General features: G+C 31.7%; 4 protein-coding genes across 19 annotated transcripts; 3 read left to right on the top strand and 1 right to left on the bottom strand.

The window, feature by feature from the left end:
• Nucleotides 1–3,643: 3,643 nt before the first annotated feature.
• Nucleotides 3,644–34,378, bottom strand: LOC139492065 (circularly permutated Ras protein 1-like). Of its 2 annotated transcripts, XM_071280189.1 has the most exons (18): nt 34,203–34,339; nt 27,475–27,583; nt 26,076–26,154; nt 25,925–26,003; nt 24,107–24,298; nt 19,565–19,752; nt 16,905–17,096; nt 16,217–16,432; nt 14,531–14,682; nt 13,891–14,088; nt 13,386–13,470; nt 11,909–12,015; nt 11,123–11,277; nt 10,031–10,225; nt 9,223–9,349; nt 8,195–8,300; nt 7,582–7,719; nt 3,644–6,510 (listed from the first exon to the last, which is right to left on the bottom strand). In XM_071280189.1, the coding sequence occupies exons 2-18, from the start codon at nt 27,564–27,566 to the stop codon at nt 6,391–6,393; spliced, it is 2,421 nt and encodes an 806-aa protein (XP_071136290.1). In that variant the 5' UTR covers nt 27,567–27,583; nt 34,203–34,339; the 3' UTR covers nt 3,644–6,390. The 2 variants fall into 2 exon arrangements, with proteins under 2 accessions (XP_071136290.1, XP_071136289.1); XM_071280188.1 differs by having other exon boundaries at nt 25,925–26,154; nt 34,203–34,378.
• Nucleotides 34,379–38,595: 4,217 nt separating this feature from the next.
• On the top strand, nt 38,596–63,698 carry LOC139492062 (src substrate cortactin-like). Of its 14 annotated transcripts, none has more exons than XM_071280173.1 (18): nt 38,645–38,760; nt 43,065–43,147; nt 43,666–43,739; nt 44,064–44,193; nt 47,259–47,369; nt 48,970–49,024; nt 49,549–49,659; nt 50,333–50,443; nt 50,751–50,861; nt 53,516–53,626; nt 55,036–55,146; nt 55,538–55,704; nt 56,559–56,625; nt 57,241–57,389; nt 57,779–58,130; nt 60,590–60,645; nt 61,547–62,744; nt 62,803–63,698. In XM_071280173.1, exons 2-17 carry the CDS (start codon nt 43,067–43,069, stop codon nt 61,625–61,627), a joined length of 1,878 nt encoding a protein of 625 aa, XP_071136274.1. In that variant the 5' UTR covers nt 38,645–38,760; nt 43,065–43,066; the 3' UTR covers nt 61,628–62,744; nt 62,803–63,698. The 14 variants fall into 14 exon arrangements, with proteins under 14 accessions (XP_071136287.1, XP_071136274.1, XP_071136275.1 ...); XM_071280174.1 differs by having other exon boundaries at nt 61,547–62,773; nt 62,832–63,698; XM_071280179.1 differs by lacking the exon at nt 47,259–47,369.
• Nucleotides 63,699–82,320: 18,622 nt separating this feature from the next.
• Nucleotides 82,321–99,329, top strand: LOC139490729 (organic cation transporter protein-like). 2 transcript variants are annotated; one of them, XM_071277696.1, is made up of 11 exons: nt 82,321–82,620; nt 90,765–90,954; nt 91,729–91,984; nt 92,387–92,490; nt 93,424–93,578; nt 94,162–94,330; nt 95,582–95,797; nt 96,183–96,409; nt 97,022–97,203; nt 97,722–97,873; nt 98,478–99,329. In XM_071277696.1, the coding sequence occupies exons 2-11, from the start codon at nt 90,812–90,814 to the stop codon at nt 98,608–98,610; spliced, it is 1,737 nt and encodes a 578-aa protein (XP_071133797.1). In that variant the 5' UTR covers nt 82,321–82,620; nt 90,765–90,811; the 3' UTR covers nt 98,611–99,329. The 2 variants fall into 2 exon arrangements, with proteins under 2 accessions (XP_071133797.1, XP_071133798.1); XM_071277697.1 differs by lacking the exon at nt 82,321–82,620 and adding an exon at nt 88,389–88,418.
• Nucleotides 99,330–112,604: 13,275 nt separating this feature from the next.
• On the top strand, nt 112,605–113,531 carry LOC139492665 (uncharacterized). The gene has a single exon (XM_071280817.1). It carries the CDS (start codon nt 112,605–112,607, stop codon nt 113,529–113,531), a length of 927 nt encoding a protein of 308 aa, XP_071136918.1.
• Nucleotides 113,532–117,326: the final 3,795 nt, after the last annotated feature.

Below are 117,326 nucleotides of genomic sequence, written 5' to 3'. Positions count from 1 at the left end.
TTTTTGGCCCCTAATTCCTAAAATGTTGGGACCAAAACTTCCAAAATCAATCCCAACCTTTCTTTTGTGGTCATGAACCTTGTGTTAAAATTTCATTGATTTCTATTCACTTTTACTAAAGTTAGAGTGCGAAAACTAAAAGTATTCGGACGACGACGACGACGCCAACGTGATAGCAATATACGACCAAAAAATAAAAAATTTTGCGGTCGTATAAAAACCAAGAAAAATGCTTATTTAGGGACCTATTTTTGGCCCCTATAATTTCTAAACTGTTGGGATTTATACTCCCAAAATCAATCCCAACCTTCCTTTTGTGGTCATAGACCTTATTTTAAATTTCATAGATTTCTGTTTACCTATTCTAAAGTTATTGTGCGAAAACCAATAAAAATGCTTATTCAGGGACCTGTTTTTGGCCCCTAATACCTAAACTGTTTGGACTTAAACTCCTAAAATCAATCCCAACCTTCCTTTTGTGGTCATAGACGTTTTGTTAAAATTTCATAGATTTTTGTTTACTTATACTAAAGTTAGAGTGCGAAAACCAAATGTCTTCCGACGACGACGACGGACAACGACGACGCCAACGTCATACTTATATACGACCAAAAAAATTTCAATTTTTGCGGTCGTATTAAAGTCTAAGTACATGTTCAGATTCACCATATCAAAGAACCCCAAGAATTCAATTTTTGTTAAAATCAAGCCAACTTTAATTTTGGACCCTTTGGACCTTAATGAAAACAGGACCAAAAATTAAGAATAAGAATGCAGGGTACGATTTGGCATATCAAAGAACCCCAATAATTCATTTTTTGATAAAAAATCAATCCAAACCTTCCTTTTGTGGTCATAAACCTTGTATTAAAATTTCATAGATTTCTTTAACTTATAATAAAGTTATTGTGCAAAAACCAAGAAAAATGGTTATTTGGGACCTGTTTTTGGCCCTTAATTCCTAAACTGTTGGGACCAAAACACCCAAAATCAATCCCAACCTTCCTTTTATGGTCATAAACCTTGTGTTTAAATTTCATAGATTTCTATTTACTTTTACTAAAGTTAGAGTGCAAAAACCAAATGTCTTTGGACGATGACAACGACGCCAACGTGATACCAATATACGACCAAAAAAAAATTCAATTTTTGCGGTAGTATTAAAACCCCTAAACATCAACTGTCATCAGTTATTTATATATATTACTTTAAAAGAAAGAAAGCCAAACACAATATGAGAGATTCAAGAATGAGATTTGTAATATATCAATGAATTAAAACCATCGTTGGGTGCCAGTTTGCACTGAAAACACATTGATAATAGAGTCCACTATTCTGCCTGCTTATCAATGTCTCTTAACTTACTATCCCTTTCTGCTCTATCTGTACAAAAATCCCTTTCAGCATGACTTCTTGTTCAGTATTGTCAATTTGCAATTTGTTAAAGGCACAATAACTTAATGTGTCAGTCATATTGTCAAAGAAAAACATAATCTTGGTTTTACACTTTCAAACATTATAGAATATGTAGTCAATTTGTAATGGTTTTCATCCTTACTGATATCAACGACAACTGTAATTCCTGAATCTTTCTTACGTTGCAAATAATGAAGTTTTATCTTGCAATTTTTAGTCATCCAATTAATAAACTCCGCTTTAAGCTACTTTGTAATATTTTTAACAACGATACTCAATAAATGTCTAATTTTGAATCACAGATGATTTTCTGCAATTTCAATATCGACTAACTGAACTTCTTAAGTGTAACTTTTCCTTCATAATTTATTGGCATTTCTTTTGATAAATGTTATTAAATGTCTATGCTTGAATTCAAATTCAAACAAAGGTTGATGAACACTTCTTTACTGACTTTTGTAAATCTGATATTAACTGCAAAACATGACCTTTCTTTCATTTTATGTGACCATATGTCCAAATGTGAGTTTAATCCCATGTTAGATTATCATGTCATCATCTAAACAACAAAATTGACTGATTGACTGTTGACAGATTAGTCAATAACTTGTAATGCCAAGTGATAAATATTCAGGTCCATAACTTTGTAATGATTTATGAATTAACCCAGGTTTTACCAGACGAACAACTCATGACCATTTCATAATATGCTAGCAAACAAGGTTATAGTTGGCATAAACCTAGTGTATTTAATACATCAACTGACTTTGAGCAGCTCAGTCATTGCTCTTATATTGAATACATCATCTGACTTTGAGCAGCTCAGTCATTGCTCTTATATTGAATACATCATCTGACTTTGAGCAGCTCAGTCATTGCTCTTATATTGAATACATCATCTGACTTTGAGCAGCTCAGTCATTGCTCTTATATTGAATACATCAACTGACTTTGAGCAGCTCAGTCATTGCTCTTATATTGAATACATCATCTGGCTTTGAGCAGCTCAGTCATTGCTCTTATATTGAATACATCATCTGACTTTGAGCAGCTCAGTCATTGCTCTTATATTGAATACATCATCTGACTTTGAGCAGCTCAGTCATTGCTCTTATATTGAATACATCATCGGACTTTGAGCAGCTCAGTCATTGCTCTTATATTGAATACATCATCTGACTTTGAGCAGCTCAGTCATTGCTCTTATATTGAATACATCATCTGACTTTGTGCAGCTCAGTCATTGCTCTTATATTGAATACATCATCTGACTTTGAGCAGTTCAGTCATTGCTCTTATATTGAATACATCATCTGACTTTGAGCAGTTCAGTCATTGCTCTTATATTGAATACATCATCTGACTTTGAGCAGCTCAGTCATTGCTCTTATATTGAATACATCATCTGACTTTGAGCAGCTCAGTCATTGCTCTTATATTGAATACATCATCTGACTTTGAGCAGCTCAGTCATTGCTCTTATATTGAATACATCATCTGACTTTGAGCAGCTCAGTCATTGCTCTTATATTGAATACATCAACTGACTTTGAGCAGCTCAGTCATTGCTCTTATATTGAATACATCATCTGACTTTGAGCAGCTCAGTCATTGCTCTTATATTGAATACATCAACTGACTTTGAGCAGCTCAGTCATTGCTCTTATATTGAATACATCATCTGGCTTTGAGCAGCTCAGTCATTGCTCTTATATTGAATACATCATCTGACTTTGAGCAGCTCAGTCATTGCTCTTATATTGAATACATCATCGGACTTTGAGCAGCTCAGTCATTGCTCTTATATTGAATACATCATCTGACTTTGAGCAGCTCAGTCATTGCTCTTATATTGAATACATCATCTGACTTTGAGCAGCTCAGTCATTGCTCTTATCATTAATGCCAAATGCTTATTAGATAATCACCAATTATTTATTTAGAATACTGGCTTGACCCATCCAGGGATCAAACTAAAAACCCTCTTAACTAAATATGAGAAAATTATTACAAGCCCACAGAGGCTAATCTCTGATCCTAGCAGCTATGACTATCACTATCCATGATATATTTTTGTAAATTTAGAGAGTTCTGTACTATTTTAAATCCATAGAACTTATTTTATTATCCAAATAATCTAATAAAGGTTACCAATTTTAAACTGAAAAAACTTATTCACATTCAACACGTTGTTTTTTTTTTAAAGAGAACATCATAAAACACAAAATAAATTTTCAACAAACTTTATTGTAACATATTCATTAATTATTACATGCATGTCAAATTAAAAATATAAAACTGCGTTCCCTGACATACTTTGATATAATTGTGAATGTGTTGGATATTCAAAACATGTAGGGTATTTTGCTTGGTTGTCCTACATTAGTATAATGTATACAATCTGAGGTCCTCAGAATGATTAATGTGTCTGTGGCATATTCATAAATATTGTCTGTGAAGTAGCAATTACCAACTAAAAAGAAATTGCCACAAAAATATGAAGTTTTATATATTATAATGCAAAAATTCAAGACAGAAGATCAATATGTGGATGATCTATAAGACACAATGTTTCTTATGTTCATTCTAGCTGATATTGTCATTCAGATAAATCTGTAGGTTGTGTTAAATTTGGTTAATTTGTAAACACACTCAACATTATTTTAAAAACTTTTAGTATGTATTAGAAGAATTAAATATGAAATTTGAATAACAAATAAAAAAAGCAATTGAATCAGTGCCTATACAAATATAAGTTAATCAATAAATAAGTAACAAGCAAAATCCATTAAAGGGCAAATTGTCCTTTGCACAAAATCAACACATCAAGATATTCCCTGATAAATTCAAAATAAAAATTTTTGAAAAGGGATTCAATAAATATGTATGTGTGCTTATATTTGAGATATAACCATTTGAAGAAGTAGAATAGTTTGTGTAGAAAAGAATGTGTCTGGATTTTTATATTACATATATGGGATGACACTCATGTTGTAATATATGAAAAGCAAGTAGAAATTTCTAAAATTTGAAAAGAGTTTATTTGTCTATACCTGTCCTCTACATTTGTATCTAAGAATCTACCATATATTTTGTAAATGCTCTTTTCAGATCAATTGAACTATAAATTTGATATGCTCAAATTTGAAATGTTATCACTAGCAAAACAATAGAAAAATATATGAACTTCACATGCATACAAAAATTAGTATAAAACACCACATATATCACAATATATTATGAAAATTTAAAACAGGTCAAAGGTCCTACAGTTAAGTATGTGAAACAGGTGCATATAAAAAAATACAAAACTTAAAATAATGTTCAAACAGGTAGAGATATGATAACATAAATTTTTACATTTTTAACAAATTTATTACCAATATTGATATAATATACAACAAAATGTAATATCACAGACAAAATAACAGTGATTAGATAATACATACTGGTGAAAACAAAACCATATTGTAAATTCATCAATTATTGTAGTGAATTTTGAAGAAAAAAATTGTGATAGGATCTGAAAATTCAATATCTGATTTTTGTATTTTAGGAATAATGTTTCATCTTTAATCAAATTTTATTTTTTCATTTTAGAACTTATCAACATATTCACACACATTAGTTTCTGAAATTTACTGTATATAAACATTTAACAACTTCAAATAAAATATAAAAAGATAAAATCAAACCTAAACCTTTTAAATAATTTAGTAATGCAATATTAGGCCAATTAAAATTAATTGATAGATTTTCATCCCCGCCCGCCCCTCTGAAATCGTCCCGCCCCGATTTTTTTATTTTGCAAAATTTACGATTTCCGGATTTTGTTCATTTCCGTTACCGGTAACCGTCAATAATTTCTTTTCATTCGAACTTCCTGTTTATAAAATTTCGGTTTTCATATTTCTTGTTTCGAGTACTTTAAAACGATTATGTTGACAAATTCTGCTGCTCAATGATGACAGTATCATCTACGGAGAATATAGAAAGATTACCAGAAGGGCATGAAATATTCGGGTTACGAGTATTAAATACGCTGTGTCCAACGCAAATCGCGGTATGTCACAAATTGGTTTCTTTCATCAGAAAATTGTGGATTTATTTAATAATACATTGACTTTGTGTAAGCAAATTTGGGCTGTGAATGATTTCCAAAGTGCAAGAATCGTGGAACAAATTGGTAGAAAAAAAAGAGTTCAAAAAGTCAGCAAACATACACATTGTGTACTAGAAAACCCTTAGATTTACCTATGCCCATGGCTATTGTTTTTGTTTAAAAACACAAAATACCATTTATAATGTAATTATATATATGTCACTTCTTGCATAACTTGAGAATCTTAAAAGCGCCAACTTTACTATTCCTGGCAACACTTGTTTGAGTGTTCATTTGATTCATAATACTTGTGCTGCATACCATTGCATTTGCATAAGTTTATGGGGACTACAAACCCTCGCTTAGAGAGCAAAATAAATTTGGAGTTGGTAGTCAAATGAAGAGAGAATTTCTCCATAGTTTTACTGTTTGCTGAAAATATGTTTCTAAAGTAGAAATTGCATGCAGAACAGTCCCCGTTGCAAATCAGAGATGTTTATTCAAGAATTATGTACGATTCTTTATACATGTTTAAACATTTACATGGTATAAGCTTAATTTTGTAATTATAACACTTGCATATATATGAAGTTCAAGCCACAAGAAGGTTTTAAATTGAATAAAATTTAAAAAATAAAATCCTCCCACCCGCCCCATTTTTTTCAAAACTTTGGATGAAAATCTACTAATTAATTTTAGTTGGCCTTATAACAGTTTAACAATTATGCAATATTATTATAGTTCAACATTTTAATTCAATCAATTTCAACAGGGAAAAAAATATTTCCAGTGTTCTTGTGCATCAAAACATGCAGTTACAATGTACAATATATTCCATTATGTCTTTCCATTGATTATGAGTTTGATGTTTTTTATATCTCCTCATCACTATCAGAGTCCTCCTTTTTACTGGGTTTAAACTGTGGTTTCTTTACTTTTTGCTGGTATAATTCAACTGAGAATGAATCTGACATATCCCTAGATCTCATAGCCTATAAAATATTAACCAATCATTTATGCTTTTATAATATATTGCACAAAAAAATAAATGTTATTTAAGGTATCAGAATACAGTGTCAAACATATCTGAAAAGGGCTTACAAAGTCTTTAGTATCTGGTTGCAAACTAGATATGAAGTTGTACTGTTCTAAAGTTTGAGGAACAGGAAAACAGTCAGACAAAAACAATAAGCTCATTGCTTATAAGCATATTAAAATATTCAATGTAAACAAGATAATGGGATTCTAAAAAGTTCTCCAATCATTACTGTTCAGATACTGACTAAATTCAAAGTCAATCTGTAAAGCCGTACCTAGAAAAATGTGACAAAAGTATTTGATGGAACATTGGTCGTCCGGACAATGTGATGGCAATATATCCCACACAACTAGTATTGAGGTTAAAACTGGGGGTGAAATGCTACAAAATGTAGTTTTATCCATGTATCTGTTAACTTGTGTGTCCTTAGTCAAAAACCTCCTCAGTGACTGCCTTAAGTTATATCAAAATGGTTTTGTAGTTTAAAGAAATTTGATGTTGGTCTTGGGTAGTGTTGTTACATTTTATTATGTAATTATAAAATTATCTATCTAAATAAAATGGCTTGGTGTTTGTTCTTATTTTTCTTAGCCAATATCTTTTTGAACAGTACCAGAACTCATCATACTATGGATTTACTTATTTTCACAAATTTTGGATTTTGTTTTGTTTTTTGGTTGAACTCTCAAGTTCATTGGTCTATTATATGTGGGTCTCATTTGGGTCTAAGCATGACGTGGGATTGTTGATTTTTTTGTAAGCGTGACACATGAAAGTCAAATTATTGTGCCGTGAAAATGGGAAATGAAGTCTAGCGGGACACAGGAAATTACCAAAAAATGAGAATTGCTTAGATACATAGTGTAAGCGGGATATGGGAATCTGACACAACAGTAAGCGGTATCCGGAATCAGAACCCCCCAATAAGACCCCCTTATACCTACTGAATCTATAAAAATCAGTACTCATCAATTATTATAAATATATGATATACATTTATCTAGAAAATTATGAAAAGATTTACCTTCTTTTTCTTGGCTTTGAAGAATCCTTTAGATTTAAGAGAAGCAGGTGGAGCTGACATACTGGAGCTTGGTACTGGGTTCTCGTCATCTGATCCTTCTGAGTCACTTCTAGTCCGACCAAATAATGCCACCTCTTTCTACAAGTTAATTACAGATATTCGTCAGTTGATTATTTGTTCCATTTTCAAACATATCTTACTTTAAATAAGTCGCATATTTTTGTATAAGGATTGAAACTGGCCATGAAAGATGCAAATTTTTAACATCAATTTTTCTTTCATCGTCAGTTATTTTTTTTTCCATTTTCTATCAATTATGAGACTGGAAAAATGACTCATTGATTTTAAGAAATATTTAAAATCTTAACTACAGTAAGAATATTAGTAGCCTTCTTAAATGTTATTTAACAAAATACTTAAAATTACTTCATGTGATCAATTTTGTTGCTATAAAATTTGTTAATTTTAGAAAATTTCTGAGATGCATTATATTAGTATTTAGAATTAATATAGGAAGTGACAATCTAAAAACTTTCAAATTTTGTCACAAATGGTAGACCATGTCCCTTTCAGTTAAAAGAATACTAATGACATAATTCAGGAGTAACCTTACCTTCTGTGCTACATTGACTTTGTTCTCCAGTTTAGAAACAGTTGAGAAGATATTATTATACATTTCTCCTGCTTCTGATCTTGTTTCAGATCCTTTAGGACATGATCTGAAAATATACAATAGATAGTTAATTTTCCCATATTGTCTGATAAAAGCGCAGCTGGATACAACAGCAGAGGTCCAACCCTGAACAGTTGGGGCAAAAATGGACACAATATTCCCTCTAGTTACAGGTCTGAATTTGGATTATAATTAAAAATATTTGACACATAATAAGTTTTTGACACGGAACAACTGTAGTCAAAGAACTAAGAATTGGATAAAGAAATAGAATTTATATTAATTTTTTTGCTTTTGTGCAATACACTATGCTTTTGCGAATTGCTTCCCCCTCTCCCCCAAAAAAATCAAACTAGAAAAATGTCCATTTTGGGCCCTTTTTTGGTGCCTAAGTCCTAAACTGTTGAGACCATAACCATTCCCAACCTTCTTTTGGTGGTTATAAACCTTGCGTTTACATTTCATAGCTTTCTATTTACATTTACTAAAGTGATTGTTCAGAAACCAATTGGCCTCGGAGGACGACGATGACGACAACGAAGACGACGACGAAGGCTAAGTGATACCAATATACGACCGCAAAACTTTTTTGCTGACGTATAATTTTTTTTATTTTTTTTTTAACATGCATGACAGTGACATGAATTATCTTTAATCTTTTTGGGACTTTCACACATTCAACATGACAGAAAATGCATTGGCTTACATTTTTCTAACTTTAACAAAATTAAATATTGATTTTTAAAAGGAGGTGTGTCAGAGATAATTCAAACAATACAGACATATATAGTTACACATTTGAAAATAGTAAAATTGCTTATTTAGATCTATAATTCTGTAAGCTATATAATTCAGTCTTTACTGAAGTTCAAAGATATTTTATTACACACCAAGCATGAATGTCTACATCAATATATATGGCTATGCTTCCAAAACTAAATAAAAATTGACATAGAGAGAACATTTACTTTTTATGTCTCCACAAGAGTCTTTGGTTCATCATAGCCTTTGACCTTGTATCTGTGTATCTTCCTTCTAATGCTAATGAGGCTGTTGATTTTTGTACATGAGCTCCAATTACCTGAACATTGGTTCCTTTCAAATATAAAACAGAAACCTTTTAAAAACAGAATAATTGATTGTGATAAGCAAAATTTCAAATGAATATACATCTATTTATCACAAAAATAAGTACTAAGAATATGAAAGCTTCCAGAATAAAGTGTTCATGGGTTATGTGCTCTAACCATTGTTTCAATGATTATAGCACTATTGTTAGGTGGTTTAAAGAAAACTAAATTTTTTTGGGGGGAAAAAACAAGTGAAATTGGAAGATTTTTTTTAGTTGAAAACATTATAAAGGGAGATAATCTAAGTTATTCTTAAAATACAATTACAAATTATCTCCCATTCATATCAAAATAATTCAGTACAAAAATAATTAAAGATATTAAAAAAAAAAATAAGCATGCATATGGCATCAGTTAGAAAAAAAATCTAATAATTGACCTTACAATAGAATAATGTTTATTATCAAAATTATTTGTCATTATGAAATAAGTTTTCATATTCTTTTAAATAGAGTTCCATATGAAAAGTTTTTATTTTACTATCAAGACTTTCATCATTTCAATAAATTAAAAAATTTCAGTGGTAATATGTGCATTTTGATATGTACAGACAAATGATATCCAGCTGGCTTGACCACATGGTTGACATTTTGTGTGGATATTTGAAGATGTCTCTATGATAAAGGGGACTGTAACTTAATCTTACTTCCTTCAGCTTGTTTCCTATCTCTTGTTATAGGTTTAGTCTGGGTTAATACTCTCAAAGCTGTTGCTCCTTCTGTGTCTGTGTATTTTATCTGTAGCTGGAAGGGTAATTCATCAGGTACTTCAACTTTAAACTTTGACTCTTGATCTTTAGGAGCACTAGCACCTTCAGTGGATGGCACATTATCTTTTGAATCTGTAATTGTCAAATTGAAAACAATGAAGAAAGTTATTGGACAAAGAAAATTGTATACAATTTGATATTTTATCAGAATATTGGACAAGTTATCAAACAAGCAATCTTCAAATGGCTAGGATTTTATTGCCATTGGTTTTGCTATTGGTCAATTAAAAAACTTTAGCTACTGGAGTTTGGTGTCTTAAATTTCTTGCATAGCAGGGATAAAAACAAGGTGACAACAAATTTTCCTCAAATTTGACAGAAGAAATTTTTTTTTATGTAGCTAATTAAAATGGCTAAAAATTATTGCTTTTGATTTATAAGTAAATAAAATTGAGAATGGAAATGGGGAATGTGTCAAAGAGACAACAACCCGACCATAGAAAAAACAACAGCAGAGGGTCACTAACAGGTAAGAATATATATGAAAACAACACTATATAAATTTCATGCATCCAAAGCACTTTTCTCGACTTACCATCTTTATGAATGGTGGAAGCTGAATATATAAAACCCAAGGATGAATAAGAACTAAAACAGCTGATAACCTATATGACCATAAAATGACATAAAATAATGGCTCAATCCATGCAAGGTCAATTAGCCTCATGGAATGCAGGAACGAAAATTTACCCAGCAGCATTATCAAACCAGTGTTGTAATAGTTTAATATGCAAAATCGTTTAAACAGGTTAGTTTATGCAATGACTTTTTGTATGAATTTTATGATTTGAAAAATAAACCAAACTCCAAGTTTTACAAAATTACTGCAAAATTGTTTGAAAGTATTTTTGATCTGTGCTCAGTAATCAAAATACCAAACATTTTTCAACAGCAGAAAACATTTTCTAAGCTAACCTTTAAGGTTTAAGATACTTCCTTGTATATATTCATATATTTATATTGCAATACCTTCTTTTTTGTTGTCAGTTTCCATAGGTGAGGAGTCTTTATCTTTTGTCTGACCTGTTCTGATACCATATTCAAAGGTTATTTCTGTATCTGCTGTAACATTTCCTATCTGTCTGACTACTTTACTCTCTTCTTTATCTTCTTGCTGAACAAACCTGTGTTCACATTAAATTCATTGATTAACAGGTTCTCCATATTAAGGACATGCACAAGTACAAAAATAAAGCTGGTCTAATAAAGGATTTTACAGGCAACCAGAAACATCAAGGCAAGACAATAAATTAACCTAATTTTTGGTTCCTCACTAATTAAGTTAATATTTCTGAAACAGTAAAAGCTTAGTACAATCTAAAGATATACAGCAATTAAAAACTCTTGTCAAGAGAAAATAGATAATCTTGAATGGAACAAAAAATAACATGTTCCATGTGCAATTAGGTCCCTTTGTTAGTTGATTTCAACAGCTCTAAGAGGTTTTGATAGTTATAAAACCAGGTTTTACACACCAATTCTACATATAGCAAAGCCTGTAACAAGTCAGAAATATGAAAGTTGTTTTCCATTCGCTTGTTGTGTTTTTCCATTTTTATAAAGAAATTTCAATTTAGAGTTCAGTTTTTTCCAATTTTACTTTTTAATGTGCCTATAGTAAAAACTTCTGTATTAGACTGAAATCACAGTCATATCTATAATTATACATTGATCAATGTTATTTTTATTAACAATAAATCAAACAGTAGTTGAGAATAAAACAAGAAATTGTTAGCAAATTTAAAACAGACTTACAGTTGTTTATGAAGCAAGAAGGTAGCTACTACATTGGTTGCTATGATACGATCAGCCAAGATGGTAGAAAATTCCTGTGTTAACTTTAATGGATCAACAATGTTAACCTACAATAAAGTAAAAAGAAAATGTATAGCCATCTGAGAAAAATATATAAACATGTATGTATCAAAACTAGTAGTTATTAAACATTTGTTTGGACCAAGATTGTATGTCTCAAGCTGATTTTTTAGTTTTCAAAGAATGTAAACATGGTAAAAACAGCTAGTTTCATTACTTATAATTTGACATAATTTTTTTTTGGGTCATTATTCCTTAATCATTCATAACAACTTTTATAACTTTGATCTATGACGCTATATCCCTTTTCTCATTTATTCATAAAACAGACCTAAGAATTGTTTTCCTTCACAGAACCCATGGTGACTATACCACATGATATAGGTAAGTGAACCTATAAAATGATTTCTCTGACACTGAAAAATGAGATTTTCTGTCCCTGGTAAGGCTTGTTCAAGTCAGATTACAATTTTAAGACATCTATCTGCAGAGTGTCTGATATTTCCTGTATTGTTCTATTGATATTGTTTGATATGTTCACAATGGATTAAAAAAACATGAAAAATCAGGAGAACAAGATGTGTTCATGTGTTCTACCATAGCGTTGGTATATACAAAAGTATCTGTGTAAATCATGCAAACAGTTGACACAGTGATAAAATGTTATCTATTGACTTATATTAGAAATATAATAGATACTAATAAACAGCTGCGCCATGAGCGCATGATAAGCCTGACGTCTTGTGTGGAAGTTTTATGCAATAATCATAAATAGTTTCTGAGGAAGTTTCAAGCAATAACCATTTATTGTTTTTGAGACACGGCGGGACATGTGAAACCCCCCACCCAATTTTTTTTTACAAATATCACTAAAATAAAATTTTGAATCAAACCAAAAAGTATACAGATCTTTAAATTAGTATAACAAAGAAGTGTGTACAGTTTCAAGCAATAATCATAAATTGTTTTTGAGATACGGCGCGACATGTAAAAAAAACCCTCCCCTTTTTTACAAAATACTCAATAACTCAAAAATAAAATTTTGAGTCATCACCAAAAAGTATACAGATATTAAGATTAATATAACTAAGAAGTGTTTAAAGTTTTAAGCAATAATCAAGAAACGTTTTTGAGATACATTGCGACATGTGAAAAAAAACACACCCCTGTTTTAGTTACAAAGTGCCGTAACTCAAAAAGTTTAAATCTTATTTTCACCAAAAAGTATACAGATCATTTGACCATCATAAGAAACAACTATATTAAGTTTCATGAAATTTGGATAAGTCGTTCTCAAGTTACGGTGCGACATGTTTACGCCGGACAGACAGACGGACAGACGGACGGACACCGGACATTTGTATACCATAATACGTCCCGTCAAAATTTTGACGGGCGTATAAAAACTATAACCTACCTGTCCACCAGTTGTATCAGCTAGTTTACCAAGATGTACTAACTTACAATCAGTTCCTTTAATACTGATTACTGAGATTGTCACACTGAAACATGGAAATAGATGTAAAACTAAAAATAATGTTAGCAAAGCCCCTAAAACTATCCTACCTATTCCATACAATTATTTAAAATAGAATGTTTAACGAAAAGATATTGTTTATAAAAAGATGAGTTCTTAGATAAAGTTTTTAAACTATCTTGAAAGCAGTCAGTAGACCTTGTAGATAAAATTCAATCTTTTTTTTGGAGAGGAGGCATAATTAAAATCTTCGGGATAATTTAACAACTTAACAAATAATATAAATACATGTTTACCAAGAAATTATCTCAGAAATTTATTTTTTATATCATTTTCTGCTGTTCCCCATTAAAATCCCAGATTTTCAACAAATCTGATTTATTATGAACAATTCGTTTCAATGTCTACCATAAAAATAGTAAACATCAAAGCAAAGATGTCATACCCTTTAGAAGCTGCATCCAATCCAACTTCTTCATAAAACTCTCCTTCATGTAATTCATCATCGTTGTCCAATCTTCCCATGCCAACATTCGCCATACCATCTGTACAAATAATCACCTTTGACCCTGGATGTTGTGCTGCCATGGTAACAGCAATCAAAAGGGTAGGCCCTAATGCAGTAGCTCCACCTTCCTCTAAACTTAAATGCAAAATAACAATGTTGTTTTATTTACTTTTATCTCAAGTCCTCAGATCAAAATAACAAAGTTGTTTATTTACTATTATCTCAAGGACACAGTTCTGAGCCTGTCTCTTATTTCAAACAATAATTTGATTATATTTGGCAATCACTACTAATCTAATTTATGTTAGATAGTCTTCAAGAAAAAATTTGCCTCAGTTGTATATTGCTATATTGTAAATTACTGATCTTAATAATTTTGTATGGCAAAATAAAGTTTTTCAAACACAATAAATGTGTTTTTATATTTTAATCCACTTTGGAAGAAAATGCTAAGAATTATTATTTTGATACAATTTTTTGTTCTAGTTTTTAAAAGTTTATTCTAAATCAATGCCATTAAATGTAAAAAGTTTGAGTGACCTTTTATGTCCAATAATTCATGACAGTTCAACCTTACCTAAAGACCTGATCACCAAGTTGTCGTCTGGTATCCTTGATTGACACTGGCATTTTAAGATCTTTACCTATATCTTTTAGCTCGTCTTTATTGGTTAATTTACTTCCTGCTATAGTTACTGGAGTATCCTTTCCATCACCAATTACAGTAACCTAAAAATAGATTAGATCTACATCATTTGTCAATTAATGATATTATACAATTACAGAAATACAAATTCCATATAAAACTAGGGAATTTATGTAAACTAATATAGTCTGTTTGAGTTCTATATATATCTTAAATAAATGAAAAATGTGTCTAAGGGACAGATGCCCCATCTTGTTTATAGACGGCAAATTCTGTCTGCAATTTTTCAATTTAGAAAGGAACATAACCCTAGAACAGTGAAAGTGGCACCACCCAACTTACATACTTCATCTGTGTTTGGTGGTAATAAAAATTTGTATAAGTTTCATTACATTTGGTTGAGACAAACTAATATTAGAGAACGGAAATTAGTTTTTCGAAAAACATACATATAAATTATTGTTAAACTTAATGCCAAATCCGCTGTGGCAGGGGCATATCTATCATTTTGTATCAAAAATCCTTATCTCAGGTGGTAACTGAATTAATATATTCCATAAGGTTCCAATTTTTTTCTGAAGTCTGATGATTTTTGTCAATAAATAATAAAGTTTCCTATAAGTTTCTATGGTAAAGATTAATTTCAAATTCCAGCCAATATAGTGGAATATACAGTTTATGACCACCACAATCATTCTTTTGTCCTTAACTAAACTATTCAATTTGTTTAACAGAACCATTTAATAAAATACAAATGAAAGACCATTGACTCTGATGATACCCATTAATATTTGAATAAACTGTTATCACAGAGATATGTCTCGCTTTTTTGTAATTTCGATAATGTAAATGATGAAATAAAAAATTGCAACACTTTAACATGTAAGTTTAGCAAATATTCAAAGTCAATAAACTATGACTGAAGGTACATGGCTAAACAATCTCCATGGAAATGAGATGTGCCAATGCTAATACAACTGCATACCAAATACCATTGACCTGTTGACTTATCATAAGTAGTTCTCTTTAAACAAACCTAAACAGAAACTTATACATGTAAACTAAGCAAAATTTCAAAGTCAATATACCATAACTGAGGGGGGCGAGCCAAAAAATCTCCATGGAAATGAGATATGCTGATGCTTATACAACTGCATACCAATTATCATTACTTTACCACTAGTGGTTCCCCATAAACTGACCTAATCACAAACTAATCCATGAAAACTAAGCAAAAGTTTCAAAGTCAATAGACCATAACTGAGGGGGTGGGGGTCAAATAATCTCCATGGTAATGAGATGTGCCAATACTTATACAACTGCATACCAAATATCTTTGACTTACCACTAGTAGTTCACCATAAACTAGACCTAATCACAAACTAATACATTGTGATGCCGGAAACAGCATACCTATGTCTCGTTTTTTGACTCCGTCGAGCGAGACAAAAATGTTGTTTAGAATTAGGTTTTGAAAGCCTGACCAGTTGCTTTATATAATTTATGAAAGTTGCGATGAATAAACATCAGATAAGCATTTATAACTGTTTAATTAATAAATTATGATACAGCAATGTGTGTCAAAAGCTTGTAAGTTTGACAAATGTTGAAACAAACCTCATTATTAAAAGCTATCAGAGCCACTCTCCTGTTAGGATGTTCCTTCAACATTTCTTCTAACTGATGATCAACAGCAGCTTGTGCAGCCTGAAGACGTGACACAAAAGTCACATCTCGTCGCTGATGAGGAAGGTATTGGTCTCTTTGGTCTTCTCTTGTTCTCTGTATGCGTGACAAGGCGTGAGATCCTCTGAAGTTTATTCTACCTGGCACCTATAAAATTTATAATATGGACAGATTAATCTGTTATCTGGCAAATGAAGAACAACTTTCATTTCAGCAATTTTTCGAGTTGTAAAGGGGCATAACTCTAGAATGGTAAAGGTGACACCACCCAATATCAAACTTGATCTGGTGTTTTTTTTATGGTAATAAGCATTGTGTATAAGATTCATTACATTTGGTTGAGGCAAACTTAAGAGAACGGTAACAATAATTTCAGCATTTTGTTTTCCATTTTAAAGGGACATAACTCTAGAAAGGTAAAAGTGTTGTCACCTACATTCAAACTTGATCTGAGGTAATAAGCATTGTGTATAAGTTTCATAACATTTGGTTGAGGCAAACTAAAGTAAGATAACAGATACGAAAACGGACAGACGTACAAGGGTAAAACTGAATGCCCCCTCTGCTACAGCAGAGGCATAATAGGTTAGGAATCAGTTTTAATCAATTGTGGACTCACCTCAGTAGTAACACACATACTGCCAGATGTATCAATACAGAAGATAACAAGAGACTCGTCTGTTCCTGATGGCCCAGCTGTTGTTGTAGATAAAGCAGGTTCTAACATAAAGGTTACATCCCTTTCTTTAGGAATTTCTTCTTCCATTATATCAACCTCATTTACTTTATTACAAAACTCACATGTCCACACCTTAAACAATAAAAAACATGTCAACTCCCTTTAAATAAATGCAGTTTTGTATGTAAATCAAAACTTGTAGATAAATCAATTTTAACTAAAATACATGAATTTAAATATAAATTAATCAAATATTTAGGCAATAAAAAATTACAAGCAGTTATGTCAAATACAGAACATTGATGGGTTTTCAATAATTTATAAATTGCTTCGCTGAGCGCAGCTGGATATGACCACAGAGGTCCAACACTGTACAGTTGAGGCAAAAATGGACACAATATTCGTGCTTGACACAGGTCTGAATTTGGATTGTTAATAAATATATTAGGTTTCTGACACAGAATAACTGTAGTCGAAGAACTTATAAATTTAGAATTGGTATTATGATTTGAATATATATATTTTTTGCTTTTGTGCAATACACTTTGCTGTTTCGAATTGACCCCCCCCCCCCAAAAAAAAAGGTTAACCCCCTTTTTTGCTGTTTGTGGTATACCCTATGTTTTTGCCTATTGCTCCCTTACACTGCTTTTAAATTGTCTTAATTGTCCTTTAACCAGAAAAATTAAACCTAGCGACAATGCCATAATAGCATTATACAATGCACAAAAAAAAATTTGTGGTCGTATAATAACATGACTTGATAGAGTCTATTTTCTTTGACAGTAAAGAACTGCATCCTAATTCAATCTTGTCTTTATATACATGTATATAGTTAGTGCAGCAATCAATAATTGCTAATTTTTCTTTAACGGAATATTCATCAAACACACAGTATTATTCCTGCACTTTTGGTGGTATTTTCCTATTTACTGATGGGTGTGAGAAAAATATTTCTCCCACAAGTGAATATTTTGGTCCTGTTGACTTATTTGTAGATCTTACTTTACTGAACATTTTTGCTGTTTACAGTTTATCTCTATCTATGATAATATTCAAGATAATAACCAAAAACAGCAAAATTTCCTTAAAATTACCAATTCAGGGGCAGCAACCTATCAACGGGTTGTCCGATTCATCTAAAAATTTCAGGGCAGATAGATCTTGACCTGATTAACAATTTTACCCCCATGTCAGATTTGCTCTAAATGCTTTGGTTTTTGAGTTATAAGCCAAAAACTGCATTTTACCCCTATGTTCTATTTTTAGCCATGGCGGCCATCTTGGTTGGTTGGCTGGGTCACCGGACACAATTTTTAAACTAGATACCCTAATAATGATTTTGGCCAAGTTTGGTAAAAATTGGCCCAGTAGTTTCAGAGGAGAAGATTTTTGTAAAAGCTAACGACGGACAACGATGACGACGACGCCGGACGCCAAGTGATGAGAAAAGCTCACTTGGCCCTTTGGGCCAGGTGAGCTAAAAACAGCAAAATTTCCTTAAAATTACCATTTCAGGAGCAGCAACCCAACAAGGGAATGTCCGATTCATCTGAAAATTTCAGGGCAGATAGATCTTGACCTGATGAACAATTTTACCCATGTCAGATTTGCTCTAAATGCTTTGGTTTTTGAGTTATAAGCCAAAAACTGCGTTTTACCCATATGTTCTATTTTTAGCCATGGCGGCCATCTTGGTTGGTTGGGCGGGGCATCGGACACATTTTTTTTTAACTTAATACCCCAATGATGATTATGGCCAAGTATGGTTAAATTTGGCCCAGTAGTTTCAGAGGAGAAGATTTTTCTAAAAGATTACTAAGATTTACGAAAAATGGTTAAAAATTGACTATAAAGGGCAACAACTCCTAAAGTGGTCAACTGACCATTTTGGTCATGTTGACTTATTTGTAGATCTTACTTTGCTGAACATAATTTCTGTTTACAGTTTATCTCTATCTATAATAACCAAAAACAGCAAAATTTCCTTAAAATTACCATTTCAGGGGCAGCAACCCAACAACGAAATGTCAGATTCATCTGAAAATTTTAGGGCAGATAGATCTTGACCTGATGAACAATATTATCCCATGTCAGATTTGCTCTAAATGCTTTGGTTTTTGAGTTATAAGCCAAAAACTGCATTTTACCCCGATGTTCTATTTTTAGCCATGGCGGCCATGTTGGTTGGTTGGCCGGGTCACCGGACACATTTTTTAAACTAGATACCCCAATGATGATTGTAGCCAAGTTTGGTTAAATTTGGCCCAGTTGTTTCAGAGGAGAAGATTTTTGTAAAAGTTAACGCAGGACGACGGATGACGACGCTGGACGCCGGACGCCAAGTGATGAGAAAAGGAATGATAAAAATCATAAGGGAAACAGATCCCACCACTAATACTCATGTATAACGATATTTTTTGACTCTCAACAATCAAATTTTAATTATTTAAATAGCTTGGCAAGCCTTGAGCATTAAATAATTTAACTGTCTCATGTGGAGAAATATCATAACACACTTGTTGCAGTGGTGGAATCTATATATTTCATTTCGTCTTTATACAAGTTATGACTAAAAGCTTTTTCTTTAATCATCTCACCTGCTGTTCATTGTCTTTTGTAATTTTACTAACATGTGACAATATAGCTTTACAATCTTGGCAGTAGGATGGGTCTCCTGTAAACATGTGGCCAGGGGCTATCAGCTTGGAGAAATTGATAGAGACCACATTGGTATCAGCTCTTCTCTCTCTCCTTCCTGGCTGGTTTGGAGATTGTAGGGCACTATCTAAAACAAGACAGACAGATTTGATTGTAAATAACTGTATAAAGACAAAGAGATGACAGAGTGTCACAAGTACCCAGAGGCTCTAAAGTACATTTATCATTCACATAGATCTATTGCACATGTTTCATTTATGGCAACTCTCTGATATTGTGTACTAGAATATGATTCAAGACAAAAATCTCTTTCTTATTGACAATTTTTCTGGTTGGATTCTCTCTATCAACTATAGTTTAAGCTAAATGAAAAAATGTCATTCAAGGGCAGTAGCTCATATAAGATTAGGCTTTACAATTAAAGGGAAACTCCGCAAAAAAATGAAAAATTAATATTTTGTTCTTGAAGCATAATAAACCACATGTTCATCAATAAAAAAGTTTAATTCTGCATGTATGTAAAGAGATCAAAATCGATTTTTGAAATTAATTATCAGTTCTTGGAAATCGCCATCTTGTCAGCCTGTCCGATATAAAATGTCACGTGACTTCTGGTGATATCTATAAACCACAAAGAACAAAGAGATTTGGGGATTACCGACCGTGCGTTATTATCAATCAATCGGGTATTGCTGTAGACTTCATTCAGTGTTTTAATCTTGCTAAGTGTAGGGTTGGTCAAGGTTGTGACAAAAGTGTACATAGTTTTCCCGATCCCACAACACAAGAAAGACATGCAATGCATGGTTGTGCAGCCTTAAAGTAATAGCAAAAAGTTTCATCTATAGCAAGCTTAAGTTGGTGTGTGACGACCATTTTGAACAACCTTCTTTCGGGGGAGATTGGTAATTATATTCTTTTAATACCAAAATAACCTAGCAGTGCTGATAGCTATAGTTATCAAATCCTTATATGATAAGATCTCGTTGATAAACAAATATATAGATTTGATGAGAAGAAAAGTTTCAATTATATATAAGAAAGACAAAATTAATGCAGTGTTCTTGTAAAAATCAATGATATACAAAAGATTCATTAGTATGCCTCTTTTATTTAAAGTACATTGATTTATATCAAGAATATTTCCGTATATAGACAAGGTAATTTTTCTAATTAATAAAGTTTTACTAATTATAAATAAAAAATTTTTTAATTATGTTATTCAACGGCTATTGACAAGGAGCGATGTTAGGAAGAGCTTTAGCTTGGACATAATATGTTGATATACAAATGTAATATAATATTTCCACTGCCAGGTTATAGAAATATAAATATCGAAATATCGGACATTTCAATTTCTTTATTAAAGAGTTGTGTTTATTTTAACTAATCTTTGAATGATATACAGAATCAATTCAGAACGGTCATTTGTAAAGACACTTTACAGTAAAATGTGTGACCCTATCTGGTATATTCGGTGAAAAATGTATAGGTTTTGTTTCATTTTTAAATTTTATTTTGTTATCTTATTTAATATATATTTTGGCTTCCTCCCGAATTGACAAAAGGTATGTCAGAATTATTGTTAGATGTAATGTCAGAGTGACAAATTCAGCAAGGTATTCCAAGGACGTATATTCGATACATGTCCCTGTGTATTCCAGTGACATCCTGTCGACTAAAACTCGTATGACACAATTAAGCAATACAGATTCATGCATGGTCTCTTTATTGATGTACCAGGTGTGCACAGTTAACATTTATTGAACCACATATTTGTGTCTGATAATAAGTTTAAAAAAATTCATAAACATGATCTTTGAAATTTTTGACAAACAGAAAATGTTTTGTCATGATTATGGAGCCTTTTTGTGAAAAAAGTAATCTTCATGCAAATACAAGCTTTTGTCGATTGACAAAGATGCAGATATACAGTAATGCAACACTTATAGTCACTTGAAGATAAGCTGAGAATCCCTTCTATGTCTGTCTGGTTTTTTTTTTGGTCTTATGTCCCCTATATCTTTATAAGGATTAGGATGACACAGGAATTTGTCATTGTATTAAAATTAAGAAGTGTAGATAGAGTGGCATATTGAAAACAATATACATGTATAACCGAATATAGAAAAAATAAAGAGAATGATCGACGAAAATGGGAACTAGTTATTGCAAAGAAGCGGATATAAAAAGAGAGGCACATTTGGAAACACATGTTTGCATGACAAAGTTATTGCTGGATTTGATATTTTTATTTATACAAAATCACACATCGTGTTCCTAATTGATATTCACGTGCACTTACTTGATGTCTGCATAGCGGCATGGTTATAACTTAAAAATAATTAAGTTTTCCATTTGTTATATGGTAGTGTTGCTGTGTTTCTTTATTAATGATTGTGTAAACTGTATAAAAAATCTTCATACCCGTTTAGTTATTGCCTATAGACGTTTGATTATTGTTACATATGATCAGAGACATATAATTCAATTGTATTAATTGTATTATATGTCTCTGATATGATATATATTATATATATAGAGAGAGAGAGAACCTTTCATACATCTTAAAGTAAAACGACATTAAGAACCCTGTAATACTAGCTACTCAATATGGTTGTATTGGAATACAGATAGAGAACTAGGCATGGTCCGAGATCATGTAATATTTGCCACATGACGCTCATATTTCTTTCTACCATCATCATTTTATTCATTAAATATTGCTGTAAACATCGATGTTTAACACCCAAACAAAATGGGAGTAGTATATACCTTCAGAGCTTCTTCGTGGTATATATTTGTGAAATATATAATTACTTTTTTTGAGAGAACACTCACCAAAGCAAAACGAACGATATAACAATGCAGGCATTTAGTTTTCGTCAGACACAAGATAAATAATCACTCTCAAAAACGTATATATGCATGCAGTTTCAAATATCAAGAACAATTAGCGATCGATGTCTATAGGTCACTTTTAAGTCCGTTTACAAACTGTTTAGAGTCAGACATGCCACTTGTACATTCTTGGAAGCCTTCATGTACAACATTCGACGATGGGAACTCTTCTCTGATGGTGTTGATAACATAAGTTTATATGGTAATTCTGGTTATCTGTATACAAGTGGTTGGCCTTGTCTGTCCCAACAATCATATTAACGAAATGCTACTAGTCTGCTTTTTCTGGTAGAGAGGACCTCTGGAACTCATCCTCAATGGCCCTTATACGTCATAAAATTTACAAGTATACAAGAAAAGATTGTTTCAAGAACAACCAGGTTGGGACGAATTAATCTTTATAAAATCATCAATAGCAGTTTGACTTTTATTACAACTACTGTACTACTAATTTGGATAATTGACCGCTATCCTGTTCAACATTGAAACAATTATCATGCATAGAATATAAAACAAACAATCCTCAAACAAAATAATGTATTAGATAAGATTTATAATATATGTATATATCCATTAATGAAATAAACAGTAATTAGCATTCTTTTCACAAATAATTTAGTTAGTGATTGTCAGATTAATTTAAATAAACCTAAAATATTTTCAGTTCAAGATCAGTAAAAATGTTCAACAGATATTTTATGAAAAAATCTCAACAATAATTTTTGAAATTCGAAAATATTTATTTTTATATAATTATATAGGAAGTTTTATTCAATAATACAAAACGGTACATGCACGTTTATTTTAATATTGTGGTTATTAACTACGACCAACGATCATCTGTGCGCTTTTAATTACGTAGTATTGTGAGAAGAAATTAAGACTTTAACAGATTTTATTTTTTCCCATGATTCAACAAATCGGGCTAAAACGTCACAACCCACTCTCGTAGGTCAAGCGAAAAAGTTACATATACTTGATTTTCTCCGTTATTAGAAGGAATATAAATACAAAACTTTGTGATTGTGTTTTTTATGTTAAGACGAACATATTAAGATGATAAGTAAAAAATCGCGGAATTTCCCTTTAAGGGCTTGTTGACAAAATTGTTAATAGAGTCCTGTGTTCTCAAGATACAAGACAATACTTGTATTTTACCCCTTTGTTTATTTTTAGCCATGACCGCTGTATTAATTGGACAGCAAGTTTATTGGATAAGTTTTTCAACTACATTTTCTAAGGTATTATTGTGGCCAAATTCTGTTGCAAAATTCCAAATCGTTTCAGAGAAGAATTTTTTGTAAAAGTAAAATGATGTCAGTTGGGGACAGATGCTAAGAGGTGAAAATAGCTCAAACTGGCCCATTGCAACAGGTTCACCAAGACATCAAAATCACAGATGGGCATGTTGGAAAAGCTGTGTGCATTTTTTTAAATTATAATCTCAGGTATGGTAGTGAACAAAGTTTCCAAATTTATATATATTCCTGAAAAAAATCTTGATTATTGAAAAAACTTTTCACTACTATTTTTTTCAATTATATCAATGGTATATATGCTGTATCTATACTATTACTTACAAACTTCATGTGATTTGACATTTCTCCAGTGACCTTTCTTCTTCTTTGGAAAATGGAGTAATCTGGCTGGTTCTGATGGGTCCAGTATATCAGTAGTGATGTTCCTCCTCGTAACAGATGGAATTGGAGGGGGTGGTGGTCTTACGCCTAAGATCCCGGGTGCAGGTGGCGCTGGAGGAGGATCTGTTTTATCTTTAATACAATGGTACTATCGTTAAAGTTGCTTCATAATAATTATCAGTTCTGTGAATTCATTTATTTTCCTGGGAACCAAATTTCGTGGATTAATTTGCATTTTCATGGATATTTGATTTGATGGTTTTGTTAGTATAGTCTGCATACAAGCCATTAGAAAATTGGTAAATTTACTTTACATTTTAATTTGTGGTTCATCTGGTCATGAAATTAAAATCAAAGATGGACAGATTGGAAAAGCTTTGAGCATCATTTTCAGTGTTCCAGCTAGGTTTTCAAAAGGGCAGGGTGCCAATCCTGAAAAAGGGCATTTAACGCGCGATATGATAATATGAAAAGGGCATATTTTAATAAAAGATGTTAATCAAACATTTGTGTTTATTCGTTGAATCACAGGTTATACAAGAACAACATCTTTAGCCCATATAGAACTCTATCTTTCTACTTTTAAGGCTGAAAAACTTGTCAAGCAGCTTGTCACACAAGTTTTTTTATCATTGCTTGGCACAGTTGAACTTTATATGCAGTATGTTTTGAAAGGAGATCTGTTTCATACTGTTTCTATGGTCTACCACATTTTACCAGTTTCACCTTTCTACCCCTGCTGTGCTTGATGGCAATACAGCACAAAACAGCTGTGCTCAGTAAATTCACAATTTTAGGATATAAAGCAACAGTGAAAAATAGTATCAAAAATAAAGAATACAGAAAAAGATGACCAAGGCACCCTACCAACACTGCTACTAAGACCCTCTTTAACTTTTCCCATAACTCAAAATAAATATCTAAACATATATATTCTTAAGCAAGAAGTATGGAGACACATTTTAGAATATGTAAATGGGTTACTCAATGCTAGGAAAAAAATCAGATTGAGTAATCTTTCTTTATTCGGGTGTGCTCCTTCTTTGGAGGATTATAAACAGTACGTAAATATGATGTAAATATGATCACAATATGGCGGCCGATTTTGTTATTTTCGTATCAAAAATGAAGGCAGTCAATGACAAATACGTCTGAATTTTCTGTTTATTTTACAGAAAACAAGTAAAACAATGTCTTCAACGAGTTTATAATGGTTTTCCAACTTTCTGTCATTACGTTTCTTCCATGAAACTACGGTAAACATCGCAAATTGTGCCCAAGTTGTTGTATGCACATTTCTTCACAGATTTTTTAATAATATTCTCCAGAATAGTGGTGAAAAAAAATCAAATTTGATATATTACTTTAGAGCTAAGTCAAGAAAGATGATAATTTTTTTAGTTGATCGATAAACTGCTTTAATTTGTTATATATACAGCATACCACATCTTCTTTTTTATATGTTTACATAACTTTTTCTCCTTAGTTCATAAACAGCAACATGCAAAGTTTTAATTTACAAAGGAACTTTATGAAAGTGTATACATATCTAAAATTAAGTAGCTGTTTGGCCTCTCTTTAAATTTTGCAGTAAATATTAAAACTTTCCGCAAGTCATAAAATATATAATTAGTTGCATGATATGTCTTTAACTCAGAAATCTGAACAATCGTAAAATCTGCAGTGACCAAATACAGATCTGGCATGGCTGAATCAAAATTATGAGAGTACATTCAATTTGTCCTTAATATATCATACCAGTCTCCATGATAGCATCTGTAAAATTTGACCCACTTGCTCCATCTGCGACATTGGGATCTGCTCCATCTGCGACATTGGGATCTGCTCCATCTGCGACATTGGGATCTGCTCCATCTGCGACATTGGGATCTGCTCCATCTGCGACATTAGGATCTGCTCCTCTTTTATTTAGTGTTGATTTCTCAGCTATTGTTTCTAGAGCCTCTTCGTCATCTGACTCTTCATCACTACAATGAATATTCTCAAAAATTTGAAAACTTTAACATTTATCAATTCCTGAATACAATGGAATATGGATTATTATACATTTTAAAAATATGCAAACTTATTTTAAATGTGTATAATGTATCCCAAAAAAGTTTATCCCTAAAACATGTAGAAGTGTGAGATATCTGGCTATTACCATTAAGGGATTTCTAAATATTGAAGGCTGTTGCTCCATATTATGATACATGTACAATGTACCTCTCTTTTATGTACTTTGTTATCAGGAAGCTGAAGAGCAAAGGGTAAGAAAATGTACCATACAGTTTAACCCCGCCGCATTTTTGCGCCTGTCCCAAGTCAGGAGCCTCTAGCCTTTGTTAGTCTTGTATTATTTTAATTTTAGTTTCTTGTGTACAATTTGGAAATAAGTATGGCGTTCATTATCACTGAACTAGTATATATTTGTTTAGGGGCCAGCTGAAGGACGCCTCCGGGTGCGGGAATTTTTCGCTACATTGAAGACCTGTTGGTGACCTAGTGCTGTTGTTTTTTTTTCTATGGTCAGGTTGTTGTCTCTTTGGAACATTCCCCATTTCCACTCTCAATTTTAGTATAACATGACCGCATGCAGCCTGATAACAAATTCCAGGTACCCGGGTACCTTTTTTTTTTTATACTTCTCTAGAAAAATATGACAGAATTTCATACACAATTCAATGAACAGGAAGTTGATGAACAATGAATCTTAAAAAATGCATCATACAGCTGTACACCATTCTCACATATACTTAAAAAAGATGTTCAAGAAGCTCTGATAATAATTTGTAGTTCCAAAGGTCTTGGGATTCACAGATATGTAGGTTGTCGTTTGTTGGTAATTGTTTTCTTTTTATACATTGTGACTTGGTTGGAGATTTGTCTCATTGGCTCATGTACCACATTTTTTTATTTACATAGACAGGGGTAAAACATTTACAATTAAAAATACAGCCTTCATTTTTTTTAGAAAACCCTTAATGGTAAAAATGACAGGTGAAGTAAGCTGCATTTATCAGAAGCAGATCCAGGATTTTTAAAAAGGGTGGACCCAAGGTCCCCCAAACTATACACAATTTGCAGAGGTACCAGTAAAAAATCTTGATTATTAATCATAAATATCACTCCCCCTCCTAAATCATCATACAAAGCATCATGAAGCCTTAATCCATAGAGAACATGGAATAAATAGTACTAAATCATTTTACATTCTTCTAATTTCAATAAGTGTTACAACTGTCCACCAGCAGTGACCAAGAATCAAAGGGTTACCTCCATTGACTTATTATAACCACATAGATTACCTGACTTGCATTCCTTCATCATACTCTTCATCAGATACAACCTCATATTCTGGTTCGTCATAAACATACACAAAAGACGAGCCAAAATCCATCTTTAACGATTACTAATCTGAAAGAATTATTTAAAAATAAACATCTGAAAACTTTAGGCTGAAGCATGCTTTCACACACATTTACCACTTAGGACAGAGATATTGAGGAAAAACCATAATTTGATAGTTAATTATGGAACTTGAAACATTGTGATGTCTGTGTAAGTTGTTCAATGTCTACAGGCCAAGTTTCCTTGCTGACATCTTATTCAGACTTTCTTTCTAATTTTAAAATTAACTATGGCCCTGTTATTCTCATAAATTCTTTTTTTTTTTTTTTAACTTTTTCTTTAGCAACTTAAAAATTGTTGTGTGATGTGTATATATAAATGGATGCTGTTTAAATATATTTTATTGTTATTATCAATAGACCATGACAATAGGATCAGACAAAAGTTTTTCAACTTAAAATGTCTTCTCAATTGCATTAAATGATTTGCATATAAATGTCTTAATGATGAAATAACTGAATGAAATAAATCATTGGCGTATTTACCACATCTCCTTTTATTCATCATTGACTTATTTACCACATCTTCTTTTATTCATCATTGACGTATTTACCACATCTCCTTTTATTCATCATTGGCGTATTTACCACATCTCCTTTTATTCATCATTGACGTATTTACCACATCTCCTTTTATTTATCATTGACGTATTTACCACATCTCCTTTTATTTATCATTGATGTATTTACCACATCTCCTTTTATTCATCATTGGCGTATTTACCACATCTCCTTTTATTTATCATTGACGTATTTACCACATCTCCTTTTATTCATCATTGGCGTATTTACCACATCTCCTTTTATTTATCATTGAGGTATTTACCACATCTCCTTTTATTCATCATTGGCGTATTTACCACATCTCCTTTTATTTATCATTGAGGTATTAACCACATCTCCTTTTATTCATCATTGACGTATTTACCACATCTCCTTTTATTTATCATTGACGTATTTACCACATCTCCTTTTATTAATCATTGGCTTATTTACCACATCTCCTTTTATTTATCATTGACGTATTTACCACATCTCCTTTTATTCATCATTGGCGTATTTACCACATCTCCTTTTATTTATCATTGACGTATTTACCACATCTCCTTTTATTTATCATTGACATATTTACCACATCTCCTTATATTCATCATTGGCATATTTACCACATCTCCTTTTATTTATTATTGACGTATTTACCACATCTCCTTTTATTCATCATTGGCGTATTTACCAGATCTCCTTTTATTCATCATTGACTTATTTACCACATCTTCTTTTATTCATTGACGTATTTACTACATCTCCTTTTATTCATTGACGTATTTACCACATCTCCTTTTATTCATCATTTACGTATTTACCACATCTCCTTTTATTCATCATTGAAGTATTTACCACATCTCCTTTTATTCATCATTGACGTATTTACCACATCTCCTTCTATTCATCACTGATGTATTTACCACATCTCCTTTTATTTATCATTGACGTATTTACCACATCTCCTTTTATTCATCTTTGACGTGTTTACCACATCTCGTTTTATTTTGTATTAGTTGGTTTATATTTCAATGCTTACATGGTTTTTTTACATGATCGTAAGCTAATAAAAACCACAAGAAAAAAAAGATATACACGTAGTAAATTTATGAAGAATCCGGTTGAAATTCAAAGAAATATAAAATTCTACTAGAATGGGATAATTATGAACTATGAACTATCTTCTCTCCTTAGTTTATTTTTAATTTCTTGTTTTGTACTTTTTTCTTAACTGTGGTCTTCATTTTCACTCGTGATATATATAGTTACATTATGCAACAGCTGATAAAACACACTTATATAGATGTATCATTAACATAATGCTTTGAATTCGCCGTAAATTAGAATTTCGTTCCCTGATTATCAGACATTGCATAGTTTCGTTCTATTCATTCTTCGTCTTGCAATTTAATTTTTTTTTGGTTGGAGGAAAGTCAGAGTGCCTAATTTATAGAACCACCAACCTTCCGCGGGAAATCTTACATTAAATTTTTAACCAGATGCTCCGCAGGGCGCAGCTTTATACGACCGCAGAGGTTGAACCCTGAACGGTTGGGGCAAGTATGGACACAACATTCAAGCTGGATACAGCTCTAAATTTGGATTGTGATTAAATAGTTGACACAGCATAGGTTTCTGACACAGAATGAATGTTGTCTAATGAACTTAAATATTTTTTTTGCCTTTGAGCAATTCACTATGCTGTTGAATATTAATCCTCTCAAAAAAATTTTGAAGAAATTTTCTTTTTATTTATGAAATCTGAAATGAGATAAATTTAACCCCCACCCCCATTTGTTTTCAAATCCCCCTTTTCCTTTTTCCAAAACTGATCTCAATTCAAATTTCTTTTAAATGGAGTTTGCAACAATAACTACTCATTTAAATACATCATAAAATATTAAAATGTAAAACAAAGTGCTTATTATCACTGAATGGTAAAGATTGTTTTAATTTATCAGTTGGTAGAAAAAGTGAATATACATTGTATATTGTATAAAACAATGATTTAAGTTGATTCAACTACTATTCTGGACAAAGAAAGATAACTCCAATTGAAATATTAATTATATATATTGTATAAAACAAAGATTTAAGTTCATTCAACTACTATTCTGGACAAAGAAAGATAACTCCAATTGAAATTGCAATTAGATATTTCTTGCTATTGCACAATACTGTGCAATTGAAGATTTCTTGCTATTGTGCAATACTGTGCAATTGAAAATTTCTTGCTATTGCACAATACTGTGCAATTGAAGATATCTTGCAATTGCTGAATACTGTGCAATTGAAAATTTCTTGTTATTGCACAATACTTAATATAATAATTTTGGATCCTGATTTGAACCAACTTGAAAACTGGGCCCATAATCAAAAATCTAAGTACATGTTTAGATTCAGCATATCAAAAAAGCCCAAGAATTCAATTTTTGTTAAAATCAAACTTAGTTTAATTTTGGACCCTTTGGACTTTAATGTAGACCAATTTGATAATGGGACCAAAAATTAAGAATCTACATACACAGTTAGATTTGGCATATCAAAGAACCCCAATTATTCAATTTTTGATGAAATCAAACAAAGTTTAATTTTGGACCCCCATTTGGACCAACTTGAAAACTGGGCCAATAATAAAAAAATCTGAGTACATTTTTAGATTCAGCATATCAAAGAACTCCAAGGATTCAATTTTTGTTAAAATCAAACTAAGTTTAATTTTGGACCCTTTGGACCTTAATGTAGACCAATTTGAAAATGAGACCAAAAATTAAGAATCTACATACACAGTTAGATTCAGCATATCAAAGAACCCCAATTATTCAATTTTTGATGAAATCAAACAAAGTTCAATTTTGGGACCCTTTGGGCCCCTTATTCCTAAACTGTTGGGACCAAAACTCCCAAAATCAAACCCAACCTTCCTTTTATGGTCATAAACCTTGTGTTTAAATTTCATAGCTATATATAGATTTCTATTTACTTATACTAAAGTTATTGTGCGAAAACCAAGAATAATGCTTATTTAGGCCCTTTTTTGGCCCCTAATTCCTAAACTGTAGGAACCAAAACGCCCAAAATCAATCCCAACCTTCCTTTTGTGGTCATAAACCTTGTGTCAAAATTTCATAGATTTCTATTTACTTAAACTAAAGTTATAGTGCGAAAACCAAGAAAATGCTTATTTGGGCCCTTTTTGGCCCCTAATTCCTAAAATGTTGGGACCAAAACTCCCAAAATCAATCCCAACCTTCCTTTTGTGGTCATAAACCTTGTGTTAAAATTTCATTGATTTCTATTCACTTTTTATACTAAAGTTAGAGTGCGAAAACTAAAAGTATTCGGACAACGACGACGACGCAGGGCGAAGACGCCAACGTGATAGCAATATACGACGAAAAATTAAAATTTTTGCGGTCGTATAAAAACAGGAATATGTTGTTGCATTCAAATAAATGATTTTTGTTAATTCAAAAAGAAATATTGATTTCTGAGATGTTTATAGTATAACATTATTTACGGCAGCAAAATAAGAATTGGACTTCAACGATCCTTAATTGTGTTCAGTCGCAAACAAAGAGTAGTAACACACGATCATTATCATACACTTACAGTTAACATTCATGATACGCACACCCTCACCCGACTCCCCTCCCCCCCAAAAAAAAACAAAGTAGACCCCACTTCATTAACTTATAAAATCATATTGACATACTGAAACATTTTTCAATAATGCCTTTGGTTATATTTACTATGATAGTTCCTCTAGACTTTTCACTCCTTTTCTTCTAAAGGTTGTACATTAAATACATTAGTTCTTTTGATCATCGGGAAATTGTGCTTATATTTCTTTATTATTTTTTTGGTTGGAATTGGTGAAGTTGAGGTGAAAGAATCAAGATAAGATTTTAGGAAATTCACATGTAGACGGAAGCTTAATTAAACTGTTTCTGTTCAATTTATACTGATATCTGCAGATATATATAGGATAATCAAAGCCATGAGCCAACTAAATTACAATCTAATTAAAAACCGATCTCTCATCGCTCCTGTTTCTGAAATGTCGCGTGGGAGATCTAACGAAACTTGCTTTGAGGTCACATGTGAGAGAACTAAAAGTCATGAATTTATAAAGATATGCAAATGAGTTGATGACCTATTAATAAGCCAATCAAAAAAGTTTATGAATTATTATGACTGAGTTAAATCCCTTTGCCTTACGTTAAACTTCCAAGATCGTGGAAGACTCAATTTCATTGGTCGAAAAAGACACACCTACGAGGTCACTCACATGTGACCTCAAAGCGGGTTTCGTTAGATCTCCCACGCGACATATCAGAAACAGGAGCGACGAGAGATCGGTTTTTAATTAGATTGACTCAATTACCTCCATGTTTTTAGTATGACAAAATAGATACACTCTATCAATAACATTGTATCAGTTTCATGAAAACAGAACTGCAAAAAGAGCGAATATTTTTACTTGTTTGTTTCAAGAACTATCTTCTTCATAAGATAAGTTGTAAACATGAGCATAAAATATGCTATTGCAGGCATATTCTTTACACCACTTTCGACAGTAAATTCAGGGTCTTCAGCACTTTGAATTTCTTCCGGCGGAAAAAAACGGAACCAATCAGTTGCCATATTTGCCATATTTGCGGTATTACGCAACTCTCCATTTGACGTCATAAATTCTTTGTCGACTTTCATATTCGTGCATTGTTCCGTAGTTTTCCTATTTCACAATGTTAATGGTATTTGGGGAAAATGTCAATTTTGCAAATGCACAGAAATGCTAATAGAATTACTTGCAATAATTGTAAATGCTGGTAGAACATTTTTTTAAGTATGCAATAAACATTCCAATTGAAAAAAAAAATAATGCTATAAATCGTATCAGTGTATTTTTTAGATTTGATATTGAATTTTACATGAAACCAGTGTATTGCAATAACAGGTTATTAAAATTATTGAACTAATGAATGCTATATAAAGAAATAATTCAAGTATGAATGTTTTTTACATTTATTACAAATCTATAGCGTATTGTCAACAAATAATATTTCATTCATTGCTTGTTGATTGCAAGTTAATTAACTTTCGGGTGTGTTGCCGAAGTTTAATGGTTTATGGCATTGATAAACAATCAACACATAGCACGTGGAGCATATGAAAAATAAATGAATTGATAGAGCCATATTTTTTTAAAACATTTTCTATCAAGCTTTTTTCCTTTTATTATTTGATAGCAGTACAGGTACGAAGATTATGATAGGATGAAGGATTAATTTTTCTCACACTTGTTTTACAATAAAACCTATAGTATTTAAGTCTGTTATCAACTTTTCTTTTAAATTTGAAGTTTCATATATGACTACAATTGTCAAGATGTGACAGTACTAACGTTTTGTTTGTATCAGCGTGGGTACCTGTTGTTGTTGTGAAAGTGACGTAATAAACGTCAACCTCAAACTACTGTTTACAGTATACGAAATAAAACCGTTAAATTATTTAAATTTACATTGTAACTGTAATTATTAAACCAACGTATTTTTAACATTTTGGAAAGACATAACGTCGTATTTGTTCAAAAATTATGATAGATATTTTTACCAATTAAGGGCCAAAATATTGCCCTTGTGGCATTTTTCAGATATTACCGGGGCCAATAAATTGGCCCTATGGCACAGAACTCGTTAAGCAACATGATATGCATGATATGCATGTGACCAGTTATTTAGATTTAGATTTATAGCAAACCCAGCATGATACATGGTCTGGGGTAATTGGTATTGACATGATGTATGAGAAGAATACAGCAACAAAGTAGATGTAGATTCACCATCAGGCTTACATGTATGTCTTAGACTAGAGTTGAGCACACATGTCACATGTGGGATTCAAACTCACAACCTCGGTGTAAACAGGCTATTGATACAGTATTTCTAATGAGGCACCCAAGAAAAATAGTAGATCTTGCCAGGGCTAGAAAACAAATCCATACATGTACAACAGTACAAGACTAACACTAACATGACTAACTCAGCTTGGAAGTTCAGAGTTCTGTTGCGAATACTTACAATCTTCTTTACGTCTGTTCTTTATCGGTCAAGTAATTGCTAAAAAAAGAAACTAATAAACCGTCGGTTATCTAAGGCTTCAAATATATACGGTCATTTCTTATTTTAGCAGATGATAAACAAACATTTCAAAACAGGAAGGAGTTTTATAAAATTTGTAAACATCGGGGGTTTTCCCGTCGCCACCTGGTTTTCCGGATCACGACCTATCCTTACCTTACCTCTGTATCTTTAACCTCCTATATAGGAGAACCACACCAGTGTCTTCATAGGCACCAGTATGTCTAACATGTGCAGTTATACCCTCCATCTGCGTGCTTTATATATACATGTAGTGCGGTAAAGGTCCAATACCATTGAGTTTTGTTTAAATTACAGTTTATATACACATTGTTCGTTTTCCACATCACTAATTCTTGGTTAAAATATTACACCTTTACGTTTTTCTTGTCCTTTTTCCATCCTCTTGACAGGAAACTATATCTGGTGGTGTGTAACAAAAAGAGAAGTCGGCGGCTACAGTATTCAATTTCGGCCATTAATTTTGTATCTAGTTTTAGATTTTCCCGCAGCATTGTAATGTCTAGTAGAATTTGCATCTTTACTTTTGATGTCTACATTTCTTGAATCCTTCAGAATGGCACTAACTTCATCCATAATTGAATTCCTAGTATCTGATAACCCTTCACAGGCTAGGATAAAATGTTCCAGCGTTTCGTCCCCTTGGTGACATATAAGACAGATCGGGTCTGTTTCATTTTCATACATTTTGATTCTGTGTGACTGCAGAATGTATGTGCCGGTTAGCATTTTTAGCTTTGGAGGAATTCTTCCTATGTCTCTATAGCTGATTGACATCAAGTTTGATTTTTAGTAGTGGATGTTGCTTCCCTTGGTGAAATTCCGTGTAATTTAAGTGTTGTAGGCCTTTGTAGTAATTAGAACCATTCTTGTTATTGAGTCACTCCAGTGTTTTTGGATAATTCGGTTTATCAATGTGATCCATTTTTCTTTCTTCATAGGTATATCAAGGTACGTGTTGATTTCATCCATGTTATATTTTGTAAGGATCTTTTTGAGTTGTATAAACCAGCTATTAGGGAGCTACCATTTGATTTTTATGGGGGGGGGGGGGGGGCTAGGATGAAATTTGAAAAAAATAGGAAGGACAGGAATTTTGAGTAAAAAAAAAGGCAGGATGAGACACTTGCAAAAAAAAAAAGTCAGGATGACAATTTAGGTAAAAAAAAGTCAGGATAAACTAAAAAAAAAAAAAGCAGGACCGAATAGAGTGAAAAATAAAAAGGCAGGACAGAGATTACAACTAAAAAAAAATGCAGGACAACATTTTTCATCCTAGCCCCCCCATAAAAATCAAATGGTAGCTCCCTTACTGTCCAGGGATTTAACACTGATTTGTCTCCATGCCAGTTGTTTTTCCGTGCTGCTTTCATCTTGGTTACAGATGTTGTTAAATAATCCTAGTGCTCTTTTGTCAATTTGCGCTTCGACGGGTAGTATTCCTGATAGTATGTACACCGCCGGGTCTAGTGTTGATGTTGGAAGTGAAAGCAGCTGTTTCAGTAATCTTTTCTGGAATTTTAGTCTAGTTGAAGTAGCATATAGCTGTTTTGGGTAGTAATAGTTGCATTCCGTAGAGTAACATAGGGCTTATGTAAGTTTTAAATACTAGGTGTACCAATGTTTCTGGATCTAGTCCGTTATGTCCATGGAAACCACCGCCAAATAAGCCGTATGCACTTCTTCTAGCTTTCTTGATATTTTCCTCCACATTTATAGCAACGTTTTCCTTCATTGGTGTTGTTCGAATTATTTCAAGATGTAGTGCCTGCTTGACATTTGGCATAACGTTATTTCCAATGTTGAATATGCACTCGTTGGTATTGTTCTTTTTATGAGTTTTTGACAGCAGGTTTAAAGGCCACACTTTTTTTGGGCTGTAGCTCATAGCCTTCCATGTACGCAAAATCGTGCGCCATATTTATCAGGACTTGTGTGTCGTCTTCTTTTGTACTCATTAAAGCTATATCATCAGCACAGGCGCTGGCATTGCATGTTATATTACCAATCCTTATACCAAGATTTGAGTTTTCCAATCTGTCTAGTAGTGGATTTACGTACAGTTTGTATAGGTCTGTGCTGAGTATTCCACCTTGACGAACATCCAATGAGACTGGGAAGCACTCAGACAGAGATATTTCCTCCCCATTTGATGGTACTGGCAGCATCAATCAATCAATCGATCCGCGCTCCGATTAGCAATCGATAACGGGTAAAAAAAAACATTAAATCATCAACCGGTCATTCTTTTTTTGGTAAATGTTGTTTATCTTACTGGGAAAATGAACATTATTTTTCTATTGAATGTGATAGTAATGATTTAAAAAATTGAGAGTAAATCAAATGTGAAATATTAATTTATGGGGTATCCTTTTGGACAACTATTTATCTAGTGAACAAGTTGTTGATGATATCAGAGACATATAATACAATTTAAAACGAATGTTGAATGTTGAAAAAGAATGTGAAATGTTGAAAACGAATGTTAAATGTTGGCAACGAATGTTAAATGTTGGCAACGAATGATGAATGTTGAAAACGAATGTTGAATGTTGAAAACGAATGCTGATTGTTGAAAACGAATGTTGAAAGATGAAAACGAGTGTTGAATGTTGAAAACGATTGTTGAAAGTTAAAAACGAATGTTGAAAGCGAATGCTGATTGTTGAAAACGAATGTTGAAAGTTGAAAACGAGTGTTGAATGTTGAAAACGATTTTTGAAAGTTAAAAATCAAATGTTGAAAACGAATGTTTAAATGTTGACAACGAATGTTGAATTTTGAAAACGAATGTTGAAAGTTGAAAATCGAATGTTGAAAAACGAATCTTGAATGTTGGAAACGAATGTTTAATGTTAAAAATTGGATTTTGAAAACGTATGTTGAATGTTGAAAACGAATGTTGAATGTTGAAAACGAATGTTGAATGTTGAAAACGAATGTTGAAAGTTGAAAATCGAATGTTGAATGTTGGAAATTGAATGTTGAATTTCAGAAAACGAATGTTGAATGTTGAAAAAGAATGTTAAAAGTTGAAATCGAATGTTGAATGTTGAAATGATTGTAAATCAAATGTGAAATATTAATTTATGGGGTATCCTTTTGGACAACTATTTATCTAGTGAACAAGTTGTTGATGATATCAGAGACATATAATACAATTTAAAACGAATGTTGAATGTTGAAAAAGAATGTGAAATGTTGAAAACGAATGTTGAATGTTGAAAAAGAATGTTAAAAGTTGAAATCGAATGTTGAATGTTGAAATCGAATATTGAATGTTGAAATCGAATGTTGAATGTTGCAATGAATGGTACAAACAAAAATAAAAATAAAAAAATTGCTTCGCCGAGCCCTGCTGGATACGTCCGCAGAGGTCTAACCCTGAACAGTTGGTGACCATGCCAAAATGGACACGATATTCGCGCTTGATACCGTGAGGTCTTAATTTGGATTGTTATTAAATATTTGACACATAATAGGTTTCTTGCATAGAATAACTGTAGTCAAAGAACCGTTCTGATTGAAAGTTTTTTGCGGTTACCTTATATATAACATCGCACTCGGACTTCTTATTAGACTGAGTTATAAATATTGTGCTTATTTTTTGCTGTGATTTTGTATCCAGGCCACCAAGGATTTGTATACAAATCCTTGATTCCACATTGGTCTCATAATCTTATTATTTGTTGAATTATTAATAACTTAAATATTATATTTACAAAAAAAGAAGATGTGGTATGATTGTCAATGACTCAGTGACACTCTCCACAGAAACCAAAATGACACAGAAATTAACAACTATAGGTCATCGTACCAGAGGCGGATTTAGCGGGGGGCAGGGGCCCGGGTCCCCCTTTTTGGGAAAACATTTGGTTGCTTATATAGGGAATCACTGAAGCGTGACTGAAGCGGTCCCCCTCTTAGGCAGTCAGTGGGGAGTCAGTGGGCCCCCACTTATGAATATTTCTGGATCCGCCACTGCGTACGGCCTTCAACAATAGCAAAGCCAATGCAGGTCACATTTGATATAACGATAAAAAAATAATGTTTTAGGGTGTTCGGCGGTGTGCGGTGGTGTTATGAAGTGAAAAGACCTACCACTTGGCCGAAACGAATAATGCCGATTCACACCGGCAAGGCCGAACTGGCTCCATGGCCGACACAAAGTCTTCTTGTTTCCATATATCATGTCAAAGTGTGACAGGAAAAATCCTCTTCAAAATAAATGAATGAAACGTTTATATCACTTTTATTCATCAGAAAGCTTTTCGCGAATTCTTCGGTATTTTCTCTCTCGCCAAGACTTGTTAACGAAATTCGGAATTAAACTTGAGTCACCGTGAAGTCCCGGCGTTTTTGAACGCCTTTGTCATGTGACTTAGCCGGAAGTGGGAAGTTGATTCAGGAAGAAAAGTTCCCGTACACTGTTTTATCTTTGTATTTGTATTTTAATTCTTTTAAGTGTCTATTATAGGTAAGCCATAACAGTCGAAAAAATATTCAAATCGACAATATTCTTATGTACGATATTTTGCAAACATGCGCCTACTTTTTTGGGCTAAGTTAGAACTTAGAGGATGGACATGTTCATGCTCTGTCATAAACAAAAATCATTCACAGAATGAGTCACTTTCTTGTTTATCGTTTTTCTATGAAATTTTAAAGGTAGGATTAAAAAATGCAATAATAAAAACTTAACTGCAGCTGAAGACACAATCACATTTTAATTTCGGTGGCCAAGTGGACAAAATAATAATATCTAGTATATATATGCTACATGTATGCCTTTGGTCCAAATACTGTCAAAATTTTTGATAATGACCTTACATCTAAGATTCTGAAGCTAGGTTGTAACTAGTCACTTGGGACAATATCCCTAATGCATCTCCGATTGAGGAACACAAAAGTTGTTTGTAAACATGGTAAACAAAAAATCTCTGTGTAGTGATATCGGACATGTTTCAATTTTTAACAAGTGACTGAGCTTAACCATTTGTGTTGATCTGGAAAGTATAGGACCTTAGAATAAATATGTAAAAACTATGGAGTTATTATATGTATTCAAAGTATTAAATTTTCAAAGAAATTATTGTGTGAAAAAGGGACTTTTTACCAAATAAAGAGCCGCATCACAAAAGGATTTTCGGGGTGTGCTAATTTACGGAAAAATGAATCACACTTCATACCCCAAAAAAATAACCACATATGTAAAATGTCTCAGCTTCGAAACAAGCCATCATACATATACAAGATTACGATATGGGCTGAGCAACAGAAGAAAATGTTACCATTACCGCCTATGGAGAAACAATTACGCATATTGCCCCATCTTAATGGTTAGACATATTCACATGTAAACTTTGACAGTTTTTGGGAAGTAAGCTGAATTAGCTTCATATCCTCAATCCTCAACTTGACTAAACTGAAATCCGCTTGTAATCGCTTCACTCAAACAACCGGTTCGGCTCAATTTTGTAGGGCAACATTCTGCCCTGGAGATTTAAACGAGATTGGACGATATTTTTTACATGGCAACGTAAAATATCAGAACATGTAAAAAAAAAAGAACAATTTGTTTTCTGATGCAAAGAAAAGCATTAATTAATGCATGCAGAAAATAATTTCCTACACTTAATTTAAATAATCTATTGCAATACTTAAAGGGAAAAATATCGAAAACGGTATCAATTTGACATTAAATAAAATTTCGCTAAACTTCATAAATGATTTTGGCACTATAACTTGATGTCATACAAAATGGAAACTTTTGAACTGAAGGCTAAGGTTTTGACAATACATTTTAACCTTTGTAAAAAATTGTTCCATACATTTACTGGAAGGAACAAAGAATATTCCTTCTCAGGCTTCTGATTTGCGATAAAATTTCATGGATGGTAGCATTAAATAAAACTTGATGTTGACAATATGAAGTACGGTATAATAGTAATACACTGCAATTTGATTGGACGACTAATCAGATTCTACTATAGATCGGGTCTCACCTGCTGTCTATGAACAAAGTGAAGTAGTCAGCCAAGAACCAGCTTACATCTTGACTAGATTTTGCTCCAAAGAACTGTCAATGTGTCATGCAACATTCATTTTTAATTAGAATGTTAAATATTTTAAATTTGATGCAAGATATTGCAGGGTACAATGAATTATTATTAGAGGTAATGTGTTCCTTGCATACAAGTTCAGATATACATGTGTACATGGACATGATGTACAAAAAAACTTTTTTACGCTTTGACAGTTTGTATGAAAATTATTCCTCCATTACGGAAATAAATATTAAAATCAAACAAGTTCCCACAGTATTTATATGCATCACAATTTTTTAATCTTTTATGTAATGATTACGAAGTGATTGTGGATGATGGTTATTCTGGTTAAAATCTAGGGTCATTTAGAGGAAATTCATTGATTTGTCATTCATATTCTAAAAAAAAAAAGAATTGAAATCCTAAACTTAAATTCTGTCACAAGAAACCATCATAAACATAATCAGTCAGGGGACTTACTGAAATAAGTGATTTTAAAATCACTTATTTGAGTAGCAAATTCGAGGTTTTTTCACAAATTGGGATTTTGTAGTTTTTTCAAAATTTTAAACACATAGGTTTAAATAACATCTTTTAATTAGTAAAATTAAAAAATATGAACTTTTTGCTTCTTTTAAGTTTTATGCCTTTGATGCTATCATTTACCTGAAAATTCTATTTTAGTTGAAAAAATGCTATAATAATGGCTTTACATAATGAACTGATACTTTCTTAAAAGATTTTTCACAGCAGTGGGAGTATTTTTCCTGTGAAGTTCAAGGTTTCATCTTTCAGATTATGTAATAAAATTCTACTGTTCGCGATAAAAATTTCACTGTTCGGGGGTGTTGAAATTAGTGGGGGTTATTAAAAGAATGATACTTAAAGAAGTGATTTTTGGGAAAGGAAATTGAGGTCTGATACTTAAACAAGTGATTTTTATGTCATTATCCTAGATTCAGTACAAGGTCATCACCTGAAATGACCTGGTCATCCTAGACAACACAGATGTTGGTTCTGATAAGTTTAGAAACATAATTAGTCCCTGGATCATTAGTATTCTATATTTAAACCTACACTAATATTAAATCACTTCTTCTAGTGATTAATTTGTACTACTTACATGTAAATAGGTGATTATTAAAGAAAGACAACTCTAACTTCCAACCTTTATGGAAATAATGTTACTTGAATCAGTGATTTAGAAAATCACTTGTTTAAGTAAATCCCCTGACTGATAATAAAGGTTACATGTATCAAGGATGCTTGAGACACAAGTGAACAGTTACAAAGACATTATAAAGCATATGTGACACAAATCAGAAGTCAACTCAGATTATAGTCATGATACAATGTAGTAAAAGAATCTTGTAAATCAGGAAATAATCTATAAACCTGACTTAATCAAATATAATCGAACATGCATTTACAGTGTTCCAGCTAGGTTTTCAAAAGGGCAGGGTGCCAATCCTGAAAAAGGGCATTTAACGCGCGATATGATAATATGAAAAGGGCATATTTTAATAAAAGATGTTAATCAAACATTTGTGTTTATTCGTTGAATCACAGGTTATACAAGAACAACATCTTTAGCCCATATAGAACTCTATCTTTCTACTTTTAAGGCTGAAAAACTTGTCAAGCAGCTTGTCACACAAGTTTTTTTATCATTGCTTGGCACAGTTGAACTTTATATGCAGTATGTTTTCATTGTTTTGAAAGGAGATCTGTTTCATACTGTTTCTATGGTCTACCACATTTTACCAGTTTCACCTTTCTACCCCTGCTGTGCTTGATGGCAATACAGCACAAAACAGCTGTGCTCAGTAAATTCACAATTTTAGGATATAAAGCAACAGTGAAAAATAGTATCAAAAATAAAGAATACAGAAAAAGATGACCAAGGCACCCTACCAACACTGCTACTAAGACCCTCTTTAACTCTTCCCATAACTCAAAATAAATACCTAAACATATATATTCTTAAGCAAGAAGTATGGAGACACATTTTAGAATATGTAAATGGGTTACTCAATGCTAGGAAAAAAATCAGATTATCTTTCTTTATTCGGGTGTGCTCCTTCTTTGGAGGATTATAAACAGTACGTAAATATGATGTAAATATGATCACAATATGGCGGCCGATTTTGTTATTTTCGTATCAAAAATGAAGGCAGTCAATGACAAATACGTCTGAATTTTCTGTTTATTTTACAGAAAACAAGTAAAACAATGTCTTCAACGAGTTTATAATGGTTTCCCAACTTTCTGTCATTACGTTTCTTCCATGAAACTACGGTAAACATCGCAAATTGTGCCCAAGTTGTTGTATGCACATTTCTTCAAAGATAATTGCCGACTGACCGATTCTATTTGAACGAATTAATGTTGATGATCATTAATGACCCATCCGATAAACGGATTACCTATAACAACAGATTATGACACCAGTTGTAACCATTGATTAGCTTGGAGTGGTATTTAAAACAAAGTCATAATCTTTTCCCCAGGTAAAATTTAGTAATTAGCGTATCATATCAATACGCAAATTAATATGCAATCGATCTTCAAAAAAGGCAGGGCGCCCTGGAAACTGTAAAAAGGGCACAGGGCGCCACTCGGAAAAGGGCGGGCGCCGCGCCCTCTGAAAACGGCCTAGCTGGAACACTGATTTAGGACTAAATTTAAAATGTTGTAACATCAGACATGCAAGACATTTCATATATTATTTCAGCTATGTGGCGAGCTGGAGTTGATGTGAAGTCTTCGTCAAATGGTGCTGATGATGATGATTGGGAAACTGAGGCAGATTTTGAGGTAATTTAGGACAAACAATTGAAAAGTTGTATATCTACAGAATTTTGTACATGTAGATGAACTTTTTTTAATTTTAACATGTTAAAGAGGGACTTGGTAGATGATAATAAGATCAATATTCATGAGTTTAGTTTGACTGAATAAATACCAAATAAGTTTTATCAATATTTAAATGTTATGAATTTCTGGATCTTCACCACATAAATCTAATTCATGTGTACATTCATTTTACTGTAACTTATTACAGGAACTAAAGAATTGGATGACCTAATGCAACCACTGAGTCTTTATTATTTATATTTTGTACATATGATGTTAATGGCAACTGGACAAAAGTGCTTACACATCATGACAAAACTTATTTGGATAAATTTTAATGTATTAATTTTTTATTCATAATAAAAAATAAGTTAGCATTTTTTGGTATTCAATATTCTTCTGACAGATAACTGATTAACTTTTGACAAACAAACACAATAATTATTACTGGTTTATGCTCAATTCCTTTTTTCTTTTAGAATGATGTAAGTGAACAGGAACAGAGATGGGGTGCTAAAACAATCGAAGGTTCAGGTCATCAAGGGTCATTAAAGTAAGACTTTTATTTACTCTTACATGCGTTTACACACTATAAATGTAAATTATGGCACTCCTTTGATTACATTTACACGAGGAGCTCATAAGTAATGAGTTATAATGTGTTCTTTTTTCAGACACTTACTTCCTGTTTTCCAATTTTGAATTACAAGTGGGGATATGCTTAATAGGTCAACACAATGACAAACATAAACATGTCTTTTAAAAAAAAATGTGTGCATTTATCATGTATGGAAAAATTATTTTGCAGACTACATTTTGAATGACTAATTCTATGTCAGTTTTTTTTTAAAACATTTTCTTTGTATTATTTAACCAGTTTAAAGGATTTGAGGAACCAAGTAGCTACTGATGATGACAAAAAGAAAAAAGATGAGTATGAAAAAGGTCCCAAAGCATCTGAGGGATATGGTGGAAAGTTTGGTGTGATGAAAGACAGAATGGATAAGGTTAGATGTGTAGTGTGTGTATTGTTCACTTTGTATAAGGGTAGATGTGTATTGTGTGTACTGTACACTTTGTATAAGGTTAGATGTGTATTGTTTGTAATGTACACTTTGTATAAGGTTAGATGTGTATTGTGTGTATTCTACAATTTGTATAAGGTAAGCTGTGTATTGTACATGTGTGTTGTATGTATTGTACACTTTGCATTTGTTCTTTGTATAAGATAATGTTACCAACATATTGCATGTTGCTTTAATTAAGGCAATTTCATTATCTTTATAATTCATTTTAAATTTTTTTAATGATATTTGTTGTACAGGAATGTGCAATTAGGACATCAAAAATTGATTAATTGTTCTTATTTTTAACCTGCAAATAGGAAGTAAGAAGAAGAAAGAAGCACAATAAAAGTGTAGCTTCCTTCATTAAATAAAACCTGTATACATGTATTTGCTGACTTTGAATAATTTCTTATTTCAAAAGCAGAAATCTGAAAAATGATTACATGTAATCGAAAATGAACATGTTTATAATTGATATGACTAAATTGTTGTTTGTTTGGCTAGGATGAATGTTTTTTTTACTGAACATTTTTAATTGAATCTGTTCAGAATTCCATGACAAATAACCAGAAAGTTCTTGAAAAAAGATAATATATTTTATCCAGCATAATGTTAATAAAATTTGTTGTCCATTTTTCAGCCTTCTGGTGGTAAACTGTTCAATTAACGGTTATTAACCCACATCTCATAGATTTATGATAATTTGCATGACTTTAATAAAGTCAATAGATTTTAAAGAATTTAGATGCAGTAGAGGAAAGCCTCTTTATATCTAGAAGATGTAACATTTATGATAGTAAAAAAAATAGGTTGTGATCATAGCTCAGAATTAGATGTCACAAGAATTCATCTTTTTATAACCCTGAATTTGTTTTAAATTGTTTTAACTTGGTTATCAGTGAGATACAAAATTTCAAAGGTATAATCAGGGCTCACGCTACCAGGCGACTTGGGCGAAGAAGTCGCCCTCCCGACCGTCACTTCGCTTTCCCCGACCCCCAAAAGCGAAAACAAGTCGCCCTGTTCTTGACGAAAGTCGCTTTCAGTCGCTTCCGTCATCGGACATTTTCAATTTTTACCAAGTTGATGAAACATTAATTTTTAACTGATAATTAAAGAAATTCAGATATAAACTATTCATTATCTTTAGAAAAGAGGTTGAAGCATTGTCTTCGCAGTGTGTATCAGGTTATTTGATAAAAATACAACTTTTTATCACTTCGTGCATTTTCGCAAGTTCCGGTGCTTGTTACTCGAAAACGTACATCAACCTAAATTTCGGCGGCAAAATAAGTTTGTTACTTCATTTAAAGGTGATAAAAGTTGCCTCCAGTAAATGTTTAATCCATTTATTGCATTAAAACCGTCATGTTCCTTTCCAAATAACTTGTCAAACATCGTTTATTTTTGTAAATTTTCTTGCATTCTTCCGCCATTGACCGATTTCTAAACTACGGATCTGAACCGGACCAGCTATGACCGAAATCCGTACTTCTACAATAATGACTACGGACGCACGGATGGGAACAGCTGACAGAAGAATATTGATCCCAAAGGGAAAAATTACGCATCCCACACGCATTAAGAGACTTTTGGTTACATCTAATTGATTAGTGTATATAATTCCCTATATTTTTTATGAATGTTTCAAACTATTGATTAAAGTTCCTTAACTCTGAGACTATTATACTAATATCAATATATTATGACCCAGCTTAATAACTTTTATATTTTTTTATGAGAAACACTGAATTTCATACACAAGATAATTTTTAATTAAATTGTAATTGATATAATTTCTTTATATTTTTTAAAATAAAATTATTTTTTTTAGTGCTAGATATTTAGTTGGTAGTTTCTCACAAGAACCTTAGTAAAACTTAAACAACTTTTAATTTCAAATGTTACTTTAATTGTAATTTTTTACTCATATGAATTGAACAACATAAAAAGAACATTATTTACATATGGCCCTTTATACTATTGTAAAATCCAAACATTGTAGCGCACCCGCGTGAATGAGCACTTCTCTTTCAAATCTCACCACTTCTCCCTATCAGTTTCAAAAAGAGAAGTCACTTCTCCCTATAATTCTGAAGTAGTGTGAGCCCTGTATAATTTTATATGTTAAAATTAAAAAGCACATTATGCTTGTCATTTTAATGTTTATCAGAAGCAAAATCAAGTCTAATCCCTCATTGAGATTTTTTTTGTATCTCCGTTCTATAGAAAATTTTACAGCATAACTTCATGTAAATCTATTTCATGTGGTTTAACATACACATTGTGAAATAACTCTGTTAAAATTGCAGGAATAAGATAAAAACTGACTTTGCAGATCCTAATTGTTTAGTGTTTCATCAACAATCCATCACCAGTAAAATTTATTATTACAGAATCATTTTTATGCTTGCTGTGTTATAATGATATAATCCATGCTTTGTTGAATTCTTATAATGTTAGAGTATTGACAGCAGTTTGACATGCAGAGTTATTTTACGTAGAAAGAGTATATACATTTAATGTTTACAGGTTTTGATGTTTCATAATCCATGACTTTAAAATGTCTTTTTCATATTTTTATCTTTTCACTAAGAGTGTTTTAAATAATTTTTGATTCATTTCCCCCCTGTGATACAAAATATTGTAGATTTTGTGGTTTTATATAAACTTAATTTGAATGTTATATGAAGAACATTTTTTTTAACAGATTGTTTGCTGACTTTGACAAACCATGAGAACAAATATCTTACAAAATACAACATTTCTTCTGTCCCCTTTATTGGTATCCATGAAAATAAAAGAATCCACAGTATTAAGGAATCATAGATAAAAAATACCTTTCAACAAATATCTAGAAAGGATTCTGAGGAAAGGAACTCTTGGACAGTAAAATACTACATTAAACATTGCATTATTGTTAAGGGGAAATAACTCTGCATTATTATGTTGATTTGTTGCTAGTTTTGCTTCATAACCTAGTCAATATTTAATTCATTTATTAGTCGGCTGTGGGTCATGAATATCAAGCAGATTTATCTAAACACGCTAGTCAGACTGATGCAGCTAAAGGATTCGGTGGCAAATACGGAGTTCAGCAAGACCGGAAAGATAAAGTAAGATATCTGTAAAGTCATTCTTTTAGGGAAAATTGTTGGGGCAGTTATCATACAAACCCTGATAACAATGCCTTATATACCCGGACAATAATGGGTTATGCAGGTAATGAATGGAACTTGGACAGAAGCTGATTCTAGATCAAGAAAAGTTCTAAAGTTTTTCCCATATTTTACCGATACATCAATATTGTTTTTTGGCTGTCAACACAACATATTTACTCTGACACACAAGAATAGAGAGTTGAGACACAGGATTTCACATGACACATTACAATTTTTTGACTTAGGGAATACATGAAGATCTGAGTAAACGGTACATTCAAATTGGATTAAAAGAATTCAAAAAATTAGTAGAAAAAAAAATGTCCAATTGTTGCATGATATTCACCAATTCTTAAGAAATATTACACAATATAAACTATATATACAGTATAAGTCTAGTTTGATTTTGGTGGTTTGTCATTTAACAATTTTAGTCCTAGTTTTTCTACTGAAAGAAGTCAAGTGTGGAGTTTCAGTAATCTAACAATTTAATGAACAGTTTTGTTTCATATTAACTTTCAGCTTACACCTCCTCATGCCACAATCAGGTTATTATACAATTGGATCATACTTTAGAAAAGTTTGTACAAAAACCTAAGTTTATAAGTGAAAAGTTAAATATTCAATAAATACTAATTATGGAGTAATTTTAACACTTCCTGTAAATATCTGCATCAGACTTTAGAGCTGTTTTTTGTAGTTGATGCTAGAAGTTTGTAAGATTTGCTGTACAATATAACATAATAACAAGGTGTTTTTGTTAGTAAAATATTGTTGTTTCGTTTTGTTAGAAAAACAACATCAGTTCCGATAGTAGCCACTAAGATAGAAAAAATCTAATATTCTTCTACTAGGACAATTGAAATTTTCAATCACAGCCCTGAATTTTAACAAAATTTCTAAACATGCTAAAAAGTCTTGCATGACAGTACTGAAAACACCTTAAGCTTTTATTATGTACTTTATAAACAGAGCATGAGTTTAAACAAGATTTATTGCATGCTGTTAGCCAGCCAGCAAAACAAATAGAATCATAGAAACATGGTTAGAACTGCTCATATAATATTGATGATTTAGATAGTTAAATTTACTATTCAATAGAACAAAATGGTAATGTTGCCTTTTGTTTAATCATTTGAATGTAGTTGGAGAACATAATTCTCTAATTTTTGTACTATTTTCACCGGTGTGAGAAAAATATTTCTCCTCATAAGTGAAATATCTGTTTTCAGCAAATGATAGGTCAAAATTTGATTATGACGTCAGATTAGGTCAGAGCAATATATAATATCCTTATTATGTTATTGTAGGTTTTTTTTTATTAATTGAATATACATACCATAAGAAAGGAGATAGTCTTTTCTATTTGTTTATTTAAAAACTATTTTTTTTAAATTACTTTACACAATTCATCATGAATATATTTTGAAAAGCATAAAATGTATTCTTTAACCTTTTCAATTCATCAACACAATAAAAACTGATAAACAGTATTGGTAAGGTGGCCTGATTCCTGTCCAAAATTCTTCATTAATAAAACTATTGATATATTCAGGCTGCTATGGGTTATGACTACCAAGGAAAAACAGACAAGCATGCTTCTCAAAAAGGTTTGTTTCTTTATAATTTATTTACACTGCATTATAAGAATACTGTGGATTCACACTTATTAGTTGGGCTCTAATTAATGTTTATTTTGTGTGAAACTGTACTGAATATTAGGCCATTGATGTCTGAGTAAAAAGGTCACCAAGAAGGTATTTTTCAACTAGCATTTATTTCTGGTCATCACAAAACCTGATTGGAATTTACACTTTAAGAATTTAAGGCAGTCATGTATTTGAATGAAATATGATTTTGACATGTTATTTTACACAAAGCAGATCTTTATAGTTAGATGATATATGTATAAAATATCCTCCATCCTATATATCATTATCATTCTGAATTTCATATATCATTTATACATCAGATTGTTGACTGTTCAAAAGTGTGTCATACCTTTTATATTAGAATCTTTCACTTTGATATCTACCTGAAGTACCAATTTGTTTGATTTTATCCAGAGAGTTATTCTATCTTGAAACATCATACTGATTTTTAGGGGGATAAATAATTCTATGAATATTTACAGATTATTCTACTGGTTTTGGTGGAAAGTATGGTGTACAGACAGACAGAGTAGATAAATCAGCTGTTGGTTATGATCATAAAGAGCAACTAGGAAAACATGAGTCACAAACAGGTTAGTTCCCTGCTCAAATATTGTCTGCATGAATAAATAGAAATTTTGGGTATGTGTCGTTTTGACAATTACCCATTGACTCTAAAAATGACATGCTATATAACTGTCTATACAATTCTGCATGCTGTATCTGAACATAAAGTCTCTGCAAATCTGACTTGCTGCAGCTCTGCTGTTTAAGCCTTTGAATATTGACTCTTAATTTCATTAACATAGATGGTACAATATATCCTAAAATTTCTTGAACCATAAATTGTGTTCTGTAAGATTTTTTTTAAAGCAGATAGATACTACTAAAAAGGATTTTTTTTAGTGTTTTGTGTTTTTATTTTTTAAATTTGAAAACATGACATAACTGAAAATAAATTTTAATGCTCATTTCCTAAAATCTTGGATTTTTATTTAAATATTTTCTTACTCAGGAAATTTTACAAGGGGAGATAACTTTTCAATTCAGGGGAGATAATTTAAATGGGTTATATATAAAATCAATCAAATAGAGATTAGTCTAAATAATGTCTTACCATTATCTCATAATTTTCAACAAAAATAGTTATGTTCAAAGAAAAGACAGTTTTAAATTATAAAGAATTGGACCATATATAAACTTTCTTTTTATAGCAATATCTAACTTTTCTGCTTCAACCTTTTGCTATGCACTGCTTGTTTTCAGATGGTTCTAAAGGCTTTGGGGGTAAATATGGGGTTCAAACAGACAGGAAAGATAAGAGTGCTGTTGGTTATGAATACCAGGGAAAAGTAGATAAACACGATTCACAGAAAGGTAATGTACTGCAGAAATAGGGATCTGGTCTTTCTAAATCTTTATCATATTTAGTGTACTCTTTAAATGATAAGATATGCTTTAAATGCTTATTGATAAGTTAAATAGTGTGTTATTGCTATAAATTTAACTACACTCGTTCAATTCATTCAATTGAATAATCTGTGTAATCTCCTTGTTCTCTTCAGTCTTTTTACATAATATTCATGTAACAATATATTAATTCTATTTATATTGCAGTATATTCTATTCATGTAACATTATATTAATTCTATTCATAAACTTCTTCTGTTCTGCATGGTTTCAGACTATTCTAAAGGCTTTGGGGGTAAATATGGGGTACAAACAGATAGAGTGGACAAATCAGCACTTGGCTATGATCATCAAGAAAAACTTGAAAAACACGAGTCTCAGAAAGGTATTGTTTATATGTGTGTCTGTCTCTGATGTTTGTATGGAAACAACAACAACAACAACAACAACAAATGATTTATTAGTCTCACCTCTTTAAAACATTTGATATAAAACACAATATAATATTAATAGATCAATTTATAAAAGAGCCACTCTAAAAAGAGTTATGAGAGACTGTAAAAACACAGATTAAAATACATTTATATTACATCTATAACATATATCAATATATCTTAGCATAAAACACCATACTATTAAAAACAATGGACTTATACAATTAAACTATGATAAAATCTCTTTTTTATGATTTTTTTTAGTCATAAGCAAATTTGTTGAAACAAATAAAGATTTTAATGGAAATGTTGATAAAGTTTTATTGGAATAATAGAGAATATTGTCTTAATTCAGTGATTATCGTTTGTTTATGTGTTATATATTGGTTTTTCGTTCATTTTTTGTCAAGCCTTCGACTTTAGTCGAAAAAGCAAGACATAGCAATCCTACATTCCGTCGGCGGCGTCCACAAATATTCACTCTGTGGTTAAAGTTTTTGAAATTTTAATAACTTTCTTAAACTATCCTTGAATTGTAGGAAACTTGGACAGAAGCTTGTTTATGTTCATAAGATAGTATCCAGAAGTAAATTTTGTAAAAATAAAATTCCATTTTTTCCGTTTTTTACTTATAAATGGACTTAGTTTTTCTGCCAGGAAACATTACATTCACTCTGTGGTTAAAGTTTTTAAAATTTTAATAACTTTCTTAAACTATCCTGGAAATGTACAAAACTTGGCCAGAAACTTGTTTATGATCAGAAGATAGTATCCAGAAGTAAATTTTGTAAAAATAAAATTCCATTTTTCCCGTATTTTACTTATAAATGGACTTAGTTTTTCTTCCAGTTAACATTACATACAGTCTGCAGTTAAAGTATTTAAAAGATTTTTAAGATTCTTTAACTAGCCTGGATTTTTACCAAACTTGGTTAGAAGCTTCTGACAATCAAAATATAGTATCGAAAGGAATAATTTTATTGATTTTTTTCATCATTTTTGATGAGTGTGTGATTAATAGCAAAAGTAGGCGAGACACTGGGTTCCGTGGAACCCTTACAAATTTTTTTAATAAATAAGGCCGTTAGTTTTCTCATTTGAATTGTTTTACATTGACTTTTCGGGGCTTTTTATAGCTGACAATGCAGTATGGGCTTTGCTCATTGTTAAAGGCCTATAGCTGTTAATTTCTGTGTCATTTTGGTCTCTTGTGGACGGTTGTCTAATTGGCAATCTTACCACATTTTCTTTTTTATAATTGAATTCTCATTCTCTCTCTCCCTTATCAATCTGATCGTAGATCAAATGTAGACATAGTATTAGTTGATTAACAAAAATAATTTGTTAGTCATAGTGATCATGCTTTCATTAAAGACAGTTAAGAATCATTACTGACATAGAAATATTAACAAATTAGCTGCTATTGTTTAGGACAATAACAATAGCTTTATAAGATATTCTATGCGATAACTGTCAAAAATTGTATTTGTATCCCATCATATTTCATCACAGTTATATTGCAGGCATAATATTTAGTTATCTTGAGGGAAATGGGAGCATGTCAAGTTGCACATTAAAACTGTATTCTTATCACTGACTTTGTGATCATTAAAGATTTATCAACAAAAACGATTTTAAATATGTATTTGTGTATGGTTTATGAAGATTGTTATTGTAACATAAAGTCGTTAGTTATGTCTTTTTATACTACATAAAAAGGGGTAACAGCTCCTCATGCAGCTGCCTAAAATACAAATTCCTCTTGCAGCTACCTAATAAACAAACTCCTTATGCTTATACAGTAAAACCTATCTAAACCAAATTTGTTTGGACTGAGAGTTTTTTAATTAGACATGTGTTGGTTTTAAGTTGGTAAAAACACTACAAAGTATTCATTGTATTTTCTGGTACAAGAGATAGTGTAACCAGATAATCAATTTAATTTAAGTTTGGTGTAGATAGGTTTCACTGTTTGTAAAAATATGTGATTGAGTACCTTCACATTATTTGTTCACTTTATAAAGGATTTGTCCAATTAGATGATAAGACTTCGTGCATAATTAAACAATAAGAAACTTTTAAAAAAGTGTTTTATTGTCTGTCTGTGTAAGATAAAATTAATTCAAAGTTTTGTCTGGATTTTTTGTATTTTTATGCCCCACCTACGATAGTAGAGGGGCATTATGTTTTCTGGTCTGTGCGTCCGTCCGTCCGTCCGTCCGTTCGTTCGTCCGTCCGTCCGTCCGTCCGTCCGTCCGTCCGTCTGTCCCGCTTCAGGTTAAAGTTTTTGGTCAAGGTAGTTTTTGATGAAGTTTAAGTCCAATCGACTTCAAACTTAGTACACATGTCCCCTATGATATGATCTTTCTAATTTTAATGCCAAATTAGAGTTTTTACCCCAATTTCACGGTCCACTGAACATGGAAAATGATAGTGCGAGTGGGGCATTCGTGTACTGAGGACACATTCTTGTTAATATATATTCTTTGAATGACTTTCCAATATGCTTTTGAATGAAAAATGAGCTTCTTACTAAAAGTTCTTCTTTCAAAATCTTTTCTTAAATCTGTTTATTATCATTCTATTATATATTACATGGTTTCAGACTATTCTAAAGGCTTTGGGGGTAAATATGGGGTACAAACAGATAGAGTGGACAAATCAGCATTTGGCTGGGACCACCAGGAAAAGTTACAAAAACATGAATCTCAGACAGGTATTGTTGGGGCTTGTGTTTGTGTGTAGTTTCGTTGATTTTAGATTTGGTGTTGTGTTAGTAAAGGATGTCACAAGGATATTCTGTTTGATAGACCTCAAATATATTTGAAATACCAAATTATTGAGTTATATTTTAGGTCCGTTCTCACTTTCAGTGATACAAATTAATTTTCATTTTTCACATTTCTTTCAAATGAGTTAGTAATCTTGTTAAGAATATCCTTGACAATAATATTGATCAACTATATATAAAAAAAAAATTGAAAGAAATTCTTTATTTTAATATAATACTACATATTTGTATCAAGCAGAATATTTTGTGATGTTCTTATAAAGGTTTTGGATAGGTTTTTGCTATCACTTCTGCTATTTGAAAAATCCATGATATGCATCACACAATAAAAATGTTTAAAGTTTCCATTATTTTTTATTTTCCAAAAATAGAATACCTAATTTTAAATACCCCATTTTTAAGCCAGTGTTGAACACAAAACTATTTGACTACACCAGAAAAATGGTCAAAATAGTGCATAATATAATATTTAAATTGATTTTTATGCAACATTCTGTAGCTCATATTTCAAATTGATAAAAACAAAATTATTATATGGGTATAAACAAGTGTGTATGGAATCATGGATTTACTGATTTTTCACATCTCCTTTGGGATATATCCTTGTGCACAATATTGCTGCTGATACTAAAACTAGCTTCAATTTCACTTTCCAAATAATTCCTTGACTATTCAAAACATTTCATTGCTATAGAACAAAACATTTCATTGCTATCATCAAACAAAACCATTTCATTGCTATAGAACAAAGCATGCCACTGCTATCATACAAAACATTTCATTGCTATAGAACAAAACATTTCATTGCAATAGAACAAAACATTTCATTGCTATAGAACAAAGCATGCCACTGCTATCATACAAAACATTTCATTGCAATTTAGTGCTCATTGCTATTGGGAAAAAAGTAAAATTCATCAAGCTTATTTCATCATTCAGAAACTAAATGTACTAGGTAGTATTCATATATCTATTCTTGAAAACAAGTTTGAAGAATGACCAAAGTATCAACATTTTAAGAATTCTTTTATTGTTTTTTTTTACAGTTTTCCATACACTTGTATCACCTAGGTCAGTTCTTCAAAACAACTTGTGTCTCACCTTTGTGACATCATTTGTATTTGATCTGGCCTTAGTAATTCTGACCTGATATAAAAACAATCATTGTTATATGTTCAATGTAAAGATAAGACCTATTATTGAGTGGATACTCTGGCATGCTTCAACATTGGTTTGAAGAATACAAATTTGCCTCCATGTAAAACGTTCTGCATTGTTTTTATTAATACATCAAATTCCAGAATTTCAAACTATGTTTATGACTATGTTTTCAGACCATTCTAAAGGTTTTGGTGGAAAGTATGGTGTACAGACAGATAGAGTAGATAAATCAGCTGTTGGTTATGATCATAAAGAGCAGCTAGGAAAACATGAGTCACAAACAGGTTAGTTGTTTAAAATAATTCCCTGCACATATACCATCATGAATAAAAGGAAATATTTGATTAAATGTCAATAAAACTGCCCAATAACACTAAAAAGACATCTAAAGATCACTATACTATACAATGTGTCAAACTCTAAATTGCACAAATTCAAGAAAAGTAATAAATTTAACATACCGGTCAACTATCAAAATCTGTCTTAAGAACCTACAAAAACAAATAATTGATACATGAATATTAATATTATCAACTGTCTTTTTGGATTCTATGTTGGTACTCCCAACATCATTCATGCTTTAGGAAATAAACTTATAACATTAGAATTTAGAACTAGATATTTTTAGATGTGATGATTTGAAATTGAATATATCATTGATAATTTTTTTTAAAGACCATTCTAAGGGATTTGGTGGAAAGTATGGTGTACAAACAGACAGAGTTGACCAATCAGCAGCTGGTTATGACAGTAAAGAAACAATGGCTTTACATTCATCACAAACAGATTCCAAAAAAGGATTTGGTGGCAAATTTGGAGTAGAGGAGGACAGAAGAGATCAGGTACAAGGATCACATACAACTCATGAACAACAACTTGGTTAACACTCTTGATATTTTATAAATAAACATTTGAAAATTAGTTATGAAACATGGCAAAAAAAAGGCTTAACGTTTTCTTAATTTATTTAAGTGCAATGATGATTTTTTTTACATTAGAGAGATAATAGAACATTACCAGAACAAAGTGGTCATTCAATCTTATTGCAAAGTTATCAGTTACAACACACAAAAAAGAAAACTAAAGGTCAAAGTGGCACTGACAAAATTGTAATCAAAACTCATTTTAACTTTGTTTATATGAATAAAAGGAGATGTGTGGCATACGTCAATCAAACAGAAACCCAATGACAAAAATAAGTTAAACACATTTAGAGGGCAACATACAGTCTTCAACAATATACTGCAAAGTGCTAAGCTCTATATTGTAGGTTTTTAAAAGTTTGAATACATTCAACTGAAATAATCAAAGATCTATCAACACTAAGTTCTCGAAATAAGGAAATACTTTTAGATAGGACTTAAGACAACCACTGAGGGTTCTCCTTACAAAGGATGAGTACTCGTAATACCAAGTGATTTTAAACTAGTTTTTTACCAACTAACATTATATGTACATGGTTTTTATTGCCTAGCCTATGATAATATGGGAACATTATGTTTTCCTGTCTGTGTCTTTCATCCAATTAAGATTCAAATTTGTATTTGTCATATAGCATATGTGATAAAAGTTGTTTATATTTCTTGCTTTAACATTATTATTATTTATCTTATTTGCATATTGCAGACAGACAATGTATTTGCATTCAAATTTTTTATATGTTTTATACGTATAACATGTTGACTTTCTATTTTAGTCTGCTGGTGGTTATGGTGATATGCAAGGAGCATCAACAACCTATCAAAAGACAAGAGCTAATTCAAGTAAGTAAAAGCTATAACTGATCATGTGGAATGTTATAGATAGACATTCTATCATTATATTCTTAAAATTAGTTATTTATTTCTAAATTATAAGGGGAAATAATTAACAAAATAAATGATTTATGGGACATGCAGCAATTAGGCTATCTTCTCATCCAGTGTTTATTGCTTGGTAAATCCAATTCAAAAAGTTCGTTTTCTTATAGAAAAAAAAATAGTCACATAGAATCAATTTTGTGACTTTAATTACATTATATCTTAATGAAATATTTCTTCATGTCCAATTTTCAAAGGAGCTAAGAATTTTACCTCATGAGTTGTGACTAAAAGTTAATAAGAGATGAATATATTTTTTTCAAGATGAAACATATAAGGAAATTTATATACTTTATATGTTTTAAAATTTGTTAATCATATCCCGTCTTAAAGAAAAGATTGTTCAGTTTGGAAAACATTTTTTTTGGCTCATTTTAAGATTTTAAGATAATTAAATGCCTCTCAATTTATTAATTTTCCTTAAAATAAAGTCACTATTTAAAGGTAATTTAAAGGGCTTTCAAATTACACTTTATATTTGGGTGCCACTTGTTATATTTATATTCATTTTCTTTATAGGTTCAGATGGTGCTAAAAATTTAAGATCAAAATTTGAAAATATGGCAAAGGCAGGTGAAGAAGAGTCGAAGAAAAGATCAGAGGAAGAAAAAGCTAGAAGGAAGGCTAGAGAAGAGAGGGAATCAGAAGTATCAAGAAAACAAGAAGAGGTACAAACTTTTACTACTACATACTGTTGGCGGGTATTTTTCCTGTCCTCATTGATTAAAATCTAAAATAAACAAGTAACAAAAATTAGAATACTAATATAAATATAGAAATTATTTTTTCAAAATTTTTTTTTATACAATTATAAAATTGCAATGATAAATGCACACAATAATTTCTGAATTTACAATATTTTATGTGGAGTAACATAATTGTCACCGTGGCTTATTGCTGTTGATTATTTTTAGTATTTATACGCCTTTGTGTTTCATTTCTGCCTTAATACTAGACAGAGCTTTGAACTTAAAAGTAGTATTACTATTCTATCCTATTGTCAGTATTTAGTCCTATTAAATACCTTGCCTTAATCTTATGTTGTTTTTTTATATAGGAAAGACAGAACCAAGAAAGTTGGGATAGAGAGCAAGCAGATGCTGCATCAGCCCAATCACAACAACAAGAGGAGGAGGAGGAAACAGTTATGGTGCCAAACCCAGATTACTCTGGTACCAGTGCCCAGGAGGACTATGAACCTGATGCATATGGTGATGTAGCAGCACCGACCGAGATGCAGGAGGAAGAACAAGATGAATATGATGATGTTCAGCAGTACAAACAAGAACCAGTAGAAGAACCAACGCAACAAGATAATGAGTCAACAGAACAAGATTATGAACCAGCCCCACAGGTCTCGTCAGGAGAAGGTGGAAAAACTGCTGTTGCATTATATGATTACCAAGCTGGTAAATATACCTTCACAATATACAACCCCCTGTAATGATACATCAAAACTGAAAACGGATTATTACAATTATTTATTTGGGAATATCTTGACATCTTAATTTTGAGGAGATGATTACAAAATAGTGAAATTTCAGTTTTCTGTGTGACACAATGTAATGGTTGTTGAAATTATAAACTTTAATTGTCATAACCTACCAAATATGGTTAATTGCTGTTTTTTATACCATTCGATTACCATTAGCTATATGTTTGGGTTTATTGTTGAATGGGTAGCAATATCACTGGGGTAAATGTGATCTCCGTAACTGCAGTTACGCATATCCCAAGATGGCGGACGATGTTTCTGTTCAATATTACTTTTGTCAATTGTGTAATAATCCTGTATTATTTTTCGGATGTTGGATGTGTTATAACTGACAAATTAGTTATAGATGCATGATTTTTTAATAGTTTTTTTCTTTGCTTTGAACTAGCTTTCAGTAATTGCGATTACTCACAGATCTTTGTTTAGAGTCTGCTTGGTTTTTTGATGTACAAGTACCCTCCCACTTTCGCTTTTTTTTGTGTAAAAAATATTTTCATTTGCATTCACATGATGACTTAAGCCTTTTCAAATGATTTTTAAGTCTGCTCTTATGTTGTTCCGTTACACCACTGTCACAGGTTAGGGGAGGATTGGACACCAGGTAACATGTTTATCGTCGCCACATCCTGTATTTGCCTAGGCCTGACACAAATTAGAAGCCTGCAATTCAGTGGTTGTCTTTTGTTGCTGTGTTTTTCGTTACTTTTTTTATTATTTTTTTTTTGCCCAAAAATAAGGCCATTAGTTGATTTGTTTGAATTGTGTTACATTGTCCTTTCAGGGACTTTTATAGCAGACTTTGTGGTATGAGTTTTAAGGAGAGTCTCTTTACACTCGTACCACATTATTTTTTTTATTATATATATGTTCAGGACGAGAAAAAATATAGATACAGTAGGTAAGTCTTGCACCAGAGGTCGTCCTGGATGAAGTTCGAATAACATTGGACTGCCACGGGAATGGCAGATTGAATAGAGAAAAAAGTTTGTCTTTGCCACATGCCGTTTATGGACCCCTCAAAGAGATGTTACAATGATTATTAACGTACAAAAAAGCACGGAATTCTTTCTACACGAGGCATCTGATTAAAAAAATGTTCCCATTCTGACCGAACGTGGATTCGTACTTGTGCATCCCGGACAGCAAAACGGACGCCCCACTTTGGCCATTGTTTAGGGGGAGGTAGACCAATGGAGACCATTCTTCCAATCCCGAGACACTCTTGGGGGTCTTGAAATTTGGTGTTTATATACTTGCTGTTTGTCATCTGATCAGACTCATACAAGTTTAGCTAGCTATAGAACCAGCTTTAATCTTTTTTTTTTTTACAGTTTTTTACCATTAGGAAATGCTTGTGCCAAATCAAGAATATGACAGTTGTTATAAATTTGTTTGGTGTGTTCGAGATTTTGATATTTGTTTTTGTTTAAGGACTGTCCGTTCTCAATTTTACTTATATTTAATCTATTAAAAGCTACCAAATTTCCGCCCTCTATCTCACAATTCATGCTACTGACTATATAGTTACCATTAAAACATTTAATCCCGCCGCAAATGTTTGCACCTGTCCTAAGTCAGGAATTTGATGTACAGTAGTTGGCGTTTGTTTATGTAATATGTACGGTAGTTGTCGTTTGTTTATGTAATTTATATGTGTTTCTCGTTTCTCGTTTTTTTTTTTATATAGATTCGACCGTTGGTTTTCCAGTTTGAATGGTTTTACACTAGTAATTTTGGGGCCCTTTACAGCTTGTTGTTCGGTGAGAGCAAAGGCTCCGTGTTGAAGGCCGCACATTGACCTATAATGGTTTACTTTTTTAAATTGTTATTTGGATGGAGAGGCACTCACACGACATCTTCCTATATCTATATAGAAATACAGAATTGGAAGCCTGATCAATATTTTCACATATATAATTTTAAGTCTTCGAAGAACATTTCTGATTAAAATATATTACACTTTTAATAACCAGAGACATTTATTTCATACCAAACATGATTGAATTGTTTAGAAATAAAATCAGTTACGGATATCAAAATTTCCAGTTATGGATATCATTAAAAATTTATTTACTTCAGTTACCCATATCAACACGATATTTTAGATGGCTGTTTTCTCCATTTATCGGTTGAATTATGAATAAAACACTTAGTATTTCAGTTTCAAATTTAGTTATACGTTACAAAAGACACAAAATACAAAAGAACAATATATTACTATTACAAAATTGACAAAAGAAATATTGACCAGAAACATCCTCCGCCATCTTTGGATATACGTAACTGCAGTTACGGAGATCACATTTACCCCAGTGAATATCATTTAAATTGTTTTAATTGTTATTAATCATAAATGATATTTTATGATTTCAGCTGATGACGATGAATTAACCTTTGACCCAGAAGACCTCATAACAAATATTGAAATTGTAAGTATGATTCAGTTTTGCAGCATATTACATTCATCTTTAGGTTTTGCATAGTTGTGATACATGCTACAAAGGAGAGACCTATCTGAACACTTTGTTTATGTGTTATAAAACAAAGACCAGACTAAAGCAATTCAAATGCACATACATATTTATAGTGTCACTTTGTTTAAATTTTCATATTTCACCCAATTTATACATTGTGTTCTTCGTGCTGTAATTTGTTATTTGAAGTGACTTCAGAACACTGTCTTGATTTTTAATTTCTTTCATCCCTGGGGGGTGGTGGTTCTCGCTGTGTTGAAGACCCACCCATTGGTGGCCTTCAGCTGATTTTTACTCTTTGGTCGGGTTGTCATCTCTTTGAAACATTCCCAATTTCAATTCACAATTTTATCTGGATTTTCTGTTAATTGCTGATGTATTACACATATCTTATATAATTTTAAAAATCAAAATGAAAAAAAATAACATTTTTAAAAATTTTAGTCATCTAAAAATTACAAGGCCAGGTCAGGAGAATGGCCATTGTTATATTATAGTTCGTTTCTGTGTGTGTTACAGTTTAATGTTGTGTTTCTGTTGTGTCGTGGTTCTCCTCTTGTGTTTGATGCTTTTCCCTCAGTTTTGGTTTGTAACCCAGATTTGTTTTTTCTCAATCGATTTATGAATTTTAAACAGCGGTATACTACTGTTGCCTTTATTAATCAGGTAGGAAGAAATTGTTTTGTAAAAACTTGTAGACAAAGCAAGAAAACCTCTCAATGTACGAAAATTCAAGTCTGAAGATATAATTAGACAGAGCCAATAGTTTTTGAATGTATACACAAAAATTAAAAATTTACAAGTGAGAGCCAGTGAGATTACAATATATTTAGATGTGATATGTTTATTTTTCCAGATTGATGAAGGTTGGTGGAGAGGTGATTGTCATGGTAAAACAGGACTTTTCCCAGCAAACTATGTAGAATTACAGCAGTAAAACATTCCAGTGCCAAAATCTATGCATACCAGTGTAAATGTGTGTGTATGAATGTATAACTATAAAAAACTGCATGTATGTGATAATTTGTATATATTGGGATATAAATGAATTGTTTTATGTGATAAGACAAGATCAAATGATTTGAACATAAGACATGTAAAAAATAAATAAATGACTATGAGACTTTCATTTGTGTGTAAAAATGCTGAATTGCATTTTACACTTAATTTTATTAGTACAGTTTACATTTCATTAAATACATTTCATAATTATACAACTTTTATTATTGTTACAAGCTTTAGATGACTTTGAAGCAGTCACTATCAAAGGCTATTATTTATGCATTTTTACTCATTTTAAGCTAGAAACTAAACTATTTATAGAAAATTTTCATAAAATTAGTTACATAAATGATTTTGATCATCAAATGGTTTCTTGTCAGAATCATTCTGAAGAGAAGAATTTAATAATTCTCTTGTTAATCTTATTAAATTATTGAACTTACAAAAAGCATTTTTTACCAATAGATTTTTAGAAAAACTTAACAGCAGAAAAAATAAAGAAAAAATTACTCACATCTTAAACATATGTACTAATTGCATAAAAAAGATTTGCATCTATGAAAATAGAATTATAATTGTCACATTTGCAATGAGGGTTGAGGAAGTGAGACTCACAGAAGACATATTTCTGTGTCAACAGTTTATACAACATTAACAACAGTGCAATATTTTATATTTGTGAAAAACAAGTCCGAGCACCTGTGATTTATTACTGTATGTTTTTAAGACATTTCATGATTGTTTATTCTTCAGAATGAATAACTATAATTTTTCTTTGTCAGTTATTTTTTGGACAGATTGCTGATGATGAGTCTGCTGTTTAACTGATGAGCTAAAAAAAAATCTACACAATATATATTTAACACATGAAAAACAAATACGCTGTTTTGAAGAACTATCATGCTAAAAATACTGGTTCATCCAAATTATCATTGTCCGCACAAATTGTAAAAGTTATCAGAATTCTGGCAGTCTTATGCAAAAATATACTTTCTTCTGGTGCTTTTAAATAAAAAGCAGCTTTAAACTAGAAGACTATGACAAATGTTGAAGCTTGGCAAGGATTATTACAAATGTTGAGGCTTGGCAAGGATTATGACAAATGTTGAGGCTTGGCAAGGATTATGACAAATGTTGAGGCTTGGCATATGTTGTTTATTTCAATATTTCAGAAATAGTAATTTTAAAGTTTTAATACATGTATATATTGATATCTTTTTATTTAATGGTGCTGTCATTTCAATGTATTTCTACTATCATTGCTTTGCCAGATATTTTAGATTTTAACCATTTTTGTATTCTTTTATTATATAATATTATATAGGCACACACTTGTTTAAAAGAATAATTTTACTTAACTTTGTGTTCACATAATATATTTATACAACTGCTGTTTTATAAACAATGATTACCAATGAAGTGATATTGTATATAAATGTATATTTAATACACATAAACCTTGTGTACATATTTCATAACGTCTCATGCTAGTGAAGTGATTTCATAATGAATGTAGAAAAAATAAATACAAAACCAATTTGTGCACATTAAATATTACCTTTTGCCTTCAATGTAGAAAGAGACAAAAGTATTAAAACAATTTATAATTCATCTTATTAAGATAATGCTTTTCAGAAGCTTTATGAAAGTTGAAGAAAAGAAATATTAATCCAAATAAGCAACAACTATCTAATGTACTACATGTATTATAAATAAGAAGAAATTCTATTGAAACAAATATCTAGACTTTTATTCCTATTTGTGGTGTTTTAATTCCACTGCCTAAGTAAAAGTTTTAAGTTTATATTATTTGTACGAAACTGGTAAAATAACCATGATATAAAGATAAATATGGAAATGTGGCCGATTCAAATGTCAATGGACGATGGCTAGATAACGAAGATGTTTTATGTGTCAGAATTGTTTTATATTTATGGAAAAGTATTAGAAATCAATTAAGTCATTCAATTTTATACAAAAATATAATAATAAAACTTAAAAGACTTTTGGAGTTATTTTACTGGCATTTACATGTGTTTTAAAGTCACAAATGAGTGAATCCTCTGCCCTTAAAATGGCAAGTTTATTTAAATTTTAACAGAAGCTTTTATGAAAGTATTTGCCAAGAAACAAATGTTTGCTAAGCTAGTGATATTTGTATAGGGAATATCTTTCTCTGAGCTTTATATAGAAGATTTTGAAATACTGTGGATTCTTTACTTTTTGGGGTACCAATTTTCGTGGATTAAGATTACTTTTTTAAGTGGATATTTTAATGAGAGGTTTTGCAAATGTTGGTATTTAAGTTTATAGAAAAGTTTTACTTTGAACAATTTGTTTGATTTCAAAAATCTGTCTTGTGACGTCTTTCCATGAGAAAATACGTCTTTCAATGAGAAAATACAAACAAATACTGTGGTAGAGTCGGAAAGAAAAGACATGCAAACTAAAGTAAGAATACTGATGAATGAACTTTTGTTTGTGTTGATGATGCATGTTTGAACATTAATTATTTAGCCCAAACAGAAGGACAAAAAGAAGAAATAAACTTCACTAGGCTAGAAAAGACGTTCATGTCAGCATTGTGTAAAAAGTGAAATAACAAAAATACCGAACTCCAAGGAAATTTCTAAACGGAAAGTCCCTTAGCAAATGGAAAAATTAAAAGCTTAAACACATCAAACAACTGTCATATTCCTGACTTGGTACAGGCATATTCTTATGTAGAAAATGGCATAGTTGTTACTTTACAGTGCGAAAATAAACATTGTGTAACAATGTAGAAAGTTGGTGGCCTTAGTACAAGAAGCTCAACTAATATATGAAACAATATACAAGATGTAATAATATTTCAATCAGAGTTATTTTGGAAGTTGTCAAATGAAACTTTCAAATATTGAATATCTATGATGGACACAGAGAAACATTATATAAATTAAAGTGTCTAATCTTGCATGTAATGCTTACATCCAATTCTAGAATTCTTCACAGTGTACATGGATCTATTTGTAATTGAAAAATATAAGGAAATACATCCATACAGCCTAAGGTGATAAAACACTAGACCAGGATGGTAAATTTATGTTGACGAGTTACATGCTGAAAATGTGTACCGTTTCAATTATGGGAAAATAAAAAAGGACCGTCCAATCTCAACGAAGTCTGATCATATGGAAACAGAACTTTTTGAATTTTTTGCTACTACAAATATTTTGATTGTTGCTGCAATTGTGATCACTGATCCAGTTTCATAGGGTTAATAACAGGAAAGCGTTCATATTAGCCCTGTTTAATACCCATTATTGGTTTATTTAAAAGTTAATAACGAAAGATGAAGTGAAAACAAATATATATCTGCTCTTTGGTCGGGTTGTCTCTTTGACTCATTTCCCATTTCCATTCTTAGTTATAAAATTAAACAATTAAAAAACAAGAAGTCAGCAACAAACCCTATATGCGTTTTAAAATATGTTTCGCATAAATGATTTCCACACGTACTACATAGCAAAATGTTGTGTTTTGCAGCTGTTGTGTATAAAAAAAAAATTAATCACAGTTTTCTTTTTAATTAAGAGTTAACAAGTGTACATTTTTCAAAGAAAGGAAGACGGTATTTTTCTTTATTCATCTAGCTGTGTGCTTAAATATGATAATTTTCTTTATTTAACTTCCTTGGTTTGGTCCCCCCCCCCCCCCCCCCCCCCCCCTCACCCCGACATGAGTCCATTATTTGCAAATGACAACCCACTTTTGACAAACTAATACCACACATGTTAAGGAATAAGAAACAATTTAGAAAAATGACTTCATTAAAGATTCGGAAAGGTACTCTTGTCTCTAGATTTGTTTGAGTTTGTGCTGTCTTCACCTTTGCGGATGGCTGCTTCAAGCTAAGAAATATCTTGATAATTCTTGTTTCACTGCTACCAGTCATTTTGACAAAAAAATCAACTGTCCATGGGACAAGACGGAATCGATGTAATGTTTTACAGCGTGTCACATTCTGACTAGGATTGTCTAAAAGTTTGTTTGTAATAAAGGTACCTTGGAAAATCATTGTTGTCTAGTTCTGTAGAAAATGAATCATAAGACCATCTGAAATCCTTTTGTAGAGAACGTTAATGTCGTTGTCATGCTTTAAATTGTTGTGAAGCTGACACTTTATAATACGGCATTTATAAACACCGCATTATATAATATTGAAATAACCATAAGCGCTTTACATCATATATCCATTCACATATATAACTATTAACAATAAAATATTAAAGCCCATGATACAAAATCATAAAAAAAACTGATTTAAAATATATTGCATATAAAACTGTACTATAAAAAATAAAATATATAATATACGGGCATGGTAAAAATAAGGAGACGATAACACTAGTTAGGAATATGATAGATGTTGTCCATTCGTTTGATGTGTTTGTGTTTGATTTTGCCATTTGATTTGGGACTTTCCGTTTTGAATTTTCCTCGGAATTCAGTATTTTTGTTATTTTACTATTTTCCATTAAAATAAAAGCAAGTTAAAAATTCAAAAATAATGGTTCAAAAATTCTAAATTACAATGATACAGAAATATTTTAAGAACAATGAAAAGGCATGTCTGAATATATGAGTTATCAGGTTTTTCCTAAGACCGTTCACAAAGTGGATGTTTAGTATATCACTTGGCTGTTGTTGCTTTGTCAAATCTTCTTTCCCCATATGTTTTAGTTCTCACACGTGGCGTTGTTAAAATCATGGCATTTTCAGATCCGAGTGATCGCATTGCTTTGTATATGTAGGACTCTAAAGTGCGATGGGGACGCTAAAGTGCGATGGTCACGCTAAAGTGCGATGGTATGCGCTAAAGTGCGATGCATCCCCACGCTAAAGTGCGATGGTCCGCGAAAGTATAGACGTTATCAGTCGTTTATACAAACCAAAAATGAACATGCCGGAAGATAGATTCAGAATATTTTATTAACAATTTATACAACAAATGTCCATGACTTTAATACTAGTAATTGATTTAAACTTAATCGTTCTTTGTCGGCTGTAGCGCAATGTTTATTTTTTTCGAGTGCTGGAAGGACTTGTATTCTGTAGTCAACAAATTTACTAAATACATGAAAAACAGTATACGCATACTTATCCTACTTCTATTAGAAGCAAACGGATACATTTGAAGCATTGTTTATGTGGCAGTTTACTCTGTGATCCTCGTTAAAATGCTGTCGATTTTAATAAAAGATACGTCCGACGGTAAAATAGACATACATGTTTTCATGTGTGAATTATAAATTTTCTGCATTTGTTCGTACTGTACATTGTAGGAAAATAAAACATGTATTTGTTCTCGCTAAGAAAAAGATGAAAGCTAGGCGAACATTGCCTTTCTTTCGCATTTGACATGATTAAAAGCTTATAAATAAAGAATAAATGTTGCATATTCCGACAATGAACGAATTTTATATTTATAATTTTTGAATGACGACTGTAAGGGAGGTTGTAACATTGGTGTGAACGACAATATATACCAATTATCCAAATATTCAATATCATGAATACGCTCCAAATTGTTAAAAATTCATTTTACATGAAATTTAATATTTTGCGACACATAAATTAGTACCTTTATAGCAATTATAACTTGGTCGAACTTGTTTATTTAGAAACAATCACTTAAGCCTACCGGAAAATTATAAGGCCTATCACTTATGTTATATAACCTTAGCATACTACCATTTGCAAAACTGTTTTAACCTGTATGTTTTAACCCCTCGCATCTTACCCTTTGGACCATCGCACTTTAGCGTAATAAACCAACGTACTTTAGCGAACAAACAACCATTGCACTTTAGCGTGAGACACCATCGTACTTTAGCGTAGACCATCGCACTTTAGCGTGACCATCGCACTTTAGAGTACCATCGCACTTTAGAGTCCTACATATATATAATCGAGTTTTTGTACAAATTGTAGGTAAATTAATTGTTAAATAATTTCTTGCTGTTGTTATTCAATTGTTTTATTATAGTTTTTTTTAAAGTGTTAAAATTACCTCCGAAACACATTTTAATATCTGTTCCTATAATTGGCACTTAGGTTTCACTTTGACAAAATATGCATAAAAGTCAGAGATTACTTTGACGTCCAACGGCTGTTTCAAATATGTCGTATTTGTTTTCGTTAATTGTTTTGTTATAAATCAGGCCGTTAGGTTTCTCCATTGTTTCATATTTTTCATGTCGGGGCCTTTTAAAGACATTTATCATGGTTGAAGGCCGTTTGGTTGCCTATAATTGCTTACATCGACATATCCTTATTTTTATATCGAATTTTCGAGACTTAAATTATCGACAGTTTTCAGGGAAATAATGGGCTATCCATCAATTATATCACATTTTTGAGGACTTTTCGTCAACCCTACCATGTCATTTGACGCATACTTATGCCCATTCTCTCAGGTAACGAAACGGTAGAGAAGTTTCGTGTGGAGGACCTGAACTTTGAGATGTAGAACGACAATAAATAATATCTTCTTTTGAATCATTTAGAACGTGTATGGTCTTGTAAAAAGAAATCCATAATCATTGTTTTAAATGCTAATGAAGTTGCTGTTATAAACAAAACGAGTCGTCATGTTTATACATGCTCGTTCTTCAACTAGAACAGATCGATTGATTGTGTATAACAATAAGAAGATCAGACATGTTTTCCAATGAGACAACTCTCCAGAAGAGACCATGTGACACAGATACCCTTCTTGTTAAAATTAATGTTATTTTCCTTTCAAATAAACACCACAGTGGTATCTTGGTTGCACAAAACAGGGTTCATACTCTTTCTCACTATCATGTTCTCGTCCTCATATTCATTTACTTTTTGCCACTGGAGACCACACACCAATTCATTTATCAATCACTCACAATTTAAAATGGAATTTGTTAAACAATTTGTTAATCCATCAACGCTTAACACTTAATGGTAAATAGAGTAATAAGCTACGGACCGGTCACGTTTATTACAAAAAGCTGCATATAAAATGGAAGATAACAAATAATATAATTGACTTGTATTTGTCAATCATATGGTCACCTTTGCTCAAATTAATGCAATTCACCCTGATATATTGAATAGGTACAAGAATATGAACGCATATCAAAACACACTAATTAAAGGATTGAAATCTCAAACAAATGTGTGACAGATCCAAAAGAGCCCGAAGTTTTTGCAGAACAGATATATAGTTATTTAGTTAAGTTGCGGAAGATATATGAGATGAACATTATATGTTTATTCGACAAACTAGTATTGAAAAATTAGTAAAATAGTCAAAGGTGTCTGACATATCCGATTAGCGCTCACACAATTACTGCCAGGCTGTTGACCAAATATGCATTATTTCTGTTTGATAGTCATGTCATTGCAGAATTATGTGACTAAATATCTTATTAATAAAACTAAAACATCGGCAACAGACCCGTCCTTCACAAACACAAAATGTCTATCACTAGACGTTAGGCATAGAACATTCAATCGACTTGCAATAATTAGTAAATGCCCCACAAAATAACACATGTCATTCTGATCAGCACTACATGAGAAGAGTTGATTAAAATATTCGTAGTACACAGAACAATTATATAAAAAGTACCGATAAATAGAAGGGCAATTTTTGCAGATCCTCCCAAAAAAACGGCTACAATATTACATCTCGTCACTTTTAAACGGCTGACCAAACATGAAGTCATTCTGTTCAGGAGTATTTTTAATAATAGTTATCATAGGTACCAGGATTATAAGTATATACGCCAGACGCGCGTTTTGTTTACATAAGTGACGCTCAGATCAAAATTATTATAAAGCCAAACAAGAAAAAAGTCGAAGAGCATACCAATAAGCGTGACGTAAGTATTATTTTTAAACGAACGAAACAGGAAAATTCTACAAGATATGCCTATCCATAATTAAATTTAAAAAGCACATTCCCTTTAAATGCAAAAACGGCAAAAGGAGCACGTGTAAGACATGTTATAGGTTAAACACGACTCCTGATTTTACTAGTAACCTATCAGAAACAAAACTTAGTATACTAAATCTTTTGAGCCTCTAGACTGTTCCGCAGATATTGTCGATTACGGAAATGAACGTATTTTGTGCAGTCTACAGAATGTTGGTGAGACTAGACAAACTTTGAGTAAGAAGATGGATCAACACCGGTCTGATAATAAAGATGAACAATTCAGGGTTCTTTATAACAATTTTAATCAACCGGATCATTATCATCTTTATCTATGAAAGTATGCATCATAGAGAAAATGTATCACCACACTAATACCCCTATACTAAGTAAACCTGTCCGAAAAGACAGAGAAAACAATCTGGATAAGGAAACTCGATACTGTAATGCCATATGGTTGCAATGATAATAACAAGCATGCAGTGATATTTAATGTAATGAGCTTATTTTTGATACAACTTAATGACACCAGCGTAGTCAACAAAATCATTATCCTCGGCCTAATGTAAAAAAAATCTTGCAAATCTAGATAGCTCTCTGGGATTTCTGATGACCTTCTTTTACATCTTCATCATTCGCCAGGTTTACATTATATTATGACTATTGAAAAACTGATAAATTTTCCTCATCAACTACACAAATAGTTCACGATGGTCCCGAAGTATAGACTTTAGGTACTGTCGTTATTTATCATCTTTAAAGGTGTTCTTTTATTTTTCTTTGTAATATTATTTATTTTACTGTTTAGTCTTTTTTTGATAATATCCGTTAGACGAAACTCGGTTCTTATACACCCCGCCATTGTGTAATTATGCTATTGTAACTATTTGTATTCTTGTCTATCGTTTTGTTTTTGCTAATGTGCATTGTCGTTATTCCTTTTAATTGTATTTTTTTTACATATATGTTTGTGATTAAGTTATAACACTGACTGTTTTACACCTATTTTTGACATATTTACCTATTATGTATGTTTAGTTTTATTTGTTGTCAATAAAATGGAATTTTATGCGACTGTCATACAGTTTTGAGGTTTACCTAGCTTCAGAACCAGGTTGAATCCACCATTTTAGACATAAGAAAATTCCTGTACCAAGTCAGGAATATGACAGTTAATATACATGTTTTTGCCATTTCATTAGGGACTTTCCTTTTTGAACTTTTGCGTTCAGAATTTTTTTTTTATTTGTTATTGGTTCGGCATTATTAAAAATGTATACGATGTAAATTTCAAATCCCCGATTGAAATATGGCTCTACTCATCGCTGTTGCTGCGGATGCAGATTTAGAACTTTTGGAAATGATAATTTCAAGCGGTGCTGAACCTTCTAGGAAAATCAATTACAGTAAATGAGCGTTGCTTTGCTTGAAGTTTTCCTTACAATTTTTTTTATAGGACATTAATAGGGAAACACTTTATACACGCTTACGATGTTTCTATTATATCTGGGGGGAAATATGGCATTGATCAACTGTAGTCTTTGCTCAGTGCAAAATTGAATAATTGTGCAATAGCTTGTACACACAAAAGTCTCCTCTTATCAAATAATGACGCTCGTACCACTTTCTTGAAAACATTTATATTAAAATAAATATTGATGTTTTTAGAAGCTGGGGTTGACTTAGAAATATATAAAGACAAAGACAAAACTGGTTTGCACCGTGTCACACAGCAATAAATAGATGGAGAACGAGATAATTCCTGTTAGATCAAGAGAAAGGTGTAAACGGTCAAGTACCTATTTCATTATTGCGTGATTATAGTAGTTGGAAAACAATTTTGGAAATGAAGGCCGATCTCAACAGCCTTAGGACAGGCGCCAATGTTTAAAAATCGTACCGACCCAGAATCAAAATTAGAAGTAGAACTGTTTTAACTAAACCACTCAGACACAAATATTTTGATCTTACATCTAATTCATACATTGCGTTTCGGTGTAATATTCTTGGATTCGCGATTAAACCTCTGCTACAAATAATTTGAGTGAAAGTGTGTACTGATGATTGTTCATTTATCGTGTTATATTCCCTTATATTTGTGGATAACAAGAAGATTTCGATGCTTTATGTCAGTTTGACTAAAACGTACATAACGTAGATATCTTTTACATTGAAAAATGTCGACTTCAAGATTTCTTATTTAATATAACCCATATTACGAATCGTTATAGCTAATGCAGACCGATTTAAAGTCAGAACTTTAAAGTTTGGCAAACAAAAACTTTTACACAGGAACAAATACTGAATAAAATATTGGTAAATGAAATTATAACAACAATTTAAGATGTCCTGCAGTAAGAAAAAACGTTAAAACTTGAGGAAAATTTTCAACAGGAAAGAGAAGCAACAATCTATACAAGGCTAAAACTATCTTTCACGTTCAGCATAGAGTGGCAGGAATGTTATTACAAAGCGCTAAAAATAAACATAGACCATATGTTAGCATGTATAAAATCGATCCTACGTAAGATTGGGGTCGCCATTACGAAATGATTGATCGAAACATCATTTCGAGATCTTAGAGCCTAAGATACCAGTAAGTCCTGTGATCTTTAATTTTACGGATTGTGTACTATTCCCGATTGTAACTGAGCGCATTTGAATTCACGCTTCTCTGTCGACGCACCCGGGACTCCGATCATTAGATTTTAATTAGTACTCGAATAACATAATCTCTGCTCGAAATATTTGATTAAAACTGAGTATGAGTACTCTATTTATACTCTATTGTTTTAATACCATAATGTCAGGTATTGTTCCTTTTGGAAACATGTAATTATCTAAGTATGAGTACTCTATTTATACTCTATTGTTTTAATACCATAATGTCAGGTATTGTTCCTTTTGGAATCCATGTAATTATCTAAGTATGAGTACTCTATTTATACTCTATTGTTGTAATACCATAATGTCAGGTATTGTTCCTTTTGGAATCCATGTAATTATCTAAGTATGAGTACTCTATTTATACTCTATTGTTTTAATACCATAATGTAAGGTATTGTTCCTTTTGGAATCCATGTAATTATCTAAGTATGAGTACTCTATTTATACTCTATTGTTTTAATACCATAATGTCAGGTATTGTTCCTTTTGGAAACATGTAATTATCTAAGTATGAGTACTCTATTTATACTCTATTGTTTTAATACCATAATATCAGGTATTGTTCCTTTTGGAATCCATGTAATTATCTAAGTATGAGTACTCTATTTATACTCTATTGTTTTAATACCATAATGTCAGGTATTGTTCCTCATGGAATCCATGTAATTATCTAAGTATGAGTACTCTATTTATACTCTATTGTTTTAATACCATAATGTCAGGTATTGTTCCTTTTGGAATCCATGTAATTATCTAAGTATGAGTACTCTATTTATACTCTATTGTTTTAATACCATAATGTCAGGTATTGTTCCTCATGGAATCCATGTAATTATCTAAGTATGAGTACTCTATTTATACTCTATTGTTTTAATACCATAATGTCAGGTATTGTTCCTTTTGGAATCTATGTAATTATCTAAGTATGAGTACTCTATTTATACTCTATTGTTTTAATACCATAATGTCAGGTATTGTTCCTTTTGGAATCTATGTAATTATCTAAGTATGAGTACTCTATTTATACTCTATTGTTTTAATACCATAATGTCAGGTATTGTTCCTCTTGGAATCTATGTAATTATCTAAGTATGAGTACTCTATTTATACTCTATTGTTTTAATACCATAATGTCAGGTATTGTTCCTCATGGAATCCATGTAATTATCTAAGTATGAGTACTCTATTTATACTCTATTGTTTTAATACCATAATGTCAGGTATTGTTCCTCATGGAATCCATGTAATTATCTAAGTATGAGTACTCTATTTATACTCTATTGTTTTAATACCATAATGTCAGGTATTGTTCCTCATGGAATCCATGTAATTATCTAAGTATGAGTACTCTATTTATACTCTATTGTTTTAATACCATAATGTCAGGTATTGTTCCTTTTGGAATCTATGTAATTATCTCAGTTTTTATTTGTTATCTTGATTGGTATCTTCCTAATCGATTTATGAGGTTTAAACATCGTTAAACTACTATCGTCTTATTTAAGAACAGCTAACCCTCAACCTTTTGACAGTCTTATTTAAGAACAGCTAAACCATAACCTTTTGGCAATGGTATACGAATTACACAATTCATATAGTACAAAATGTTTTGACACCTTGATAAACGGAGTGTGATATTTAGAAGGATTAAATGGGTCTCTTTTTACCAGTGTAATGACTAGCAGTTGACATCAAGTTTAGATCAAGTACATATTATTAACCTTTCATTTTTGGTAAACAGTAAGTTATTCGTACTTGATTTGGGCTATTGAACTTTTTATTTGAGTTCTGGCGTACAAAACGTTAATCCTGGTATATGATGAATTTGTTTACATCCACTGTTTTAATGCTACTGCTGGTGACGATTTCTCCCCGAGATTAGCACCTGTCAAGAAGTCAGCACTTCTGTGTTGACATGAATCGTCATTCATAAGGTCAACTGCTAACAAAACTGTTTTTTTTTAAATACTAAGGTTTTCCTACCCGAAGATAAGATTACCGTAGTTTTATCAGGCAAAACCTTTCGGAATTTGGGTCCTCGATGCACATCAATTTCGTACTTTATTTGGCCTTTTGCACTGTCTTGATACGAGTGGCATGCATGAGTCTCTTGTAGTCAAAATACGCCTTGCGAATAAATAGTTATTTCTGAGAACTATGATGAGCTAATTTACTTCCTTTTCACCTTTTTCATAAAATATCAGGCCGCTATACGGACTTCATAATCAGTATTGGGTTGCTTACACAGAAACTATTAAGTCAGAGTTAAGTGTCGAAAGTTAATATTACATTTTTCACATAAGTTTTGATAACAGAACTTTGCCATTTGGTACGGAGAGTCTTAGGTAAGACAAAATTTTCGAACCCAGAACCTCCCGCATTAGAGCCGATAACACTATCACGATATCAGAGGCGATGTGCTACTGAAGAATTGTATGTTCCTATAATCTCTGATGATATATAGTCCCAACAAAATCTAATTAATAATTCAAAAGCAAGGGAACTAGGCTACCTTTTTTAAACAGAAATAGTACTTAAAGTTTGTGTATCAATGCAATTCTTGAACATTTGGTTTTAAGTCATTGCAACATATTTGTCTCTTTCGGATTGTTTTCAGTTCAGAAACTCGATACTAGTCCCGTAGAGGTCAAAATAAAAAATCACAACCCTTCATCCGAATGTGATCACACTAGACCAGTGCATAGGGAAATTAAGTTTAAAAACTTGGCTATACGGGTTCAATAAGGTGTTAAAAGAGTAAATTTTGATTTGTTAAAAGAGTGGAAACATTTGTGTTTCCTTTAAAGTATCGACAAACAGAAAGGGTGTGTCAGGCAAAATAGCCGGACATGAAGGAATTCAAATATCAAAACAAACATTTTATAGATAAGAACTTATCTTGCAGATCCAAAACTTCGCCACATGTAGGGAAAACGGTTTTATGTATTCTCCCATAGGCGACAATACTAACATGTTCTACCACTTTTTATAATAAGAACCTGGATAAAACAGTTAAGTGTGATGTTATTACTTTATTAATGTGTTTAAAAAAAATAAGCCAAATAGTATCATGACCAACTTTCAACGGCGCTTGTTTATGTTGTTCACGCCCATCGTAATTTTACACCAAATGTATAAAATTTTGGAAGTCTTTTCGAATAATTCTCTAGAAAATATTTCAATAGGTTTCAAAATTGATATTGTAAATATACACAATGCAGTTATTCATAGATAAAGAAAAAATATATTATACCCTTATATCCAATCACTGTGCTCCGAAGTTGACCTCCTTCATCTGCCTTGGCCAATCTAATGCTTGGAAATGTAATAGAATGAAATCATTGTGTTCAGTAGTATTAAAAAAGAGAGTGACGTAAATATTTGTTTGACGAAACGGACAAAGAAAATGAAAAAAGAATGCACGCATTTGTGTCGTACTCTTAATTTAATTTACAGTAACGAAAAACAGGGAGAAGGGGGTAAACCTATTTGTAAATAAACTCGTCATAGATACCAGGACTAAATTTAGTATATACGCCAGACGCGCGTTTCGTCTACAAAAGACTCATCAGTGACGCTCGAATCCTATACGCACTGTCATTTTGAAACTCAAACTATCAGCAAAATAAAAAGATATTGTCTGACAAATCTGTAAAGCGCACATGAATTACGACTCATCGCTGTAAAATATGAAGAAAAACACTTTAGAGGTGTACATGTAATACCACCAATGATTTTCCCCTATTAGTCTTTGTTTCAAATAAAGAAATAGTTGGCATGAGTAAAGTTTTATCCTGTCCGTTACTATAGAAAACAATTCACATAACATTTCATTGCATATAGGAAAATAACCATAACTGAAAGTTAACCAATAAAATTTCCAACTCATTTTACCTGTATACAAGCATTAGTTACCATGTAAGCTCAAGTTTCCAAAATATTCTATAGAAACCCCAGAAAAAAATAATGGTGCTCTGAAATACCCAACCCATATGTTTATGACACAGAAAATGTTTTACTGCAATAAAATATAGGATTAATTACCTATAACTGTCAAATTCATGGGAATATTTTTTTCTACCTATTTTCGTATACAACCGGATATGACGTACCATGATTTGGTGGTATTACACCTATAAACATCACGTGTTTGAAGCGCTTGTCTGGATTTAACTTCGACGGGAACGCCTAAAGCCAAATATTTGGAAGACAAGGATGTATATGAACCGAAACAATGAAAGAGCTATGTGACCAAAAAGGACCAGAAATAAAAACAAATTCGTTTAATATAACTTTACCTGAGGGAGTTAAAATCTTAGTTTAGTTGCTGACAAAGTATGCCAAAGTGTAATGACCGTAATGTCGGATAAAACCGATAAGGACCTAAAGTGTATATACAATAATATATCGTGTGTTTTGAATCATATTATCACATTGGCACTTACTTTTAAGGGGATGATTTTCTTTTCAATAAGTGCTTTGTACCCCAATGGACTCGAGATTAAAGTTACTGTTCGAAAGTACGTCTGCTTCCTATCTTTAACTTTTTCTTGATATCGACACAAATGAATGACTTCAAGCTAGAATGTATGACAAACATGATGATTTTAACTTTCAAGTGTCAACTTTTCCCCCTCACTCCCAATGCTCCATCGTATGACGTTTACATATTAGTTTTATAAATAAAGGCAACAGTAGTATACCGCTGTTCAAAACTCATAAATCCATGGACAAAAAAACAAAATCGGGGTAACAAACTAAAACCGAGGGAAACGCATTAAATATAAGTGGAGAACAACGACATAACACTAAAATGTAACACACAAAATCCCACGAGAATAACAAATATAACATATATATATAACATCAAAACCAAATACATGAATTTGGGATAGACAAGTACCGTGACACGTCTTATCGCAATGTGAATTTACACTCAAAAATAAGAGAAAACAAACGACACAACGTTATAATGTAATACACATAGAAACGAACTATAATATAACAATGGCCATATTCCTGACTTGGTACAGGGCATTTTTAAAGGAAAAAATGGTGGGTTGAACCTGGTTTTGTGGCATGCCAAACCTCGCACTTTTATGGCCATGTGAAATATAACATCAAAATGACAACACAGGACTACAATATAAATAAATTGGAGAACACAATTGACAAAGAATCACACGAACAACAGCCAACAAAAGGCAACAAGTTCAAAATTTTAATACGCCAGAAGTGTATTTTGTCCACACAAGACCTTCATGTGACGCCCAGATACAAAAGTTTGAAAGCCGAAACGAGTACAAAGTTGAACAGCATCGAGGACCAAAAGATCAAAAAGGTTGTGCCAAAAACGGCAAGGGTTTTCTGTTAGTTACCAGAAAATCCCTAGAATTTAGAATAATTTATACTTTTGCAAACAGTAAATGTTATAAAATGAATATTCAAAAGATGTACATGATAAAACTGAAGTACTAACTAATTATACGTTACGCTGGTACATGTTCTAACTATACGGACTTCATTATAAGGAGTGTTACACGAACATTTATTTTATCAGAGTTATGTGAAAGAACGACTACATCACTACATACATTTAACAGTCATCATCATGAGTTGGTTGACCGATACAATGTGACGATGTCTCATCTCAAAAGCGAAATCTTTTCTCGGTCTTAGACTCTTAGATACTATTAAAGTAATCAGATCTGTAATTTTACAGATTGCTTCTTATTCCAGATTTTTAGACATTTTGACTGAGTGTGAATACGCATTGATAATGATGCATACAAATAAATAAAATCATCAGATATCTGCAACGAAGTATTAGACTTACTAATTAATATACAAATAAGTGAATCACACGTTGACTTTTTAGATTCTGAAATTACTGATGAAGAAATTATTAAAGCAATACACAAATTGAAATCCGGAAAAAGTGCGGGTAACGACAAAATTATAGCTGAAATGTTCTCAGCAGGTCCACTGTTTTTTGCGCCAATCTTAAAAACACTATATAATAATGTATTTGAAAATGGGATTTTTCCTGAACTCTGGACAGAAGGACTTGTTATTGCAGTTCCGAAAAGTGGTGATTTAACGGACCCAAACAACTATAGACCTATTATATTAGTAAGTGTCTTATCTAAACTATTTACGTCTATATTAACAAGTCGCTTACTGGCGTGGTCAGAAGACGAGGAAAAATTCATTGATAACCAATTTGGATTCCGACCAGGCCGTTCAACTATAGATGCAATTTTTGTTATCCATGGAGTTATTACACATGTCCTGCAACATAAAATGAAACTGTTTTGTACCTTTGTGGATTTCCGTAAAGCATTTGATAAACTAAGCAGACGGATCTTATTATATAAACTTCTACAAAATGGTGTCAGTAGCAAATTCGTTAATATGATCAAATCTATTTATTCGTCTGTCCGGCTACGAGTTAGATCTGGTGGTTTACTTTCGGACGCAATTAACAATTTACTTGGTGTGAAACAAGGGGACCCATTGTCTCCCTTATTATTTTTGTTCTTCATCAATGATATTATAGAAGATATGTCCATAAATGCTAGTGATGACGTTGTACAACTCAATGGTTTTTTAATATACTTAATTCTTTTCGCTGATGACACTGTATTGTTTAGTAAGTCTCCCGAAATGTTACAACAATTACTAGATAATCTATCAATCTATTGTAAGAAATGGAACATTGAAGTAAATACAGACAAAACCAAAATTGTTGTTTTTAGAAATGGATGGCAGCCAGCTAACTTCAGTTTCATGTATGAAGGTAAAGAACTACATATAGTGGACTCTTACGTGTATTTGGGTATGCTACTTCATTATAATGGAAAATTCTTACATACCCAAAAAAGATTATCTCAACAGGGATCAAGAGCGCTTTCGTCACCTCTGAACTCTTTAAAACATGTGTTTTTATCCACAAGTCAAGAATGTCTACTGTTTGATAGTATGGTTGGTTCCGTATTGAACTATGCATCTGAAATATGGGGTTTTCACCGTGCAAATGATATAGAGCAAATACACAACCGTTTTTGTAGATTTGTTTTAAAAATAGGTAAAAATGTTCCTTTAAGTTTTTTATGTGGTGAACTAGGTCATTTGCCTATGTATGTCTCAAGAAAACAAATTATTTTGAAATATTGGCTTCATATTATTGTAAATAAGCCACCTATTGCTTATGATGTTTATCAACTTTTATTAGAAGATGCAAACAACGGTAAAAAGAACTGGGCGTCTAGTGTTCGTGATTTATTGTTTAATCTTGGTTTGAACTATGTTTGGACTGCACAGAATTATGTAAATATACAGTTAGATGTTATAAAAACTCGTATAAAGGACCAGTATTTACAAACTTTGTATGCATCAATAAATGATTGTGAAAAACTGTGTATTTATAAACACCTCAAAACAGACTTTGTAATAGAGAATTATTTAGATTTTTTTATTAATAGTAACTTTCTGTGAATTTGGAATTAGGGCGATATAAAAATATTCCTAGACATATGCGTCTATGTGAATATATTGAAAATGAATACCACTTCGTACTTGTATGTCCAGCCTACAGAACTGTGAGACAAGAACATTTGCCAAAATATTTTTGTTCTTGGCCAAATAATTTTAAACTTTTTCATTTACTTCAAGCAAAATCAAAATCAATCACAATTAAACTTTGTAACTATCTAAAATATGCTTGGAAAATTAGATCATGTATTTTGAATTAATTGTACCTTTATTATATTATGTATTGTTCTCTGCTATCTGTTGTTTTGTCACATTGTATATACTTGTTTATGTATTGCCATAGCATATTATTTATGCTTTCGTAAATAAAATATTCATTCATTCATCATTGATTGTATATATGCACCAGCGCGCGTTTCGTTAACAAAAGAGTCATCAGTGACGCTCGACTCAAGGAGTAGACGCTAACACTGTCGACGCAATTAATCTCACTTCTTTTGGAGTTCATGCTTATCTATAACTTTGTATTTATTATCTCTTTCTTATCCATTTACGAGCTTTAAACATCGTTAAACTACTGTCGTCTTAATGTAGAACAAGTAACCCTGAACCTTCTGAAAAAGGTTTAAAAATAACATAATTCATTTTTTTACAAAATGTCTTCTACTTGTTAACAGAGTGGGTACAGGCGTCTCTTTTATAATTATGACATTGACCCCATTCTTACTAGTGTATTACTATATCACCTGATATCCAGTACATTTATGATGAATTACTTATTTATCAACCTTTCATATTTGGTAAACAATTGCTTTTGAGTCAGTTTCTCTTCAACATGCCATATCAGGCCACTGATTTTAATGTAAAATTTCTAACTAGGTCTTTTGCAGAATAATTTTTGATAAAAGCAGATGATCAAAATTGTGTAATTTTTAAGATGATCACTGATTAAAAATAAACCAAACGTCTTTATAGAAATGAATCAAATTTCTTAATAAAAAAATGAATTAATTTAAAATATCTTTAAAAAAATGAAGAATGTTTATTAAAAGATTGTTTAATTATCTAAAACAAAATTAAAAGTTTGTTTAATTATCTAAAACAAAATAGTAAGTTGTTTATCACTTTCTAAATCCTGAACTTTACACGATGATAATATGAGACGCAACAAACATCCTGAATTGGATAATATATATACTTGTATATTTTTCAAAAAGAGTGCCGAAAGATCCCAGAGGGACATTCAAACCGTCGAAGATCGAACATAAATTGGCAACGCCATTGCACAAAATGAAAGACAAACAGACAAACAATAGTACACAAAACACAACATTGACAACTAAAGACTTAAGCAACACTAAACTCACCTAACAATTGGGGTTGATCTCAGGTGATCCGGAAGGGTAAGCAGATTCTGCTTCACAGGTGGCACCCGTCAAATATAACGCAGCACCAGTTTGATATATTAGGTTCTTCCTAGCCATTATTCGTGCAAGAGTGAAAGTAGTGAATAAAACATAAGTGAATCCAAATGGTAATAAAGAACGCACGAATGTAAATTATGTTTGTCTGCATTTTATTGTGTGCATTATACGAACAGAGACCTTACCAAGCATTTAATTCAGCTTTAGATTACATTAAAAGTTTTGGGTCAAATACACCAATATATCACTGTAAAATGATAAGTTATGATAATAAAATCAAAATACTGAATAGCCAAATAACTTCGAATTAACCAACAAACGAATACTTATCTTCTAAATAAGAATTCGGGACACTTAAACTGATTAAACAATATCGATGTACAAAAATCTTTAACCAGAAGTAACTGTATGCAAGAGTTCAGATGACAATGTTGTGACGTGTGAAACCTCCAGACATCTAAAACAAAGCAAAAACATTTTCAATTGTATTCACAAACACACACATTAGTGAACTGAATTTTGTAAATAAAACTTTTTTGACAATTTGTTTTTTTCTCCGGTTTGATTATGATAATTTTAATTCCCTTCACATGCCAAAAAAAAAAAAAAATAAATTCTGCTGTATGCTTTGTCGGCTTCGTTCTATAGGTACGTTGAAAATATAATTTAAAAACAATTAACAGTCCGTCTCATGCTTTGATACTATCGAGCGTTTGATATTCTGGTGGAAGGAGTAGGATATTTTTACGGATTGAATATTTATTTTCTTATTAGCACAAAAACTATATAAATTTTGTATGCAATTGTTTGTGTTTAAGAATATAGAGTTTAACCCTGTATTGTGCAAATTCTTTTTACAGATCTTACCAGGTTAAGATATGCCAAATGAATAAAAAATGGATAGATGAAAAAAAACCAAAAAAACATAAATACACATCTAAATAAATAAAAATGAATTAATAAACATATAATATAAATAAAATCATTAAATAAATTAAGTAGTCAATCCATCAATTGGTAAAAAATAATAATTATGAAACCTTTCTAAAAATATCACGCTTATATTGATCGGCAATGACCCTGAAGAGAGTCTTTAATATCGCACATACTTTGTCTCATATCTAGGACAACACAAAGTACATCAAATCAAAATATCGTAAGCGGAAAATATATGTTATTTCTGGCAATTGTTCGTACGAAAAGTGAGTCAAAATCCGCTGCATTTTTTTAATGCATTCTAGTGCAAGCAAACTTATTAGAGTTTTATCATGTGCAAAGCTCATGAAACTTAATACAATAAAATAGGATACTGGCTCAAACTACGTATCATTATCATATGACATTATATAAAGAGAAGCCTTTGTTATTCATTATACAGAAACATTTAAGGTAAGATGTGTAAATATCATAGTAAATTTTCATCGATGCTTGCTGCTAAATTATGCTCGCTAAATGATAATATGTGCAATGCATATATAGGGGATGCATGTTTGATAAACATCAGGACTATATAAAGGTAGATTGATTCTATTCGACTTGTAGCAAAACAACTTGTTACCTTCGAAGGTCTACAAATAAAAAGGATTAAAGCATTAATTGTTTTGAAATGAGAGATCAGAAGAAATAAAACTTGCTACATATTTAGAGTGAGAAGCGGCTCTAAAAGAATGATGATCTATATAGCTGGATTAGCTCATTTTAAGTTGATGGATATGCAATATATAAGTCCTTACGATAAAAAGCTTATTTGGTTTATAACAGACTAAACGGTAATCCTAAAAAAACCTGTTATACGAGTTTTTCAAATTGATGCAAAATATGACGAACAATATAATTGAAATGAATAAAGCAGCCATACGAAGAAGTAGACCACTATTCGGTGAAATATTTAAAAGTTTGTAAGAAACTTAATTTCTACGTGCAAGTCCTTTTAAGTCCGTAAAAAAACCATTATATATCAAACTTTTATTGTCCTAAAAAGACGAAGAACATTTTCTTGTCTAACTTTTCTCGGATATATATGCTTTGCTTTCTTTTCGGATATCATTTGAAATTTTGCGCCATGCAAGTCGATAGCACTTTTAGGTGTTAAACACATAATGACATATACGTGTACTGCATGCAATCATTTGTTTGTTGACTTTGTTTCCAATGATTATAAATTAATGTTATCAAATATCGTTGAGTACAGAAGTTATCACAAATATATGAGTGACTACATTTGGGAATTTACTTTTTTCGCATACAATGAATGCACGAGACCCTGTTAAATTAAAGGTGGGTGGATTTCCTAACTGCGAATTATTTGTCTCAGTTAAAAACCCTCATTACATCAACTTAAAAATTATTAGGTTGTATTTAGTAAATGAAAAAAACCCCAAAAAACATCTGTTCTGAAACGCATGACTACTGAACTTAAGTTAATAATGCAAGGTAACTACCCCCTTTTCCCAGTTAAAGTAAATCCAGTGCTAGTAGGGATGCTTGTTTCTGAATTGATACACCAAAGCCCTTTATTCTTTTTCCTCAACTGTTTTCTTTGAAATGACAGAAATGAATATTTGCTTGAGGAATGTGAGACTAAAAACAAGCATTAATATTAGATAACCTGTCTATTATAAATATGTTATAAAAAATACATTTTGTAAATGGGGATGAATTTTGAAATTTCCAATTTACAAGGAAAAATATATAATTTGTCGACCTGTTGTTCGTCTACATGTGTTTGTGGATATTGTATCTTTTAGATTGATACTTATCACTTTAAATAAAAAAAAATACCTCTATTTTTTTAATTTTCTATAATGAACACTGCTTCAAAATTTGGGTCGTTCGTGATTAAGAACAGGAAATTCAAGCAAAATAAAACGCCACTTTTTAACATGGGAGTTTTTACCTCAATCAACCCCTTAAAGGTGCCGTTTCGTCTTTATTGTGATAATATATGCAGCTATGCAGGATAAGTAATGGTTGTATACCCTAAGTGTAATCTGAACAGTATTTAGAGCTGTGGAAATTGCCGCAGTTTGCCATGATTATTGAATTATATTTTCGATTTGGGGATTTTTTTTTAGCTCCTTTGGATATATTTAAATGTGTATTATTCACCGTTGGTATTATTACCAGCTGGTCTTGGTCTTCTGTCTTTGACCGTTAGTACCTGATTTCTATATCTTTTCACTCTTCATTCACATGGGCTGTTGTTCGATATTGGCAGAACTGCGATATCTAGTGATTATTTATTATTTCGCACAGAGAAATATTTCCCCTGATTGTTTTGACCAAACAGAATGTTTCCACCGAAAACTAGATTATACGAAACAAATTGATGTAGGTTAATGCAGACACTATAGTAAGTACACCGCCTAGAAATAGCTACGTCTAACCATCTTAATATCGGACAGGAATAATTAACAACCAATGCTTCATGTGTCATATGTAATTAGTCTTTCTCCCATAGCCAAGATTCCTTTAAAAGTGTAACATGTGTAACAAGTGTGATTACTTAGTGAACAGAAACAAGACATTTCACACAAGTATTTCAACCAGTAACCTATAAAGTCAAGGCAGTTCACTAACTAGCATTAAGATATATTACTGACCATTGGATAGGGTTATTGTTGTAATCTCATGACTGTCCAGTTGTTTATTTATTTTGGACAATGGTCATTTATTTAGATAAATTATCACTCACCATATTTACATATAACTATAAATCTATGTATAAACGACGAAAAGTAAATAACAAGTTAGACTTTATTTTCATAACAAAAACATTTTTATAAAGTACTGGTCGAGTTGTCTGAATAATAAAAAGCGTAACACAACATCGGTAGTCGGTTCCGTCCTAGTTTCATGTAATTTATCCTTTTAAAATTGAATTTCTGTGATTATATTAGATTTGACTCGTTTAATTTTTATAAAAGTTTGACAAAAAATTTACTAAGACCTTTTGAAAAAGAACCTTTAAATTTAAAGAAATTTGAATCAGAATAGTTCCAATGAAAATATAGCAGTAATAAAAAGACTAATTTTGATCATCGAAAGATTGATTGTTTCTATACTTTCATATGGGACTAAAACGTTCATCAGATTTTTATTAAGAGTGTTCTGTACCACTGAGGGCATTTATAATCATTTGTCAAAGCAAGGAAAATGTTAGAGCCATATGTTTATACACCAGGGATAATATAAATCGCTGTTAAGATTACAACACAACATATAAATGTTCTGGTTGGTGTGGATTACAATCAAGGGGTCTATATCTTTCTATAATAAGGTTCAAGTGTACCGCAGTCATTTAGAACCTACATATCATAAACGTCTGTAACTAAATATTAAATGCAATTTAGTTAAAAGACCAAGATTATGCAATGTAGTTAAAAGACAAAAACTATGCAATTTAGTTATAAGACCAAAAACTTTGCAATTTAGATTAAAGACCAAGACTTTGCAATTTAGTTAAAAGACCAAGACTTTGCAATTTAGTTAAAAGAAAAAGACTATACAATTTTATTAAATGACCAAAACTATGCAATTTAGTTAAAAGACCAAGACTATACAATTTTGTTACAGCAGATTTCAGTCAGTATGTAGCTAATGGTAATATCTTTGGTTAGCTTGCTTGTTAGCTGAACCGTGAAGTCATTGTTAGGTAAGGTATACTACCCTCCTTTTAAAGTAGCTTAGTTATGGCAAGCCGTTCTCGTCAAAACTATGTTTAAACCCTTTTTTCGAAAAAAAAAAATACACACTGAGAATTAAAAACCTAAAATAACACACTGAGAAATCAAAATTACACACTGAGATTTAAAAAAATAAAAAACACACACTGAGAGTTCAAAATTACACACTGAGATTTTAAAAAGACACACTGAGATGAAATAAACTGAAAAACACACACTGAGAATTGTTAATTACACACTGAGATTTCAAAAATACACACTGAGATTAATATGCAAATTACTAATGCATATTCATGAGATGAATAATTCAACAGATTCATATCTTGATCTCAAGAACTCTTGTCATTATAATGAAATGCGATTCCTTCAACCAACATTCGTTATAAATTTTAAGACTTAACATCGCTCATATTCATAAGTTTGTTGCCTATAATTCAGATCATTACTACCAGTAATTAAACATGTGTCCCTTTTCAAAAGTCTTCCAACTGTTTCCCTGATTTCGCTAGTTAATCTTTCATATTTTTGTTACGTTTATATGGTATAATAGACACTTGAGTAAAAATTTCAGTGCATTCTTTTGCAGATTGTTCCAATGTTTTCTTATAATTTTAATAAAGTTTTTCACCATTTGGTTATATTTTGTAATAAGAGTAAGTGGGTATTATTCTTGTTCTTGTATTTCTAAAGTTTTTTTTATTAATAATTTGGAACCAAATCGAAGGCCTAACGAGTTCTGTCCCCTTGTTATTTTAAGCTTGTAATAGATTCAGATGAAGTATGCTAATTATATATGTGCGCATAAAAAGTGCGCACAAATCTCAGTGTGTAATATTAAATTCTCAGTGTGTAATTTCAAATTCTCAGTGTGTAATTTCAAATTCTCAGTGTGTGTTTTCAGTTTATTTATTCTCATTGTGTCTTTTTGAAATCTCAGTGTGTAATTTTCAATTCTCAGTGTGTAATTTTCAATTCTCAGTGTACGTTTTTCATTTTTGTAATCTCAGTGCGTCTTTATGAAATCTCAGTGTGTAATTTTTAATTCTCAGTGTGTAATCTTCAATTCTCAGTGTGTAATTTTCAATTCTCAGTGTGCGTTTTGAAGTTTTTAAATCTCAGTGTGCTTTGTTGTAATTCTCAGTGTGTAAATTTTTCGAAAAATGGTTTAAACATAGTTTTGACAAGAACGGCTTGCCATACTTAGTCCTACAGAGAGATAGATTTTTTATCTGTTGGGCTAGTCTACTATTAAAGGAGGGAAGTTTACCTTACCTAACAATGACTTCACGGTTCACATAACAAGCAAGCTAACCAAATATATTACCATTAGCTACATACTGACTGATATCTGCTGTAAAAGACCAAAACTATGCAAGTTTGAAGTGCTCTGTGTTTTGCAGTAGAAGTAGACTTGAATCTGATGTTCAGTAGATGTCGTTTGTTGATGTGGTTCATAAGTGTTTTCGTTTCTCGTTTTTTTTTATATAGCTAGACCGTTGGTTTTCCCGTTTGAATGGTTTTACACTAGTTAATTATGGGGCTTTTCATAGCTTGCTGTTCGGTGATAGCCAAGGCTACGTGTTGAAGACCGGAATTTGACCTATAATGGTTTACTTTTACAAATTGTGACTTGGATGGAGAGTCGTCTCATTGGCACTGACACACCACATCTTCTTTTGTCTATTTGTAAATTCGGGTGAAAGATTAACCTGTCTATATTGTATAAGAAGATGTGGTATGATTGCCAAATGAGACAACTCTCCACCAGGGACCAGTTGGCATAGTTATCAAGTATAGGTCACCGTACGATAGAATTTCTTTTTAACCAGGTTAATTATAGAAATGAAAAAATAAGATCAGAGGGTTCAATGACCGCTGATCTGTTACGACTTTTGTTCCTCGCAATCGTTAATGTAACTATAGGCTTGTAGGTGCTTCAACCTATCGGTGATTTTCCATTTTAACAGATGAAAATAAGGTAGGACATTGCCCTAGGTTTGATTAAAGTGCAAATTACATAACAACAGGGTTCTCTCTGATATAAATCGCACTCCATTATCTTTATGTTGTTATATAACAAAATAACAACTGACATTCGATTAAATGTATAGTGAAAAGCTATTCATTTAGCCTATTTGAAAAAGATTTAGGTTATGCGTGCAACACGCTAAGTACATATGATACACATGCTTTCGTGTACTGTACATGCATGTATCGTGTTTGTTTGGCCTCTAAAATTAAAACGCAATAACTTTTCTTAAGCCTTTATCAAATATATATATTGTGAAATAAAAGATGTCATAAACAACTTGAACGACAGCTTTCGAGATATGTCAACGTTTGACCCGATAATGACACTTCGGATATCTATTTTTATCTGCATTATCAAGTATGGAAAAATCAAATCAGTTATATCAGTAAAAATAAAGGTCTATATATATATGTATATATAAGACCAATCAAATTTAAGGAAATAGCAAACGGTTTGCCTCTGGCGTTGTGGTAAGATGCTTTAAATTCAAGATATTAGAAAGTAGAAGAAAAACATATTTAAATAAAGTAAATTCTAATAAGGCAGATAAATGATTTTTTCGAATAAAGAAAATATGCATAATATATTTTTCAGAAATTATTTTATTTATTTGATGTTTTTGCATTTGTACTGAGAACAACAGTTTCTACTCAAATGCGAATGAATGAAAAACATTTATAAAATGAAATTAATATTTAAAGGATTTTTTTTTATTCACTACATTTAATCTCTGTTTTTTTTTGTCAGATGACATTTTTAGGTCGCCAAAGGTTATTATTGTCTTTTTTTTCCAGTATGCAATCTAGATTTGACAATTGTACATCAAACTATGTTAGCGGGTCTTTGAATTAAAGTCTTGATTTGGGCTTCTTTGTATTGCAATCTTTGATTTTCTCTATTCTTTATATTTTGCCAATTAATCTGTATTCATTATATTGAAAAATTCCACTATTCTCTATTCTTAAATTTTCCTGATTTTCTCTTTTATTTTTTTCTTCAAGTGAAACTATTCTTTTATACGCTAATAATGTCAGCGATGAATTATATATAAAAAAGAAACTTCACAAGAGACCAAATGACACAAAAAATAATAACTATAAGTCACCGTACGACCTTTAACAATGAACAAAGCCCATACCGCATAGTCATATGTAAATGGCCCCGAAATGACAAAAAATTGCTTACTATGGAGATTTGTTTCATATTTATATGACATAGTTTGATATGAAACCGATGACCTGGTGTGACCTTTGTGCACATTAATTTGGTCGGATATATCTGTTCATTCTTTTCCATATACTAGTAGATGCTTATTTCAAGCAAGACAATATAAAATATAAATCAACAGGTCCTAAAAGTCATATCTAGTCATCGGTTTTATGTGAGGTTTTATAGCATATAATTTAAAACATTGTTAGGGTCATTATTTGGAATTATATCAGTCGTCCTGTTTTGTCCCGGCTAAGCGGATTCGATACTCTGTTTTCCGAAACAGCTTTAGAAGACAAGTATGCATATAAATATATAATCGATACCAGTAAATAAACTATATTATATATATATATATAAGTGTCTAAGAATGTAACTTTAACACACTAATGAGTGTTATAAAATTAGATGTTATATTTTATATATTATTCACGCAATATTTCGCTAAACAAATTAGCTTCATCGGCATATATATATGTACTATATAAAATGAAGTCACAACCTTATTCAGCACATTATATATTCTAGCACACACAGTAAAACAAGTAACAGCTGTTTGACCTAATACGACCTATCTGACAATTATTTGATCTGATTGATAGGCTAGGATATATACTTAACCTTGTCCTAAAACGGAACTAAATATCACGTCTTTTACATCTTTGTACGTGTCACACTTGTGTTAGTGTGTCAAGAGTTCACAAAAATACAGGCACCATGTAGCAACACGAACCTTGGTCAAATATTGGCTCTGCTAAAACTAAAACGAAAAGGATTGATCAAAGGCGCTAAGCCGTGGAAATACAGGACATCTGAACTTAAAAACTCCAATCAATGACATACAACAATGCTTTATTTGTGAAATGAACTTCGACACATTTAATTTCAGCAATATGAATTATTATACAAACTAAGTACTTACTGTCCCTAATGAAAGTTATTTAAATTAACATTGACCTAGGTTCTAAACTTTCTTTTTGTGTCATGATATATATTCATATTTCAAGTATACATGTACTTTAAGTCATATCTTTCTTATTAGTTATATATATTTAGTTTAATCAAGAGTAATTTTATATAGTATAGTAATGTGATAGCCTATCTTGAATTTCTTTTAATATTTTCGTTCGCCGGAGATTTAATCTGGTGCGCCATATGTTTGAAAAATCGTACACACGGCTTTCAAATTGGTGCACACGACTTTAAAACATGTCCGCACGACTTTGAAAATCGTGCGAACGACATTTTAATAAAACTGGTGCGCATGACATGCAACATGACGCGCACGACTATAAAAAAAGGGTGTGTATGACTTTTTAACTCGTACGCTTGCTTTAAAATAAACTCTATATGAACGTGCGCACCATTTTGAAAATCGTGCAAATCAGTTTTTAAAGTCGTCCGCACGAGATTCAATGTTTTGCTCACCAGTTTTAAATTCCTGTTCATGAGTTTCAAAGTCGTGCGAGTGTTTGAAAGTAGTGAGCATGTTTTAAAAAAAAATCTCTGGTAAACGAAAATATGTATTTTTAACTTTGGCATATTGACGTGATCGACTGGAAACTTTGAAACTGCAAACATCCTAATATTTGTATTTATCTTTTCAGATTCAATCATTAAAAGCTGAACTAAAGAAAACAGTAATTTTTCAATAATGTATTACGATGATACTTTCCGTCATGTGGGAGAGTTTGGGAGGTATCAAAAGTTTTTATACTTTCTTATCTGCCTACCACAGATATTTAGTGGAATTCAGACATTTCTACCAGTGTTCATTCTCCATGTTCCCGATCATCGGTAAGTTATCAGTAAAAACATACTTTATGTATTGTAAACAACGTGTCTTTTTAATGTCACAACTACTAGTATTCATAAAGACCAAAGGCCGTAGATGTGAACAATAGCAGTGTCACCGTAGGGCCGACAACAATGAGAAAAACCCATACCGTATAGTAAGCCAGGAAAGGAACCAATATGACAAAATGCTAAAATATCAAAAGAAAAAATGTCTACTTATGAATGTTTGTCTGTTCCACTATTTTATAGCATTAAATCCAACACAAAAAACAAAAATAACATTAAGGATGTACTTAGGTGAGGTTTTGGGATAAGTGTCAAATCTTGGTGTTTTCCAGACGACACAAGGTAAAACATTTTGCCCCATAACACCTATATATCTTTTAACATAAGACTTAATAGCTCATAAAAGGTCATTTAACAAAATTAAGCAGATTCTTGATTTTCTTTCATTAGATTTGAGACCCAAATTATACCAAAGCAAATATAAGGTAAAAGTCCGAGTCAGCCTTTCCCCGCCATATTTTATAAATCAAATATCTCGAAAAGGAGGTCCATGACCTATCAATATTTTTAGCTTATTTTGATCCTTAAATAATACTTTTCCAGCTGAAAGTATCAATTTTGAATTCTTGATTTATTTACTTTTTTTACCTTAGATCACCTAAGTACATCCTTAAAATTTCACATATATTCTTAAATCAATGGCAGTTTATGACATTTTTATAATTTGCGAAAATGATTTTCTAATTCTTAATTATTTTTTTACTTTAGATGTGCATCACCTATGGAAAATCAAATGTCATTTGCATTAAACGATAAAAATGCCTTCACAAACAATAATTATACGATACTATCAGGCGAAGATAACAATAAGATAACTACATATTTCCAATGTGACATTTTACACGAAGAAATAGATGTGAATAGTACATCGGATGATATCGAAAATGCAACGACATATAAAAAGGAAAAATGTAATACATGGATATATGATAAGACGTACTTTGATTTCACGTTCGCAATGCAGGTACGATTTATGTAAAAACAAAATGTAATGTGAAGTGGCTATGCTGAACTGACACACAGAAAGCTTACTTTAAAAGAGACAAAAAATAAAAAATAAAAACCAATCCTCATGACAACACAAAAGCAAGGAAAGCGGATACATCCCCGTACAAACCGTATATAAAAAAGTATAAGATTTAATTGGAGCAAAAAAATATGTTAACACAAAATAAGTCACCTTATAAGAGCGCTAAATTGAAGAAAAAAATGTAATATTCCTAAGTTATTTAAAAAGTTGATAGAAATCTAAGACCCTAGTTAATGGTCCTGTCTTGTTACTTATTAATTTTGTGTATTTGCTTTTTAATCGCCTTTTTGATTCCTTTCTATACAAAAATTTAAAATTGGACTTATATGATTTCAGAGTGATCTTGTATGTGAGAAGAAAGCCGACCGAACACACGCTGTTATGTCCTTTATGGCAGGATTAACTGGTGGATCGCTTGTTACAGGATTTATATCAGATTTGTACGTAATTCAATTTTATAGAAGAAAAAAATATATAATATACCAGGTTTTAATAACAAGGATCTGCTTACCCTTCCGGAGCACCTGAAATCACCCACAGTTTTTGCTGGGGTTCGTGTTGCTCAGTCTTTAGTTTTCTATGTTGTGTCATGTGTACTATTGTTGGTCTGTTTGTCTGTTTCATTTAAAGCCATAGCGTTGCCAGTTTATTTTCGATTTATGAGTTTGACTGTTCCTCTGGTATTTTGCGCCCCTCTTTTGATTCATTTTATCTATAATTTTAATAAATCGTTCATAACAAGAAGGTAAAGATGACAATTCTTAAACTAGCTTTTCTTTATTATCATGAAAAGCTTTGCGAGGAATACCATTGTTATTGCTTTTTTTCAGATGAAATCGATCTTCCATAATAAATACATGTTTTGGGTGGAAATTCACCCTTCTATAATTCTGATATCCTTAAAAAATAAGACGGGGAAAAAAATCAATTATAAACGAGAAGTCTTTATTTTTGTTTTATAAACATTTCGTCACCTTGGTTACAAGCAAAGCCTTTAATAACTTTATGAGTTTTTTTCGTATTTATATTTTTAAACTTGAGAACTTTCTGACCGATGATTGAGACGTGTATATGTCTTTAAAATAGGGTTGTGTGATATGTTTTGGAGTTTTTTGTGACGTTAATTTTCGCTGAACTAGACTAAGTATACATGTTTGTTTAGGGACAAGGTGAAGCCTGCCTCTGGATGCGGGAGATTCTCGCTGTGTTGAAGACTAATTGGTGACAATTTACTGTTTTCTGCTTTTTGGTCGAGTTTTTATTGTATCTTTGACAAATTATTCGTTTCCATTCTCAATTCTATAACAACAACAAAATGTATGTTTTTATAAAATACGCTATATTTGCACTAAAACATATATATCATTTTACAGTTATGGGAGGAAAAAAGCCTTTATGATGTGCATATGTTTACTAATTTTTCCTAATATTGGACTGACATTTGTGACTGACTACATGATATTTGTTGTGTTACGATGTCTCTCGGGATTTGCAGTAGGAGGATTGTTAGGAACAGGATTCGTCTTAGGTAAATTATATGAATTGCGTATCGCAAATTTTCAAACTTTCAATTTATTTTTTTGTGATATTGTTATTCAAAACTTATGTATGAAAAATTGACAACTTTCGCAAAGAAAAAGAAATTATGAAAATTTTAGAGCTGGTATATCTGTTTTAAATTTTGATTTACAAATCACACTGACAACTAAGATACTAAGATAGAAATTATTGTTCAGCTGATAAACGTCATTTTCGGCAATTGTCACTTATATATGCTTCTGTAAATTTTTACAACTGTTTACAAAACTTTAAATTGTTCCAAATACAAATAATTTTCGACCCTAGCACTGTATTTAATAAAACCATTCGGAATTTTTGTTTTCATTGATCTTGGACTTCGTACTTGGTATGGCCTTATAACATTTGATACGAGCATCGCTGCTGAGTCTTTTGTAGACGAAACGCGCATCTGGCGTACACATTTATGAGCATGTATCTTTGATAATGTTTTGATATGTTGTTTAAGTTGAGTGAATGCTACAGAAATACTTGATTGGTAAATACTTGTGATAAGAACCAATTCATTAAACGGCTTTTGATATATCTTACAGGAATGGAAATCGTAGGTCCAACGAAAAGATCATGGGCTGGTTTGGTATTTGAATTTTTCTGGGCAGCTGGTGCCATGATATTAGCATTGGCAGCGTACCTAATCAGAGACTGGAGACATCTTAACCTTGTTATGTCTGTCCCACCTGTACTGTTTCTCAGTTATATATGGTAAGAATTATCTATTAACTCTAATTTTTTTTCAAATCTGCAAAAAAGTACACACATAATTGCATATTAATATATGAAAAGAGGAACATTTATATAAAAAATACGGAGTTGTTACATGTTTGCCAACGGTACAAATATTAACCAAGACTGCAAGGATAAGGCTGTTATTACCTATATATTACCATCAGGTCTGAAGAATTAGAAAACCCTATACATTATAGGAAACTATTGATTACAATGTAACAATTCAATAGAGAATAATAATGGCCTACATAAATAACATAAAACGAGCAAAAATTGTAACAGACACAACCATCTACAAACACTAGACGATCGTCCCCTGGATTGCGACGGACACATAAAGAATGTAGTTGGTTTGATATATGGGGTATTGCAGCACGAGATTAGAACACACAGTAATAATCAACTAAATAGGAGATGACTCATCACATTGGTAATAAGCATACAAACAAACCACATATTCACAGTCTAAATGGTTAATAGGTAATCTGTATCACCCTACAGATTAAGTGTAATTACAGGATAAACAGTAGGAGAAAAGCATTGAGTTAGGCCAAAATGTAAGAGTCGACATAATGTAAGATTAGAAATAGTACTTAAGAAGATCAACATATGTTCAGTTATGTTTTTTTTTAAATATTGAGACACCCAATGTAAGTACCAAAATGGTCAACAATAAAAGATTCTACTACAATGCTTAATTGAAAACATGGATCGGATCATAATTTACGAGCTCTATAAACAATATTACCATACACCTTGTTGTGCATGTATTTACTATACCAATACAACTGATAACAGCATGCATATATTTGATTTCAGATGAGCATTATTGTTTTAATTGCTTTGGACACTTTTGCATGCAATGAATTGGAACAATATAGTTTCAATTACATGTTACAAAAAGACTTATAATAGTAACGAAAATGCTTGTAGTTGATTGAAGGACTGGTTTGATATGGTATTTTCTATTTATTTTTTAGATAACAAAAGCTTATACAGATAATGGAAGGTCTAAATATTATCCACGAAAGGATCCGGATGATTTATGTTTCAGATAACAGAGGCCGATATGGATAATGAAAGTTCAAAAATTAGTCCACGAAGTGATCGGAGTGTAACATGAAAACATGTCGTATTCAAGGGGGTTAACAGTTAGTTATTTTTGTTGTATTATTTTTTTCTTATGATTGATTACTGGTAGATGACAATAAATGTTTTTAATTGAAGGCTGGTGCCCGAATCTCCTCGTTGGTTGTTAATAAAAGGGAAGATACAAGAAGCTGAAGCAATTTTAGAGAAAACCGCAAGATTGAACAAAAGATTTTTACCTAGTGACACATTAGAAAAAATTTCTTTTGCATCAAAACACCGTGGCCTTCCATTATGGAAAGCTTGTACACATCCAATAATAATGTACCAGCTTACTGTTATTCTGTTTGGTTGGTAGGTGGATTATGATACCTAAATAAGCATACACTGTTTTGAAATAGTTTTGATACGATACATACTTTAAACTTTACACTTATGGTAGCGGATAGTTAAAAACACGCTTCCAAGTTCACTGTCAACTTGATCTACAAACACATTAAATAATCACAAACGAAGACATGTTCCATCATAACTTATGGTATTTATATCTTACTGTCACCAATATCAATATACAGAAATATACATTTAAATCAAACATTATTGAAAATGTAAAATATCCGAACCCATTTTTTTCTATTTTCTACGCGTTTGCCTCTCAATCATTTATTGAAAAAGCTAATGAAAACATATAATTGCATACAACCCCATTACACGTGTCTAACAATATTTATTATTTTAGGATGATTGTTAGTATGGTGTTTTATGGACTTGCTATGAATTCTGGGAATATTGGTGGAAATCTGTATTTAAACTTTTTTATGTCAAGCTTTGCGGAACTTATAGGATTTGCCGGATGTTTAGCAGCTTTACATAAGATGGGCCGTAAACCAGTTTTTGCCATATCTGTTCTTATAAGTGGAGCTGCATGTCTACTTACTATATTTCCAGTATTATATGCCAGTACAGGTATGTATAATGGCAACTCTTTAGATATTATTTTTTTTGAATTAAATTACAAGTGCATGACAAAAATTGTTTCATTGACGACATCTTAAATGTGAAAGGAGATACTTTACCACTAAATGGCGATATAATGCAACTGTTATTCCTCCCAACCCCCTATCCCTTTACATACAATCTTCATTTGTTCACATGGTAATAATTATCGTGCAATATATTCTTACGTCCTTTACAGGTCATCATAAGGAATTTCCTTATAATCTTTTTTTAAAAGAGGTGTGCTGTTATGTCCTTTCAAATTGTAAAATTTATACCAACAGAAATCCGGAAGACGGATTTATAATAAAACAAAATTAAAATGGTTTCCGAATCCCATATTACACTACTATGTAAATTTGACATATTACATTATTATAATTTCCCATAAAACATATTTTACATAACTATATGTTACCCAACCATTCAAAAACTTATATAGTTATTCTTCTTATTCCCGCAAAGTGGAAAGGGATTAATATAAGTAGCAAAATCCACTATAAATAAATGTGTTTAAACTGAAAACTTATATATTAAACGCAGTTTACGTTCATACAATTTACATTGCAAGTTTTCTTTCAGAATACCAATGGACTGCCATGGTTTTGTCAACTTTAGGAAAAGTGAATGTATCAGCAGCATTTGCAGTTATGTTTTTATATTCTGGAGAAATATTCCCAACTGTTATAAGAAATTCTGCACTAGGAATTGCAGCTTTCTTTGCTCGCGTTGGTGGTATGATAGCTCCATATATAATTGATATAGTAAGTCTTTGTAATTTTATGTTACTAGCTTAGCATATACTTTTATTTGCATCCTTCGGTTGATCCCGTTGCTGGTGAACTCTGTGTCCTTTGGATCACAGTTTATTTTTGTATTGATAAAATTTTGACAGTAAATTTTGATGAATCTATACTAAACGCATGTTGCAGCTCTATGACGTAAAGTTGACCTCGAAGGGATTTGATTGTCTGTCAGGGTTATTGTACAGTTTACTTTAGTTTCAGAAATAAAGTATATTTCAGAGTTTCCACGACGTTTTTTTCCCTGGAATATCCCTCATCGAGCATGCTAGGAGCAACACGTTCAGTATAAAAATAAAAAGTCCGTGAGCATTGAAATAAAAAAGACTGTTTAAACAATAACAGTTGAAAGAAATTCGTTTTGGAAAACGGTTTGTTTGAGAGAGGTATTATACCTAAGTTTTAATTATATATAATTATGAATGAACTAAGAATTTACAAACAAATATTTCTAACATGAAGCTAATATGTATTTTTAGGCTGCCTATATAGAACATGACATAGGAAAAGCAACTCCACTCTTAATTTTTGGAGTCACAGCAATTGTAGCAGGAATATTTGCTTTGAAATTACCAGAAACAAAAGGCGTGGCTTTGCCTGAAACGCTTGAAGACTGGTTGAACTTTGGAAAGTAAGTGAGATTAGGAATGTAAAACGGAAAGTTGTTTTTTTACTGTTTTCATTTCAAAATTCATGTTAAAAACTGAAGATAATGGGTAAAATACTCATTACTCACAGCACGATACTAAACCCTTTTCTACCAGGAAAACCTGACAGTATGTATGAAAAAGGTGCATAAAAAATCTAACAACACCATCACAAAATCAAAAAAAAAGCCGAAAAAAACAAACAAATAATACTTCATAAAAAGCTAATGACTTGGGAACACAAGCAAAAGCTGGATAATCTCAGATGCTCCAGAAATTATAAACAGATCATGCTCCCCACTTACGCTAATTTGTTATTCTGCATTAAGTTCAGATTGGATCTAGTTAATTGCATGGTCTGATATTACTTATTTAACAAGAATAAAGAAAGAGAAATCAAAAATAGCAATAAAGTACTTATGACAGCTATTCAGTAATTTATTCTGAGATCATTGAAATAAAAGATAAAGAAGAAATAACCACTCCTGACTAACTGGCAAATAATTGCTTATGTCACTTGAGTTGACCCTAGAAATAAACTGGATTATTTGTTTTCTTGGAAAATAAAGCAAACTTATATTGTTTTAGGAGTGGGCTTGCTGACATCGAAATTGAAGTTAGTTGCGAAAAACTGAACAAAGAAGAAGTAACAAAATCAAAGGAAGGAAACTTGAAAAAGAAAAACATTACCAACTATAATGAGATTCTGCTCTTGTCTTGACATTACGGTATTTCAAGTGACAAACAAGCAAATAGCTTCCGAAAGCTCGGTTGAGTTCGTTGCAATATTTGCCATTGAGATGTTCATTCTAATAAAAATATCTGTGGTGAAAAATTTACCTTTTGCAGCTGGAGAAGTATTATCAAAACAACGGGATAATGGACTGGATGAACAAACAAAACCAACATAGTTTGTTTCTGTATCGTTCTTACATATTTACATTGTTCAACATTATTTGTAAAAAAAAACACATTTTACATTGTTCAATATTATTTGTAAAAAAAACCCACATTTTACATTGTTCAACATTATTTGTAAAAAAAAACACATTTTTCATTGTTCAACATTATTTGTAAAAAAAAAACCACATTTTACATTGTTCAACATTATTTGTAAAAAAAACCACATTTTACATTGTTCAACATTATTTGTAAAAACACATATTTACATTGTTCAACATTATTTGCAAAAACCACATTTTACATTGTTCAACATTATTTGTAAAAACACATATTTACATTGTTCAACATTATTTGCAAAAAACACATTTTACATTATATGTAAAACATATTCACATTGTTCAACATTATTTGTAAAAACACATATTCATACTGTTCAACAAGTTACGTGTCAAACACAATCATTGTGAAAGCTGTGTGTAATAGAAATGGTTACAGTTGTTAAAAAAGCTGAAATGTGATATTAAACTTGGCTTAAGATATTGAACTTATAAGTTATTATTTGACCTGAGTTATCCTCCTGCATGGATGCTGCAATGAAGAGCAACCATGAAAAGCAGATTAAACTTAATAATTGACTAATTCATTCATATGCAATAATGTTTTTAATGTTGTGTTTCTGTTGTGTCGTAGTTCTCCTCTAATATTTGATGTGTTTCACTCAGTTTTAGTTTGTAACCCGGATTTGTTTTTTTCTCAATCGATTTATGAATTTCGAACAGCGGTATACTACTGTTGCCTTTAAATTCCAACATTGATTTTGTTCTGAAAAGCTGAAACAAAACTAAACATATATGAACAGTTATGAGAACCCACAATCCTACATCCTGCTGATACAGTGTACTCATGTTTTGGAATTGCATAAGGCTCTGTGTTTATCAAAATTCGATATGTGCTAACTGATACTTTAGATTTGGAGAACATGATTTTTGTATTAGTTAATTTATTGGATTTTAACTAGCAACAGTTACTGTAACTACGCTCATCTCGGGGCTTTGTGTCTTTTGTTTTCTTTCAGGGCTTCGTTAAGATCTATTGCACCGTTTTAGTGCTTGTTCGAATGTTTGTGTTGTTACACCATAGTATAAAGTTAGGTCGCCTCGAAATAGCCTTTTTGTGTTCAAGCGACATAAAACAAAAATCAACTTTTCAATTATTCCAAGGTTAAGGATAGGACGGAGCGCTCTCTCACATGTTTATACATCATATAAGTATTACTTGTATTAATAAATCATCGCCACGATTAGGTCTTAATGCGCGGGTCTTACTTAAGTTTAGCCTAATTATTATGTAGCTTTTACAACTGTGACGAGGTAATTGCTCTTAAACGTTACATTATTGAGAATATCACCAGCCCAGAAGTAGTCAATTGTCACTTTGACTACTGTTGGGTTGGTGATATTCTCAATAATGTAACGTTTACCAGCAATTTTCTCGTCAAAGTTGTTGTAAAAGGTACATTATAAATTAGACTAAATCCGTTGTGGAAATGGTAACAATGGACATGCTAACAATGAACATGCTAACGGTGTGAATAGTTAGTGTTCATTGTTCTTATTTATTTGACATTTCAACTGTTTTATAAAATCGCCAATATGACTTTTGATTTCGGGACATAGAACTGAAAAGTTCATGAAAGAAAACAAAACTATTTTAACAGTTAAATCTGAAATGATTGTTTGTTAAAAAAAAGCTCAACTTGGTGTGTAGGAAGGAAGTTTGTAATGGACAGTTAAAAAGTATGGCTATGACCAAACAAACAAAAGTCGCGATAACACTAAGTAAAGACAGATTACCGTCAATAACAGTTGACAAATTCATCTCAGTGAATACATGTTGGGATCGTTGTGGAGGCACAGTGTCAGTGGTCAAATTTTAAACTTCCGTTTAACTATATAAAAGTAAGAAGATGCGGTATGATTGCCAATGAGTCACTTATCCATCAAAGTTCAAATGAAACGAATGTAAAGAATTATAGGCAGCCTTCAATAATCAGAAAAACCCATACCGTATAGACGGCTTTAAATAGGGACAATACAACTCATAGGAAAAGATATACTGACAAAGCCATGGCTAAAAAAGAAAAAAAAACAAAATCAAAACAGACATACAAACAAAATTATGCAAAACACAACATAGAAAACTAAAGACTGAGTAACACGAACCTCATGTGCTCAGGAAGGGTAAGCAGATCAAGCTCTACATGTGGCACCCGTCGTATAACTCATGTTAATATTAACCCGGTAAAAAGTCTATTACTGTAAGTTTCATTCGTGAAAAGAGAACGGGATTGTACGAACACATCTGAAATCCTCTATAAAACGGATTTTCCATAAAGGTCAATAAACTCGAGATGGCGTCTGTAAAATTAACTAAGGGATGAATTCAACTTCACCATTTGGAACATTTGGTTTAATAGCTTCCTTGTGAGCAGCAACTATCAATGAAATCATGATAGGAAATAATCGTATCAATTTTGAAATAAATACTCCGTATGTAGGCGCTGCTGGAGTGTTGCTACATATAAATGGAAAAGAGGGACGAAAGATACCACAGGGACAGTCAAACTCATAAATCGAAAATAAACTGACAACGCAATGGCTAAAAATGAAAAAGACAAACAACATTACACATGACACAACACATAAAACTAAAGAATAAGCAACAAGAATCCCACTAAAAACTGGGTTGATCTCAGGTGCCCCGGAAGGGTAAGCAGATCCTGCTCTACATGTGGCACCCGCCGTGTTGCTAATGTTAAATCCGGTTAATTGTCTAATTCGGTAGGTCACATTCATGAAAGGGAAAAGTCACAATTGGGAGGCTGAAATCACCTCTTTTGCCGTATTTGTTTTCAACAGACCCTTATTGTCGAATTCCAGATGGAAGTTAAGATATGAGGCAGTCAAATGTATCTGTTGAATCATTTTTCTCTAGTTCGATGGGATAGATGCGTTCAACATAGTCACAAAACTTTGAATCATTTAGTGAGAGAACATCATTTATAAAGCGGAAAGTAAAATTATAGGATATTGTTAACTTCTAATCTTCCTTCCAATGAAGTTTTGTATGAAGTCAGCCTAATGAGAATAAAGGAACAAGTCGGTAAAAAAGGGGTACAGGTGGTTTCCATAGGAATGCCGATTGTTTGTTGAAAAACACGTCCTCCAAACGTAATGTAGCGGGGTTAAACAAAATATTTGAAGGCGCCAACCCCTCACCCCCTAACCTGGAACATTGACATTGTCTAACAGTTCACAATAAAGATAATTAAATTCACTAAAATTACCAGTATTGCGTCTGTATATAACATTTATAGAAGTCTTTCCATCATTACACGAACAGACGTTAATCTTAATATTTAGAATGGATTTTGAGACGAAAAAAAACTTCACTCATATTTATTCAATTAAGTTAACGACATAATACAACAAACCACTTTATCGGTAAATGCATTTAATTTTTCTTTATTTGACATAACATTTAGGTTTCTCGACGCAAATGAAAAGATATAGGACAACAGACTCTATCAAATTAAATCTCTAAATAGATTCTTTATGGATCAGTTGATTAGAGTTAATATGCTTGGGTTCTTTTTTAAATTAGCTTTTCGTCTGGACTATTTTATTCCAACGAAAGTGCAAAAAGACCGCATTATGTCAAAAATTTCTTTAGAATTCAAACTAAGTTAATAGCATAAAAGTCTGCTTTTCTTACTTAAAACAGTACTTTATAAATATGATGGTAGTGCATCGATGTTTTGTTCGTCAATAATAATTCATAATTATAACAATTTTTTGAAATTTATTTTCTCGTAGAGTTGTCTTTCTTATGTTGAAGTATTTAAATAAATCCTTAATAAAGATGTTTGATAGATATCATTAAGACATACCAAAAAGACAATCATCAAATTAAAAAAAAACAAGTCCAAGATCAGCATATTGTCTTCAATAAGAGTAAACGATATGATAAAGTTTGAATTAGTTTGTAACCCGAATTTGTTTTCTCTCGAATAGACTTTTGAACAGCGGTATACTACTGTTACCTTTATTCACAGTCCAGTACATATCTTCATTTTGAAAAAATATATACTAAAAGATACAAATTTTAAGCATATCTGTTTATAATCAAACGAAAAAGACGATAGATAACTTTTTTCAACTATTCCTCTTGTTGCTGTTCATTTTTGTCACATATTACAGGTCACATGCCTTGCAAACTTAAAACTGTTGACGTCAGTCTTTTCGAAACATTCGAATCTAATCGAAAGAAGTCGAGGAATTTCTTTAGTTTCATATGTACACTACGTCTGAAAATCACATGAGGGTATTGTAAATTTTGACATACACAGGAAAGCAGGATTAACGTCAGATCAAGTATCATCGAATGATTTAAAAAAAAAACACAAATAATTCATAACTGGAAAATATAGGGAAGAAAACCCCCACACAAACAAGATTTTGGTAAATTATTTGTAGATATGAATCATGAACGGACTTTTACGACAGATGTGAAGAAGGAAACTTTTAATCAACTACCATCTTTTGATCCCAAAATTATTATAAAAAAAATAGAAAACCATATTTTGCATTAACGGCTTGACATCAATAATTGGACACGTTTTCTAAAAGGGGTTTTATTCAGGAGTCGCTGTTAAATCTGTCCCCTAATACATTCTTATGAATTAAGCCTTGGCGTTACCTGACTTTTCTGTTAAATATTCATATGTAACATGTTAATAGACATTTGCGAAAACTAGGTCTATACCTAGGATTATACTTTAGACTTACGATTACAGGTGACAAAAACAAGGGGTCATCTCAAAATACAAAAACAAACCAACTATACAGATACAAAATAGCAAATGGTGTGTTCTATAAAAAAAAGATGAAAGCAACACGTTCAAATTTCATGTGTCCGCAAATATTCTTCAGAGAATATACTCTACAAACTGTTTCATTTAAAATAGTAATGTTGGTGTCGTTGTTGTTATGCACGATTACAACTTTGTAATCGCAACTGTTTCCTTGCCGACTTAAATAAATTGTGATTTATTTTTTTAACAATTTCTTCTCACTTGCTACACCTTTTCATTTTTATCGCTAACAATCAATTGAATAGACTTGCGTATAAATTTTGTGTTCGAAAAGAACGACGTCGCAGTGAGAGATCACGGACTGTCCCGCGGGTTGGAACACCCCTTTTCTTGTCGATCAATGCTTTTGAATAAAACATATGGTCGGACACCCCCCTTTTATCTTGGGTTGGAATCCCCTTTTGAAAATGGCTTGATCGACCCCTGCGTCGTCAGTGCACTTTGTATTACAATTCCATTAAAATAGTATCAGTCTCGGAACAGAGGTTAAAGATCATGGTTCGAGCATACCAGTCCCACCCATGCTCATGGGGGATAATTATAGACATCGCGAAAAAAAACCCGTCCATACTTAACGATTCCTAAAATCTCTATTATAACAATTGCATAAAAACCAACATGGAACTCCTTTGTCATTTTTGTTTTTTTGCTTTTGAAAACATAGTTCGCAAAGTTTAAACTATTTGAGTACACCTATTCTTACATTTCAACTGAGTCTGATAAACAGTCTAAAATATATTTCCGACATAGAGAAGATCTTTGATAACTGTAAATGGGGTTGTTTTTTTTCTTCTCTAGAAGTTGTATTTTTTCTATTGAAACCAATAACGAAGACAACAGTGTTTGTCCTATTCAGGAAAATAAAAGATTTCAAAATTCTACTGAACGGCAAGTGAAATTTCTTGAAGAATAAAAAGCTAAAAAAACACCCATTCGCTGAAATTTCTCAATCTCTTAAAAACGAAATAAAACAGAGAAAGTATCATGTTTTAGCATAAACATGCTAACATGCACCATGCATGTTTTTATATAGATTAGACCGTTGCTTTTCCCGTTTAAATGGTTTTACACTAGTAATTTTTCAATTTGGAGCCCTTCTAAGCTTGCTAACATTCGATGAGAGCCAAGACTCGGTGTTGAAAGCCGTACATTGACCTATAATGGTTTACTTTTATAAATCGTTGCTTGGATGGAGAGTTGTCTCATTGGCACTCATACCAAATCTCCCTATATTTATTCATAAGTGATTACGCCTTTCCTAACAACGTATTGCTGACTTTTTTTTCAGCAAATGTGTATCTCAGTTTCCGCAAATGTCTTATATATATATGGATACAATATGTGTCAGTAGAAAAAGAGAACAACAGAGTGGTACATGTGACATTACCTATTTGCGTCATTTGTATTAAAACTGGATTATTCTATATTTTTACTACTTGTCAGTCGAAGAATAACTGAAACTTTATATACTCTTTTGACATCTTGCGCAATCTTTAGTTTCCCAAAACATGTAATGTGGACCAAATGTTCTGTTCATCTTGTCGTCCGTTTTCTTTTGCCATGATGTTATTTGTCCGTCTTTAACTTATGGTATCTTAAAGGCTTAAATGGTGTATCGAATATGGTATTGAACATATTCTGTCTGGCTGTACACCTGACACTAGGATGAGGTGACATGTGATTGGTTGTGCTTGATGCAAAAATACACAACAATGTTCGGTCGGAAATGAGCAGTAACAACAATTTTTGTAGTAGGAAGCCGGTTGAAACACAATAGTTTTGCTCATATCCAACACATACCCTTTTTCAGTGACAATATGAATGTATTACTCTTCAACCCGATTGGTTTAAATTTTCTACCCTTCATCCCTATTGGTCAAAATGTTTTACTCTTCAGCCAGATTGGTCTAAATGTTCTACCCTTCATCCCTATTGGTCAAAATGTATTACCCTTCAGCCCGATTGCTCTAAATGTTCTACCCTTCATCCCTATTGGTCAAAATGTTTTACACTTCATTCCCGTTGGTCTAAATGTTTTGCCCTTTTCCATTCATCCCGTTGGTCTAAATGTTTTACCCTTAATCCCGATTGACCAACTTCGCAGGACATACCATTTAGAATTATCGTTATGAATAAAAGATGTCGGGTTCACATGAAGGAGACATTCGCGGAATGACGTAAATGCACACATAACATCTAAAGGTCGACATATATACTGTCAGTTTGATTTGTTTTCGTCCTGAATATGCATGAAACAATTAATACCAGACGTTACGTGTACAGCTGGTTATACCCTTAGTATCTCTTCAAATTTAATAACCCGTCAATTAAAGAAAGAATATTGAAGTTTACCGATCCTGTTTAAAATGTATTATTCGATGCAGACTTTGAATTGATAATGACGTTATTGAAATCTACGGAGTTTTAATGTATCACTGATTTTAAAACGTAATTTGAGTGTTGTCAAATGAAGCTTAAAATTAGAAACTTTGTTTGGAATTAAATCTCTATAAATCTATGTTTTAATTGAAGCACTTAAATTGGAGATAGATTTTTAGCGCCTTATTAAGTTACACTAAAATGGAATCGAAATTAAATTAAGGATGGTTGCTTGTGCTGATTGATTTTCAGTAGAATCATTCTATGTAGATTCACAAGGTCACGATTTCTGAATTCAATATTTTTCTCGTAGGAGAAAATAAGCAATAAAGTCTCAGATGCATTTTTACAAAAAAGAGTTATTCTAACGTGCATTATAGATAATTATAGAATCGAACAAGTTGAGATATATAAACACCGTAAGATCGGGACAAGGGAACGTCACTATCTAACAATGGATAACTATAAAAGGCAATGAAAAATCAACTCCTTTATTGTTAATTTGAGAATTAAGATTCCCGTTAAAGATATAAATATCATTGTCCAAGAAAGAGCAGTGTTAATTATCAGTATTAGCTTTATGTACTGTCATTTCAACAGGATAAATAGCTTGAGTGAACATAGTGGCGTCGTCATTAAAATATCAAAAAGTGTTATCAAATTTATGAAAGTGTTATTAAATTTTTGTATCAGATGTTGTTTCGATGGGTCTTTGCTGATTTTAGTCATAAAATGAAACTCATAACAACACAGAAACAGGTCCGTAGTAAGTGGTTCACAATTAGTCCCAATTGGAATTCCGATAACTTGAAGATATACGGAACTATCATATAGCGAACCAAAATGGTAATTAGTAAAATTTCAAGTGCAATCATCACATCAAAGCAGGTCAAATTGACATCGTTCTTTTGTTTGTTGTTACTAAAAAAAATGTCATAAAAGAGTTACAACATTTAAATTCGCATTCTTCGGTACCGAAGTTTTAAAATAACCCTTTTAATCATTGTTGATGGTATTGGGAAAAAGTAGTAATGACAAAATGTCTGGTCCCATGTTACATTAATGTCTTGACTACTGAAACATGTATGGGACCGGTTACCAGCAAATCTCTGCATCCATCCTGTTGAAAATATGGATAACCGACGTGTCCCGGTTTTCTAATCGACCTTCTGATTTGTCCATACGCCATCTTCGATCATGCTGAAACTTCGTAACGAATATACGAGAATGGACGTTATTAATCTAATTTGGTTCATGAAATTTGATTGTTTATCTGAATTGGCCCATTAAAGTTGATTAATATGTTCACTTATACAAATATCCAACAATGTCTGGGAATCATTTTAAATGTAAATGATTACAACTTCAACCATATTTGTGGTCCAAACCGCGAGATTTTGAAAAAAATTACCACAACTTATTTATACTTTTCACTGTGTGTGGCATTATATTGTTTCATACAAAACCCGATAATTGGAACCAGTGATTTATATACTGACATGAGCACCATAAAGCTGATGTTTCGGATATGATTTTTTTTGGATTTAGAGGGTTCAATTTATACTGAAGGTACCAACAGAACACGTTAAACTCCTCCCGTGTTCTGAAATTCACGCTTTTTATGATAAAAAGCGTGATTTTCAGAACATAGGAGGAGTGTATAAAAAGCGTGAATTTCAGAACACAGGAGGAGTGTAACGTGTTCTGTTGGTACCTTCAGTATACATTATTCATTCCATTTACTTTGCGTTAAAGAATGAATCAACACAGGTCTAATTACCAGGCTTCTCACAAAAGAAATCAAAGTTACTCAATTTTATTACGGCACAATATATACACAAGACAAACAGATATATTTCACAGCACAGGACAAACACTCGACTATACCACTGACAGTCACATATAACATGTAAAGTTAATGTTCAAGAGCAAATATAGCGTCTAGCCATTAGAAATGATAAATATATTCATCCAAACAGCTCGAATAAACACATGAGGTAGCCATAGTATACACAAGCACATCTTATAAATAAGTACATAAAATACATTAAAATTCATAACTAACACAGTTGTATGCGGCGGGTGGGAGGGTAAATAATTTCAATGAAAAATTTCAAATGTACCGCGAATCCCGAAACAAAGAAATATATATGAGCGTCCTTTATCCAGGTAACAAATTGACCAATCAAAATAAGGAATGCTCGGAACAATTTCTTCCGAGTAAATGTAAACAGTGATTCACGTGGTAATTATCCATTTTTATAAAATCAAAAATTACACGATAATAAAGATCAGCAATTTAGGGTTCTTTATATAACCATTTTAATCAACCGGACCATGATCCTTCTTTATCTACAAAAGTACGCATTATCGAGAAAATTTATCACCACACAAATAGCCCTGTACCTAAGTACTCCTTTCCGCAAAGATAGAGAAAATTTCTGGATAAGGGAATTAGGAACTGCAATGCCATATGGTTGCAATGATAATATTAAAAGAGTAGGAAATCTGTCAAGTCCTGCCTGCAGTGATGTTAATGTAATGGGTTTATTTAATACTACCTTACAACAACAACGTAGTCATGGGCAAAAACATTACCATCGGCCTAATTTAAAAAAGTCTTCCAAATCTAGATCACCCTCTGGGAGCTTTGGTGACCTTCTTTCACATCTTCATCATCCACTAGGGTTACATTACATAAGAACTATTCTCTTTACACTGCCAGTCAATTTTCTAAAACGTTTGAGAGATTATGCACTGGACAAAGGATGCACCAATACATTTTCTTCAATGTACAGACTCGTCAGTATTATTTGTGATGTAGCTCTTTTCCGTCTTTTCAAACCAGTAAGATCGCTATAAATTTATTACTTTGGGATATCATAAGGCATATTTCATTAATAGTGACAAACAAAAAGGTAAAACATGCTACACAGAAGAACAAGTGGTCAGTATGCTGGAGTTTCTTATCGACAACATATTTGTTGAGTTTGGAGGTAGACTTTTCCAACAAATTGTCGGCATTCCTATGGGAACAAACTGTGCGCCTCTTCTTATTTTCATATGAATCGGAGTTCCTTCAGACACTTGTCAAAAATAAGAGAATCAAAGAAGCCATATTATTTAATTTGACTTTCAGGTATATTGATGATGTTCTTTCCATAAACAATGCGAACTTTTCTGATTGGGTTCCATTAATATATCCCCATGAACTAGAAATTAAAGAAACAACAGACACGGCTTCCTCCGCCTCATTTTTAGACTTATATCTCGAATTTGACTTCCACAGTTATCTCAATACCAGAATCTATGACAAACGAGACGATTTTAATTTTGAAATTATTAATTTCCCCCACCTTAGTAGCAATTTACCAACTTCACCTGCATATGGGATATATATTTCCCAACTTATTCGATATTCAAGAGCTTGCAGCTGCTACTTAGACTTTTGTAAAACGTCATCAGTGTCTGAGTAGAAAGTTGATCAACCAGGGGTATGTCAAAGAACGTCTCGTCCTTTTTCTATAAAAGTTCATCGGAAGGTACCAAGACCTTGTTGAAAAATATTCCCTATCAACTTCACAAATAATACATGATGGTCTCGATGTATAGATTCTGCGTACTGATGTTTTTTTTTTTGTAATTTGTTTATTTTTGACATAAAGACAGAAAACAATCAAGCAGGATTACACACATGTACAGTTTCAAGTATGGTCTTAAAGATATTATTATTATATGACAACTCTAAATAGCAAGACATACAACAAAATATAACTATAATTTTCGTACCAGTTATAAAATATTTAAATCACCTAGGACAGATTGTAATGGCAACCATTTTTTATCTATATATGCGTACTGATGTTGTTTATCATCTTAAAAACGTGTTATATTGTTCTTTCAGTTGACTCTGTTCTATTATTAATATTACTTTTACTGTTGGATTGTTTTATGTGATATCCATTTGACGTGGCTCGGTACTTAAACATTCCGTCAATGTGTTTGTATTATCTTTCATTTTTTGCTGGTGTGTTTTGTATATGGGACTTTTTGTGTTTCTTTGGTTATTACAAAATACGTTGAACCACAAACGTCTAAATTATCCAATCGCGTAGTGGAATAAACTATTTGTGGATTCTTATAAATTCTTTATAACTTTTGGACTATTTTAAAACTCGGTCTATTTCTGAAATTAATTCTTTTACATACGTTTGATTTTTTAACCCTGTATGCTAACATTGCCCATGTGAAATTTTAAAATTTGTTTGTATATACATTGAACGACTAATATATGTGACGTATAATATTTTCTGACGTCAGACACGCGAATCAATGAATATGTTTATAGATAAATGTTTTTGTGTTCTGTTAAATTGTTCCTTTTAAATTTGTTACACGATGATGACTGCTGTTGCCATATTTTGACTATTTTATTTATTATGTCTGTTTAGTTCACGCATCATTGTAAATATAACGGAATTTGATGAAACTGTCATCAAAGTGAGAGGTTTAGCGCTATAAAACCAGGTTTAATCCACTTTTTCTACATTTGAAAATGCGTGTACCATATGTCAGGAATATGACAGTTCTTTTCCATTAGTTTTTTTATGTGTTTCTTTATATGATTTTGCCATGTGTTTACGGACTTTCCGATTACATTTTCCTCCAAGTTCGATATTTTTGTGATTTTACTTTTTGAACTCTCTAAATCCAAAATGTAATATCATAAACATCATAATATTTGATTGATAAATGATATTCTGAGCACTGAAAAAAAAACAACAACAAAAAACAAAAAAAACCGAATTTCTTTAAAGCTTTATGTCAATTGACAAGAACTAAAAATCAAAATTAAGGTAGTTCCATTTGTGTTTCAACATCTTTGTACATTTGAAAAACTAGAGTTATAATATGTTGAAGAGTTCAAATGTATTATATAAAGATTGCGGGAGATTTTTTTTCATATTTATTACTAAAAGAATATTAAACACACCCAAACAGGCAAATAACAGGAAAGAAAAGACGATGCATAAGTAATAATCGAGAATTTTAACGGAAATCCCGAAGCCTAAAAACCTTCTTAGTTAATAAATAAAAAAATTCAAATCCCCAGGACAGGAAAACTGTAGTTTTCTCACGAATTGGACAGGAAAGATAAAAGAAAATATTTGTAATTATTCATAATATTACCAGTGCAATGTCAGATATACTTAGAACTAATAAAGATAAACAGGAACTTTGTTAAGAATAATACTGGTGTTTAAACCTAATTAATTACATGTGAAACGTGCTCAAACCTATTTATTTGTTGAATTTTCCAGTTTTTAACAACATTCTGGGAAAGCACTCCTCCGATATTGAAAAACAATTTCTCCCTGTCCTTCAGTGTTGTGAACTGATATTTTTGTAACCTTTTGTCTTTACAATAGATAAATCAATGGTTATAGCTTGGTGTGGTACATGAATCAATCCAAAAGGACTAGAAAATAGTAACGAAAACAATATCCTGCCCTTTTGATGACAAAACGTACCGGGAAATTCAGCAGAGTGCAAGAAATAAAACTCTCAATAATAGTGAAAATCTAAAAATTTTTTTATTGAAAAGTATAACCAGATTAAGAACTTCAATTCCGAAAGACAGGTGTTGAATCTTTGAACACTTTTCCAGTCCTTGCACATAGACCCTAAAGTTCTGTATTCCCCATTCTGATCCATTCCCACATGATAAATGAACACAAGCAAAAAAAGATGGAGGAAAAAAAAATACTTGGAAATTGTAAAGTTTAGTAGAAATTTGATTCAATAAACGAGAAAAGTAGAAATTTCAAGGAATCTATGAATTAAAGCCCTTTCAATTTATGAGCAGAATTTGATAGATTTTCCATTATATATAACTTGATTTTCACCATCAAGAGTACATTGCAGGGGAAATTCCTCTAAGAATACAGAAATTAATTGTCGACAAGGTAATTCTTACTGCTATTATTCATTTAGTTTCAGTGGTCGGCTAGTCCATATTTTTCAAACAAATCTTTTTATCTTTGAAATAATTATAGCTGAGATGAAAACAACAATCAAAGTATTACAAATGCACTTTAATGTCTGAAAGAATATTTTACAGTTTATCACAGAGAACGATACAATCCTAAGAAATCTTTAGACAGAGAAGACAGCCAAGATTTATAAAGATACATGTCCACTTTTAAACAACTGGCGACAATAACAACGTAACTGGGATAATAAGAAATGAAAACTTTTTATCACCGTTTGTAAGATTTGAAATATTCAAATTTGAAATATAAGTTTATTATTAATTAATTGTTTAACTAACGTATTCATTTATTTTTGTAAGAATACGAAACTCAGTTTTTACTATTTATTTATGAAAGCGCTAATGTAACGTTGCGCTCTTTTGAACAACACATTTTCCCGTTTCTGTTTTGTGACGTTACGCCTTTGACGTGCGCTTCGTCGTCTAGACTTTATTTGATTACATACGGATGCACACTGTTTTTACTGCAGACAAACCTCCTTTTACCTTTGTCGGAGTTGACTACTTTGGTCCATTAAACGTTAAACTTGGACGGTCAGTTGTTAAGAGATATGGATGCCTCTTTACGTGCCTTACAACAAGAGCGGTTCATATAGAAATAGCCCACAGTTTAAATACGGATTCTTTTATTTCAGCCTTTCAACGCTTTACAAGTAGACGAGGCATTCCCGAAAAGGTCTACAGTGATAATGGAACAAATTTCGTTGGCGGTGAAATCGAACTTCGAAAAAACATTGAACAATGGAATAAAGCAACTATATCAAATTATATGCTACACAAGGACATTATTTGGACATTTAATCCACCATATGCAAGTCACCGCGGTGGTGCATGGGAACGAATGATTCGTTCAACAAGGAACATTTTTAAAGCACTGATCAATCAACAACTACTTAGCGATGAACAATTACTGACATTTATGGCCGAAACTGAGCGTATTATGAATGATAGACCGATAACAGCAATAAGTGACGATTGTCGTGATTTACCAGTTTTGACGCCAAATATGCTATTATTGATGAAGAGCAACACGTCAACACCACAAGGTGTGTTTGACAAAAAGGATATATATGCAAAACGTTGGTGGAAACAAATACAACACCTAGCGAATGAATTCTGGAAACGTTGGTTGAGGGAATACTTACCAACCCTACAGCAAAGAAGAAAATGGCAGAGGGAAGAACGAGATGTTGAAATAGACGATATTGTTTTAGTTGCTGATGAACGTATACAGAGAGGACAATGGCCTTTAGGTAGAATAGTCGAGGTCACAAGGAGCCGTGATGGTCACATCCGTAGCTGCGTGGTCAAAACTAGTCAGTCACATATTTTGAGACCTATAAATAAACTATGCTTACTCGAGTGTTCTAAATAGAACTATTTTTTATTGGTGACAAAATTGTATTACATTTTCAAACTGTATTAAGAAATTATTTGGTATTTTCATTGTGGGGAGTGTAAGATTTGAAATATTCAAATTTGAAATATAAGTTTATTATTAATTAATTGTTTAACTAACGTATTCATTTATTTTTGTAAGAATACGAAACTCAGTTTTTACTATTTATTTATGAAAGCGCTAATGTAACGTTGCGCTCTTTTGAACAACACATTTTCCCGTTTCTGTTTTGTGACGTTACGCCTTTGACGTGCGCTTCGTCGTCTAGACTTTATTTGATTACATACGGATGCACATTCAGTTGGAAAGCAGGTCACGGTTTGACCCCTAGTTTATCAGCAACAATAGAGTCACGTGACCGTGAAAATTCAGTAAAAAAACGGATGAGACAAACCTCATTTTAACTCACTGAATACTATTGTCGTAATAAAAACTTATTGACCTAACTAATCTTGAGTATCCATAGTTTATTCTCGTCAAAGCTCACACATCAAATCAAAGTCCTTTATTCTTTATTTTATCTGCAAACTTGGAGTTTGGGTGAAAATTGTCAAGTCTCTTGAACGAAAAATCTAAATATTTACGAGGAAACTAAAAATGATGGGCTGAATTTAAATTTAATAAAGCATCTCATTAAGACAAACACTCGATATGAATATCTCGGCAATAGAATGTTGGATACGCAAACGTCAAATTGATTTCAAACCGAAGCGGTGGTTTTTATGCCGATTTGTGCAAGTGGTTATCTCCCCTTATTACATTGGTTGCAATGAATTACATTGATTTCCCAGTTAGATAAAAACCGATAATTTCACATGTGAAATAAACGTGGTTATTTCACTCTCTGACGTCATACAACAATAGGCGTTGTCAAGACGTCGATAACGTCGGATCAAAACAAATTGTCAATGCGTAGGAAAAAGATATAGTTCCTTACATTTTCTACATTAATTTCATAAAAAAAGCCAAATTTTGCCAATGTAATAAAAAGAATAACTAATCGCCGTATTTGAATATCAAAAATAAGACAACTTGTGACCGAACGCCGCTATGGATTAAACTCGTGCTGCGCACTCGTTTAATCCATGCGTCGTTCGGTCACGCGTTGTCTTATTTTTGATATTCAAATACGGCGATTAGTTATACTATAATTAATATCACCAGTCAAAAATAAAAACCCAGCAAAATGCATAAAAATTAAAAAAGGAGTTTACCTTACAAAAATTAGAAAGAAAATAAACGAAACTCGATTTATAACTATGTTATGATAATATAAAGAAGAGATACTGCCCCCTATTTTTCAGAGAAGGACTAAATGTAAATATTAACAGACAAAATAATACTGCAGTAAAAAAAAACAATTCAGAAATGTGGATAATGACACCTACATGTAAAATTAATAACCTAGCTATATTGAAAGAAATTAGATCTGGCGGATGAAATATACTACATGCAGAATTTTTTTAAACACTTCTGATTATTTTGAATGCAATAAAACATAGTTTATACAATTTCAATAATCTTTCTGAAATTGATATAATTATTAAATAAATAGTACTGATCATATATATTTTATATTCTATAAAGTGTGACCAAGAGTCTCAACAAATTTCTTCAAATAAGAGAGCCTTTAAACTCAAGCCCATGTTTCTTAGTTGAACAGTAAAATACAAAAAAGGGATTTATAAGTTTTATACCAAAAATATTGACAGAAATTTTGTAAAAAAAATATATGCTTTAAATTATAAGTGAAAGTGACACAATTTTGAATTTCAGAATCATTATTATTGTAAAATTAAACTATTAGATTAGCTTGCACAGTAGCCCTTTGTCTTATTTCTCATGGTATTTTATAGATTATGAAAGTAAACTTTTTGGAAAAAATGGGGCTTCTTCTCTTGAACAGGTTGCTGTATCAGCTTCTTTAAATAATTACATATTTATAAACAAAGTATTGTATATATACTTTATCTGAAAACTAGTAAAAGGAAATGAAATGAAACTGGTGGGACAATTTTTTTGCATTTTACTTCAATAATGATCAAAGATGCTTAAATTTGCCATTTGAATAAATTCAATTTTGTAAGAACACATCTCTGAATAAACTTCTTGTTTGGCTGACTTGGCTTGATAAGCTAGTTTTTGCTCTTATTACTATAAAATTGAGAATGGAAATATAGCTTACTAAGTAAAGAGATATTAATATAAGCAAGATTTTATTAACTGACCTTCATTTTCTTTTTTCATGTTTTTTTCCTACAAATTTTCTTTGCAATGCATTTTCTATTGCTATTTTTGTGCTTTTGTCCATCCATACAGTAGGCTATCAATAGTTTGTCAGATCTGTCAGAATTTTCCAAGACGTTTAGCTTTAAACGCAATAAAGAAGATCTTTGTTTGTTGTTTCACTTTTCCAATGTGTAAATTTTTACTATGCACATGACCCTGACACATATTTTGTTATAAACGTTACATGACGTATGTTGAAAAAAGAAAACAATGTCACCGTCAATTTGTGTAGGGGATCAAAAGGGGTTTTAGTTACTTTAAAATACAAGTATCGTATGGAATTGTGAAAATCCACAATTTTTAATCAAAATTTCATTCATGTCTTTAATAAAATCAGTAATATGTTAGAGCACTTTGAAACAGGTACAATGAAAAGAAGCTAAACTTCACTGTTTTGAAGTTGAAACGCAGCTAAAACCAGATACAAATTGACATGGCTGGTGGTCACTAAAATTGATGTATAAAAGTAAAAAATGATGGCTTCAAAAAAGTGTATAAATTTGAAATAGGTTTCCCGGTTTCATTTAAGATTATAACCGTTCTTTTCTGTATTTGGATACGCAAACGTCAAATTAGGAAAAATCGATTTTTTTGGCGAACAAAAAAGATGGCTATTTTTTTAGGAACGGACAGGAAAAAAGAATAGCAATAACAAGCTATTTTTTGTAATGTTTGTATGTCGTAAATAAATTATATTGGTCACAAAACCTACAAATTTTAAAATTTAATTATAATAAAAGCATGACAAGTTGCAAAAAATACTTTAAACGTCAATCTTTTAGCCGATAGATTTGGCGGACTTTTTGACGTTACGGACGACTGTAGCGCCACCTAATTAATTCCCCCTGCTATTGTTGCTGATAGAGCTTGACGACAACGGCCGTATCGAAGGACTTGCTTTCCAACTGCATTGTTTTTTATTAGACAGATTATAGTTGGTAAGAAACTTTTTATGTATACTATCTTTTTATTACATCGAAACTTATTTAAAGAGAGAAAACATTGTATACTATTTATTAGAAATATGCGTAACTTTTAATTATTATTTTAAACGTAATTTAACTTACGAGAGAACTTATGATACATGAATGAAATGGTTTTTATTGTTTGTTTAGTTTAATGTGAATACTTAAACATGTATCTTAATATAATTTGTGTACTTTTACTTATGTGAAATTATTCTTTATTTATAGAGAATCGATTGTTAGCGACCATATGATTTTATGAATAAAAGATAGATACATGGTGCAAACTTACTCGCATACTCATCTCTTCGCCCTTAAGTTAAACTTTATGTGATTCGTACACCGTTCCCTATGGATGCAATGACAAAATTGATGGTGTAGGTATTTTGTCTAGTCCCAGGTGTAGTACCGTCAATACATTACAATTATTTAATACTTCTGCTCGGCGAAATAGAAGTCATGGTCACAGAAAATATATACCACCTGCTGTACACACCGTGACAATTGATAGTCTATT

The sequence above is a fragment of the Mytilus edulis genome, chromosome 10 (assembly GCF_963676685.1).
Source record: "Mytilus edulis chromosome 10, xbMytEdul2.2, whole genome shotgun sequence".
Taxonomy (NCBI): Eukaryota; Metazoa; Mollusca; class Bivalvia; order Mytilida; family Mytilidae; genus Mytilus; species Mytilus edulis.
This window is presented reverse-complemented; position numbering and strand designations above follow the sequence as displayed.

Coding starts and splice junctions, on each gene's coding strand:
- LOC139490729 (XM_071277696.1), top strand. CDS start 90,812: ATGTATTACGATGATACTTTCCGTCATGTGGGAGAGTTTGGGAGGTAT. Junction 92,491..93,423: donor ACAGGATTTATATCAGATTT/GTACGTAATTCA, acceptor ATCATTTTACAG/TTATGGGAGGAAAAAAGCCT. Junction 95,798..96,182: donor ACTGTTATTCTGTTTGGTTG/GTAGGTGGATTA, acceptor TTATTATTTTAG/GATGATTGTTAGTATGGTGT.
- LOC139492065 (XM_071280188.1), bottom strand. CDS start 27,566: ATGGATTTTGGCTCGTCTTTTGTGTATGTTTATGACGAACCAGAATAT. Junction 8,301..9,222: donor CTCTTGTGGAGACATAAAAA/GTAAATGTTCTC, acceptor GTATATTTTCAG/ATCATGTCCTAAAGGATCTG. Junction 6,511..7,581: donor TCAAAGCCAAGAAAAAGAAG/GTAAATCTTTTC, acceptor AATATTTTATAG/GCTATGAGATCTAGGGATAT.
- LOC139492062 (XM_071280173.1), top strand. CDS start 43,067: ATGTGGCGAGCTGGAGTTGATGTGAAGTCTTCGTCAAATGGTGCTGAT. Junction 43,740..44,063: donor GGTCATCAAGGGTCATTAAA/GTAAGACTTTTA, acceptor TTATTTAACCAG/TTTAAAGGATTTGAGGAACC. Junction 49,660..50,332: donor AAAACATGAGTCACAAACAG/GTTAGTTCCCTG, acceptor GCTTGTTTTCAG/ATGGTTCTAAAGGCTTTGGG.
- LOC139492665 (XM_071280817.1), top strand. CDS start 112,605: ATGCACACTGTTTTTACTGCAGACAAACCTCCTTTTACCTTTGTCGGA.